Source organism: Amblyraja radiata, chromosome 3 (assembly GCF_010909765.2).
Source record: "Amblyraja radiata isolate CabotCenter1 chromosome 3, sAmbRad1.1.pri, whole genome shotgun sequence".
Lineage (NCBI taxonomy): Eukaryota > Metazoa > Chordata > Chondrichthyes > Rajiformes > Rajidae > Amblyraja > Amblyraja radiata.
In genome coordinates this window covers 95,116,631-95,260,809 of record NC_045958.1, presented here as the reverse complement: position 1 = coordinate 95,260,809, position 144,179 = coordinate 95,116,631, and the positions used below count along the sequence as shown (strand labels likewise).

General features: G+C 46.1%; 1 protein-coding gene across 3 annotated transcripts; it reads left to right on the top strand.

Annotated features, from left to right (window-relative positions):
• The first annotated feature begins 78,829 nt into the window (after window positions 1-78,829).
• On the top strand, window positions 78,830-137,745 carry nat8l (N-acetyltransferase 8 like). 3 transcript variants are annotated; one of them, XM_033018395.1, is made up of 4 exons: window positions 78,830-78,961; window positions 79,429-79,758; window positions 83,402-83,566; window positions 135,730-137,745. In XM_033018395.1, exons 2-4 carry the CDS (start codon window positions 79,431-79,433, stop codon window positions 136,095-136,097), a joined length of 861 nt encoding a protein of 286 aa, XP_032874286.1. In that variant the 5' UTR covers window positions 78,830-78,961; window positions 79,429-79,430; the 3' UTR covers window positions 136,098-137,745. The 3 variants fall into 3 exon arrangements, with proteins under 3 accessions (XP_032874286.1, XP_032874285.1, XP_032874287.1); XM_033018394.1 differs by lacking the exon at window positions 78,830-78,961 and having other exon boundaries at window positions 79,166-79,758; XM_033018396.1 differs by lacking the exons at window positions 78,830-78,961; window positions 83,402-83,566 and having other exon boundaries at window positions 79,166-79,758.
• Window positions 137,746-144,179: the final 6,434 nt, after the last annotated feature.

Here is a 144,179-nt window from a genome sequence, read left to right as displayed (position 1 = left end):
AGGGGGAAAACAGTTGAAAAGGAGAGGCAAATCACAGGCAGACTTAACTCAGAGCTCCTGTGGATTTTGAAGAAACAGCAGCAAAGAGAAGCAGGAAAAAACACTGATTGGCTCTAGCCCGAGTGGGAGGAGAGTTAGAAGTGAGTCAGAGGGGGGAAACAGTTTAAAACTGAAGAATTTGGTTTATAAATTGGTAAATTAGGCAATTTATCACTCAATATAAGCAAGATGGCTCTTAGGGAGCGGCAGTGAGGGAGCGGCCTTGTGAGAAAAGTGTGAGTCTTTGGCTCGAGAGTCTTCAGTGGGGAGGCTGAGGACAGGAGGCTACGCATAAAGCTCGAGAGGACGGAACACGGTGCACACATGTCGGGGCAGATGAGACAGTGTGAGGCTTGCAGAATGTAGGGCCCAGGGACACAGATGGAGCCTCTGGCTGCTACAACTGTGGCAAGTGCGTCCAGCTTCAGCTCCTAAAGGACTGTGTTGAGGTACTGGAGAAGCAGCTGGATGACCTCAGGGCCATCCAGGAAAACAAGAGTTTCCTGGACAGGACCTACAGTGAGGTAGTCACACCGAGGTTACGGGAAGAACCAAGGTGTGTGACAGCGAGAAAGGGTGGAATTTGTGGAGTCCAGAAGCCCCAGGTGGCTGTGCCTAATGAAAACAGGTACGCCCTCTTAGGAACTGTCCGGGGAGACAATGTTTCCAGTCCGAGCGGCGGACACGTCGGTGGCTCCAATCCTGGAGATGGGGCGGGACCGGTGAGACCGACATCGGGCAGAGCCCCCTAGTGGTGGGTGACTCCATTGTCTGAAGTGCAGACAGGAGATTCTGTGGCGGCAGACGAGATGCGAGGATGGTCTGTTGCCTCCCTGGTGCCAGGGTTCATGATGTCACGAGCCGAATTTGGAATGTCCCCGAGAGAGAAGGTGAACAGCCGGCAGTAGTTGTGCATGTCGGCACAAACAACATCGGGAAGAAGAGGAAGGAGGTTCTCCAACATGAGTTCAGAGAGTTGGGAAGAAGACTGAAATGCTGGACTTCTAGGGTGGTTATCTCTGGATTGCTTCCAGTACCACGTGCTGGTGAGGACAGGAACAGGGCGATAGGGGATCTGAATGTGTGGCTGAGGGGCTGGTGCAGGGAGCAAGGATTTAGATTTATAGACCACTGGGATCTCTTCTGGGGTAGGGGTGACCTGTACGGGTTACACTTTAACTGGACGGGGAACGACATTCTTGCAGGCAGGTTTGCTAGGGCTATACGTGTGGGTTTAAACTAAATAGTGGGGGGGAGGGATTGACAAATTGGGAGTATAAAGATGGAGTTGAAGGGGTAGTGGCTACAGGAAAAATTACAAAAGATTCTCGAATTAATGGGAAGGAAAGCTTGAGAATGGACAACAGAGTAAAGTCAGGGCCAATTGCGAGCGGTGCGAGGGGTGAAGTGAATATGGAGGTCAAAGTACTGTATATGAATGCACGAAGTATAAGGAATAAAGTGGACGAGCTGGAGGCCCAGTTAGAAACTGGTAAGTATGATGTTGTGGGAATTACTGAGACATGGCTGCAAGAGGCCCAGGGCTGGGAACTGAATATTCAAGGGTATACTTCCTATCGAAAACACAGACAGGTGGGCAGAGGGGGTGGGGTTGCCCTGTTGGTGAGGAATTAAATTCGGTCCCTTGCAAAGGGTGACATTGAAACAGGAGATGTGGAGTCAGTATGGATAGGATTAAGAAATTGTAAGGGTTAAAAGACCCTAATGGGACTAATCTACAGACCCCCAAACAGTAGCCTGGACATAGGGCGCAATTTGATTCAGGAGTTAAAATTGGCATGTAATAAAAGTAATGCTGTGGTTGTTATGGGAGATTTCAACATGCAGGTAGACTGGGAAAATCAGGTTGGTACTGGACCCCAGGAAAGGGACTTTGTAGAGTGCTTTTGTGATGGATTCTTTGAACAGCTTGTATTGGAGCCTACCAGGGAGAAGGCAATTCTGGATTTAGTGTTATGTAATGAACCGGATTTGATAAAGGACCTCGAGGTGAATGAGCCATTAGGAGGCAGTGACCATAACATGGTTAGGTTTAATGTACAATTGAAGAGGGAGAAGAGTAGATCGGAGGTGTCAGTGTTGCAGTTGAATAAAGGGGACTATGGGGCCATGAGGGAGGAGCTGGCCAAAGTTGACTGGAAAGATACACTAGCAGGGATGACAGTGGAACAGAAATGGCAGGTGTTTCTAGGAATAATACAGAAGGTACAGGATCAGTTCATTCCAAAGAGGAAGAAAGATTCCAAGGGGACTAAGGGGCGACCGTGGCTGACAAGGGACGTCAGGGACAGTATAAAATTTTTAGCAAAGAAGTACAACGTAGCAAAGACGAGCGGGAAGCAAGAGGATTGGGTAACCTTTAAAGAACAACAGCAGATAACCAAAAAGACAATACGGGGAGAAAAGATGAGGTATGAAGGTAAGCTAGCCAATAATATAAAGCAGGATAGTAAAAGCTTCTTTAGGTATGTGAAGAGGAAAAAATTAGTTAAGACCAAAGTTGGACCCTTGAAGACTGAAAAAGGTGACTTTATTATGGGGAACAAGGAAATGGCAGATGAGCTGAACAGGTACTTTGGATCTGTCTTCACTATGGAGAACACAAACAATCTTCCTGATTTAGTAATGGCCAGAGGATCTGGGGTGACAGAGGAACTGAAGGAAATCCACATTAGGCAGGAAATGGTGTTGGATAGACTGATGGGATTGAAGGCTGATAAATCCCCAGGGCCTGATGGTCTGCATCCCAGGGTACTTAAGGAAGTGGCTCTAGATATCATGGATGCATTGGTGATAATTTTCCAATGTTCTATAGACTCAGGATCAGTTCCTGTGGATTGGAGGGTAGCTAATGTTATCCCACTTTTTAAGAAAGGCGGGAGAGAGAATACAGGGAGTTATAGACCAGTTAGCCTGACATCGGTGGTGGGGAAGCTGCTGGAGTCAATTATAAAAGATGAGATAGCCGCACATTTGGATAGCAGCAACAGGATCTGTGTGAGTCAGCATGGATTTACAAAGGGGAAATCATGCTTGACTAATCTTCTGGAATTTTTTGAAGATGTAACTAGGAAAATGGACAAGGGAGAGCCAGTGGATGTAATGTACCTGGACTTTCAGAAAGCATTTGATTAGGAGATTAGTGGCAAAATTAGGGCACATGGTTTTGGGGGTGGAGTGCTGACATGGATAGAGAAGTGGTTGGCAGACAGGAAACAAAGAGTAGGGATTAACAGGTACTTTTCAGAATGGCAGGCAGTGACTAGGGGGGTACCGCAATGCTCGGTGCTGGGACCGCAGCTATTTACAATATACATCAATGATTCAAAGTAACATTAGCAAATTTGCAGGTGACACAAAGCTGGGTGGCAGTGTGAACTGTGAGGAGGATGCTATGAGAATGCAGGGTGACTTGGACAGGTTGGAGGAGTGGGCACATGCATGACAGATGAAGTTTAATGCGGATAAATATGAGGTTATCCATTTTGGTATCAAAAACAGGAAGGCAGATTACTATCTAAATGGCGTCAAGTTGGGAAAAGGGGAAGTACAACGGGATCTGGGGGTCGTTGTACATCAGTCTATGAAAGTAAGCATGCAGGTACAGCAGGCAGTGAAGAAAGTGAATGGCATGTTGGCCTTTATAACAAGAGGAATCGAATACAGGAGCAAAGAGGTCCTTCTGCAGTTGTACAGAGCCCTAGTGAGACCACACCTGGAGTATTGTGTGCAGTTATGGTCCCCTAATTTGAGGAAGGACATTCTTGTTATTGAGGCAGTGCAGCGGAGGTTAACAAGGTTAATTCCCGGGATGGCGGGACTGTCATATGCTGAGAGAATGGAGCAGCTGGGCTTGTACACTCTGGAGTTTAGAAGGATGAGAGGCAATCTCATTGAAACATATAAGATTGTTAAGGGCTTGGACACACTTGAGGCAGGAAACATGTTCCTGATGTTGGGGGAGTCCAGAACCAGGGGCCACAGTTTAAGAATGAGGAGTAAGCCATTTAGAACGGAGACGAGGAAGCACTTTTTCTCACAGAGAGTGGTGAGTCTGTGGAATTCTCTGCCTCGGCAGTGGAGGCAGTTTCTCTGGATGCTTTCAAGAGAGAGCTAGATAGTGCTCTTAAAAATAGCGGAGTCAAGTCAAGTCAGGTTTATTTGTCACATACACATACGAGATGTGCAGTGAAATGAAAAGTGTCAATGCTTGCGGATTTGTGCAAAAAACTACAAAACAGAATGGAACAGAATCACATATTCACATATTATATATTTGTGGGAGGAAAAAAAGAAAAAACAGCAATTTTAAAAAGACATCACACAACAGTAAATTGGTACAGTAAAGTTAGTCCCTGGAGAGATAAGAGTTTACCGTCCTAATGGCCTCTGGGAAGAAACTCCTTCTCATCCTCTCCGTTTTCACAGCATGGCAACGGAGGCTTGCCTGAATGTAGCAGCTGGAACAGTCTGTTGCTTGGGTGGAAGGGGTCTCCCATGATCTTTTTGGCTCTGGAGTTGCACCTTGTGATGTATAGTTCCTGCAGGGGGGCGAGTGTAGTTCCCACAGTGCATTCGGCCAAATGCACTACTCTCTGCAGAGCCTTCTTGTCCTGGGCCGAGCAATTCCCAAACCAAATCGTAATGTTTCCGGACAAGATGCTTTCCACAGCCACTGAGTAGAAGCACTGGAGGATCCTCAGAGACCCTCTGAATTTCCTCAACTGCCTGAGGTGCTAAAGGCGCTGCCTTGCCTTACTCATCAGTGCTACGGCGTGTGATGTCCATGTCAGATCCTCTGAGATGTGGACTCCCAGGTATTTAAAGCAGCTCACCCTATCCACAATATCCCCATTTATCTTCAATGGTGTGTACGTCCTCAGATGATGTGCCCTCCTAAAGTCCACGATCAGCTCCTTAGTTTTTTTGATATTCAAGAGGAGGCTGTTGTCCTGACACCAGAGTGCCAGATCAGCCATCTCCTCCCGGTAGGCCTTCTCATCATTATCGGAGATCAGGCCCACCACCACAGTCTCATCAGCAAACTTGATAATAGAGTTGGAGCTGAACCTAGCCACACAGTCATGTGTGTACAGGGTGTACAGTAGGAGGCTGAGGATGCAACCCTGGGGAGATCCTGTGCTCAGGGTGAGGGACTTTGATGTATTTCCTCCCATCTTGACTACCTGAGGCCTGGCGGTGAGAAAGTCCAGGACCCAGGCACACAGGGGGGGATTGAGCCCCCCTGTTGAGTCAGGGGCTATGGGGACAAGGCAGGAACGGGGTACTGATTGGGGATGATCAGCCATGATCACATTGAATGGCGGTGCTGGCTCGAAGGGTCAAATGGCCTACTCCTGCACCTATTGTCTATTGTCTATTGTCTAAATGACAAAGATCGCTTGCAATCTTAAATATAAAGACTCTACTAATGTGCCTGATTTATAAGGCTCTACTAATGTTCACACGTCAGACATCAGAAGGACACACTTTAGGAACCATTTGTTTAGATATGGGTGTTGGCTGAGAATACATACGGTAATTATGTAAATGACACAAAAATAATTGGTATCGTAGACATTGAAGAATTCATGAAGAATTCTAGCAGGATTTTGATCAGCAGATAAGTGGGCCAAAAAATGGCAAATTGAGTTTGATTAAGATCATTGTGAGGTTTTGCAATTTGGGACTTGAGTTATCGGAAGAGGTTGGGCAGGTTGAGACTGAGGGATGATCTTATAGAAGTATACAAAATCAAGAACTTAGTGGGCATGGGTTTAACATGAGAGGGGAAATATTTAATAGTAACCTGAAGGACAACGTTTTCACAAAGTGAGTGATGATTATATAGAACAACCTGCCAGAGGAAGTGGTTGAGGCAGGTGCAGTAACAACATTTGAAAGACACTTGGACGGGTACATGGAAAGGTTTAAAGGGATATGTCAAATGCAGGCAAATTGGAGGAGTGTATTTGGGAATCTTGGACAGCTTGGATGAGTTGGGCTGAAGTGTTTGTTTCTTTGCTGTATTCTATCTCAATGGAAGAGAGTGAGTGAACCAAATCAAATCAAATCAAATCAAATTTTTATTTTGGTCACATACACCTTTCGGTGTAGTGAAATTCTTTTTGCCATGCAGCACATAAAAAAGAATACAACACAACAATAAAAGATAGTTTCAACATCAAAACATCCCCCCACAATGGTTCCCATTGTGGGGAAAGGCACAAAGTCCAGTCCTATCCCCAAGTCCACCCATAGTCGGGCCTCCTTACTCGAGATCGTGGCTTCCGGAGCCGACAGGGCCGCACCGAATGGAAAGTTCAGCGCCGCCGCCCGCAGCCGCTCCACAGACCCGCAGCTCCGCAGCTCCGCAACGGACCCAGCTCCAGTTCAGCGAAGTCACCGCCAGCCCCGCAATGGTGCTCCAGCGCTGCACCGCCGTCCTCCGACCCGCAACTCCGCCGCCGCTGCTGAGCCGTTGCCGTCGCCGGTGCTGAGCTGGTGCCGTCGCCGCTGCTGAGCCGGTGCCGCCGCCGCCGCCGATGCCGAAGCTCCAGGCGGTCCCCTCAGGAGACGCCGCTCCAGGCCCGCTGGTAGGCCGCTGGGACGGATCGAAGCGCAGCCCGGAGAAAAGCTGCATCTCCGACCAGGTAGGGACCCTGAAAATTAGTTTCCCCCCCCCCACACATAAAAAGCTAGAACTCCTCAAACCAAAACACTAAACTAACTAAAAATAAGAAAAAGAGATGAAAAAAACAGACAGCTGCAGGCTAGGCAGCCATAGGACGGCGCCCCTCCCCCTCTAGCAGGCAGGGAATTGAAGAACTAGGGCCCCAAGCAACTGAAGATAGGACTACCGCAGCTGGAATAAAGGTTATGAGGAAGCCAATTTCTGGAAGAACACAGTCATCTGACTGTTATAGGAGGATATTTCAATGCACAGGTAGGGAATTTTAAAGAACAGACTGTTTAGCAAAGCCAAGGGTGAAGTGTGAACAGGAATTGATGTAAGTAGGAACAGGGAACTGCGAGTTCAATGAGGGAGGCTAGCCTAAAGTGTAGCGAAATAGGCAGATCTAGAGGCATCAAAGCGATTGTCCCACCAATGTCTGACAAACACATCTCTTCCTTCACCCAGTGCTTCCCAAAGTTAGTTGGCCAGTGTGTGTGTGGAAGCCCTGACGGGCTTGCATCATACAACAGTCAGGGTCCATCCCAATAAAGCAGAAGTAAGAGAAGGTGGAAGTCAAATGGCTTTAGTTCCTTTATCACTTCAGCAAAGCCACTCGCTATGTGAAATAGTAGCTGCAGTAAGATCTCAACATTGAATGAAAACAACTTAAATGACAGGAAGAATCAACTTATTGTTTTCACGTGAAGTTGCAAAAGCAGATACCCAGAATTGTGATGCAACATTAAAGTGCATGTTGATGCCGTACAATGCTAAGAACTATATTCTACTCCTTCTCTCAAGTACCTATTGTATTTGAGTTTGGCTTGAATGTATTTAGGTATAGTATATCTGATCTATTTGGAAAGGCTGCAAAACAAAACTTTTTGCTGTACCTCTGTAAACGTGACAATACCAAACCGAAACCTATACCATTGCAGGCAGCCAATCCATAGGTCAGATTTGGGCTTGCTACTCTCAACATTAGTGTGTCATTTGGTATTGGAGTTAGTTTTGGGGGTAAGTCAGCCCATGTTGCCACAGGAGCAAGTATCATTGGTCACCCTGGGACAATCATGTTTCCATGGAAACCTGCTTCCAGTAGATCTGTGTATTAGATCCAGGTTCTTGTCCAGTCCCCTCGTTATTTTATTTGCCATGGTTAAATTTCCCATCATCCTCCCAAAATAGAGATTACACGACCACCCTCCTATACTCCTGGTTAATATATGAACTAGTAGGAGTAAGCCCTTTGGCCTCTCAAACCCTGTTCTGTCATTTAATAAGATCATTGTTGATTTGATTGTAACCTCAACCCAATATTTCTGTCCACCCTGCTAACCTTTCACCCTCTTGTTTATCAAGCAGGTAACTCAAATGCACAGTGAGTAGAGCTGTTACCTCACAGCTACAGAGACCTGGGTTCAATCCTGATCTTGCCTGATCTTGGGTGCTGTCAGTATGGAGTTTGCACATTCTCCCTGTGACCATACAACTTTCCCCATAGCTTCCCCCTACATTCCAAAGCAGTGGTGTTAATTGGTTAATGCAAATGATACCCACTCTAGATGGGTGATAGAAACTGGGAGAATTTGATGGGAATTTGGGGTGAATAAACCACAGGGAAGGGACGAGGTGACCAGGGAGTTACAGAGGGAACGGTCTCTGCGGAAAGCAGAAAGGGGTGGAGACTAGAAGATGTGGCCAGTAGTATGGAGATGGGAAGATCTGGCCACATCTACCCTTCTCCACCCCATTCTGATTTCCGCAGAGACTGTTCCCTCCCTAATTCCCTGGTCAACTCGTCACTTCCCACACAATCCACCCCCTCCTCAGGTACCTTCCCCTTCAACCGCAGGAGATGCAACACCTGTCCCTCTACCTACCCCCTCGACTCCATTCAAGGACCCAAACAGTCTTTCCAAGTGAGGCAGAGGTTCACTTGCACCTACTCCAACCTCATCTACTGCATCTGCTGTTCCAGGTGTCAACTTCTCTATATCGGCGAGGCCAAGCGCAGGTTCGGCGATCGTTTCGCTGAACACTTCCGTTCAGTCTACATTAACCAAGCTAATCTCCCGGTGGCACAGCACTTCAACTCCCCCTCCCATTCCCAATCTGACCTCTCTGTCCTGGGCCTCCTCCATTGTCAGAGTGAAGCCTAGCGCAAATTGGAGGAACGGCACCTCATATTTCGCTTGGGTAGTTTACACCCCAGTGGTATGAACATTGACTTCTCTAACTTCAGGTAGCCCTTGCTTTCTCTCTCCATCCCCTCCCCCTTCCCAGTTCTCCCACTAGTCTTACTGTCTCCACCTACATTCTTTCTGTTTCCTGCCCCCTCCCCTGACATCATTCTGAAGAAGGGTCTCGACCCGAAACATCGGCAATTCCTTCTCTCCATAGATGCTGCCTCACCCGCTGTGTTACTCCAGCATGATGTGTCCACAACAATTAATGCTCTCAACCTCAGGCAAAATGAAAGTTACCTTGCCTTCAGGGCGACTACTTATTTATAAACATGGTCCTTAGTTCTAGACTCTCCGATGAGGGGAAGCAACCTCTCCACATCCACTCTAATGAGGCCTTTCAGCATTAACAAGCTTGCCTATCACTTTTCTAAACTCTAAGAGATACTAGCCCAGCCTTCCCAATCATTTGTCATAAGGCAAACTTCTCTGAAATCTGATGAGGAAAAGTTTAGTAAACCTTCTCTGAACTACTTCCAAGGCATTAACATTTTTTAACTTAGACAGAACAAAGATAGATCCCCCCTGATCCTCAGCTTCCACCCCATCAGCCTCTACATTCACTCTCTATGATTTCTGCCATTTTCAAAGAGACTCCACCACACGACACATCTTCCCCTCTCCGCTATTCAGCATTTTGCAGGGACCGTTCGCTTTGTATCTCCCTTGTTCAATCTTCTGTTCCTGCCAACCAACCCCATCTTATGGCGCTTTGCCTTGCAACAGCAGGTGATGCCACACATGTCCACTCACCTCTTCTCTTCACACCATCCTGGGACCCCAACAGTCCAGGTGAAGCAGAACTTCCAATTCCAACGTTCAACGTTCGCAGTTCTCCTCTACATTGGAGAAACAAAACACTGACTGGGTGATTGCTTTGCATATCACCTGTGTTCAGTTTGCAAGGGCGACCCTAAGCTTTCTATCATCTGCCACTGTAATTCTCCATCTAACTTACATTCTATGGCCTCCTGTATTGTGACAGTGTGGCCCAGTGCAAGCTAGAGGAACAGCAAAACAAAAGTGCTGGAAGAACTCAGCTGGTCCAGCAGCATCTGTGGGGGGAAATGAAGAGACGGCGATGGTTGGGACCTCTCTTCAGACTGATGCACCTCATCTTTCATCTGGACACGTTGCAGCTGTCTGGACTTAATATTGAATTCTACAACTTCAGGGAACTTGTTGGGTCTCTTTTAGAATATTAAGGATGGATAGGTCCTCAGGATCTGATGAGATTTACACTGATGTTGAGAAAGGAAAAAGGGAAGATTAATGGGCAACTGATATCTTCATATCCTCTTTATCTCACAGCCGAGATCTCAGAGGACTGGCGAATAGCTAATGTTATTCCTTTTGTTCAAGGAAAAAACGGATAAACCAGGAAATTACAGAGTGATGAGCCTTACATTGATGGTAGGGAACTTACCAGAAAAAATTCTTAGGGATAGGAATATAATGCATTTAAAAGCATGGAGTTATTAGCTCTAGTCAGCATGGCTTTGTACAGGCAAGATAAATCTTATGAACCCACACTGTTACAGGGAGAACATGCAAACCCCACACAGACAGCACCCAAGGTCAGGATCGAACCTGAGTGGACACAAATTGCTGGAGTAACTCAGTGGGACAGGCAGCATCTCTGGAGATAAGGAATGGGTGACGTTTTCCGGTCGAGACACTCCTTCAGCCGAATCTGGGTCTCTGCCACTGTGAGGCAGCAGCTCTACCTGCTGCGCCACTGTGCTGCCTTGAAAGTGAGCCGCCTGAATCTGACTGAAAGTGAGCAAGTTCTCAAGCTCGATGAAATATCCCCAGACCGTTAAAAGAAGCAAGTAAGGAAAGTGGAGAGGCTCCAACCATCAGGGTTATAAGGATGATACTGGAAGGATCCACTTTTATCAGAGGGGATAAGATTATAGATAAGATCCTCTGGTCCTCGATTCACCTTTTATACATTTAAAGGTATACATTTCCCACGACTAAATTATTTTCATTTTTTTCCCACGTGCACCGCACCTATACCCGTATAGACTTCTTCCTCTTAGATGACAGACTGCTCTCCAAAATCAAATCCAGTGAGTATCATAGTATCGTAATATCAGATCACACTGCGACCTCCCTCGATCTCCACTTTCGTAAACGAACTAACCCCTTTAAACAGTGGAGGTTCAACTCCTCATTACTAGCAGAGGCTCACTACAAGCAATTCTTGCACTCCCAAATCACTTTATATTTTGAGCTGAATGACTCGCCGGACGTAGAAAGAGGTATACTCTGGGAAGCTTCAAAAGCCTATATTAGGGGCCAACTTATCTCTTTTGTCTCCAACCTGAAAATGGGCGGAGGACGGGTTTCGCTACCTCGGCGTTTTTATTACACCACCTATATCTGATATGTTCCGCACAAACTTTCTGCCTCTGGTTGAGAAAGCTGAAAGAGCCGAGACGTCCCAAACGACAGACCTGTTACAAAAAATAAAGGACATTGACGACAAATATGCATCTGACCCAGACCCTAATCTTTATAAAGAACGCAGGTTACAAACAGACTTTGACCTCACGTCTACTAATAAAGCCAAGCTCCGACTGCTTAAATCTAGGCAACACTTTTTTGAATCTGGGGATAAAGCTGGGAAGCTCCTGGCCCATCAGGCCAGAACCGAGGCGACTTCACAGCTAATTCCAGCCATTAGATCCAGCTTAGGGGAGATTCATACCGATCCTCTTAGAATTAATGAAGCATTTTCTAAATTCTACGCTGAACTATACGCTTCCGATTGTCCTCCCACTGCAGATGACATGCTCAGTAGTATGACGTTTCCCCGAATTGACAATGAAGCCATGAGAGACTTGGGTGGTCCCATAACTGTTGCTGAGGTCCAAGCAGCCATCACATCGCTGCAAAGCGGAAAGTCGCCCGGCCCTGACGGCTTCACTGTAGAATATTACAAAGCTTTCTCTGCTCTCCTCGCACCAGTCCTGAGAGATATGTACAATGAGGCGTTTTTACATCGTCGCCTACCGCCCACCTTGTCGTGGGCTACTATCTCCCTAATTCTTAAAAAGGAGAAAGATCCCCTGCTTTGTAGTAGCTATAGACCAATCTCACTCCTGAACATGGACCTCAAAATCCTCTCTAAAGTCCTTGCGCTCCGTCTTCAACGAGTGATGCCCTCTATTATCTCGTTAGATCAAACAGGGTTCATGCCAGGCCTACAGTCCTCCCACAATACTAGGCGTTTCCTTAACATCATCCATTCACCGAGTAGTGAGACCCCGGAGATAGTGGTCTCTCTCGACGCCGAAAAAGCTTTCGACAGGTTCGAGTGGAGGTACCTATATGAGGCAATGGACAGGTTTGGCCTCGGTAATAGTTTCATTCTTTGGGTCAGTCTGTTATACTCGTCCCCGGTGGCCTCAGTACAAACAAACGACACACTGTCGCCCCACTTCCCCCTTCGGAGAGGTACCAGGCAGGGTTGCCCGTTATCACCACTCCTGTTTGCTGTCGCGATAGAACCCTTGGCGGTTTGGTTATGCTTAGAGAAGGGCTTTAAAGGTATTACACGGTTCGACACAACTCATAAAGTCTCATTGTATGCGGATGACCTGCTCCTGTACATCTCGAATCCAGTCAGCTCTCTCCCTGTGATTACGAACATTTTGGAACGGTTCGGTGCGTATTCTGGTTATAAACTTAACTACCAAAAAAGTGAGCTATTACCGATTAACTCATTGGCTAAGCAGCTCCCTCGCTCTTTAACCTCATTCAAATGGGCGGAGGACGGGTTTCGCTACCTCGGCGTTTTTATTACAATACCTATATCTGATATGTTCCGCACAAACTTTCTGCCTCTGGTTGAGAAAGCTGAAAGAGATTTTGACCGCTGGTCAGTTTTACCGCTGTCCCTCGCGGGCCGGATAAATCTGGTCAAGATGGTCGTCCTACCCAAATTCCTGTATCTTTTTCAGCACGTCCCTATACTTATCACTAAATCTTTTTTTGATAAATTAGAAGGGACAATATCTAAATTTTTATGGGGTAGCAAACCGGCTAGAATCCGAAAGGCGATACTACAGTCTCCTAAGAGTGACGGCGGCCTGGCACTTCCTGACTTCAGGTGATACTATTGGGCAGCTAACTTGCAAAAACTCCTGTATTGGATGAATGACGATTGCGACCACCTACCGGCCTGGGTACACATGGAAAAGGCGAGTTCACGTCTCCCGTTGCGGTCTGTCCTATGCTCCCAACTCCCCCTTCCTATAACATCTGTGGGTGCAGGCCCAATTGCGTCCCTTTCGCTCAAGATATGGAGCCAACTCAGGAAAAACTTTGGTTTACAAGGCCCTTCCGTCTTGCCCCCACTGCTTAAAAATCACATCTTTAAACCTTCAAGTACAGACCCCGCATTCAAAACTTGGCATGGTAACGGTATCAGTAGTATCAAAAACCTATACAAGGATGCATTTTCTCGTCCTTTGTGGAGCTCTCGTCCAACTACAGCCTCCCAAACTCCCACCTTTTTCGTTTTTTCCAGATTAGGGATTTTGTGAAGAAGACATTCCCCCATTTCCCAAATCGCCCCCCTGAAACCCTGACCGATACCATCCTAGCGCTAGACCCCAACCGGAAGAAATGCATCTCTGTTTTGTATAACTTGTTAGGGTCGATTATATTGAAACCTCATACCTCATTAAAAGCTGCGTGGGAGGGCGAGCTGAATATGAAACTAACAGACCAGCAATGGGACTCTGCCTTGGATTTGATCCATTCTTCCTCCATATATGCCCGTCATGGCCTAATCCAATGCAAAGTCCTTCACAAAGTCCACTACACAAATGCAAGATTATCTAGAATTTACCCCGCTGTTAGGGACACCTGCAACAGATGTAATCAATCCCCTGCCAACCACAGCCATATGTTCTGGTCTTGCCCTAAGCTAGCAGCCTTTTGGAGAAGTGCTTTCGACGTGATAAGCAGAGCCTATGGCCAGACTATTCCTCCAAACCCACTGTCAGCCATTTTTGGTACTCCTCCCAACACCAACCTCTCTGTTGCGTTGAAGCAGGTCCTGGCTTTTACAACCTTGTTAGCCAGGAGACTGATCTTGCTTAATTAGAGGCTCACCTGTCCCCCGACACACACCCGCTGGATCAAGGAGGTGCTCTACAATTTAAAGCTTGAAAAACTTAGGTTCTCTCTCAAAGGCTCTACCAAGACATTCCTAGACACATGGAACCCTTTCCTGGAACTTGTTAACTCTCTTAACTTGTCCCTGGATTTGGAAGAGGACTGAGTGCTTGCCATCACTGTCCTGCTTTACTGCAGCTGCTTCCCCCCTTAGCCCCCTCCCCACACTTATTTATTTAATTACCTACTTATTTACTGTTATTAGTGACTTTTTTTTTTCTTCTTTTTTTACCCCTTTTTTTTTTTTTTCCCCAGTACATTTTGTTTTGTTCATCTCTACGTATTTGTGTGGATGTGTACGTATGTGAGTGTTGTTTGTCCCCATTTGGTTCCGATCTGATTCGGGTGGGTTGAAGGTGGGTAAGGATAAGGGCTTTGAGTGTCACTGTCTGTTATCATTGTATGTATGCAAATTGATGTGAAATACAAATAAAAAGATTTTGAAAAAAAAAAAGAAGCAAGTAAGGAAAGTGGAGAGGCTCCAACCATCAGGGTTATAAGGATGATACTGGAAGGATCCACTTTTATCAGAGGGGATAAGATTATAGATAAGATCCTCTGGTCCTCGATTCACCTACTCTGGCAAGCCACTCTGTGCATCTACCCAATCTATTCCTCTCATGATTTTTTACACCTCTATAAAATCACCCCACATCCTCCAGCGCTCCAAGTAATACCCAGCCTACTCAACCTCCCCCTATAGCTCAGACCACCTAATCCTGGCAACATCCTTGTAACATCCTCTCTGTACCCTTTCCAGCTTGACAACATCTTTCCTATTACATGGTGCCCAGAACTGAAAACAATACCCTAAATGCGGCCTAACCAAAGTCTTATTCATCTGCAACATGACCTCCCAACTTCCATACTCAATATTCAGACTGATGAAGGTGAATGTGCCAAAAGCATTTTTGACCACCCGAACCACCTGTGACTCCACCTTCAAGGAACTAAGCACCTGCACTCCTAGATCTCTCTGCTCTACGACACTTCCCAGAGCCCTTCCATTGACTGTGGATGGCCTGACCATGCTAGACTTCCCAACATGCAACACCTCACATTTCTCTGTATTAAATTCCATCAACCATTCCTCAGCCCATCTGGCCAATCGATCAAGATCTTGCTGCAATTTTTCACAACCATCTTCACTATCTACAAAACCACACACTTTGTATCATCTGTAAACTTGCTAATCTTTCCGTGTATGTTCCCATCAAGTCATTGATATAGAATGATTATAAAATATTGTAAGAATTCACTCAGATGCAGTACAAACGTTCACTTAGCAAGAATTTCTTCAAGTCATTGCTGCTTAACAGGTGTGGGACCAGCATTCTGGCAGGCAGGTTTGCCACTGCTACACGGGTGGTTTTAAACTGAATAAGGGGGGTGGGGTGTCGAATGGGATAGTGGAGGATGGAGTTAAAGGGAAAGGGTTTCTTAAATGTGTGAGCGTAGAGACAGAGGGGTGTAAAATGAGGGTAGAAGCAATAGGTAGCAAGGTGAGAAGTAAAAGTGGCAGGCAGACAAAACCAGGGCAAAAATCAAAAAGGGCCACTTTTCAACATAATTGTATAAGGGGTAAGAGTGTTGTAAAAACAAGCCTGAAGGCTTTGTGTCTCAATGCAAGGAGCATTCGTAATAAGGTGGATGAGTTGAATGTGCAGATAGCTATTAATGACTATGATATAGTTGGGATCACGGAGACATGGCTCCAGGGTGACCAAGGCTGGGAGCTGAACATCCAGGGATATTCAATATTCAGGAGGGATAGAGAGAAAGGAAAAGGAGGTGGGGTAGCGTTGCTGATTAGAGAGGAGATTAAAGCAATGGAAAGGAAGGACATTAGTTTGGAGGATGTGGAATCGGTATGGGTAGAGCTGCGAAACACTAAGGGGCAGAAAACGCTGGTGGGTATTGTGTACAGGCCACCTAACAGTAGTAGTGAAGTTGGAGATGGTATCAAACAGGAAATTAGAAATGCGTGCGACAAAGGCAAAACCGTTATAATGGGTGACTTCAATCTACATATAGATTGGGTGAATCAAATTGGCAGGGGTGCTGAGGAAGAGGATTTCTTGGAATGTATGTGGGATAGTTTTCTAAACCAACATGTAGAGGAACCAACGAGAGAGCAGGCTATTTTAGACTGGGTATTGAGTAATGAGGAAGGGTTAGTTAGCAGTCTTGTTGTACGTGCCCCCTTGGGCAAGAGTGACCATAATATGTTGAGTTCTTCATTAGGATGGAGAGTGACATTGTTAATTCAGAAACAATGGTTCTGAACATAAAGAAAGGTAACTTTGAGGGTATGAGACGTGAATTGGCCAAGATTGACTGGCAATTAATTCTAAAAGGGTTGACAGTGGATATGCAATGGAAGACATTTAAAGACTGCATGGATGAACTACAAAAATTGTTCATCCCAGTTTGGCAAAAGAATAAATCAGGGAAGGTAGTACATCCGTCGATAACAAGGGAAATCAGGGATAGTATCAAAGCGAAGGATGATGCGTACAAATTAGCCAGAAAAGGAGCATACCGGAGGACTGGGAGAAATTCAGAGACCAGCAGAGGAGGACAAAGGGCTTAATTAGGAAAGGAAAAATAGATTATGAAAGAAAACTGGCAGGGAACATAAAAACTGACTGCAAAAGTTTTTATAGATATGTGAAAAGAAAGAGATTAGTTAAAACAAATGTAGGTCCCTTGCAGTCAGAAACAGGTGAGTTGATTGTGGGGAACAAGGATATGGCGGACCAATTGAATAACTACTTTGTTTCTGTCTTCACTAAGGAAGACATAAATAATCTGCCGGAAATAGCAGGGGACCGCGGGTCAAAGGAGTTGGAGGAATTGAGTGAAATCCAGGTTAGCCGGGAAGTGGTGTTGGGTAAATTGAAGGGATTAAAGGCCGATAAATCCCCAGGGCCAGATAGGCTGCATCCCAGAGTACTTAAGGAAGTAGCTCCAGAAATAGTGGATGCATTAGTAATAATCTTTCAAAACTCTTTAGATTCTGGAGTAGTTCCTGAGGATTGGCGGGTAGCAAACGTAACCCCACTTTTTAAGAATGGAGGGAGAGAGAAAACGGGGAATTACAGACCAGTTAGTCTAACATCGGTAGTGGGGAAACTGCTAGAGTCAGTTATTAAAGATGGGATAGCAGCACATTTGGAAAGTGGTGAAATCATTGGACAAAGTCAGCATGGATTTACAAAAGGTAAATCATGTCTGACGAATCTTATAGAATTTTTCGAGGATGTAACTAGTAGCGTGGATAGGGGAGAACCAGTGGATGTGGTGTATCTGGACTTCCAGAAGGCTTTCGACAAGGTCCCACATAAGAGATTAGTATACAAACTTAAAGCACACGGCATTGTGGGTTCAGTATTGATGTGGATAGAGAACTGGCTGGCAAACAGGAAGCAAAGAGTAGGAGTAAACGGGTCCTTTTCACAATGGCAGGCAGTGACTAGTGGGGTACCGCAAGGCTCAGTGCTGGGACCTCAGCTATTTACAATATATATTAATGATCTGGATGAGGGAATTGAAGGCAATATCTCCAAGTTTGCGGATGACACTAAGCTGGGGGCCAGTGTTAGCTGTGAGGAGGATGCTAGGAGACTGCAAGGTGACTTGGATAGGCTGGGTGAGTGGGCAAATGTTTGGCAGATGCAGTATAATGTGGATAAATGTGAGGTTATCCATTTTGGTGGCAAAAACAGGAAAGCAGACTATTATCTAAATGGTGGCCGACTAGGAAAAGGGGAGATGCAGCGAGACCTGGGTGTCATGGTACACCAGTCATTGAAAGTAGGCATGCAGGTGCAGCAGGCAGTGAAGAAAGCGAATGGTATGTTCGCTTTCATAGCAAAAGGATTTGAGTATAGGAGCAGGGAGGTTCTACTGCAGTTGTACAGGGTCTTGGTGAGACCACACCTGGAGTATTGCATACAGTTTTGGTCTCCAAATCTGAGGAAGGACATTATTGCCATAGAGGGAGTGCAGAGAAGGTTCACCAGACTGATTCCTGGGATGTCAGGACTGTCTTATGAAGAAAGACTGGATAGACTTGGTTTATACTCTCTAGAATTTAGGAGATTGAGAGGCGATCTTATAGAAACTTATAAAATTCTTAAGGGGTTGGACAGGCTAGATGCAGGAAGATTGCTCCCGATGTTGGGGAAGTCCAGGACAAGGGGTCACAGCTTAAGGATAAGGGGGAAATCCTTTAAAACCGAGATGAGAAGAACTTTTTTCACACAGAGAGTGGTGAATCTATGGAATTCTCTGCCACAAAAGGTAGTTGAGGCCAGTTCATTGGCTATATTTAAGAGGGAGTTAGATGTGGCCCTTGTGGCTAAGGGGATCAGAGGGTATGGAGAGAAGGCAGGTACGGGATAATGAGTTGGATGATCAGCCATGATCATATTGAATGGCGGTGCAGGCTCGAAGGGCTGAATGGCCTACTGCACCTAATTTCTATGTTTCTATGTTTCTATGTTGACAATAAAATTATTTGAGAAGTTACCTTGTGAGGAGGGGCAATAAGCCAAAGAGTACAGAATATTCACTTCTGGGCACATTGACAATAAGGAGAGTGAAATGCAATCCAGGTTAAGGTTCAGCTGGGAAACGGGAAAGGTTGAGAGGATATGGAGAAAATGTGGGCAAGTGGGACTGGCTTAGATGGGTGACCTTGGTCAGCAGGGATGAGTTGGGCCAAAGGGCCTTCTTCCATACTATATGACTCTATCCCCTTCTCCCTCAACACATCATGTAGAATGATTTTGTAGTTTAATAGTTGCAACACAGGTAATAGCACGTAAATTTGTCAGCACTTCTGTAAAATCATTGCGATCATTGGCATTAATTTTTCAGAGTGACATGTTCAGGAGATGCGGCTGTTGCTGGTTGATCCAATATTTATTGTCCATTCCTTGTGTCTGTGAGATGACATATCTATCAGAATGGGTAAGAACATTTGGCCTTCTCCCGACAGCAGTTCCTGAGAATCGATGATTGCACCACATCTCGTTTCACGCTTTGCTGTACGGAACTGTAAGGGAAGTCAATCTGAATCACACCGCCCTTCGAAAAATACTCCAGTTTGCAGAATGTTATCACACCAGTGACAGGGCAACCACTGTCTACACACTAATCTAATCTAATCTAATGTGTTGAGTTTGGCCTTTATAGATATAGAGTGGAAACAGGCCCTTTGGCCCACTGAGTCTGTGCCTACCAGCGATCACCCCGTACACTAGCACTTTTAGTCCAAACTAGGGACACACTACACACTCGGAACAATTTTAACAAAGTCAATTAACCTACAAACCTGTGTGTCTTTGGAGTGTAGGAGGAAACTGGAGCAACGGGAGGAAACCCACGCGGTCACAGGGAGAATGGACAAACTTTGAATGCACCGCATCCATAGTCAGAATCGAACCCAGATCTCTGGCGCCATCAGGCAACAATTCTACCGCAGTGCCACAGTGCTTCCTCTGTTTCTCTTTCGTCACTCCCATCTTATTGAATTCTCTCCCATCCCCTCACTGGCTTCTCTCCCCCATTCCCCTCCCACTCCACTCCTCTCACACCACCCCTTGCTCTCCCTTTCTCCCCCTTCAACCCGTCGGGGGTGAACAAAACGATTGCCTATTCAGAGTCTCACCCAACCCATTTTTTTCACTGCATCCAGAGAGGTGCCTGTGTCTGGCTCTGTGGGCTTCACAGCCACAGCCAACCCTTATTTCCCATTCCTACCTACACAGACTGGAATGCTTATGGTGCAGTTTCAAGAGCTAACCACAAGCTGAGAGGGGAAACATTTAACAGGAACCTGAGGAGCAACATTTTTACACAGAGGTTGACATGTATCTGGAACAAGCTTCCAGAGAAAGGAGTTGAGGCAGGTACAAGAACAATAGCTGAAAGACATATGGGCAGGTACATGGATAGGAAATGTTTAGCGAGATGTAGGTCAAATGCAGGCAAATGGGACTAGTGTAGATGGCATGGGCATGTTGATCGGTATGGATGAGGAGCAACGTTTATCAGAGGGGATAAGATTATAGTTGTTGTTGTATATACCATTATCATAGAACACTACAGCACAGGAGCAGGCCCTTCAGCCCTTAATGTCCGTGCCGGACACGATGCCATGGTTAATAATCTTGTCTCCCTGCACATTATCCATATCCCTCCATGTACATATCTAAAAGCCTGTTAAATGTCACTATCATAACCACATCCCCCATCATTCCTGGCAGCTTGTTCCATGCTCCACCTTTCTGTGTAAAAAAAACCTTGCCTCCTTTAAACTTCGCTATTCTCACCTTAAAGCTATGCTCTCTAGTCTTTGGCATTTCCACTCTGGGAAAAAGATTCTGACTGTCGACCCTATCTATGCCTCCCACAATTTTATACACTTCTGTCAGTTCTCCCCTCAACTGCTCACGTGTATACTCCATACTTTGTGAGCTTCATGTGCACAAGGAATCTCATATTATTCTGGTACACGTGACAATAAACTAATCTAGATCTGCTTAGTCACTTCAGGCTAGCTGTTTATGTTGGGAAATTGGAGCCATAATGGTCGAGCATGGAAACAGGCCCTTCAGCCAACTTGCCCACACTGGCCAACATGTTCCAGCTACTTAAGTCTCGCCAGTGTTTGGTCCTAATCCCTCCAAACCTGTCCTCTCCATGTACCTGTCTTAACTGTTTCTTAAATGTTGGGATAATCCCTGCCTCAACTACCTCCTCTGGCAGCTTGTTCCATACACCCACCACCCTTTGTGTGAAAATGTTACCCCTCAGATTCCTATTAAATATTTTCCCCTTCACCTTAAAGCGATGTCCTCTGGTCCTCGATTCACTTACTCCGGGCAAGACACTCTGTGCATCTACCCAATCTATTCCTCTCATGATTTTATACACCTCTATAAAATCACCCCTCATCCTCCTGTGCTCCAAGTAATACCCAGCCTACTCAACCTCCCCCTATAGCTCAGACCATCTAATCCTGGCAACATCCTTGTAAAACCTCTCTGTACCCTTTCCAGCTTGACAACGTCTTTCCTATTACATGGTGCCCGGAACTGAACACAAAACTCTAAATGTGGCCTAACCAAAGTCTTATACAACTGCAACATGACCTCCCAACTTCCATACTCAATATTCAGACTGATGAAGGCGAATGTGCCAAAAGCCTTTTAGACCACCCGAACTACCTGTGACTCCACCTTCAAGGAACTATGCACCTGCACTCCTAGATCTCTCTGCTCTACGACACTTCCCAGAGCCCTTCCATTGACTGTGTATATTCTGCCCATGCTAGACTTCCCAAAGTGCAACACCATTTCTCTGTATTAAATTCCATCAACCATTCCTCAGCCCTTCTGGCCAATCGATCAAGATCTTGCTGCAATTTTTCACAACCATCTTCACTATCTGTAAAACCACCCACTTTGTATCATCTGCAAACTTGCTAATCTTTCCGTGTATGTTCCCATCAAGTGCTTGATATAGAATGATTATAAAATATTGTAAGAATTTACTCATATGCAGTACAAACCTTCACTTAGCAAGAATTTGTTCAAGTCATTTCTGCATGACAATAAAATTCTTTGAGAAGATACCTTGTGAGGAGGGGCAATAAGCCAAAGAGTACAGAATACTCACTTCTGGGCACATTGACGTTAAGGAGAGTGAAATGCAATCCAGGTTAAGGTTCAACTGGGAAAGGGGAAAGGTTGAGAGGATATGGAGCAAATGTGGGCAAGTGGGACTGGCTTAGATGGGTGACCTTGGTCAGCAGCGATGAGTTGGGCCAAAGGGCCTTTTTCTATACTATATAACTCTGACTCTATCCCCTTCTCCCTCAGCACATCGTGTAGAATGGTTTTGTAGTTTAACTGTTGCAACACAGGTAATGGCACATAAATTTGTCAGCACTTCTGTAAAATCATTGCGATCATTGGCATTAATTTTTCAGAGTGACATGTTCAGGAGATGCGGCTGTTGCTGGTTGATCCAATATTTATTGTCCATTCCTTGTGTCTGTGAGATGACATATCTATCAGAATGGGTAAGAACATTTGGCCTTCTCCCGACAGCAGTTCATGAGAATCGATGATTGCACCACATCTCGTTTCATGCTTTGCTGTACGGAACTGTGAGGGAAGTTAATCTGAATCACACCGCCCTTCCAAAAATACTCCAGTTTGCAGAATGTTATCACACCAGTGACAGGGCAACCACTGTCTACACATTAATGTTAATGTGTTGAGTTTGGACTTTATAGATATAGAGTGGAAACAGGCCCTTTGGCCCACTGAGTCTGTGCCTACCAGCGATCACCCCGTACACTAGCAGTTTTTGTGCAAACTAGGGACACACTACACACTCGGAACAATTTTAACAAAGTCAATTAACCTACAAACCTGTGTGTCTTTGGAGTGTAGGAGGAAACTGGAGCAACGGGAGGAAACCCACGCAGTCACAGGGAGAATGGACAAACTTTGAATGGACAGCATCCATAGTCAGTATCGAACCCAGATCTCTGGCGCCATCAGGCAACAATTCTACCGCAGTGCCACAGTGCTGCCTCTGTTTCTCTTTCGTCACTCCCATCTTATTGAATTCTCTCCCATCCCCTCACTGGCTTCTCTCCCCCATTGCCCTCCCACTCCACTCCTCTCACACCACCCCTTGCTCTCCCTTTCTCCCCCTTCAACCCGTCGGGGGTGAACAAAACGATTGCCTATTCAGAGTCTCACCCAACCCATTTTTTTCACTGCATCCAGAGAGGTGCATGTGACTGGCTCTGTGGGCTGCACAGCCACAGCCAACCCTTATTTCCCATTCCTACCTACACAGACTGGAATGCTTATGGTGCAGTTTCAAGAGCTAACCACAAGCTGAGAGGGGAAACATTTAACAGGAACCTGAGGAGCAACATTTTTACACAGAGGTTGACATGTACCTGGAACAAGCTTCCAGAGAAAGGAGTTGAGGCAGGTACAAGAACAATAGCTGAAAGACATATGGGCAGGTACATGGATAGGAAATGTTTAGCGAGATATAGGTCAAATGCAGGCAAATGGGACTAGTGTAAATGGCATGGGCATGGTGATCGATATGGATGAGGAGCAACGTTTATCAGAGGGGATAAGATTATAATTGTTGTTGTATATACCATTATCATAGAACACTGCAGCACAGGAGCAGGCCCTTCAGCCCTTAATGTCAGTGCCGGACATGATGCCATGGTTAATAATCTTGTCTTCCTGCACATTATCCATATCCCTCCATGTGCCTATCTAAAAGCCTGTTAAATGTCACTATCATAACCACATCCCCCATCATTCCAGGCAGCTTGTTCCATGCTCCACCTTTCTGTGTAAAAAAAACCTTGCCTCCTTTAAACTTCGCTATTCTCACCTTAAAGCGATGCTCTCTAGTCTTTGGCATTTCCACTCTGGGAAAAAGATTCTGACTGTCGACCCTATCTATGCCTCCCACAATTTTATACACTTCTGTCAGTTCTCCCCTCAACTGCTCACGTGTATACTCCATACTTTGTGAGCTTCATGTGCACAAGGAATTTCATATTATTCTGGTACACGTGACAATAAACTAATCTAGATCTGCTTAGTCACTTCAGGCTAGCTGTTTATGTTGGGAAATTGGAGCCATAATGGTCGAGCATGGAAACAGGCCCTTCAGCCAACTTGCCCACACTGGCCAACATGTTCCAGCTACATAAGTCTCACCAGTGTTTGGTCCTAATCCCTCCAAACCTGTCCTCTCCATGTACCTGTCTTAACTGTTTCTTAAATGTTGGGATAATCCCTGCCTCAACTACCTCCTCTGGCAGCTTGTTCCATACACCCACCACCCTTTGTGTGAAAATGTTACCCCTCAGATTCCTATTAAATATTTTCCCCTTCACCTTAAAGCGATGTCCTCTGGTCCTCGATTCACTTACTCCGGGCAAGACACTCTGTGCATCTACCCGATCTATTCCTCTCATGATTTTATACACCTCTATAAAATCATCCCTCATCCTCCTGTGCTCCAAGTAATACCCAGCCTACTCAACCTCCCCCTATAGCTCAGACCATCTAATCCTGGCAACATCCTTGTAAAACCTCTCTGTACCCTTTCCAGCTTGACAACGTCTTTCCTATTACATGGTGCCCGGAACTGAACACAAAACTCTAAATGTGGCCTAACCAAAGTCTTATACAACTGCAACATGACCTCCCAACTTCCATACTCAATATTCAGACTGATGAAGGCGAATGTGCCAAAAGCCTTTTAGACCACCCGAACTACCTGTGACTCCACCTTCAAGGAACTATGCACCTGCACTCCTAGATCTCTCTGCTCTACAACACTTCCCAGAGCCCTTCCATTGACTGTGTATATTCTGCCCATGCTAGACTTCCCAAAGTGCAACACCATTTCTCTGTATTAAATTCCATCAACCATTCCTCAGCCCTTCTGGCCAATCGATCAAGATCTTGCTGCAATTTTTCACAACCATCTTCACTATCTGTAAAACCACCCACTTTGTATCATCTGCAAACTTGCTAATCTTTCCGTGTATGTTCCCATCAAGTGCTTGATATAGAATGATTATAAAATATTGTAAGAATTTACTCATATGCAGTACAAACCTTCACTTAGCAAGAATTTGTTCAAGTCATTTCTGCATGACAATAAAATTCTTTGAGAAGATACCTTGTGAGGAGGGGCAATAAGCCAAAGAGTACAGAATACTCACTTCTGGGCACATTGACGTTAAGGAGAGTGAAATGCAATCCAGGTTAAGGTTCAACTGGGAAAGGGGAAAGGTTGAGAGGATATGGAGCAAATGTGGGCAAGTGGGACTGGCTTAGATGGGTGACCTTGGTCAGCAGCGATGAGTTGGGCCAAATGGCCTTTTTCTACACTATATAACTCTGACTCTATCCCCTTCTCCCTCAGCACATCGTGTAGAATGGTTTTGTAGTTTAACTGTTGCAACACAGGTAATGGCACATAAATTTGTCAGCACTTCTGTAAAATCATTGCGATCATTGGCATTAATTTTTCAGAGTGACATGTTCAGGAGATGCGGCTGTTGCTGGTTGATCCAATATTTATTGTCCATTCCTTGTGTCTGTGAGATGACATATCTATCAGAATGGGTAAGAACATTTGGCCTTCTCCCGACAGCAGTTCATGAGAATCGATGATTGCACCACATCTCGTTTCATGCTTTGCTGTACGGAACTGTGAGGGAAGTTAATCTGAATCACACCGCCCTTCCAAAAATACTCCAGTTTGCAGAATGTTATCACACCAGTGACAGGGCAACCACTGTCTACACATTAATGTTAATGTGTTGAGTTTGGACTTTATGGATATAGAGTGGAAACAGGCCCTTTGGCCCACTGAGTCTGTGCCTACCAGCGATCACCCCGTACACTAGCAGTTTTTGTGCAAACTAGGGACACACTACACACTCGGAACAATTTTAACAAAGTCAATTAACCTACAAACCTGTGTGTCTTTGGAGTGTAGGAGGAAACTGGAGCAACGGGAGGAAACCCACGCGGTCACAGGGAGAATGGACAAACTTTGAATGGACAGCATCCATAGTCAGTATCGAACCCAGATCTCTGGCGCCATCAGGCAACAATTCTACCGCAGTGCCACAGTGCTGCCTCTGTTTCTCTTTCGTCACTCCCATCTTATTGAATTCTCTCCCATCCCCTCACTGGCTTCTCTCCCCCATTGCCCTCCCACTCCACTCCTCTCACACCACCCCTTGCTCTCCCTTTCTCCCCCTTCAACCCGTCGGGGGTGAACAAAACGATTGCCTATTCAGAGTCTCACCCAACCCATTTTTTTCACTGCATCCAGAGAGGTGCATGTGTCTGGCTCTGTGGGCTTCACAGCCACAGCCAACCCTTATTTCCCATTCCTACCTACACAGACTGGAATGCTTATGGTGCAGTTTCAAGAACTAACCACAAGCTGAGAGGGGAAACATTTAACAGGAACCTGGGGAGCAACGTTTTTACACAGAGGTTGACATGTATCTGGAACAAGCTTCCAGAGAAAGGAGTTGAGGCAGGTACAAGAGCAACAGCTGAAAGACATATGGGCAGGTACATGGATAGGAAAGGTTTAGCGAGATGTAGGTCAAATGCAGGCAAATGGGACTAGTGTAGATGGCATGGGCATGGTGATCGATATGGATGAGTTGGCTCAAGGGTCTGTTTTTAGGCGGTCTGATTATGACTAAGACTATGATTTACAGTCATAAAAAGTCCAGGCTATTGATTCCCTTCCGCTCTATGCACAAGCAAGTAGTTTTATCATCACAATTACAGTTGCGAGCATTTTATTTCAAATTTATCTGATTCATTAACCTAACAAATTCCAGCAGCTTTTTTTAAGCTTTTGATCTTGTGACTCTGGATAAAGGTCTGTGCAATTGTACTCCAGTCGTCATGTTTATTGTTATATGCCCACATCCGGTGAGGTACATCGAGGACTGGAGGACATAGGTTCAAGGTGCAAGGGGAAAAATGTAATAGGAATCTGAGGGGTAACTTTTTCACACAAAGGGTGTTGGGTGTTTGGAACAAGCTGCCAGAGGAGGTAGTTGAGGAAGAAACAGTTAGACAGGTACATGAATAGGACAAGTTTGGAGGGATATGGACCAAGCGCAGGCAGGTGGGACTAGTGTAGCTGGGACATGTTGGCCTGTGTGGGTTGTTGACCAGCAAAATCAACAATTGAAATTCGCCTGGTCATCCCATCTTGCTCATACTCCTGTCCAAAAATATAACAGCTTCATTTTTTACAGGTTTTATCAGATCATCCCAGTTGCACACTGGGGAAGTATAATGTGGGCTTCTTCGAGACCTAGAGGTGGCACAGTGGCAATGCTGCCTCACAGCACCAGAGGTGCTGCTTCGATCCTGACCTCTGGTGCTGTCTGTGTGTAGTTTGCATGTGCTCCCTGTAACTACTAGGGTTTCTTCCGGGTGCTCCGGTTTCCTCCCACATCCCAAAGACGAGCAGGTTTTTAGGCTACTTGGTCTCTGTAAATTTTCCCTCAACGTGCAGGAAGTGGGATGACATAGAACTAGTGTTAACTGATGATCGATGGTCGGCGTGGACTCGGTGAGCCAAATTGCCTGTTTCCATGCTGTATCTCTGAACCAAACATAGAACTTACAGTGCAGAAACGTGATGTCTGGTCCAATTAAATCATGTTGGTATGAATGGACGAGTCAAGTCTCGATGAAACACAGCCCAGGCTAGTGGTTTCCAAGCTTAATCATTATTGCAACAAAGAAAATAGGACATTCGCTCAAGTTGTCTTTTAAACCTATATTTCCCCTCAATTCGTCTGGACAAATGCCAATAGTTTGGCACTCGACTGCAATGCTCATGGCTGCAACATGCAGATCCCTAGGCTTTTGCATGCTTACTTGCACTGGGCATGGTACTGAGCACAGAAGTTGGGACATCATGATGTAGCCATACACCTCATTGGTGTGCACTCTGTGCAGTGCTGGTGGCCCAACTCCAGGAGGATGGCATTAAGTTGGAAAGGGTGCAGAAGAGATTGAACAGGATGCTACCTGGGCTTACGGCTTGAGTTATGGGGAGAGGTTGGATAGGCTGGGACTTTTTTCTTTGGAGTGCAGAAGGATGTAGGGGGATACAAGATAATGCAAAGCATAAATATAGTGAATGCTCAGTCTTTTACCCCAGGGTTGAAGATTTTAAAACCAGAGGGCTTAAAACCATAGGCTTAAATTGAGAGGGGAGAGATTAAGAGGGATCCTTCTTTCACTCAGAGGGTAGTCTATATCTGGAACGAGCTGCCAGAGGAAGCTATGGAAGCAGACTCAATGACATTTAAGATATTTATTAAATTACATTTACTAAAATAAATTTGAACAGATATGGAAAGGAAGGGTTTGGAGGGCATTGGGCCACCCAGAAATTGGACAGGGATTTATTGACTTTACCCACTCCATCAAGATAGATAGATAGATATAATTTAATTGCCACACAACCAAGGTCGGTGGAATTTGGGTTGCCAGCAGCGGTACAGTAATAAAGAACACACAACCACAATAAAAATTTTACACAAACATCCACCACAGCATTCATGACTGTGGTGGAAGGCACAGAGCTTGGCCAGTCCTCCTCCATTTTCCCCCGTGGTCGGGACCTCCACCCTCCACAGCCGTTGCTGCGGGCGCCCAGATGGTAAGGGACAAAGTCAAAGTCAAGGTGAGTCCAGGATCGGCTCTTCCCAACCAGAGACCGCGGCTTCAGGCTGGTGTAGGCCGCAGGCCGGCGGTCAAAGTTTTAAAGTACCTGCCGTGCCGCAGCCGGAAGCACCGCAGTCTGCAGGGCCGGCGGTCGAAGCTCCCCTCCAGGGGAGATGATAAGTCCATACCACGCCCGCGGTAGAAGATGGCCGCGGGCCGGCGGTGGAAGCTTCTTCTTCCCCCCGGGTCCTCCACGAGGGATCCCGGGCTGTAGACGCCGCACCAGCTGGAGCTGTGCAGACCGCGGCTTCAGGCTGCCGGCTGCCGCGGGCCAGCGTAACGGAGCGCTCCCCTCCAGCGAGGTCTTACCCGCTCCGCGCCGAGAGTCCAAGTGCCCATACTTGGCTGATCAATGCCCCCCTCCTCCCCCCCACCCCCATGACTCAGACACATCTTCCCCTTGCCGAGGGGTTCTTTCCTCTGCAACAGGAAAGTATTTTGAAACTTGTGGCAACAGCTGTGACCCAAAGATAAGTTGACAAGGGAAGTGGTTTTCTTTTACCATATATCTGCTCAGATTAACTCATTGGAGTGCTGACTACACACACTGCAAGGCTCCAGTCTCTCTGTAGTCATCAACTTTATACAACTTTGGTTCAGCTGCATTTGCATGACCCATTCCAGGAGAGACATAGAGTGATATAGCGTGGAAACAGGCTCTTCGGCCCAACTTGCCCACACTGGCCAACATGTCCCAGCTACACTAGTCCCACCTGCCTGCGTTTGGTCCATATCCCTCCAAACATGTACTATCCATGTACCTGTCTAACTGTTTCTTCCTCAATTCCCTCCTCTGGCAGCTTGTTCCAAACACCCACCACCCTTTGTGTGAAAAAGTTACCCCTCAGATTCCTATTAAATCTTTTCCCCTTCACCTTGAATCTATGTCCTCCGGTCCTCGATTCCCCTACTCTGGGCAAGAGACTCTGTGCATCTTTAATGTGACTTTGATGACGTTGCAAGAGCTTTTCCAGAATGGTAGCTGTATTGGATATTAGCTATAAGGTGAAGGTTGGACAAACTTCAATGGTTTTCTCTGGAGGGTTGGAGGTCGAGGGGAGTCGTGATAGTAGTTTATAAAATTATAAATGACCACCATCATCCCGGTGCCGATGAAAAGCAAGACCTCATGCCAAAAACGACTACCGTCCTGTGGCCTTGACATCCACCATCATGAAATGTTTTGAGAGGCTAGACATGGAATGCATTAAATCCAGTCTACCAAGTGGCCTTGACCCATAGCAGTTTGTCTACCGCCCCAACAGGTCCATGGACAATGCCATCACCCTGGCCCTACACTCATCCCTAAGATAAAACCTGGATAAGAGAGACACCAACATCAGACTCCTATTCATTGACTATGGCACCATTATACCGTCAAAGCTTATCACCAAACTAGCGGGACTTGGTGTCAGCACTCAACTCTGCAACTGGATATCAAATAATGATGAGACAAAGTACAGGAAGGAGATCGAGAACCTCATGTCTTAGTGTCGCGACAACGTTTCTCTCAATGTCAGCAAGACAAAGGAGATAGTGATCGACCTCACGAGGCAAGCAGTTGAAAACTTCAAATCCCGAGGAGCCAATATCGCCGACAACTTCTCCTGGACCAGCCATATTGAAGCTGCCGTCGGGCAGGAGGTGCAGAAGCCTGAAGTTCCACACCACTAGTCCAGGAACAGCAACTTTTTTACAGCCATCAGGTTCATTAACCAACCCCACGGCTGCAGACTATGTGGATAACGTCACATTAATGTGGATAAATGTGAGGTTATCCACTTTGGTGGCAAAAACAGGACGTCAGATTATTATCAGAATGGTGTTTAGTGGGAAAAGGGGAAGTACAAAGAGATCTGGTGGTCCTTGTTCATCACTCACAGAAAATAAGCATGCAGGTGCAGCAGGCAGTGAAGAAAGCTAATGGCATGTTGTGCTTCATAATAAGAGGAACTGAGTATAGGAACAAAGAGGTCCTTTTGCAATTGTACAGGCCCCTAGTGAGACCACACCTGGAGTATTGTGTGCAGTTTTGGTCTCCAAATTTGAGGAAAGACATTCTTGCTATTGAGGGAGTGCAACGTAGGTTCACAAGGTTCATTCCCGGGATGGCGGGACTGTCATATGTTGACAGAATGGAGCGGCTGGGCTTGTACACTCTGGAATTTAGGATGAGAGGGTATCTTATTGAAGCCTATAAGATTATTAAGGGATTGGACACGCTAGAGGCAGGAAACATGTTCCCGATGTTGGGGGAGTCCAGAACCAGGGGCCACAGTCTAAGAATAAGGGGTAGGCCATTTACAACGGAAATGAGGAAAATCTTTTTAACCCAGAGAGTTGTGAATCTGTGGAATTCTCTGCCTCAGAAGACAGTGGTGGCCAATTCTCTTTCAAGAGAGAGTTAGATAGAGCTCTTAAAGATAGCGGAGTCAGGGGATATGGGGAGAAGGCAGGAACGGGGTACTGATTGGGGATGATCAGCCATGATCACATCGAAGGGCCAAATAGCCTACTCCTGCACCTATTGTCTATTGTCCATTGTTGCATTACTATGGGCTTGTTTTCTAATTGTGCTTTGCACTAACATCCTGTTTTTTTTCTTATGCTTTGTGTGTGTTGTCTGTGTATACGTGCCTATGACAGTGTTGTAAGCAAGGCTTTTACTGTACCTCATCATAGTTAGTGGGCATACAACAATCAACTTGAAATGCACAGGTCTCATCTCATACTTAAGGTGGAATGCAAATGGTGACAGGGTGAGGGCAGCACAAGCTCACCAGACTGCTTCCTGAGATATGGATTCATTGTGTGAGGAGAGTTTAAGCAGATATGCCCTGTACTCTAGAAGAATGAGAGATGATCCCATTGAAACATACAAAATTCTGCTATGCCTGCCTTTTGGTAGGGTACATTCAACAATCTCTGTTCCAGGCATACACTGGCCCAGGGGTGGGGAACCTGTGCCTTAAGGCCGCATGCGGCCTTCTAGGCCATTAAGTGCGGCCTTTTGAATGAATACAAATTTTGTAGAACAAATCCTTTTATTTTTATTAATATGTTTTTGTTCGTCTTATTATTTTTATTTTAATCTTAAAATGAAAGTAATTAAAATGCCAAAGAGTAAACGAAGATTCAATGAAATTAGCATTTTTTAGCATTCAAATTAGCATTTCAACATCGCCTAGTTGATGTCTCCAAGGCTCCTAAAGAACTACAGATGGAATTGATTCTCAGAAGATGACATTTTAAAGTCCTTATTTGACGCTTAGAAAGACCTGATTAAAATATGGAAAAATGCAATAGAATACCCACGTTTTCGGCAACATGCACAAAAAATGCTTTCTTGCTTTTCAACCGCTTATTGCTGCGAATCTACATTCTCCTACCTAACCCAAATCAAGACGTCCTTAAGGTCACAAATGACGGATACCCATCTAGAAGACCAGCTGAAACTGCGCACCTCCATGTTGCAACCAAATATTCAAATGCTTTCCCACAAAAAGCAGTCACAACAAAGTCATTAAAAGGTTAGTTAACTTTAGAATTAACAATTTCTTTTCATTTTCTTGAAGTTAGTACATAGTAGTTAGATTTTTACAAATTAATGTACATTTTGAAGTATATCTAATTGAATTTTTTTGGATGCGGCCTTATTAGATTACAGCTAACTTAATGCGGCATTCCAACATGAAAAGGTTCCCCACCCCTGCACTGGCCCTTTCCCCGGACATTATCTCCGTTACATTGACGGCTGCATCGGTGCTACCTCCTGCACCCACGCAGAAGTCATGGACTTCACCACCAATTTCCATCCTGCACTCAAATTCACTTGGACCATCTCCGACACCTCCCTCCAATTTCTTGATCTCACCACCTCCATCACAGGAGATAGACTATCGACTGATTTCTATTACAAACCCACTTACTTCCACAACTATCTCAACTACACCTCTTCCTACCCTGCTTCCTGGAAAGACTCTATCCCCTACTCCCAATACCTTCATCTACGCCGCATCTGTGCCCAAGATGAAGTGTTCCTTACCAGGATATCCGAGATGTCCTCATTCTTTAGGGAATGGGGTTTCCCCTCTCTCATCATAGATGAGGCCCTCACTCTTGTCTCCTCAGTACCCGCAGCTCCGTACTTGCTCCACCTCCCCCTAGTCGCAACAGAGACAGAGTCCTCCTAGTCCTTACCTTCCACCCCATCAGCAGTTCAATACAACAAACAACCCTCCAACATTTTTGCCACCTCCAAAGGGATCCCACCACTAACCACATTTTCCCATTTCCACCCTTTTCCGTTTTCTGCAGGGACCGACTCTGTCCAGGAACCCCGACAGTCCTTTCAGGTTAGGCAGAGGTTCACTTGCACCTCCTCCAACCTCATCTACTGTATCCATTGTTCAAGATGTGGTCTCTTATACATCAGCGAGACCAAACGTAGACTGGGAGATCATTTCGCTGAACACCTTCGCTTAGTCCGCCTGAACCTGCCTGATCTCCCGGTTGCTAAACACTTTAATTCTCCTTCCCATTCCCACACTGACCTTTCTGTCCTAGGTCTCTTCCATTGCCAAATTGAGGCTAAACACAAATTGAAGGAACAGCATCTCGTATTTCGTTTGGGCAGCTTACAGCCTAGTGGTATGAATATTGATTTCTCTAACTTCAAGTAACCCTGGCATTCCCTCTCTCTCTATCCCTCTCGCAACCAAGTCACACCAGCTTCTCATTTTCACCCAACAAACAGCTAACAATGGCCTGTTTCCTTTATCATCGTTACTTTAGTGCATATCTTTCATTCATTGTTCTTTATCACTCCACATCATCGTCTATATCTCTCGTTTCCATTTTCCCTGACGAGTCTGAAGCAGGGTCTCGACCCGAAACGTCACTCATTCCTTCTCCCCAGAGATGCTGCCTGTCCAGCTGAGTTACTCCAGATTTTTGTGTCTATCTTCGGTTAAAATAAACAACATCTACTTCCCACCTTTACTGAATAAACTACATAAGAATATTCAGTATTGGAAAACACTTCCCATTTCAATGCTTGGTAGAATTAATGCTATAAAAATGATATTTTTACCGCAATTACTGTACCTATTCCAATCAATTCCGATACATCTCCCAAAAATTTTTTTTTTTAAAGTCGATTCCAAGCTTCATCTGGGATTATAAGAATCATAGAATAAGCAAAAAACATCTATGTAAATCAAAGACAAATGCCTTTCCAAGTTTTTTGTTTTATTTTTAGGCAGTCCATATTTCTGGCTGGAAGAAATGGATCAGCAACCAGATTGGTTAAGGATGGAAAAGGAAGACTGTTTGCCTTTTGAAATTGGTTCGATTTTGTTTGCTCCCCAAATCTGCACAAAAAAACCTATAGGGAAACCCCTATAATACATAGTGGTATGCGAATCTGGAAACAATTAAAAAAGGCTTTAAAATTGGATAATATATCACTCTGTTTCCCCATTGTAAACAATCCTTTATTTAAACCCTCCATATTGGATAAAGGTTTTACACAATGGAAAAATTACGGAATTAAAAAGATGGGACATCTTTATAGGAAAGGCACTTTTCTTTCATTTCAGGAGTTACAACAGATCTACGGTCTACACTCAAATAACTTTTTCAGATATCTACAACTTAGAGATTATGTCAAATCTAATACACAAGATTATAGTACTAGGGAACCAGAAATCCTTGATTAATGTTTGAATAAACATCCTAATACAGAAAAATTAATAACTTATATTAACTTAACCTAGCGAGGTCCCATTGAAGGAATTATATAGACACACATGGGAAAATGAATTAGGCCAACCTATAACGAAGGATATTTGGGATGAAAGTCTACAATATATACATAAATGCTCGTTAAATGCCAGACATGCTTTAATACAATTTAAAGTATTACACAGATTACATTACTCTAAAACAAAACTAAAAATAATCTTCCCACATATCGCTCCTATCTGTGATAAATGTCAGCATCTAGAGGCTAACTTAACACATACTTTTGTAATTTGTATAAAAATCAAAAATTTCTGGATTGATATTTTTAGAATATTTTCTGAAGTTGTCAATACTAAATTGGATCCCGATTCAAAACTAATAATACTTGGAATATCAGAACAAAGTCAAACACTCACAACAAGCCAACGAAACTTTCTTGACTACAGTATAATAACTGGGAAAAAAATGAATACTAACATTTTGGAAAGGCCCTATAACCCCCACAATTAAAATGTGGATTATGGAAATGTCGGAGACCCTACACCTGGAAAGAATCAGACTTGGCTTAATGGACAAACAATAACTTTTTGTTAGTATATGGTCTCCATTCATTGACTATTTGAAGGGGTAGATCAGTTCAGCAAGGGAACCTAACTGAAGCTTGAACTCAGGATTAGATGAAAAGTTATACGTTATAATTTACGAACCTATCTCCATTGATGTATTATTAGTAAATCATTCCATTCTTTTTTTATCTTGACATTTGTGGGGTTTTTTCTCTTTCTTTCTTACTTCCTATCTATAAAAAAAAAACTAGAAGCAGAATCAATCCACAATTGATAATATTAATAATGTACGACTGATATACATGAAATGTTTATAATATGTGTTTGCTTCTAATTAAAAAATATATTTTTTAAAAATGATTAAATAAACAACATCTATTTCGGATGTTTATTATCTCAGATGAAACAAGCACATCAGGAAGTTGCAGAGAGGGAGGTGATACTTTAGAGGAACCAAAATTAAATGAGTTGACCACAGAGGGAAGGAGGCAGTGGAAGAAGAGTGGGCCTCAGGGCTGTGTTCACCACCCCTGCCTCTTTCCACCCACAGTGTCTGCCACCACTATCAGTTGGCTTCCACTGAAATGTTCTGTGGAGGTCAATGACATGACAAGCTTCCTGTGACAAAACAGTGGCACAGCTAGTTAAGTTGCAGCCTCACAGCACCGGATACCCAAGGCCGATCCTGACTACGGGTGCTGTCTGTACGGACTTTGTACATTCTCCCTGGGACCGCACGGGTTTTCTCTGGGTGCTCTGGTTTCCTCCCATGTTCCAAAGACGTGCAGGTTTGCTCGGTTAATTTGCTTCTGTATATTGTCCCTGGTGTGTAGCGTAGAACTAGGGCAAGGGTGATTGCTGGTCAGTGCGGACTCAGTGGGCCGGCGGGCCTGTTTCCATATTGTATCTCTAAACTAAACTAAACATGAGGGGCAACTTTTTCCACACAGAGGATGATGGGCATATGGAACGAGCTGCCAGGGGAGATGGTTGAGATAGGGATAATAACAATACTTAAGACATTTGAAGAGGTACATTATTAAGAAAAGCTGAGAGGGATATGAGTCAAATACAGGTATAGGCAAATGATACAAGCTTAGATGGGGCATCTTGGTTGGCATGGATGTATTGGGCTAAGGGGTCTGTTTCTATGCTGTATAACTCTTAAGGCAGCCCCAAGACATAGAATCTTTTTCTCTGTCCCTTTCAGTTCTCATGTGGAGGGAATGTGAATGAAGTGACCTGCCTGTCGGATGTGAGTGGTCAGTGCCGGGGATGGTGGTCAGGGAGAGGTCACTGATGTGGCTTCACCTATCTTCCCCATATCACTGCCAAACCACACCACACACAACACGCTGCCTCGGCAAGGCCACCGGCATAATAAAGGATCAGCCTCTCCCCGGACACTCTTTCTTCTCCCCTCTCCCATCAGGCAAGAGGTACAGAAGTGTGAAAATGCACACCTCCAGATTCAGGGACAGTTTCTTCCCAGCTGTTATCGGGCAACTGAACGATCCTTTCACCAACTAGAGAGCAATCATGACCTATCATCTACCTGGACTTTATCGTGCATGAAACGTTATTCAGTTTATCCTGTATCTGTACACTGTGGACGGCTTGATTGTAATCATGTACAGTCTTTCCGCTGATTGGATAGCACGCAACAAAAAAGCTTTTCACTGTACCTTGGCACATGTGGCAATAAACTAGACTAAACTAAACTACACTTTCAATAGACAATAGGTGCAGGAGTAGGCCATTCGGCCCTTCGAGCCAGTACCGCCATTCAATGTGATCATGGCTGCTCATCCCCAATCAGTATCCCGTTCCTGCCTTCTCCCCATATCCCCTGACTCCACTATCTTTAAGGGCCCTATCTAGCTCTCTCTTGAAAGTATCCAGAGAACCAGCCTCCACCGCCCTCTGAGGCAGAGAATTCCACAGACTGACAACTCTCTGTGAGAAAAAGTGTTTCCTCGTCTCAGTTCTAAATGGCTTACCCCTTATTCTGATCTCAGGTGAGGCTGCATTATAGATTAGGTGCCAGAATTTCCCCACAGAGCTGGGAGAAGGTGGGGAATGGTCTACAAACAACTCAGGTCTCAGGAGAGAATTCTTACCATATGCACAAATCTTGACTGATTTATTGAGTGATACTTTATTGTCACATGTGACATGTCACGGTGATTTTTTTTTGTTTTGCGTATCATACACGAAGTATGCAAAGAATCACCACGTACAGGGTGCCAACAAAGTTACAAAGTGTTCAATGTAGTCCCCAATAGTGCCTCATTGTTCTTGGTGGCCCAGCCAGGCCGGGTCCATTTTTGTTCTCCTTGTCCGACCTCCGGCTCCCACCGCCAGCCCGTCCCATCACTTGCTGCTTCTGAACAAATCGAAATGCCTTTAACTGATCTCACCGGCTGGATGTTCTGAGACATAATGACATCTGACTGTCTTAGACACAAATCTCTGGAGTAACTCAGCGGGTCAGACAGCATCTCTGGAGGAAAGGAATAGGTGACGCTTCAGACTTGGTCTGAAGAAGGGTGTCGACCCAAAGCATCACCAATTCCTTCTCTCCAGAGATACTGCCTGACCCGCTGAGTTACTCAAGCTTTTTGTGTCTATCTTTGGTTTAAACCAACATCTGCAGTTCCTTCCTACACATGACATCTGTCTTTATCCGCAAACACTGCCTGAACCTGCTGATCATTTTCAGTATTGTGTTTCACATCCAATGGAATCAAGTTGGCCTGCAGTACCACTACTGGTCTGTTGGCGGTGCCTCTGAGCTACGCTGAATGTTGCCACTGCTCAGCAGCGCCACCAGCAGTCGGGTTTCAGTACTGCAGTTGGTAGAACTGAAGCTCATTGAAGTTATGGAGCCCTGACATTGCAGTCTATACTAGATACAAATAACAAGCGTGCAATGGTGGTGTAGTTTGAAAATGTATTAGTTTAGTTTAGAGATAAAGCATGGAGATGGGCCCTTTGGCCCACCGAGTCCACGCTGACCATCGATCCCCATTCACACTAATTCTATGTTACCCCTCTTTCTTATCCACTCCCTACACACTACGGGCAATTTAAAGTGTAGAAACAGGCCCTTGGGCCCACCGAGTTCGCGCCAACCTGTGATCACCCCGTACACTAACGCTATCCTACACAGTAAGGATAAGTTTACAATTTTATCTAAGATAATTAACCTACAAATGCACACATCCTTGGGATTTGGGAAGAAACTGTGCACCCGAAGAAAATCTGCACGGTCACAGGGAGAACATACAAACTCCACACAGACAGCACCTGAGGTCAGGATCAAACTCGGTCCTCTGGCGTTGAGAAGTAAGGTGAGGTATTACTTTCAAGAGAGACATAAGAAGCTCCAGTAACTCAGCGGGTCAGGCAGCATCTCTGGAGAAAAGGAATAGATGCTGCCTGACCCGTTGAGTTACTCCAGCTTTTTGTGTCTATCTTCGGTTTAAACCAGCATCTGCAGTTCCTTCACATACTTACTTTCAAGAGAATTTGGAATGAAGTTGTAAATCATGGTCACCTTTGGAAATCAATAGCAAAAATAACAAGAGAACTGCTGGAAGAACTCAGGGGGTCAGGCAGCATCTCAAAATCATAATCATAATCATACTTTATTAGCCAAGTATGTTTTGCAACATATGAGGAATTTGATTTGCCATACAGTCATACCAATAAAATGCAACAAGACACACAAAATACATTTTAATATAAACATCCATCAGTGACTCCTCCACATTCCTCACTGTGATGGAAGGTGAAAAAAAATATCTTCCCTTCTTTGTGTTTAAGAAGGAACTGCAGATGCTGGAAAATTGAAGGTACACAAAAAAGCTGGAGAAACTTCAGATATCTGAGAAAGGTTATCGGCCCGAAACGTTGCCTATTTCCTTCGCTCCATAGATGCTGCTGCACCCGCTGAGTTTCTCCAGCTTTTTTGTGTACCTTCTCTTCCCTTCTTTGTTCTCCCGCGGTCGGGGGCCTTGAGCCTTCCATTGAGGGGACGATCTTGGTTCCCGTATCCAGCGGTCGGGCCCTCCGTGTCGGGGCGATCAAGTCCCTGCATCGGGGGGATGTCAGCTCCCAGCGGCGGGCGATCGACCTCGGGTCGGGCTGGTCGATCCTTCTGCGACTTTGGAGCATCACGACATCAATCTCCACCTGAGACTGTGAGCTCCTCGATGGTGAAATCCGTAGTGGCACAGTTGGAGCGTCGATCCCAGACAAGGGATCGGCTCCAAGGGTAAGTCCACGTTCCCATGGTGGGGCTCAAAGTCAGTCACGAGTAAGGCCTCCAGCTCCATGATGTTAGACCGCAGAGCGACCGGAGATACGATCCGGAAATCCGCGTAAGATAAGAGATTGAAAAAATGTTTCCCCCGACTCCCTCCATAAAACAAACCCGAGAACATTACCACAAATTTTTAAAACACACTAAAAATAACAAAAAAGACGAAAAGACAGACAGACTGTTGTCGAGGCTGCCATTGCTGACGGCGCCCTCTGGTGGAAGGAAATGGACAAACGATATTTTGGTTTGGGACCTTGCATCTGGAGTGGAAAATTATATACATTAGCATTGATAGAGCATTACTGATCCACAGATCACAACGAGAGTGAAGATACATTTCAACGATGAACTATAATTAGTGGTGCACCTCATGGATCAATGTTGGACTTCAGCTATATACAACCTATAATAATAATTCAGTTGAAAGCCCCAAGTGTATTTTAGCCTATGGTGTGATCGTACCTTTAAGAGATACTAGACCAAGTGGGACCCGTTGGGTCCAGTCCCCTCAACGTGCGATTGTGGGGGGGTGAGAGGAGGTGGTAGGCCTGTGGCATCACACTCACACTAACCAGCTCCCACACACACTAACCACCCCCCCCCCGCCACACACACACACACACACACACACACACACACACACACACACACACACACACACACACACACACACACACACACACACACACACACACACACACACACACACACACACACACACACACACACCACCCCCCTTTATATATTAATATTATTCATTCGCTCCTTTTACCCTATCCCCCGCCCTATCCACTCACACATAGCCCCCAACTCGCAAGCGCGGTGGGAGAGGGAGAGGGAGGGGGGTAGTGAGAGAGGGCAGAGAGACAGGCAGAGACGGGGCAAAGAGGGCAGAGAGGGAGGGGGCACCACTCACCCATAGGTCCCAATACTCACCACTCCCTAGAGAGAGGGGGGCAGAGATGCGATTTTACACAAACAAACAAATACACATGTAAACAAACACACACACACAAAAATACATCCACATACAAGATCAGACTTTTAATAGTTACTAGACCAAGTGCAGACCCGTTGGGACTGTTTCCCCAATGGCGTTTTGCGGGGGGGGGGGCGGGAGGGGGGGCTGCGGCATCAAACTCACATTAACCACCCCCCAAACACACAGGTGGGGGGAGGGGTGATGTGAAGAGGGGAGGGAGGGGAGAGGAGGTGGAGGAAACGGGACAGATTTGGGAGGGAAAGGAGAGCGGGGTAGGGGGTGAGAGAGGGGGATGGGGAGAGAGATGTGGGGGAGGGGGAGGATGGGGTGGTAGGGGAGGAGGGAGGGAGGGGGAGAGAGGGGAAAGAGTGTGGAGGGAGAGTGGAGGGGGAAGGGGGAGAGGTGGAAGAGTGGGGAGGGAGGTGGAGAGGGGTAGGGGGAGTGATGGAAGAGGGACAGAGGGGTAGGAGGAAGGGGGCGGGTGGAGAGAGGGAAGGGGGTGGCGTAGAGAGGGAAGGGGGGTGGGGGAGGGAGGGATGGGTGGGATAGGGAGAGGGGTGAGGAGAGGGAAACATAGAACCATTGAAATTAAGTGCAGGAGTAGGCCATTCGGCCCTTCGAGCCTGCACCACCATTCAATATGATCTTGGCTGATCATCCAACTCAGTATCCTGTACCTGCCTTCTCTCGATACCCCCTGATCCCTTTAGCCACAAGGGCCACATCTAACTCCCTCTTAAATACAGCCAATGAACAGGCATCAACTACCTTCTGTGCCAGTGAATTACAGAGATTCACCACTCTCTGTGTGAAAAATGTTTTTCTCATCTCGGTCCTAAAAGATTTACCCCTTATCCTTAAACTGTGACCCCTTGTTCTGGACTTCCCCAACATCTGGAACAATCTTCCTGCATCTAGCCTGTCCAACCCCTTAAGAATTTTGTACGTTTCTATAAGATACCCCCTCAATCTTCTAAATTCTAGCATGTACAAGCCGAGTTTAACCAGTCTTTCGTCATATGAAAGTCCTGACATCCCAGAAATCAGTCTGGTGAACCTTCTCTGTACTCCCTCTATGGCAACAATGTATTTGAACATTGGGCATTGTGACATCACACAATGGAACGATCACCAATGGCTGGGGCTCCTGCATAGGCATATGTAAATGAATCCATACCGATTGGACATATGTTGAACATTGGGCATTGTGACATCACACAATGGAACGTTCAGCAGGGGCTGGGGCTGGTGCAGCTTCTGTGGGTGAGAAGCCAGTTTAGTTTTGAAATTTTGGGGGGGGGGGGGGAAGGATTTGATTAAAAATGTGTACTTAAACACGACGAAATGTAATGAGGAGCGGATACTTAGAAAGAAAAGTGAAATCTCTACCGAAATGGAAAAGATGTCGGCGAATCTGCGTCTGGTTTCGGAGTTGCAGGGAATCAATGGAAGAAATACGGCCGGAAGCCGTACATGTAAATGGATCCATTCCGATTGGACGTCTGCGAGCGTCGGCCATTGCGATTGGACGTCTGCGAGCATCGGGCATTGTGACATCGCACGGCGGGAACGAATCGAAAGGCAGAAAGGCAGCCGGACGGATGTCGGATGGATGGGGCGAGAGTTTTATATATTAACTAGACCAAGTGCAGACCCGTTGGGTCTGTTTCCCCAACGGCGTTTGCGGGGGGGGGGTGAGAAGAGGGGAGGGAGGGGAGTGGAGGAGGAGGAAACGGGATAGATTTGGGAGGGAAAGGAGAGCGGGGTAGGGGGTGTGAGATGGGGAGAGAGATGTGGGGGAGGGGGGATGGGGAGGGAGGGGAGGAGGGAGGGATGGGGAGAGGGGTAGGGGGGAGAGAGGGGAAAGAGTGGGGAGGGAGAGTGAAGGGGGAGAGGTGGAAGAGTGGGGAGGGAGGAGGGAGGAGGAGAGGGGTAGCGGGAGTGATGGAAGAGGGACAGAGGGATAGGGGGAAGGGGGTGGGGGGAGAGAGGGAAGGGGGGTGGGGGAGAGAGGGATGGGAGAGGGGCGAGGAGAGGGGGAGGAGAGAGTGGGAGAGAAGTGGAAGAGTGGGGAGGGAGGGAGGGAGGGAGGGAGGGGTAGAGGGGTAGCGGGAGTGGTAGAAGAGGGACGGGGGAGAGGTGGAAGAGGGACAGAGGGGTAGGGGAAGGGGTGGGGGAGAGAGGGGAAGGGAGCGGAAGAGAGAGGGGTGGGGGAGGGAGAGGCGTCGAGTAAGGGGATAGAAGTGGAAGAGTGGTGAGGGAGGGGTAGGGGGAGTGGTGAACGAGGGACAGAGGGGTAGGGGTAAGGGGGTGGTGGTAGAGAGAGAAGGGGGGTGGGGGAGAGAGGGATGGGTGGGAGAGGGAGAGGGGTGTGGAGAGGGAAACATTGAAACATAGAAATTAAGTGCAGGAGTAGGCCATTTGGCCCTTCTATCCTGCACCACCATTCAATATGATCATGGCTGATCATCCAACTCAGTATCCTGTACCTGCCTTCTCTCCATACCCCCTGATCCCTTTAGCCACAGGGGCCACATCTAACTCCCTCTTAAATACAGCCAATGAACTGACCTCAACTACCTTCTGTGGCAGAGAATTCCAGAGATTCACCACTCTCTGTGCGAAAAATGTTTTTCTCATCTCTGTCCTAAAGGATTTCCCCCTTATCCTTAAACTGTGACCCCTTGTTCTGGTCTTCCCCAACATCCGGAACAATCTTCCTGCATCTAGCTTGTCCAACCCCTTAAGAATGTTATACGTTTCTATAAGATACCCCCTCAATCTTCTAAAATTTAGCGAGTACGAGGCGAGTCTATCCAGTCTTTCTTCATATGAAAATCCTGACATTCCAGGAATCAGTCTGGTGAACCTTCTCTGTACTCCCTCTATGGCAACAATGTCTTTGAGCATTGGGCATTGTGACATCACACAATGGAACGTTCACCATGGGCTGGGGCTCCTGCATAGGCATATGTAAATGAATCCATACCGATTGGACATATGTGAACATTGGGCATTGTGACATCACACGATGGAACGTTCAGCAGGGGCTGGGGCTGGTGCAGCTTCTGTGGGTGAGAAGCCAGTTTAGTTTTGAAATTTTGGGGGGGGGGTGGAAGGATTTGATTAAAAACGTGTACTTAAACACGACGAAATGTAATGAGGAGCGGATACTTAGAAAGAAAAGTGAAATCTCTACCGAAATGGAAAAGATGTCGGCGAATCTGCGTCTGGTTTCGGAGTTGCAGGGAATCAATGGAAGAAATGCGGCCGGAAGCCGTCCATGTAAATGGATCCATTCTGATTGGACGTCTGCGAGCGTCGGGCATTGCGATTGGACGTCTGCGAGCATCGGGCATTGTGACATCGCACGGCGGGAACGAATCGAAAGGCAGAAAGGCAGCCGGACGGATGTCGGACGGATGGGGCGAGAGTTTTATATATTAACTAGACCAAGTGCAGACCCGTTGGGTCTGTTTCCCCAACGGCGTTTGCGGGGGGGGGGGGGGGTGAGAAGAGGGGAGGGAGGGGAGTGGAGGAGGAGGAAACGGGATAGATTTGGGAGGGAAAGGAGAGCGGGGTAGGGGGTGTGAGATGGGGAGAGAGATGTGGGGGAGGGGGGATGGGGAGGGAGGGGAGGAGGGAGGGATGGGGAGAGGGGTGGGGGGGAGAGAGGGGAAAGAGTGGGGAGGGAGAGTGAAGGGGGAGAGGTGGAAGAGTGGGGAGGGAGAAGGAGAGGGGTAGCGGGAGTGATGGAAGAGGGACAGAGGGATAGGGGGAAGGGGGTGGGGGGAGAGAGGGAAGGGGGGTGGGGGAGAGAGGGATGGGAGAGGGGTGAGGAGAGGGGGAGGAGAGAGTGGGAGAGAAGTGGAAGAGTGGGGAGGGAGGGAGGGAGGGAGGGGTAGAGGGGTAGCGGGAGTGGTAGAAGAGGGACGGGGGAGAGGTGGAAGCGGGACAGAGGGGTAGGGGAAGGGGTGGGGGAGAGAGGGGAAGGGAGCGGAAGAGAGAGGGGTGGGGGAGGGAGAGGCGTCGGGTAAGGGGATAGAAGTGGAAGAGTGGTGAGGGAGGGGTAGGGGGAGTGGTGAACGAGGGACAGAGGGGTAGGGGTAAGGGGGTGGTGGTAGAGAGGGAAGGGGGGTGGGGGAGAGAGGGATGGGTGGGAGAGGGAGAGGGGTGTGGAGAGGGAAACATTGAAACATAGAAATTAAGTGCAGGAGTAGGCCATTTGGCCCTTCTAGCCTGCACCACCATTCAATATGATCATGGCTGATCATCCAACTCAGTATCCTGTACCTGCCTTCTCTCCATACCCCCTGATCCCTTTAGCCACAGGGGCCACATCTAACTCCCTCTTAAATACAGCCAATGAACTGACCTCAACTACCTTCTGTGGCAGAGAATTCCAGAGATTCACCACTCTCTGTGCGAAAAATGTTTTTCTCATCTCTGTACTAAAGGATTTCCCCCTTATCCTTAAACTGTGACCCCTTGTTCTGGTCTTCCCCAACATCCGGAACAATCTTCCTGCATCTAGCTTGTCCAACCCCTTAAGAATGTTATGCGTTTCTATAAGATACCCCCTCAATCTTCTAAAATTTAGCGAGTACGAGGCGAGTCTATCCAGTCTTTCTTCATATGAAAATCCTGACATTCCAGGAATCAGTCTGGTGAACCTTCTCTGTACTCCCTCTATGGCAACAATGCCTTTGAGCATTGGGCATTGTGACATTACACAATGGAACGTTCACCATGGGCTGGGGCTCCTGCATAGGCATATGTAAATGAATCCATTCCGATTGGACATATGTGAACATCGGGCATTGTGACATCACACGATGGAACGTTCAGCAGGGGCTGGGGCTGGTGCTGCTTCTATGGGTGAGAAGCCAGTTTATTTTTGAAATATTGGGGGGGGGGGGGGGAGAAGGATTTGATTAAAAACGTGCACTTAAACACGACGAAATGTAATGAGGTGCGAATACTTAGAAAGAAAAGTGAAATCTCTACCGAAATGGAAAAGATGTAGGCGAATCTGCGTCTGGTTTCGGAGTTGCAGGGAATCAAAGGAAGAAATGCGGCCGGAAGCCGTACATGTAAATGGATCCATTCCGATTGGACGTCTGCGAGCGTCGGGCATTGCGATTGGACGTCTGCGAGCAACCGGCATTGTGACATCGCACGGCGGGAACGAATCGAAAGGCGGAAAGGCAGCCGGACGGATGTCGGACGGATGGGGCGAGAGTTTGATATATTAACTAGACCAAATGCAGACCCGTTGGGTCTGTTTCCCCAACAGCGTTTGCGGGGGGGGGTGGGGGGTGAGAAGAGGGGAGGGTGGGGAGAGGAGGAGGAGGAGGAGGAAATGGGATAGAATTGGGAGGGAAAGGAGAGCGGGGTAGGGGGTGAGAGATGGGGAGAGAGATGTGGGGGAGGGGGGATGGGGAGGGAGGGGAGGAGGGAGGGATGGGGAGAGGGGTGGGGGAAGAGAGGGGAAAGAGTGGAGAGGGGTAGGGGGAGTGATGGAAGAGGGACAGAGGGGTAGGTGGAAGGGGGCGGGTGGTGAGAGGGAAGGGGGTGGCGTAGAGAGGGACGGGGGGTGGGGGAGAGAGGGATGGGTGGGAGAGGGAGAGGGGTGTGGAGAGGGAAACATAGAACCATTGAAATTAAGTGCAGGAGTAGGACATTCAGCCCTTCGAGCCTGCACCACCATTCAATATGATCGTGGCTGATCATCCAACTCAGTATCCTGTACCTGCCTTCTCTCCATACCCCCTGATCCCTTTAGCCACAAGGGCCACATCTAACTCCCTCTTAAATACAGCCAATGAACAGGCCTCAACTACCTTCTGTGCCAGTGAATTCCAGAGATTCACCACTCTCTGTGTGAAAAAAAAAATTCTCATCTCGGTCCTAAGAGATTTACCCCTTATCCTTAAACTGTGACCCCTTGTTCTGGACTTCCCCAACATCTGGAACAATCATCCTGCATCTAGCCTGTCCAACCCGTTAAGAATGTTGTACGTTTCTATAAGATACCCCCTCAATCTTCTAAATTCTAGCATGTACAAGCCGAGTCTATGCAGTCTTTCGTCACATGAAAGTCCTGACATCTCAGGAATCAGTCTGGTGAACCTTCTCTGTACTCCCTCTATGGCAACAATGTATTTGAACATTGGGCATTGTGACATCACACAATGGAACGTTCACCACGTGCTTGTGCTCCTGCAAAGGCATATGTAAATGAATCCATTCCGATTGGACATCTGTGAGCATCGGGCATTGTGACATCACACGATGGAACGTTCACCAGGGGCTGGGGCTGGTGCTGCTTCTATGGGTGAGAAGCCAGTTTATTTTTGAAATATTGGGGGGGGGGGGGGAGAAGGATTTGATTAAAAACGTGCACTTAAACACGACGAAATGTAATAAGGAGCTGATACTTAGAAAGAAAAGTGAAATCTCTACCGAAATGGAAAAGATGTCGGCGATTCAGCTTTCCCCCTTATCCTTAAACTTTGACCCCTTGTTCTGGTCTTCCCCAACATCCGGAACAATCTTTCTGCATCTAGCCCGTCCAACCCCTTAAGAATTCTATATGTTTCTATAAGATACCCCCTCAATCTTCTAAATTCTAGCGAGTACAAGGCGAGTCTATCCAGTCTTTCTTCATTTGAAAATCCTGACATCCCAGTAATCAGTCTGGTGAACCTTCTCTGTACTCCCTCTATGGCAACAATGTATTTGAACATTGGGCATTGTGACATCACACGATGGAACTTTCACCAGGAGCTGGGGCTCCTGCAAAGGCATATGTAAATGAATCCATTCCGATTGGACATATGTGAACATCGGGCATTGTGACATCACACAATGGAACGTTCATCAGGGGATGGGGCTGGTGCTGATTCTATGGGTGCGAAGCCAGTTTATATTTGAAATATTGGGGGGGGGGGGGGTGAAGGATTTGATTAAAAACGTGTACTTAAACACGACGAAATGTAATGAGGTGCGGATACTTAAAAAGAAAAGTGAAATCTCTACCGAAATGGAAAAGACGTCGGCGATTCTGCGTCTGGTTTCGGAGTTGCAGGGAATCAAAGGAAGAAATGCGGCCGGAAGCCGTCCATGTAAATGGATCCATTCCGATTGGACGTCTGCGAGCGTCGGGCATTGCGATTGGACGTCTGCGAGCATCGGGCATTGTGACATCGCACGGCGGGAACGAATCGAAAGGCAGAAAGGCAGCCGGACGGATGTCGGACGGATGGGGCGAGAGTTTTATATATTAACTAGACCAAGTGCAGACCCGTTGGGTCTGTTTCCCCAACGGCGTTTTGCGGGGGGGGGGAGGGGGGCTGCGGCATCAAACTCACATTAACCACCCCTCAAACACACAGGTGGGGGGAGTGGGGATGTGAAGAGGGGAGGGAGGGGAGAGGAGGTGGAGGAAACGGGACAGATTTGGGAGGGAAAGGAGAGCGGGGTAGGGGGTGAGAGAGGGGGACGGGGAGAGAGATGTGGGGGAGGGGGAGGGTGGGGAGGTAGGGGAGGAGGGAGGGAGGGGGAGAGGGGTGGGGGAGAGAGAGGGAAGAGTGGGGAGGGAGAGTGGAGGGGGAAGGGGGAGAGGTGGAAGAGTGGGGAGGGAGGTGGAGAGGGGTAGGGGGAGTGATGGAAGAGGGACAGAGGGGTAGGAGGAAGGGGGCGGGTGGAGAGAGGGAAGGGGGTGGCGTAGAGAGGGAAGGGGGGTGGAGGAGAGAGGGATGGGTGGGAGAGGGAGAGGGGTGTGGAGAGGGAAACATAGAACCATTGAAATTAAGTGCAGGAGTAGGCCATTCGGCCCTTCGAGCCTGCACCACCACTCAATATGATCGTGGCTGATCATCCAACTCAGTATCCTGTACCTGCCTTCTCTCCATACCCCCTGATCCCTTTAGCCACAAGGGCCACATCTAACTCCCTCTTAAATACAACCAATAAACAGGCCTCAACTACCTTCTGTGCCAGTGAATTCCAGAGATTCACCACTCTCTGTGTGAAAAAAAAAATTTCATCTCGGTCCTAAAAGATTTACCCCTTATCCTTAAACTGTGACCCCTTGTTCTGGACTTCCCCAACATCTGGAACAATCTTCCTGCATCTAGCCTGTCCAACCCGTCAAGAATTTTGTACGTTTCTATAAGATACCCCCTCAATCTTCTAAATTCTAGCATGTACAAGCCGAGTCTATGCAGTCTTTCGTCATATGAAAGTCCTGACATCTCAGGAATCAGTCTGGTGAACCTTCACTGTACTCCCTCTATGGCAACAATGTATTTGAACATTGGGCATTGTGACATCACACAATGGAACGTTCACCAAGTGCTTGTGCTCCTGCAAAGGCATATGTAAATGAATCCATTCCGATTGGACATCTGTGAGCATCGGGCATTGTGACATCACACGATGGAACGTTCACCAGGGGCTGGGGCTGGTGCTGTTTCTATGGGTGAGAAGCCAGTTTATTTTTGAAATATTGGGGGGGGGGGGGGGAGAAGGATTTGATTAAAAACGTGCACTTAAACACGACGAAATGTAATAAGGAGCTGATACTTAGAAAGAAAAGTGAAATCTCTTCCGAAATGGAAAAGATGTCGGCGATTCAGCTTTCCCCCTTATCCTTAAACTTTGACCCCTTGTTCTGGTCTTCCCCAACATCCGGAACAATCTTTCTGCATCTAGCCTGTCCAACCCCTTAAGAATTCTATACATTTCTATAAGATACCCCCTCAATCAGCTAAATTCTAGCGAGTACAAGGCGAGTCTATCCAGTCTTTCTTCATATGAAAGTCCTGACATCCCAGGAATCAGTCTGGTGAACCTTCTCTGTACTCCCTCTATGGCAACGATGTCTTTGAGCATTGGGCATTGTGACATCACACGATGGAACGATCACCATTGGCTGGGGCTCCTGCATAGGCATATGTAAATGAATCCATTCCGATTGGACATATGTGAACATTGGGCATTGTGACATCACACAGAAGCTAATCAGGAAGGCCGGCTCAGTGGTCGGGGCTGAGCAAAGAACGGTCCAGCAGGTGGCAGAGGCCAGAACTCTGAACAAACTGGGTTCTATAATGACCAACCCCACTCACCCACTCCATGCCCTGAAGGTGATCAAGAGCAGCATCTTCAGTCAGAGGCTGATTGCACCAATGTGCAAAACTGAGAGACATAGGAAGTCCTGTTTACCAGCTGCTATAAGATTATATAATGCGCATAAATAACTGCACTTTTTTTTAAATTAATTGTATTTTAACTTGTATTTTAACTTGTATTTTAACTTGTTAAGTATGGAAGCCATTTGAGGAAATGTGTGGTGTTATGTCTGTCTTGAAGCTGTCGTGGCACTGTAATTTCCTGAAAAGGATTATTAAAGGTATAATCTAATCTAATCTAATCTAATCTAACACGATGGAACGTTCAGCAGGGGCTGGGGCTGGTGCAGCTTCTGTGGGTGAGAAGCCAGTTTATTTTTGAAATATTGGGGGGGGGGGGGATTTGTTTAAAAACGAGCACTTAAACACGACGAAATGTAATGATGTGCGGATACTTAGAAAGATAAGTGAAATCTCTACCAAAATGGAAAAGATGTCGGCGATTCAGCTTTCTCCCTTATCCTTAAACTTTGACCCCTTGTTCTGGTCTTCCCCAACATCCGGAACAATCTTTCTGCATCTAGCCCGTCCAACCCCTTAAGAATTTTATACGTTTCTATAAGATACCCCCTTAATCTTCTAAAATCTAGCGAGTACAAGGCGAGTCTATCCAGTCTTTCTTCATTTGAAAATTCTGACATCCCAGTAATCAGTCTGGTGAACCTTCTCTGTACTCCCTCTATGGCAACAATGTATTTGAGCATTGGGCATTGTGACATCACACGATGGAACTTTCACCAGGAGCTGGGGCTCCTGCAAAGGCATATGTAAATGAATCCATTACGATTGGACATATGTGAACATCGGGCATTGTGACATCACACAATGGAACGTTCATCAGGGGATGGGGCTGGTGCTGATTCTATGGGTGCGAAGCCAGTTTATATTTGAAATATTGGGGGGGGGGGGTGAAGGATTTGATTAAAAACGTGTACTTAAACACGACGAAATGTAATGAGGTGTGGATACTTAGAAAGAAAAGTGAAATCTCTACCGAAATGGAAAAGACGTCGGCGATTCTGCGTCTGGTTTCGGAGTTGCAGGGAATCAAAGGGAGAAATGCGGCCGGAAGCCGTCCATGTAAATGGATCCATTCCAATTGGACGTCTGCGAGCGTCGGGCATTGCGATTGGACATCTGCGAGCATCGGGCATTGTGACATCGCACGGCGGGAACGAATCGAAAGGCAGAAAGGCAGCCGGACGGATGTCGGACGGATGGGGCGAGAGTTTTATATATTAACTAGACCAAGTGCAGACCCGTTGGGTCTGTTTCCCCAACGGCGTTTTGCGGGGGGGGGGGGAGAGGGGGGGCTGCGGCATCAAACTCACATTAACCACCCCTCAAACACACAGGTGGGGGGAGGGGGGATGTGAAGAGGGGAGGGAGGGGAGAGGAGGTGGAGGAAACGGGACAGATTTGGGAGGGAAAGGAGAGCGGGGTAGGGGGTGAGAGAGGGGGATGGGGAGAGAGATGTGGGGGAGGGGGAGGGTGGGGAGGTAGGGGAGGAGGGAGGGAGGGGGAGAGGGGTGGGGGAGAGAGAGGGAAGAGTGGGGAGGGAGAGTGGAGGGGGAAGGGGGAGAGGTGGAAGAGTGGAGAGGGAGGTGGAGAGGGGTAGGGGGAGTGATGGAAGAGGGACAGAGGGGTAGGAGGAAGGGGGCGGGTGGAGAGAGGGAAGGGGGTGGCGTAGAGAGGGAAGGGGGGTGGAGGAGAGAGGGATGGGTGGGAGAGGGAGAGGGGTGTGGAGAGGGAAACATAGAACCATTGCAATTAAGTGCAGGAGTAGGCCATTCGGCCCTTCGAGCCTGCACCACCATTCAATATGATCGTGGCTGATCATCCAACTCAGTATCCTGTACCTGTCTTCTCTCCATACCCCCTGATCCCTTTAGCCACAAGGGCCACATCTAACTCCCTCTTAAATACAACCAATAAACAGGCCTCAACTACCTTCTGTGCCAGTGAATTCCAGAGATTCACCACTCTCGGTGAGAAAAATGTTTTTCTCATCTCGCTCCTAAAAGATTTACCCCTTATCCTTAAACTGTGACCCCTTGTTCTGGACTTCCCCAACATCTGGAACAATCTTCCTGCATCTAGCCTGTCCAACCCCTTAAGAATTTTGTACGTTTCTATAAGATACCCCCTCAATCTTCTAAATTCTTGCGAGTACAAACCGAGTCTGGGTCTGATTCTATGGGTGAGATGCCAGTTTTTTTTTTAATATTTGATGGGTGGGGGGAAGGGGGGGAGGGTTTGATAAAAAATGTGTACATAAACACGACGAAATGTAATCAGGAGTTTCTATAAGATCCCCCCCAATCTTCTAAAATCTAGCGAGTACAAGCCGAGTCTATCCAGTCTTTATTCATATGAAAGTCCTGACATCCCAAGAATCAGTCTGGTGAACCTTCTCTGTACTCCCTCTATGGCAACAATGTATTTGAACATTGGGCATTGTGACATCACACAATGGAACATTCACCAAGTGCTTGTGCTCCTGCAAAGGCCTATGTAAATGAATACATTCCGATTGGACATCTGTGAGCATCGGGCATTGTGACATCACACGATGGAACGTTCACCAGGGGCTGGGGCTGGTGCTGCTTCTATGCGTGAGAAGCCAGTTTATTTTTGAAATATGGGGGGGGGGATGGGGAGAAGGATTTGATTAAAAACGTGCACTTAAACACGACGAAATGTAATAAGGAGCAGATACTTAGAAAGAAAAGTGAAATCTCTACCGAAATGGAAAAGATGTCGGCGAATCTGCGTCTGGTTTCGGAGTTGCAGGGAATCAAAGGAAGAAATGCGGCCGGAAGCCGTACATGTAAATGGATCCATTCCGATTGGACGTCTGCGAGCGTCGGGCATCGCGATTGGACGTCTGCGAGCATCGGGCATTGTGACATCGCACGGCGGGAACGAATCGAAAGGCAGAAAGGCAGCCGGACGGATGTCGGACGGATGGTGCAAGAGTTTTATATAATAACTTGACCAAGTGCAGACCCGTTGGGTCTGTTTCCCCAACGGCGTTTGCGGGGGGGGGGGGTGTGAGAAGAGGGGAGGGAGGGGAGAGGAGGAGGAGGAAACGGGATAGATTTGGGAGGGAAAGGAGAGCGGGGTAGGGGGTGAGAGATGGGGAGAGAGATGTGGGGGAGGGAGGATGGGGAAGATGGGGAGGAGGGAGGGAGAAGGAGAGGGGTGGGGGAGGGAGGGGAAAGAGTGGGGAGGGAGAGTGGAGGGGAAGGGGGAGAGAAGTGGTAGAGTGGGGAGGGAGGGAGGGGTAGGGGGAGTGATGTACCTGCCTTCTCTCCATACCCCCTGATCCCTTTAGCCAACGCAGCCGTGCCCTACCCGTAGCCCCCGCTGGGGGGGGGGGGGGGGCGGCAGCACACACACTAACCACCCCCACACACAGTTGGAAAAGTGTATAAAGACCGTTCCCTACCTGTAGCCCCCAGGGGAGACGTGGTCGTCGAAGTCGGGTCCCGGCCGTCTTAAGATAGCGTATCTTGAAGTCGTAGAAGTCGGGTCCGTCTCGGCAACGGGGGGGGGGGTGGCGGGGCGGCATCACACACACGATGCATCCCCACACACAGAGCCTTAAAAGTGTAATGCCCCAACGCAGCCGTTGCCTACCCGTAGCCCCCACGGGAGATGTGGTCCTCGAAGTAGAGCCGTTCCCGAAAGGCCATTTTTAAATGGCGTCGCTTGAGGTTGTGCTGAGGGCGCCAGCAGCCGTTATGGTCGCTGGCCAGCAGGGGGCGACAAAATGAGTGAGTGGGGTGGGGGGAGATGGTTTTAATGAAAAAAATGGACATAAACATAACGAAATGTAATGAGGAGTGGAGAGCTGGAAGGGAAAGTGAAATAGAAATAGAAATAATAATTTTATTGCCACACAACCAAGGTCGGTGGTATTTGGGTTGCCAGCAGCGGTACAATAATAAAGAACACAACCACATTAAAATTTTACACAAACATCCACCACAGCATTCATCACTGTGGTGGAAGGCACAGAGCTTGGCCAGTCCTCCTCCATTTTCCCCCGTGGTCGGGACCACCACCCTCCACAGCCGTTGCTGCGGGCGTCCAGATGGTAAGGGACAAAGTCAAAGTCAAGGTGAGTCCAGGATCGGCTCTTCCCAACCAGAGACCGCGGCTTCAGGCTGGTGTAGGCCGCAGGCCGGCGGTCAAAGTTTTAAAGTACCTGCCGTGCCGCAGCCGGAAGCACCACAGTCTGCAGGGCCGGCGGTCGAAGCTCCCCTCCCGGGGTGATGTTAAGTCCATACCGCTCCCACGGTAGAAGATGGCCGCGGGCCGGCGGTGGAAGCTTCTTCCACCCGGGTCCCCAACGTGAGATCCCGGGCTGTAGACGCCGCACCAGCTGGAGTTCTGCATACCGCTGCTTCAGGCTGCCGGCTGCCGGCTGCCGCGGGCCAGCGTAACGGAGCGCTCCCCTCCAGCGAGGTCTCACCCGCTCTGCGCCGAGAGTCCACGCTGCGCCCGCCGCTGAAGCCCCGGGCGCGTCTCCGGGAAAGTCGGCGCCGATCCATGCTGTTAGGCCACGGGGGAGGCGGCCTGAAAAAGTCGCCTCTCCATGGAAGAGGCGGCCGAAACGGTTTCCCCCTTACCCCCCCACACCACCCCCCACACATAACACACAAAGAAACATTAAAAACACACTTTTAAACATACTAAAAAAATAAAAAAAGTTGAAAAAAGACGGACACGCTGCCGACAGGCGCTGCCAGTGCAGCGCCCCCTACCGAATGAGAGGTTGATGATTCTGGACAATGGGGTCCCGGCTTGGGGGGGGCTGTCTGGGTTGGCGGCGCGACCGACGTCGCAGCGGCCTCTGCAGTCCATCTGTCTTTTTTTATTTTATTGTCCTGTTGAGTGTATAGCTTGTGGTGGGTTTTTGACTGTGTATGTGTGGGGGGGCGGGGGGTGGGTGGGGGAAACTTTTAGATCTCTTCCCTCTATGGGGACCCGACCTTTTCCCTCTCGGGTCTCCATTGCCGTTGGGGCCTAGCACCGTGGAGCGGCCTCCAACCGGAACGACAGCTCAAGTCACAGAGCCTACGGAGCTGCGGAGCTGCAGACCTACCATCGTAGAGCTGGCCAGCTTCGGAGGGTGGAGAGCTGCTGTGGCGCGCTGCTGCGACCCGACTCCGGTGGATGGTGACACCGGGAGCTCGTGGGTCCCCGGTGGGAGATCGCTTTACGGGGCACCAGCAACGGCGACTTCTCCCGCTCGAATTGCGGGGTTGAAAGTGACCTGTAGCTGGGCCTTACATCGCCCGGCGCGGCTTTAAGTCGCCGCGGAACATGCTAGCGCCCGCCGGGGACTTTGACTTTGACTTCGGGAGAGGAATGGAGAGCAGGGGAGAGACAAGACTTTGCCTTCCATCACAGTGAGGAGGAGATTCACTGTGATGGATGTTTGTGTAAATTGTGTTGCTGTGTGTCTTGGTTCTTTTCTTGTATGACTGCAGAAACCAAATTTCGTTTGAACTTCATGTGAGGTTCAAATGACAAATAAACGGTATTGTATTGGTGAGGTGGGTGGGGGGTGGGGGGAGGGGGGAGGTGGGGGGATAGGGGTGAGGGGGAGATCAAAAGGGGACCTGGCGTGGATATTGTGTATACTTTGTAACTTTGTCAGTGCCCTGATGTGGCGACTATTTCCATACCATGGGTATGCAAGTAAAGAATTTCACTGCGACTTGTTACATGTAACAATAAAGTATTAATTCATTCATTTATTCACACTGTGAGAAGGATTTAAGATTCAAGGATCAAGATTCAATTGAATTGTCACATGTACCAATGAAAGTACAGTGAAATTTGAGTTACCATACAAGCCATACTAAGTAAAAAGCAACAATACACACGGCCACATAAAATAAAACTTAACATAAACACCCACCACGGTGGAATCCACATTCCTCACTTTGATGGAAGGTAGTAAAGTTCAATCATCTTTCTCTTCGTTCCCCCGTGGTCGGGGTTGTTGAACCATCCGCAGTCGCTGCTGCTGACATTCCAATGTCCGAATCCCTCGCGTCGGGATGATCGATACTCCGGCATTGGGACAGATTTGAACACTCCGCAGCATGGAGCTCCCGAGTCGGCCTCTTCTTACCGGAGACTGCGGGCTTCACGGTGTTAAAGTCCACAGGCCCCGCAGTTGGAGCTTTTTCACAGTCGATCCTTGGCAAAGGATCGCAAGCTCCACGATGTTAAAGTCCGCGCGCCCGCAGATTGAAGCACCGGGCCGGTCTTCAGGAAAGGCCGCAGTTGTTAGGCCACAGTGGGGACGGAGATACGATACAGAGAAAAACGCATCACCGTCGAGGTAAGAGATAGAAAAAAGTTTCCCCCATCCCCCACATAAGACAAACCAAGAAACACTAAAACATAATTTTAAACATACTTTTTTTTTAAAAAGCAGTAGAAAGGATAGACAGACTGTTGGCGAGGCAGCCAGTGTTGGTGCACTGATTCACCAGGACGTTGCCTGACTTTAATTGTAGGGAAAGATTGTCTAGGGTGAGCTTGTTTTCCATTGTAAGAGTTTGTAACCGTCACAGGAGTCATTTCCTCAGACCCCTCAGGAAGTAGAGGTGTTTGTGTGCCTTCTTGGCTGTTACAACATTGAGCTGAATGGGCTGCTTTCTGTAATAATGGACTCCATTGAGGAAGAGAGTGGGAGCAGGCAGGGCAATGGAGAACACATGGTTTAATCAGTCAACGGCCCCCTAGCCTCCAGGAGATGGAGTTATTGGCAGTGGAATCCACCTGTGGCTGGCACATCACACGCAGCGGACCCTGAACCAGCATGGTTAATAGGTAAAAAGATTTGGAAGATAGACACAGAATACTGGAGTAACACAGCAGGACAGACAGCATTTCTGGATGGAATGGATGTGTGATGTTTCGGGATGAGACCCTTCTTCAGACTGAGAATCAAGGGAGAGGGATACACAGAGATATGACAGGGTAAGGTGTGAAAACGAGACCTCAAAGGGGATGATGTTCAAGGAAAATGTAGAGTTGATCATTGTTAGCTAGGGGATGGTGACCACGAAGCATTTGGAATCAAGAGTATAAGACTGGGAAAGTGTGGTGAAAGAAAGCAGTATCTTAGTAAATTTCTGGCTGTTTAGTTTTGTTTAGTTTAGCTTAGTTTAGTTTTAGTTTCATCCAAACTCTAATTCTATCCTACACACTAGGGACAATTCACAAGGGGAAATTAACCTACAAACCTGCACGCCTTTGGAATGTGGGAGGAAACCGGAGCACCCAGAGAAAACCCACATGGTCACAGGGAGAACGTGCAAACTCCATGCAGACAGCACCCGAAGTCAGGATCAGACCCGGGTCTCTGGTGCTGTAAGGCAGCAACTCTGTACCGCCCTGCTAAAAATAGAACAAACCCGCTGTCGAGCTGCCCTGATGGCAAGCTGAAAATAGAAACAAACCTACAATGCTGGAAAACTGAAATATAAACAGAGGGAGCTGGATAAACGAAGCAGGTCAGGCAGCATCTTTGGAAAGAGAAACGTTCAAAAGGTCAACGTTTGGACAGGCAAGGTTTGGAGGGACATGGGCCAAACGCAGGCAGGTGGCACTAGCTTAGATGGGACATCTGGGTCAGCGTGAACAAGCTGGGCAGAAGGGCCTGGTCCCACATGCATGACTCAATGTTCCAGGTCATAAGCCATAAACTTGATTGAGCAGTCATGGTGTTACGCTAAGGGAACCACACTGGTTTGTGCAGGTGAAACTGTCAAGAATTTTGCCCGAGGTCCCCCGATTCACTGCACAACAGCTGACTTGTGCACTCAATTAACCTTTGACCTCAAACTTCAACCAGCAGCAATAAAACAAAACAGGATTGAACTGAGTGAAAGGAAGCACTTCAATTTGCAATGTGGACTGGCCCCCGGGTCTGTACCAGTGGCAGGACATGCGAAAGGCAGCAGCTGAGTTCAGGAGCTATCTCCTCAGCTCAGGCTGTGTGTCTTTGAAATGATTCAGTGCACACAGACAGTACACTGATGTCAGAACCGGGGAGCAAACAGCAAACAAGGCTCTTTGACTAATGCAGACTTTTCCACAACCACACTTGAACTGCTCTGCATCAGGAGAATAATAGAGCAATACGGTACAGAAACAGGTCATTCAGCCCAACTTGTCCATACCAACCAAGATTGCTATTTGAGCTTGCCCCATCATTTATGGGAGGCACAGTGGCACAGCGGTAGAATGGCTGCCTTCCACCACTAAAGACCCGGGTTCAATCCTGACTAATGGTGCTGACAGTGCGGAATTTGTACGTTATCACTGTAACCATGTGGGTTTTCTCCAGGTGCTCTGGTTTCCTCCCACACTCCAAAGACGTGCAGGTTTGTAGGTTAATTGGTATCAGTAAAATTGTAAAATTGTCCTTAGTGTGTCGGACAGTGCAAGTGTACGGGATGAACGCTGGTTGGCACAGACTCAGTGGGCAGAAGGGCTTGTTTCCACGCTGTACCTCGAAAGTAAGTCTAAATCTGCCTGCCTTTGGCCCTCTAAACCTTGATGTTCCATGTACTTGTCAAAATGCTACAAATTGTAACTGTAGCCATCTCTACTGTCTCCTCTGGTAACTCATCCCATATATCCTCTACATCAATACCTTGTCGCGAACGTCCCCATTAAATATTTCCCCTCTCACCTTAAATCAATGCCCTCCAATTTGGGATTCCCCATCCCAGGAAAACGGACCATTCACCTTAACTATGCCACTCATAATTTTATAAACTTCTACAAGGTCACCCTTTAATCTTCGCTCCAGCCTCTCCTTATAACTTTAGCCCTCCAGTCCTGATATTATGCTTGTGAATCATTTCAGCACCCTGCACCATCTAAACAATATCTATCCTTTAGCCAGGCCACCAAAAAAGCAAACAATAACCAAAGCGTGGTCTCACCAACGTCTTGTACAATTGTAACATGGCGTCCCAACTTTTGTACTCAATTCTCTGACAAGTGTGCCAAACACCTTCTTCACCACATTGTCTACCTGTGTTGCCACTTTCAAGGAACTATGCCCTCCCTCAGCCGGGGAGATGGCTGCCCTGCCGGCAGACTGTGCGTTTTTTCATTATTTTTGTTATTTTTTAGTTTGTTAAAAGTTTGTTTTTAATGTTCTTCGGTTTGTTTTATGTGGGGGGAGGGGATCGGGGGAAACTTTTTTTCAAGCTCTTACCTTCCCGGAAATTTGATCAATTTTCGGATCACATTCTCCGGGCTCTGCAGCCTTCCATCGATGGAGCTGGAAGCCTCCTCGGACTGTCGTGAGCTTCACCACGGGGCGTGGACTTGGAGCTGATCCCTTGCCTGGGATCGCTCCCACTGCAACCACCATTGATTTTAACATCAAGGGCTTGCAGTCTCGGGAGAGGCTAGTCGGGAAGCTCCAACGTCGCGGAAGGTTTACCAGCCCCGACGCGAGGTTCGATCGCTCGGCCCGGGGGAGCTGCCATCCCCTCGATGTGGGAGCAGATCGCATCGATGCGGAGGGCCCGAACGCCGTCAGCTACTGGAGTCAAGATCGTCCCATCGACGGGGGCTCAAGGTCCACGACCGAGGAAGAACTGAGGGAAGGACTTGAACTTTATTTCGCCTTCCATCACAGTGAGGAATGTGTAGGAGTCACTGTGGTGGATGTTCATGTTAAAATGTGTGTTTGAAGTAATCTGTAACTTTCAATTGTATGACTGACCTGGCCAATTAAATTCCTCATATGTTGCAAAACATACTTGGCGAATAAAGTGTGATTCTAATTGTGATTCTCCTGTCATCCTCTTTCAGAAAGATAAAATTGTAGAGCTGTTCAGAGCAGAAACAGAGCCTTCATACGTCGTAAATGCTCTGATTACAAAACTTTTCCCTGATGTGATGTCATCCGCCATTGGATTGATAGTGCTAAAGCTGCCTTGCTTTTGGCTTGAAAATCCTAAAGCTGCCTTGCATTTGGTTTGAAAGTGCTAAAGATGCCTTGCCTTTGGTTTGAAAGTGCTAAATCTGCGTTGCCTTTGGTTTGAAAGTGCTAAAGCTGCGTTGCCTTTGGTTTGAAAGTGCTAAAGCTGCAATGCATTTGGTTTGAAAGTGCTAAAGATGCCTTGCCTTTGGTTTGAAAGTGCTAAAGCTGCGTTGCCTTTGGTTTGAACGTGCTAAAGCTGCCCACACCTTTGGTTTGAAAGTGCTAAAGCTGCATTGCCTTTGGTTTGAAAGTGCTAAAGATGCCTTGCCTTTGGTTTGAAAGTGCTAAAGCTGCCTTGCCTTTGGTTTGAAAGTGCTAAAGCTGCTTTCCCTTTGGTTTGACAGCGTTAAAGCTGCCCTGCCTTTGGTTTGAAAGTGCTAAAGCTGCGTTGCCTTTCATCAGGTGCCGAGGATTTTTCCCATCTATGAAAAATAAAAGAGTTATTAGTGTTTAAAAAATGTTGAGATTCTCTGACCTGTCAATTATGCCATGAAGGGCATGCCCCTTCTGGTGGGAGGGGGGGAGGGACGATAAAACTGTGGTAAAGCTGCACTGCCTTTGGTTTGAACGTGCTAAAGCTGCGTTGCCTTTGGTTTGAAAGTGCTAAAGCTGCGTTGCCTTTGGTTTGAAAGTGCTAAAGCTGCCTTGCCTTTGGTTTGAAATAGCTAAAGCTGCATTGCCTTTGGTTTGAAAGTGTAAAGATGCCTTGCCTTTGGTTTGAAAGTGCTAAAGCTGCATTGCCTTTGGTTTGAAATTGCTATTTGGTTTGGAAGTGCTAAAGCTGCATTGTCTTTTGTTTGAAAATGCTAAAGCTGCGATGCCTTTGGTTTGAAAGTGCTAAAGCATCGCCACCTTTGGTTTGAAATTGCTAAGCTGCATTGCTTTTGGATTGAAAGTGCTAAAGCTGTGTTGCCTTTGGTTTGAAAGTGCTAAAGCTGCATTGCCTTTGGTTTGAAAGTGCTAAAGCTGCATTGCCTTTGGTTTGAAAGAGCTAAAGCTGCGTTGCCTGTGGTTTGAAAGTGCTAAAGCTGCATTGCCCTCGGTTTGAAAGTGCTAAAGTTACATTGCCTTTGATTTGAAAGTGCTAAAGCTGTGTTGCATTTGTTTTGAAAGTGGTAAAGCTGCGTTGCCTTTGGTTTGAAAGTGCTAAAGCTGTGTTGCCTTCGGTTTGAAAGTGCTATTTGGTTTGAAAGTGCTACATTGTCTTTTGTTTGAAAATGCTAAAGCTGCGATGCCTTTGGTTTGAAAGTGCTAAAGCTGTGTTGCCTTTGGTTTGAAAGTGCTAAAGCTGTGTTGCCTTTGGTTTGAAAGTGCTAAAGCTGTGTTGCCTTTGGTTTGAAAGTACTAAACATGCCTTCCTTTGGTTTGAAAGTACTAAAGCTGCAATGCATTTGGTTTGAAAGTGTTAAAGCTGCCTTGCCTTTGGTTTGAAAGTGCTAAAGCTGCCTTGCCTTTGGTTTGAAAGTGCAAAAGCTGCCTTGCCTTTGGTTTGAAAGTGCAAAAGCTGCCTTGCCTATGGTTTGAAAGTGTAAAAGCTGCCTTGCCTTTGGATTGAAATTGCTAAAGCTGCCTTGCCTTTGGCTTGAAAGTGCTAAAGCTGCCTTGCCTTTGGTTTGAAAGCGTTAAAGCTGCCCACACCTTTGGTTTGAAAGTGCTAAAGCTGCGTTGCCTTTGGTTTGAAAGTGCTAAAGCTGCGATGCCTTTCGTTTGAAAGTGCTAAAGCTGCCTTGCCTTTCGTTTGAAAGTGCTAAAGTTGCTTTGCCTTTGGTTTGACAGTGTTAAAGCTGCCCTGCCTTTGGTTTGACAGCGTTAAAGCTGCCCTGCCTTTGGTTTGAAAGTGCTAAAGCTGCATTGCCTTTGGTTTGAAAGTGCTAAAGCTGCATTGCCTTTGGTTTGAAAGCACTAAAGCTGCGCTGCCTTTAGTTTGAAAGTGCTATGCTGCGTTGCCTTTAGTTTGAAAGTGATAAAGCTGTGTTGCCTTTGGTTTGAAAGTGCTAAACCTGCCTTGCCTTTTGTTTGAAAGTGCTAAAGCTGCATTGCCTTTGGTTTGAAAGTGTTAAATCTGCCATGCCTTTGGTTTGAAAGTGCTAATGCTGCCTTGCCTTTGGTTTGCAAGTGATAAAGCTGCCTTGCCTTTGTTTGAAAGTGCTAAAGCTTCCTTGCCTAATTAAAGCTGCCTTGCCTAATTAAAGCTGCCTTGCCTAATTAAAGTTGCCTTGCCATCAATATAATTAAAAGCTAATCTTGACCACTTCCTGTTTGCGCTTCATATTGATTTTACAATCAATGCTACCACGTACGGCTTTGATTTTTGGCCATCTTACTCAGAGTCCCCCTCCGCTCATCAGGTGCCGAGGATTTTTGCCATTTATGAAAAATAAAAGAGTTATTAGTGTTTGAAAAATGTTGAGATTCTCTGTTCTGTCAATTATGCCATGAAGGCCATGCCCCTTATGGTGGGAGGGGGGGAGGAACTATAAAACGGTGGTAAAGCTGTGTTGAATTTTGTTAGAAAGTGCTAAAGCTGCGTTGCCTTTGGGTTGAAAGTGCTAAAGCTGCATTGCCTTTGGTTTGAAAGTGCTAAATCTGCATTGCCTTTGGTTTGAAAGTGCTAAAGCTGTCTTGCCTTTGGTTTGAAATAGCTAAAGCTACATTGCCTTTGGTTTGAAAGTGTAAAGATGCCTTGCCTTTGGTTTGAAAGTGCTAAAACTGCGTTGCCTTTGGTTTGAAAGTGCTATTTGGTTTGAAAGTGCTAAAGCTGCATTGTCTTTTGTTTGAAAATGCTAAAGCTGTGATGCCTTTGGTTTGAAAGTGCTAAAGCATCGCCGCCTTTGGTTTGAAATTGCTAAGCTGCATTGCTTTTGGTTTGAAAGTGCTAAAGCTGTGTTGCCTTTGGTTTGAAAGTGCTAAAGCTGCGTTGCCTTTGGTTTGAAAGTGCTAAAGCTGCATTGCCTTTGGTTTGAAAGAGCTAAAGCTGCGTTGCCTGTGGTTTGAAAGTGCTAAAGCTGCGTTGCCTTTGGTTTGAAAGAGTTAAAGCTGCATTGCCTTTGGTTTGAAAGTGCTAAAGCTGCGTTGCCTTTGGTTTGAAAGTGCTAAAGCTGCGTTGCCTTTGGTTTGAAAGAGTTAAAGCTGCGTTGCCTTCGGTTTGAAAGTGCTAAAGCTGCCTTGCCTTTGGTTTGAAAGTGCTAAACATGCCTTCCTTTGGTTTGAAAGTACTAAAGCTGCAATGCATTTGGTTTGAAAGTGTTAAAGCTGCCTTGCCTTTGGTTTGAAAGTGCTAAAGCTGCCTTGCCTTTGGTTTGAAAGTGCTAAAGCTGCCTTGCCTTTGGTTTGAAAGTGCTAAAGCTGCCTTGCCTTTGGTTTGAAAGTGCAAAAGCTGCCTTGCCTTTGGTTTGAAAGTGCTAAAGCTGCCTTGCCTTTGGTTTGAAAGTGCAAAAGCTGCCTTGCCTTTGGTTTGAAAGTGCTAAAGCTGCCTTGCCTTTGGTTTGAAAGTGCTAAAGCTGCCTTGCCTTTGGTTTGAAAGTGCAAAAGCTGCCTTGCCTTTGGTTTGAAAGTGCAAAAGCTGCCTTGCCTATGGTTTGAAAGTGTAAAAGCTGCCTTGCCTTTGGATTGAAAGTGCTAAAGCTGCCTTGCCTTTGGTTTGAAAGTGCCAAAGCTGCCTTGACTTTGGTTTGAAAATGCTAAAGCAGCCTTGCATTTGTTTTGAACGTGCTAAAGATGCCTTGCCTTTGGCTTGAAAGTGTTAAAGCTGCCATACCTTTGGTTTGAAAGTGCTAAAGCTGCCTTGCCTTTGGTTTGAAAGTGATAAAGCTGCCTTGCCTTTGGTCTGAAAGTGCTAAAGCTGCCTTGCCTTTGGTTTGAAGGTGCTAATGCTGCATCGCCTTTGTTTGAAAGTGCTAAAGCTGCCTTGCCTTTGGTTTGAAAGTGCTAAAGCTTCCTTGCCTAATTAAAGCTGCCTTGCCTAATTAAAGCTGCCGTGCCTAATTAAAGTTGCCTTGCCTTCAATATAATTAAAAGCTAATCTTGACCACTTCCTGTTTGCGCTTCATATTGATTTTACAATCAACGCTACCACGTACGGCTTTGATTTTTGGCCATCTTACTCAGAGTCCCCCTCCGCTCATTAGGTGCCGAGGATTTTTGCCATTTATGAAAAATAAAAGAGATTAGTGTTTGAAAAATGTTGAGATCCTCTGTTCTGTCAATTATGCCATGAAGGCCATGCCCCTTATGGTGGGAGGGGGGGAGGGACTATAAAACGGTGGTAAAGCTGTGTTGAATTTTGTTAGAAAGTGCTAAAGCTGCGTTGCCTTTGGGTTGAAAGTGCTAAAGCTGCATTGCCTTGGGTTTGAAAGTGCTAAATCTGCATTGCCTTTGGTTTGAAAGTGCTAAAGCTGCCTTGCCTTTGGTTTGTAAGTGCTAAAGCTGCCTTGCCTTTGGTTTGAAATAGCTAAAGCTGCATTGCCTTTGGTTTGAAAGTGTAAAGATGCCTTGCCTTTGGTTTGAAAGTGCTAAAGCTTCCTTGCCTAATTAAAGCTGCCTTGCCTAATTAAAGCTGCCATGCCTAATTAAAGTTGCCTTGCCTTCAATATAATTAAAAACTAATCTTGACCACTTCCTGTTTGCGCTTCATATTGATTTTACAATCAATGCTACCACGTACGGCTTTGATTTTTGGCCATCTTACTCAGAGTCCCCCTCCGCTCATCAGGTGCCGAGGATTTTTGCCATTTATGAAAAATAAAAGAGTTATTAGTGTTTGAAAAATGTTGAGATTCTCTGTTCTGTCAATTATGCCATGAAGGCCATGCCCCTTATGGTGGGAGGGTGGGAGGAACTATAAAACGGTGGTAAAGCTGTGTTGAATTTTGTTAGAAAGTGCTAAAGCTGCGTTGCCTTTGGGTTGAAAGTGCTAAAGCTGCATTGCCTTTGGTTTGAAAGTGCTAAATCTGCATTGCCTTTGGTTTGAAAGTGCTAAAGCTGCCTTGCCTTTGGTTTGAAATAGCTAAAGCTACATTGCCTTTGGTTTGAAAGTGTAAAGATGCCTTGCCTTTGGTTTGAAAGTGCTAAAACTGCGTTGCCTTTGGTTTGAAAGTGCTATTTGGTTTGAAAGTGCTAAAGATGCATTGTCTTTTGTTTGAAAATGCTAAAGCTGCGATGCCTTTGGTTTGAAAGTGCTAAAGCATCGCCGCCTTTGGTTTGAAATTGCTAAGCTGCATTGCTTTTGGTTTGAAAGTGCTAAAGCTGTGTTGCCTTTGGTTTGAAAGTGCTAAAGCTGCGTTGCCTTTGGTTTGAAAGTGCTAAAGCTGCATTGCCTTTGGTTTGAAAGAGCTAAAGCTGCGTTGCCTGTGGTTTGAAAGTGCTAAAGCTGCGTTGCCTTTGGTTTGAAAGAGTTAAAGCTGCATTGCCTTTGGTTTGAAAGTGCTAAAGCTGCGTTGCCTTTGGTTTGAAAGTGCTAAAGCTGCATTGCCTTTGGTTTGAAAGAGTTAAAGCTGCGTTGCCTTCGGTTTGAAAGTGCTAAAGCTGCCTTGCCTTTGGTTTGAAAGTGCTAAACATGCCTTCCTTTGGTTTGAAAGTACTAAAGCTGCAATGCATTTGGTTTGAAAGTGTTAAAGCTGCCTTGCCTTTGGTTTGAAAGTGCTAAAGCTGCCTTGCCTTTGGGTTGAAAGTGCTAAAGCTGCCTTGCCTTTGGTTTGAAAGTGCTAAAGCTGCCTTGCCTTTGGTTTGAAAGTGCTAAAGCTGCCTTGCCTTTGGTTTGAAAGTGCAAAAGCTGCCTTGCCTTTGGTTTGAAAGTGCTAAAGCTGCCTTGCCTTTGGTTTGAAAGTGCAAAAGCTGCCTTGCCTTTGGTTTGAAAGTGCTAAAGCTGCCTTGCCTTTGGTTTGAAAGTGCTAAAGCTGCCTTGCCTTTGGTTTGAAAGTGCAAAAGCTGCCTTGCCTTTGGTTTGAAAGTGCAAAAGCTGCCTTGCCTATGGTTTGAAAGTGTAAAAGCTGCCTTGCCTTTGGATTGAAAGTGCTAAAGCTGCCTTGCCTTTGGTTTGAAAGTGCCAAAGCTGCCTTGACTTTGGTTTGAAAATGCTAAAGCAGCCTTGCATTTGTTTTGAACGTGCTAAAGATGCCTTGCCTTTGGCTTGAAAGTGTTAAAGCTGCCATGCCTTTGGTTTGAAAGTGCTAAAGCTGCCTTGCCTTTGGTTTGAAAGTGATAAAGCTGCCTTGCCTTTGGTCTGAAAGTGCTAAAGCTGCCTTGCCTTTGGTTTGAAGGTGCTAATGCTGCATCGCCTTTGTTTGAAAGTGCTAAAGCTGCCTTGCCTTTGGTTTGAAAGTGCTAAAGCTTCCTTGCCTAATTAAAGCTGCCTTGCCTAATTAAAGCTGCCGTGCCTAATTAAAGTTGCCTTGCCTTCTATATAATTAAAAGCTAATCTTGACCACTTCCTGTTTGCGCTTCATATTGATTTTACAATCAACGCTACCACGTACGGCTTTGATTTTTGGCCATCTTACTCAGAGTCCCCCTCCGCTCATCAGGTGCCGAGGATTTTTGCCATTTATGAAAAATAAAAGAGATTAGTGTTTGAAAAATGTTGAGATCCTCTGTTCTGTCAATTATGCCATGAAGGCCATGCCCCTTATGGTGGGAGGGGGGGAGGGACTATAAAACGGTGGTAAAGCTGTGTTGAATTTTGTTAGAAAGTGCTAAAGCTGCGTTGCCTTTGGGTTGAAAGTGCTAAAGCTGCATTGCCTTGGGTTTGAAAGTGCTAAATCTGCATTGCCTTTGGTTTGAAAGTGCTAAAGCTGCCTTGCCTTTGGTTTGTAAGTGCTAAAGCTGCCTTGCCTTTGGTTTGAAAGTGCAAAAGCTGCCTTGCCTTTGGTTTGAAAGTGATAAAGCTGCCTTGCCTTTGGTCTGAAAGTGCTAAAGCTGCCTTGCCTTTGGTTTGAAGGTGCTAATGCTGCATCGCCTTTGTTTGAAAGTGCTAAAGCTGCCTTGCCTTTGGTTTGAAAGTGCTAAAGCTTCCTTGCCTAATTAAAGCTGCCTTGCCTAATTAAAGCTGCCGTGCCTAATTAAAGTTGCCTTACCTTCAATATAATTAAAAGCTAATCTTGACCACTTCCTGTTTGCGCTTCATATTGATTTTACAATCAACGCTACCACGTACGGCTTTGATTTTTGGCCATCTTACTCAGAGTCCCCCTCCGCTCATCAGGTGCCGAGGATTTTTGCCATTTATGAAAAATAAAAGAGATTAGTGTTTGAAAAATGTTGAGATCCTCTGTTCTGTCAATTATGCCATGAAGGCCATGCCCCTTATGGTGGGAGGGGGGGAGGGACTATAAAACGGTGGTAAAGCTGTGTTGAATTTTGTTAGAAAGTGCTAAAGCTGCGTTGCCTTTGGGTTGAAAGTGCTAAAGCTGCATTGCCTTGGGTTTGAAAGTGCTAAATCTGCATTGCCTTTGGTTTGTAAGTGCTAAAGCTGCCTTGCCTTTGGTTTGTAAGTGCTAAAGCTGCCTTGCCTTTGGTTTGAAATAGCTAAATCTGCATTGCCTTTGGTTTGAAAGTGTAAAGATGCCTTGCCTTTGGTTTGAAAGTGCTAAAGCTGCGTTGCCTTTGGTTTGAAAGTGCTATTTGGTTTGAAAGTGCTAAAGCTGCATTGTCTTTTGTTTGAAAATGCTAAAGCTGCGATGCCTTTGGTTTGAAAGTGCTAAAGCATCGCCGCCTTTGGTTTGAAATTGCTAAGCTGCATTGCTTTTGGTTTGAAAGTGCTAAAGCTGTGTTGCCTTTGGTTTGAAAGTGCTAAAGCTGCATTGCCTTTGGTTTGAAAGTGCTAAAGCTGCATTGCCTTTGGTTTGAAAGAGCCAAAGCTGCGTTGCCTGTGGTTTGAAAGTGCTAAAGCTGCGTTGCCTTTGGTTTGAAAGAGTTAAAGCTGCATTGCCTTTGGTTTGAAAGTGCTAAAGCTGCGTTGCCTTTGGTTTGAAAGTGCTAAAGCTGCGTTGCCTTTGGTTTGAAAGAGTTAAAGCTGCGTTGCCTTCGGTTTGAAAGTGCTAAAGCTGCATTGCCTTTGGTTTGAAAGTGCTAAATCTGCATTGCCTTTGGTTTCAAAGTGCTAAAGCTGCCTTGCCTTTGGTTTGAAAGTGTTAAAGCTACATTGCCTTTGGTTTGAAAGTGTAAAGATGCCTTGCCTTTGGTTTGAAAGTGCTAAAGCTGCGTTGCCTTTGGTTTGAAAGTGCTATTTGGTTTGAAAGTGCTAAAGCTGCATTGTCTTTTGTTTGAAAATGCTAAAGCTGCGATGCCTTTGGTTTGAAAGTGCTAAAGCATCGCCGCCTTTGGTTTGAAATTGCTAAGCTGCATTGCTTTTGGTTTGAAAGTGCTAAAGATGTGTTGCCTTTGGTTTGAAAGTGCTAAAGCTGCATTGCCTTTGGTTTGAAAGTGCTAAAGCTGCATTGCCTTTGGTTTGAAAGAGCTAAAGCTGCGTTGCCTGTGGTTTGAAAGTGCTAAAGCTGCGTTGCCTTTGGTTTGAAAGAGTTAAAGCTGCATTGCCTTTGGTTTGAAAGTGCTAAAGCTGCGTTGCCTTTGGTTTGAAAGTGCTAAAGCTGCGTTGCCTTTGGTTTGAAAGTGCTAAACATGCCTTCCTTTGGTTTGAAAGTACTAAAGCTGCAATGCATTTGGTTTGAAAGTGTTAAAGCTGCCTTGCCTTTGGTTTGAAAATGCTAAAGCTGCCTTGCCTTTGGTTTGAAAGTGCTAAAGCTGCCTTGCCTTTGGTTTGAAAGTGCAAAAGCTGCCTTGCCTTTGGTTTGAAAGTGCAAAAGCTGCCTTGCTTATGGTTTGAAAGTGTAAAAGCTGCCTTGCCTTTGGATTGAAAGTGCTAAAGCTGCATTGCCTTTGGTTTGAAATAGCTAAAGCTGCATTGCCTTTGGTTTGAAAGTGTAAAGATGCCTTGCCTTTGGTTTGAAAGTGCTAAAGCTGCATTGTCTTTTGTTTGAAAATGCTAAAGCTGCGATGCCTTTGGTTTGAAAGTGCTAAAGCATCGCCGCCTTTGGTTTGAAATTGCTAAGCTGCATTGCTTTTGGTTTGAAAGTGCTAAAGCTGTGTTGCCTTTGGTTTGAAAGTGCTAAAGCTGCATTGCCTTTGGTTTGAAAGTGCTAAAGCTGCATTGCCTTTGGTTTGAAAGTGCCAAAGCTGCCTTGACTTTGGTTTGAAAATGCTAAAGCAGCCTTGCATTTGTTTTGAAAGTGCTAAAGATGCCTTGCCTTTGGCTTGAAAGTGTTAAAGCTGCCATGCCTTTGGTTTGAAAGTGCTAAAGCTGCCTTGCCTTTGGTTTGAAAGTGATAAAGCTGCCTTGCCTTTGGTCTGAAAGTGCTAAAGCTGCCTTGCCTTTGGTTTGAAGGTGCTAATGCTGCATCGCCTTTGTTTGAAAGTGCTAAAGCTGCCTTGCCTTTGGTTTGAAAGTGCTAAAGCTTCCTTGCCTAATTAAAGCTGCCTTGCCTAATTAAAGCTGCCGTGCCTAATTAAAGTTGCCTTGCCTTCAATATAATTAAAAGCTAATCTTGACCACTTCCTGTTTGCGCTTCATATTGATTTTACAATCAACACTACCACGTACGGCTTTGATTTTTGGCCATCTTACTCAGAGTCCCCCTCTGCTCATCAGGTGCCGAGGATTTTTACCATTTATGAAAAATAAAAGAGTTATTAGTGTTTGAAAAATGTTGAGATTCTTGTTCTGTCAATTATGCCATGAAGGCCATGCCCCTTATGGTGGGAGGGGGGGAGGGACTATAAAACGGTGGTAAAGCTGTGTTGAATTTTGTTGGAAAATGCTAAAGCTGCGTTGCCTTTGGGTTGAAAGAGCTAAAGCTGCATTGCCTTTGGTTTGAAAGTGCTAAATCTGCATTGCCTTTGGTTTGAAAGTGCTAAAGCTGCCTTGCCTTTGGTTTGAAATAGCTAAAGCTGCATTGCCTTTGGTTTGAAAGTGTAAAGATGCCTTGCCTTTGGTTTGAAAGTGCTAAAGCTGCGTTACCTTTGGTTTGAAAGTGCTATTTGGTTTGAAAGTGCTAAAGCTGCATTGTCTTTTGTTTGAAAAAGCTAAAGCTGCGATGCCTTTGGTTTGAAAGTGCTAAAGCATCGCCGCCTTTGGTTTGAAATTGCTAAGCTGCATTGCTTTTGGTTTGAAAGTGCTAAAGCTGTGTTGCCTTTGGTTTGAAAGTGCTAAAGCTGCGTTGCCTTTGGTTTGAAAGTGCTAAAGCTGCATTGCCTTTGGTTTGAAAGAGCTAAAGCTGCGTTGCCTGTGGTTTGAAAGTGCTAAAGCTGCGTTGCCTTTGGTTTGAAAGAGTTAAAGCTGCATTGCCTTTGGTTTGAAAGTGCTAAAGCTGCATTGCCTTTGGTTTGAAAGTGCTAAAGCTGCGTTGCCTTTGGTTTGAAAGAGTTAAAGCTGCATTGCCTTTGGTTTGAAAGTGCTAAAGCTGCCTTGCCTTTGGTTTGAAAGTACTAAAGCTGCCTTGCCTTTGGTTTGAAAGTGCAAAAGCTGCCTTGCCTTTGGTTTGAAAGTGCAAAAGCTGCCTTGCCTATGGTTTGAAAGTGTAAAAGCTGCCTTGCCTTTGGATTGAAAGTGCTAAAGCTGCCTTGCCTTTGTTTTGAAAGTGCTAAAGATGCCTTGCCTTTGGCTTGAAAGTGCTAAAGCTGCCTTGCCTTTGGTTTGAAAGCGTTAAAGCTGCCCACACCTTTGGTTTGAAAGTGCTAAAGCTGTGTTGCCTTTGGTTTGAAAGTGCTAAAGCTGCGATGCCTTTCGTTTGAAAGTGCTAAAGCTGCATTGCCTTTGGTTTGAAAGTGCTAAAGTTGCTTTGCCTTTGGTTTGACAGCGTTAAAGCTACCCTGCCTTTGGTTTGACAGCGTTAAAGCTGCCCTGCCTTTGGTTTGACAGCGTTAAAGCTGCCCTGTCTTTGGTTTGAAAGTGCTAAAGCTGCGTTGCCTTTGGTTTGAAAGTGCTAAAGCTGCATTGCATTTGGTTTGAAAGTGCTAAAGCTGCGCTGCCTTTGGTTTGAAAGTGCTAAACCCGCCTTGCCTTTTGTTTGAAAGTGCTAAAGCTTCATTGCCTTTGGTTTGAAAGTGTTAAAGCTGCCATGCCTTTGGTTTGAAAGTGCTAAAGCTGCCTTGCCTTTGGTTTGAAAGTGATAAAGCTGCCTTGCCTTTGGTTTGAAAGTGCTAAAGCTGCCTTGCCTTTGGTTTGAAGGTGCTAATGCTGCATCGCCTTTGTTTGAAAGTGCTAAAGCTGCCTTGCCTTTGGTTTGAAAGTGCTAAAGCTTCCTTGCCTAATTAAAGCTGCCTTGCCTAATTAAAGCTGCCGTGCCTAATTAAAGTTGCCTTGCCTTCAATATAATTAAAAGCTAATCTTGACCACTTCCTGTTTGCGCTTCATATTGATTTTACAATCAACGCTACCACGTACGGCTTTGATTTTTGGCCATCTTACTCAGAGTGCCCCTCCGCTCATCAGGTGCCGAGGATTTTTGCCATTTATGAAAAATAAAAGAGTTATTAGTGTTTTTAAAATGTTGAGGTTCTCTGTCCTGTCAATTATGCCATGAAGGCCATGCCCCTTATGGTGGGAGGGGGGGAGGGCCTATAAAACGGTGGTAAAGCTGTGTTGACTTTTGTTTGAAAGTGCTAAAGCTGCGTTGCCTTTGGGTTGAAAGTGCTAAAGCTGCGTTGCCTTTGGTTTGAAAGTGCGAAGCTGCGTTGCCTTTGGTTTGAAAGAGCTAAAGCTGCGTTGAGTGTGGTTTGAAAGGGCTAAAGCTGCATTGCCTTTGGTTTGAAAGTGTTAAAGCTGCGTTGCCTTTTGTTTGAATATCCTAAAGCTGCATTACCTTTGGTTTAAAAGTTCTAAAGCTGCGTTGCCTTTGGTTTGAAAGTTCTAAAGCTGTGTTGCCTTTGGTTTGAAAGTTCTAAAGCTGCCTTGCCTTTGGTTTGAAAGTTCTAAAGCTGTGTTGCCTTTGGTTTAAAAGCATTAAAGCAGCCCGGCCTTTGGTTTGAAAGTGCTAAAGCTATGTTGCCTTTGGTTTGAAAGTGCTAAAGCTGCATTGCCTTTGTTTGAAAGTGCTAAAGCTACATTGTCTTTGGTTTAAAAGTGCTAATGCTGCCTTGCCTTTGGTTTGACCATGTTCAAGCTGCGTTGCCTTTGATTTGAAAGTGCTAAAGCTGCCTTGCCTTTGGTTTGAAATTGCTAAAGCTGCATTGCCTTTGATTTAAAAGTGTTAAGATGCCTTGCCTTTGGTTTGAAAGTGCTAAAGCTGCATTGCCTTTGGTCTGAAAGTGCTAAAGCTGCATTGCCTTTTTTTTGAAAGTGCTAAAGCTGCCTTGCCTTTGGTTTGAAAGTGCTAAGGCTTCCTTGCCTAATTAAAGCTGCCTTACCTAATTAAAGCTGCCTTGCCTAATTAAAGCTGCCTTTCCTAATTAAAGTTGCCTTGCCTTCTATATAATTAAAAGTCTAATCTTGACCACTTCCTGTTTGCACTTCATATTGATTTTACAAACAATGTATCACATACGGTTTTGATTTTTGGCCATCTTACTCATTCCCCCTCCGCTCAACAGGTGCCGAGGATTTTTCCCTTCTCTGAAAAATAAAAGAGTTTTTAGTATTTTTTAAATGTTGAGATTCTCAGTCCTGTCAATTATGCCATGAAGGCCATGCCTCTTCTGGTGGGAAGGGGGAGGGACTATAAAACCCAGAAGTGTGGGTGTGGCTCAATCTCTGCAAGATAAGGGAGGGAGAGGTCACGACTCGCTGTCTTTAGTGACCATGCACCCTGCTTGAAATGGTATGAAACTGTACTTAAATTTGGTGGCCTTGAACCCTGCTTTAAATGGAATTTCAAGGAATTGCCGTGTCAACTGCGAGCCCACCAGCTGTGAGTGAGTGAGCTGCCAGCACAACAGGCTTGAGTGACTGAGCCGCCAGCCCAGGAATCCATTCGGCCCACAATGTCCATACTAGTCCTCTGGAAACCGGTCCCTTCAGCGCACAACACCCATACTAGCGCTCCAGAAAGCCCCCCCCCCCCCCCCCCCCCCCACTGGCTACCAATATTGGAATTGGTGGAGAGGTGGAATCTTGCGTTAGGGGACCAGCCCTCCCATGTGGTGTTGGGACCCAACGGGTCCCACTTAGTCTAGTAATATATAGAGGCCTTGAATGTGTCTCCAATTCACACACTTCTTCTCACTGCCTCTTCTCTCAGCCTGACCAAGGACAGGTTTCCCTGACCTCCACCTTCCAGCTCAACAACAGTACTATTCAGTAGATCATCCTTCCATAACCGTCAATGAAATTACACCACCAGACATATCGGGCACTACTCCTTCCAGAGCTTTGATTGGTATTGGTATTAGTATCGGTGTAGATTTTTATTGTCAGATGTACAGTGAAAAACCTTGTGTGCTATCTAATCAAATCATACAATGCATGAGTACAATCAAGCCGTATGGAAGGATAAATGTCCCAACGCAAAACGTCACCTGTTGATTTTCTCCAGAGATACTGCCTGACCCACTGAGTAACTCTGGCATTTTTTGACTATCACAAGTATAACAGGTAGTGCAAAGAGAAAAATACCAAGAGCCGCATGGTGGTTAAGTGGTAGAGTTGCTGCCTTACAGCGCTTGCAGCGCCGGGTTCGATCCCGACTACGGGTGCTGTCTGTACGGAGTTTGTATGTTCTCCTCATGACCACGTGGGCTTTCTCCGAGATCTTCAGTTTCCTCCCATCCTCCAAAGACGTACATTGTTTATAGGTTAATTGGCTTGGCATAAGTATAAATTGTCCCCTGTGTGAGTAGGATAGTGTCAATATGCATGAATCGCTGGTCGGTGTGGACTCGGTGGGCCGAAGGGCCTGTTTCCGCACAGTATCTCCAAACTAAACTAAAATAAAACTAAACTAAGCCAGAATGCAGAATATAGTGCTGCAAGGTGACAGTTACAGAGAAAGTGCAAATAAATCCACATGCAATGTCCACAATGAAGTAGGTTAGAAGATTTCAAGGTTTTGTATCTAATGCCCGACAGGCCAGGGTGCGAGTGGTCCTTGAATATTTTAGCTGTTTTCCTGGGACAGCGTGAGGTGTAGATGGAGTCAATGGTGGGGAGTCTGGTCTGTGTGATGGACTGGGCTACATCCACAACTCTCTGCAATTTCTTGTGGTCTTGGTCGAGCTGTTGCCAAACTAAGCAGCGTAGTTTCTTTCTACAGTGCATCAATAGAAATTGGTGAGAGACAATTCCCTCACCTGCTTTTCTGTCTCCTCTTTGCACTACCCTTGTTACTTTCCCATGAAACCACAGGAGATGCAACACCTCTATGACCTTATCCCTTCCTATCATCCAGAAGCCCAAACAGCCCTTTCAGGTAAAAAGAATAATTCACGTGTATTTTTGTAATCTAGTCTATTGCATTCAGTGGTCTCTATGGTGGAGAACCGGTGCTTTGCAAAATGGTTCCCCAATCTGTACAAACACCTGTGCTTCGCTAAATGGTTTCCCATTGGGGAATCATTTCACGAAACACCGATGGAGTCAGAACGAACTGCAGATACTGGCAACGTGAGCAAAACACAATTGACAGTTCAGGACCTGAGTGTTCTGTCCCTTTAATTCTCCACCCCACTTCCATCTCTCTGTAGCCTCCTGAACAACTCCAATGAGGCCCAATATATTCCTATGGCACAGCACCTAGTCTCCTGTACATAATATTCAATTAAAAAAATGTAAATACTTAATTAATTCAGAACCAGTTCCTCAGTAGATTACCAGTAATATTAACACAAATCTATCCCTGTATTCGCTGCCTGATCCACTGGGCATTTCCTGCACTCTCCTTTTGATTTGCAGTTCAGCCCCAGCGTAGACCTACATTTCACAACTTTGACATGCCCACCAGTTTTTCTCTCTCTCTCTCTAATTGCACTTATTAATCTTTGAAACAGAGGGCTCCACAAGCAGTGGAATAACATTGTCTCACCCTATCTGAGGTATTTCCTTTGAATGCCCAGTAACGAAGGAGGCCGCAGAAAGTGGTGGACTTTGCCCAGTCCATTAAAGATACTGACCTGCCCACCATCAAAGGGATCTACGGAAGGTTGTGCTTCAAGACCGTAGCCAATATCATCAAGGACCCACATCACCATTGCTGTTACCATCAGGAAGAAGGTACAAGCCTGAGAACCCAACCTTCAGGTTCAAGAACAGCTTCTTCTCATCAGGTTTGTGAACCATCTACGCAATCCGAACTACAACCCTACCTCAGCACCAAACTACTAGGGCGGTCCAGTGGCAGAGAGGTAGAGTTGCTGCCTTACAGCGTCAGAGACCCGGGTTCCAACCTGACTATGGGTTCTGTCTGTATAGAGTTTGTGCGTTCTCTCTGTGACTACGTGGAATTTCTCCCGGTGCTCCGGTTTCCTCCCACATTCCAAATATATGCAGACTTATTGGTTAATTGGCCTCTGTAAAATGTCCCTAGTGTGTAGGATAGAACTAGTGTACAGGTGATCGCTGGTCCGGGCTGACTTGGTGGGCCAAAGGGTCTGTTTGCACCTGTGTTTCTAAACTAAACTATGCTAAACTATTATGCACTTGGTATAAGATTGCATTACATACTTCAACATGCTATTATGGTCTGGTGACCTAGCATAACCGATCATTTATTGTTTATTGAATATGTATTTGTTGTTTTGTTACAAAGCTGCTACAAATAAGAATTTATTTGTTCCAGTCCAGTGCATATGGCAATTAAATACCCTTGACCATTGCAAACCATCCCCACCCTCTCTGCAACTTAAAGTTACCTTGTTTTCTCAGTAATTTAGTTCTGATAATAGGTATCAGAACGTGAAAAATGTTAACTCTGCTCTTACTTAAAAATATAAGTAAGGGTAGCCTGCCAGTATTTAATTATACTTATATTTAATTATGCCCTTTAATTTAGTTTGGAGATAAAGCGTGGATACGAGCCCCTCGACCCACTGAGTCCGCGTCCACCAGCGATCACCCTTACACGAGTTCGATCCTACATTCTAGGGACAATTTACAGAAGCACGTCTTTGGGATGTGGGAGGAAACCAGAGCGCCCGGGGAAAACCCACGCGGTCACAGCAGTTTGTTTCTCTCTGCGGCCGCCTCTATCGTGTCGAAAAGATGCGTCACCGCCAGTGGAGCAAAACGTCTCGAAGCCCTGCCGGGCGCTACAGAAATATCAGCCTCTGCCAGGTCACAGTCGGTCTGAGAGTGAACCCCGGTCCGGTCACCGTGGCCGCCTCTAACACAACGGCCAGAGATAGAGGGGTGGGAAGCGGGTTGGGGGTGGGGGTGTGAGGGGAGGGATGGGGTGAGGAGGAATGGAGGGGGATGAGGGGAGGGGTTGGCGGAGGAGGAGGGGTGGGGGAAAGAGAAGGGGGAGAGGAGGGGTAGAGAGAGGGGAAATCGAGGAGGGGGATTGAGCGAGTGGGGAGAGAGGGGGATGAAGAGAAAGGGAAGTGGAAGGGGAGGAGGAGAGGGAGGGAGTAAAGGGGCGAGGGGAGGGAAGAGAAAGAGACGAGTGTGAAGAGAGAAGGGGGGAGAGTGGGGAGGAGGAGGGGGGGAGGAGCGCGGCTGAGAAGTGGTCGGGGAAGATCTGTCAACGGAGAGTGTGTGTGTCGGGAGGGTGGGTGGCGGAGAAGGGGAGAGGAGGAGGATCCATCAGCCGGGCGGGGGAGACGCGGCAGCGGCAGCTAGGGCTGTTTCAGCCGCACTGCAGTCCTTCGGCTTGGGGGTGGGGGGGTGGGGACTGGTTCGCTGCCGAACTGTTGCAAGAATCTCTGTTGGTGGAGTGGAGGACGTGGGGGAGAGAGACAGGCGCACAGCCATCAATCGTCCTGGTGTCGTGGATATAGCGCCGGGAGATTCCCCCTCACCCCCCCACACACACACCTCCGGCACTGCATGAGCGTCTCGTAGCAGGGGGAGGGAGCAGGAGGCCACTCGGTCCATCTCCGCTCTGCTGTCGTCTCTCGGAAGAAAGACATGTGTTTATCTCTCTCCCCTCTCTCTGCACAAGGTTATGACCCAGACGGAGAGTGAACACGGCGATGGATGGCTTCATCGTCGTCAGCTTTTCCAATGGTTACCCGAACTAGGTCATAAATAATGGTCACGGCGACGAGAGTCGCTGGCCCGCAGTTCCAGAGACCCGGGTTCGATCCTGACCTCGGGCGCTATCTGTGTGTGTGGAGTTTGCGCGATCTCCCCGTGACCGCCTGGTGGTTTTTTTCTGGCTGATCTCTGGTTTTCTCCCGCATCCCAAAGACGCGCAGGGTTGCAGGTTAATTGGCCTCTGTTATTTGCCCCCAGAGTGCGTGGGTGAGTTGTTGAGATTGTGATGAATATAACGTGTGATCGGTGCAGTGTCAGTGTATGTGTACCGTACACAGAGTGCTGGAATAACTCAAGGGACCAGGCAGTATCTGTAAATCAAGCCCCGCGTGTAGGGAGTGGATGAGAAAGTGGGGTAACAATGAATTAATGTGAACGGGTGATCGGTGTGGACTCAAGTGGGCCGGGCCTGTTTCCCTGCCCACAAATTTACAAATTCGAGGAGCAGAATAAGGCCATTCGGCCCATCGTCTACTCCGCCATTCAATCATGGCTGATCTATCTCTCTCCTTCCTAACCCCATTCTCCTGCCTTTGCCCCATAACTCCTGACACCCGTGCAAATCAAGAACCTATCCATCTCCGCCTTAAAAATACACACTGACGGCCTCCACAGCCGTCTGTGGCAATGAATTCAACAGATTGGCCACCCTCCGACTAAAGAAATCCCTTCTCATCTATTTTCTAAAGGTACGTCATTTTAAACTGAGGCTGTGGTCTCTGGTCCCAGACTCTCCCACTAGTGGAAACATCCTCTCCACATCCACTCCATCCAAGCCTTTCACGATTCGGTAAATTCCAATGAGGTCTCCCTCAAATTCAACCAATCTCTGGGGGATAGGGCGAAGAGAGACACGAAAAGCTGTAGTAGCTCAGCGGGACAGGCAGCATCTCTGGAGTAAAGGAATAGGTGACGATTCGGGTCGAGACCCTTCTTCAGACTAGACTGGGGGGATATGTCTCGACGAGATTTCGTGTCGGAACTGATGTGTGCTGGTCGGGATCTAAAACAGTCCCATTATTAATCTGAGCGAAATATACATCCGATCCAATAAAGAGCTCTAGAAAACCTCATTAGAACCGATTCTGCGGTTCAATAAAACGGTGCATACACCAAAGGTATTTAATTTTGTAAATTACCTTTGATTGTCGGAGATATACAGACATTAGAGACACAAACCCCCACATTAACCCCCCCCCCCCTCCCCCATTCCACCCCTCTTCGTCCACTGAACGCAAGTCCATTGTATTTTTAAATATATAATTTCACTGGCACTTGAGATGTCGGCGGAGCGCCAAGCGAGGTTGCGTTAAATAAAACAATCCATTCGCAAGTCTCTTGAAACGCATTCTGATCCCGGGCAGAGAAAGGAATCTTCAATTGCCCTTTAAATAGATTTCCAGAAGTCAGACATTTTTTCTACATCCCTCCTGCTCCAACGACACACTCGACGATTCACCCAAATCACTAAAACATTCAAGCAGAGTAGCCTTTCCGAGAGGGGTGTCGCGGTTAACCAGCTCCGGTGATGTGTTGGTTCGGGCTCCCGTTGCCGGCGGTTGAACGGAAAGCGCGATCACAAAACATCTTCCCACTTTACACCATTTTACCGAACCATGAGAGAGAGAGAGAGAGAGAGAGAGAGAGAGGGAGGGGAGGGGAGGGGGGGGGGGGGCGGGATGGTGACATTCCTTGCCCACGGTAGCTGGAGAAGAGATCATCTGGTACCGTTTATCAAAGGGTAACCAATCCACCTTCAAACATTTGCAAGGGCTCGTTTGTAAATCCCGATAGAACTGTCCACCCCCTCCCCACCTAATGTAGGACCCCCCCCCCCCCCCCCCCCCCCCCACACACACACACACACACACACACAGACACCCTTCAACCCAACGCATCTGGCTATTAAGACAGAGACACGCGAGCTCGGCTGCGGGATTAAGATGAGTAAGATAAATATTGAACATGAGAGCAGGTGCGCGGATTGCAGGACGGCGATTTATTCGGGTTATTTGAGGGGGGGGGGGATATGAATTCCCGTGTGGTCTCCCCGCACCCCGGTGTATGGGGAGGAGGTAGGTGGGGGTTCGAGAGAAGCGTGTTCACGACGGGTGGCGGTGTGTCGGAGTGACCGGCGTGACACCTAGATACTGCAGTCAGTGAAACCAGAGCCACCCACAAACAGAACACACATCATCAATATTCATTGAGGCTTCTGCTGTTAGAAATCCCCACCCGCGGGTTTGGGGCACAAGGCGGGGATGAGCGGAGATTTAAAATCACCCCCCACCTCCTCCTCAATTTATTTCCACCCTTAAATAGCAACCGAGTCCCGGGATCGATCCCCACAGGAGCGATGGGGACAATCTTAGCCTTGATGTGTGATTGATGACCGAGGTTTGTGTCGACATCAGCGCTCTTTGATGGGAGAGCGAGGGGGGAGATGTGATAGTATTTGTGACTGGGGACGGAGAGGGGAGGGGGTGGTACGAGTCATTCTCTTCAGAAGCCCCGTCCATCACATGAGGATCACATGGGGAACATCTGCCAACCAACGAGACGGCGACGCCTCGTCAACTGAATAAGAGGCGACTCTTCGCTGGCTATAAATGTGTGGGAGCGCTGCACGAAATCCCGGTGTTACAGAACGGCTACAGGGGGGAGTAGATATCGAGGGGGTCTCTCTCTCTCTCTCTCTCTCTCTCTCTCTCTCTCTCTCTCTCTCTCCCACCCATCTATTTATCACCCATTGCCCCCCCTCCCCCCCCCCACCCACCCCTATCCGTCCCCGTTATACGTTTATTTTACCATTGTGTTCTTGCTTTGGAAAGTCGTCCCCAATTTTATGCCTATTTTGCCACCAGCTATGGTTTGCCAGACGAAGATCGTGGCCGACGAGGAGATGTCGGGCCCAAAAAGCGACCCGATCGTCTCTTCCAGCCAGATGTGGCCGCCGCCGCCGGCCGCTCAGCCGCCCGCCGGCACCTCCTCGCCCGCGGCCCCGCTGGAAGCCGCGGCCGCCGGAGACCCGCGTCGGAAGAGGGACGCGGTCTTCATTCGGGAATTCGAGCACAGCGACCGGGAGAGCGTACGACGGATCTTCTACGAGGGCATCATGGAGAGAATTCCTAACACGGCCTTCAGAGGGTTAAAACAACAACCCAGGATCATTCTCCTCTACTTGAGCTTGACCGGTAAGCGAAATCTAATCGGAATTGACACCTGCAATGTGAAATGACCAGTTTAACGCCGCTGTGTTTGAGACACGTTATGTTTTTTTTAACCGATTTGTCAAAGGTTACAGATTGCTTTGTGAGTCCTTGAGGGACGAGATGCACAAACGTTACGTCTCATTATTTTATGTTAAAATATCTGGAATTGTGCCATTTTGAATTTTTTTAATTACTATGTTTTCATTTTAGAGGAGAAAAAGGCACTATATGTGACGATCATTTTAATCTTTTTTTAAAGTTCTCGGTCAGAAATCATTTGAGAATGAGAGAAAAAAAAATACAGATGACCCCGAACCGCATTGCGAATGTAAGTGGAGCTGGGTTTGGATGGGAGTTACACTGGCAGAGAGGTACTCCGGTGGTCCCGACCCCTCTCCGACTGGAGCTACACCGACCCAGGCGAACTCAGCTTGGACGCACCCAATGAGATGTTATCATGGACTGGATCTATGCTGACCCAATGAGATGTCATCTTGACTGGATCTATGCTGAACCAATTATATATTATCTCGACTGGATCTATGCTGACCCAATGAGATGTCATCTTGACTGGATCTATGCTGACCCAATGAGATGTTACTTTAGACTAGATCTATACTCACCCAATGAGATTTTTTTCCAGAGACTGGGTCGATACTGACCCAATGAGATGATACTGTCCCTTGGATGGATCTATACCAACCCAATGAGATGTTACCTCAAAAAGACACAGAGTTCTGGAGGTCAGGTCAACTCAGCAGGTCAGGCAGCACCTCTGGTGAACACGGATAGGTGATGTTTTGTGTCGAGACCCTTCTTCAGACCCAAAGGATGTCAGCTTAGATTGTATCTACACTGACCTGATGGGATGTTACCCTAGACTGGATCTATGCTGGTCCAGTGGGATGTTACCTTGGATTGGAGCTGTACTGACCCAATAGAGTGGCAGCTTGGACAGATGCCATACTGAATCAATAGATGATTGGCTTGGATGGAATCTATCGGGCTGCAATGGGCCTCAGTTATGAGATGTGTAGGAAGGAACTGCAGATGCTGGTTTACACCAAAGATAGATACAAAATGCTGGAGTAGCTCAGCGGGTTAGGCAGCATCTCTGGAGAAAAAGAATAGATGACATTTTGGGTCAAGACCCTTCTTCAGACTCTTGTCCATATGGGCTGTGAGATGCTTGACTGGAAACATACTGACCAAAGCAACGCAAGAGGGACTCGCCGGAGGGGAGTTCTACTGAATTCTCATGGTCCCTGCTGGACTGGATCTTTACTGACCCAGTTGGGCTCGAGTGGAGATTGTTGGAGGGGGTGGTGCATCGACCAAGTGGGAGTGGGATGGGTGGGAGGAGGGGGGATGCAGAACTGGGGTTCCTGAAGCATCATCCTTCACAGAGGGTCAATATCTGCTGTGGGAAGAGGCACATTCAAAATGCAAAAGTTTACTTTAACCCAGGTACCCTTTAACATGGCATCCCAATCCTACACTGGTCTCCTAATTGAGGAATTCTTAACATGGTAGCCTCCACAGGATCTTAATGTTCTCATACATGGTTATTCTACACAAATACCTTTCTAAACTTCCCTTCCACCAATACCCTAAATATGGTTATCTTTCTATCGCCTTCAGTATGGGTTGTCGATCTAGGTACTCTTAAAATGGCAACTGCTCAGTTTAACCCTACCCAGGTACCTTACAGAGAACACACATGTAGTTTCCTTGCCCAGCTCCCCATGTCTTGGAGTATCAGTCAAGGCCCTGCGTTTTGCTCTCTAAGTAGGATACCCTAACCTTGTGACCCTTGCCTTAACCCAGCAATCTCCCCCAGTTCCCTTCATCTTAATCCAGATACTTCGCCCAGACCTTCATCTTAACCCAACTCCCTTCACCTTCTCCCAAACCTCCCTTGTCTTAACCCTCATCCCCTTTCCCCGGATATCATCGTCATGTGTTCATGTGTGACTGATCTGCTCTGCTAAGAACGTTCCATTTATTTTGCGTTTCAACATTGCAGTTATTTTTTTATCCACCTCTCGTAAATGTTTGTCACTCATTGTATAAACCTGCATCTCATGCAGATAGAAGCAAAGGCAGAAATATCGCAGGCGCTGGAGATCTGAGCTAAAATAGAAGATAGAAAACACTGGCAATACTCAGCAGCGCAGGCAGCATCTCTTGGAGAAGGAAACAGAGTCAACAATTCAGGGTGATGACCATCAGAACAATTATCACTCTGGATTGTTAAACACTGGTTTTCCCTCTTGGGTTATAGAAACAAAGAACCGCAGATGCTGGTTTATAGCGAGGGTAGACGCAAAGAGTCCAGCACTTTATGTCTATCTCCCTCTGGGTCTGTTGGCTGAGTGCTTTCAGCATTCCCTGTTTGATTTCCAATTGGAAAAATCCCAGGGGAATAATACAGTGTTGACTGAATTCCATAGATAGGGATGAGGATTATCCTATATGGATATATGGTGTACTATATCCCATGGGAATATGCAGTCCATTACACTGCATAGAGAGAGTGAGTAGGAATATCCTATAGGAGTATGTAGTGGCCTCTACATCCCCCAGAGCCAGAGAGTAAGAATTTCCAAGGAATATGTAGTGGTCACTACATCCCATGCTGAGAGAGTAGGATGCCATGGGAATATTAGAGGTGCCAACACCCTATAGAGACAGAGAGTAGGAGCATTCGATGGGAACATATAGTGTCTGGGACATCCCAAAGAGATAGAGTAGGAATGTCCCCAAATTATGTAGTGTCCACTACACCCTATGATCAGAGAGTGTGAAGATCCCATGGGAATACATGTGGTATCCACTACATCCCAAGTTTAGAGTGTGAGAATATGCTACAGGAATATATAAAGTCCACCACATCAGGAACTTGAAGGCCGGTTTCGTGTAATAGAGTGATCCCATGGGAATATGTAGAGCTAAGGCTTCCCATGCTTAGAGAGTGGGAAGATCCCATGTGAATATATAGTGTCTACTGCACCTCATGCTCAGAGAGTAGGGTGAACCCATCTGAAGATTGTTGCCACTTCCATTTCAGAGAATTCCATCAACATGCATGTGTGCATACACGTGTGTGTGTTTGTGTGTGTGTGCATACACGTGTGTGTGTGTGTGTGTGTGTGCATACACGTGTGTGCGTGCGCGTGTGTGTGTGTGTGTGTGTGCATTCGCGTGTGTATGTGTGTGTGTGCCTGTAGGGTGTGCCTGATGTGAGAGTGCCTCCCAGTGAAGAGTGTTGTCGGAGTGGTGCACTTGTGAATCACACGGCCTGGCAGACCCTGTGTTAACGATGTGAATGAAACTGCTGTTTAAACCATGTGGTCGGTTTTGGTGATAGAACAGGTTAATAAAACGCGGTACTTACTGTGTTGGGGACTCTTGCGGACACCTCCTGCAGTTGAGGCAAACGAACATGTAAGTATATAAATACATAGGCATTATTACCTTTACAACAAAAACAATGCACGATAAATGTATTTCTCTATTTTTATATATAAATGTCTGTAATATAAACCTCTGGGGTTGTTCCGAAATAAACACTCCATTCTCTTTTCTGACAGGTATCGTTTATTTCTCTCCCTTGTCTCCATAGTAATGTGCTTTTATCTGACGGAATCCTTGCTGCTGATCTGCTGTGTGCCCATTTTACTGTTGGGCTCCAGATACCACTACAGTAGGAAAGTTATCGTCAGCTATCTTGAGTGCGCACTGCAAACCGACATGTCAGATATTGAGCAATATTACATGAAACCGGCAGGTAAGTTCCCGAGTTTTGGGTGTTGAGGCAGAATTATTTTTGCAGGATTCTTTTTTCCCGACCTTCAAATTATAGGTTGCTTTGTGTTCTGTGATAAACCGTGGTGTATGGGGAGGGGAAGGGGGGGGTGGGTGGTGGATGGTGTGGAGTTTGGAATGAACTGATGTTTTGCATTGTAGACTCACCATGTACAAGTTGTTTGTGCAGAGGGTGGTGGAATTCATTGCCCTCAACAGGAGGGTGAGGAGGGGGACACTTGAACTGTGGACTCAATAGAGTTTGATTGGCTGAATGGGAGGTCAATGGTGGTCATGAATTGGATGGCAAGACCAGCTCAAGGAGCTGGATAAGGAATATTTTCATTCAGTAACTTGCAACCCCCCTGGACACAGTCCCTCCTCATTGAATATCCTGATGGCAGGGGCGAGAAATTAATCCCGTCAGACACCCTCAGTAAGTCAGTGCGATCAATGATAGAAAAAAGGGGAGCACAGTGGAGCACCTGGTAGAGTTGCTGCCTCACCCTCGCCAGAGACCCGGCCTCAATCCTGTCCTCGGCTGCTGTCCGTGTGTGTGGAGTTTTAATGTTCTCCCTGTGACCACGTGGGTTTCCTCCAGGTGCTCTGGTTTCCTCCCACATCCCAAAGACATGCAGGTTTGGAGGTTAATTGGCTTCTGTAAATCGCCACTAGTGTGTAGGGAGTGGATGGGAAAGTGGGATAACATAGAACTAAAGTGAACGGGTGATCGATGGTCAGCGTGGACTCAGTGGTCTGAATGGTTTGTTATCATGCTGTATCTTTCAATCAATCAATCAATCAAATGAAATATACGTAGGAAGCATTTGTACAATCCTTTGAGCCCATTTCTCAAAGCTGACAGTCCAATCCCAGACCCCACTCTACTTTGTTGCCAGATCCTCGTAATTCTTCACTCTTCTACAGCCAAAAACCCTCATCCTTTGGTTTCTTAATGCCTCCACATGTACCAGCTTTCTTAGTTAAAAACATTCCAAAGCTTCACAAGAGAAGACATTTTTCCTTCTTTGACTTTCATGGACAGCCCCTTATTTTGACGCTACACCCACTGCTCCTACATATGCCTTGTGTGAGGGAAAACATCCTCTCAACATCTACCTCTTCAGAATCCTTATCTCAATAAGATCATAAGATCATCAGACATAGAAGCAGAAGTAGGCCATTCGGCCCATCAAGTCTGCTCCACCATTGGATCGTGGCTGATATATTTTTCCCTCTCAACCCCATTCTCTTGCCTTTTCCCCGTAACCTTTAATGCCCATACTGATCAAGAACTTATCAATCACCACTTTAAAAATACCCAATGACCTGGCCTCCACAGCGGTCTGCGGCAATGAATTCCACGGATTCACCACCCTCTGGCTAAAGAAATCCTCCTCATCTCCATTCTAAAGGTACCTCCTTTTATTCTGAGGCTGTGCCCTCTGGTCCTAGACTCTCCCAATAGTGGAAATATCCTCTCCACAACTACTCTATCCAGGCCTTGCACTATTCAGTGAGGTTCAATAAGGCCCCCTTTATTATCAAGGTATCAAGTAAGAAAACCAAACCTGTAAACCGCACTTGGACTGCAGGTGTGGGTGACAATTCCCTGAATAATTTTCACAGGTTGACCCTACTTTTGTGTTCCAGCCCCTGCTTTTTAGGCCAACATTCCCATTGCATTCCTAGTCATTTGCACCCACTTGCCTGCTCTCCTTCCAACTCATAAGCCGTAGGAGCAGAATTAAGCCGTTCGACTCATCGAGCCTACTCTGCCATACAATCATGGCTGATCTAACTTACCCTCTCAACACCATTCCTTCTCCCAGTATTTCTTAGAACGTTCAACTCTTCGAATGAAATTCTATGTTGCTCCTGCCAGGTTGGAACCTCACATTCCCCCCACATTATTCCCCATTTGCCCTGACCCTTTAAACCTGTGAACAATCCTTAGTAGAATCTCCTCATTTTGTGATAGGGCGGGGAAAGTGAAGGAGAGAAACCCAAGTTTTACCTTTCAAACCCTGTCAATATTTAATAGCCAACAGTCTGCCCTAATTTCAGGACAAAGCTCTCTGTCCCTTTCACTGTGATAACATTAGGAATATTTTATGAAGAGCCAGCTGCTATTAATATATTCCCCAAATCCAACGTTCCACTCAAGTGGACAAGAGTAATCGTTCACCTTGTTAACCTTTAGGTCGGAAAAAAATCAGACATGTTACATTATATTTTATTTGCTATTTGGGGCAACGGGTTTAATGATTGTTTCAACGGCTGGTTGGAGTGTGAGCAATAGTGAATGCTGAGAGGGAGAGTTCTAGTTGTCAGGTTTGGCTGGGGTAGTCTACACCATCCCCCCCTTCTCTCCCTTCCCCCCCCACCTCATCTCTCTTCCCCATCACTTTATCCACTTCGTCCATGGTAACTTCACCACTGAGAGGTTAACAGCTCATTTAAGTTAAACGTAACAAACAACCGTGGCAAAAACTGTGCAATATTTCAATTGTCACATGTATCTAGATACAGTGAAAAGCTTTGGTTTGCATACTGTCCAGTAATATAGTGTAAACCTGGTAGATTTCTTCTGTGGCAGTACACAAAGAGTTTCCAGCATCATCTTGTACCTTTCAAGTAGGAAGTTTTTTTAAATATCGAGTCTTATCTTGACTTTAAAGGCCCATTGTCCTGGACTTTGCATTTGGAATATTGGAATATCTTCAAGAGTCAATGATATTTTATTGTCGTATGTCCTGCAACAGAACAATGAAAATCTTACTTGCAGCAACACAACATGATATGTAAACATGGTACCCGGCACACATCATAGTAAACAACAAAAAGAAGTTCAATAAATAAAAGCAAACAATAGTGCAAAGATGAAAAAATAATGCCCCCAAGTCCCCAGTGCAATCAAGGCAGTTCGTAGTTCAGAGTTTGATTGGAGGTTGTGGTGTTCAACAGCTTGATGGCTGTAGAGAAGAAGCTGTTCCTGAATCTGGACGTTACAGTTTTCAGGCTCCTGTAACGTCTTCCCGATGGCATGAGGTGAATTGACAGTGGCCAGGCTGGTGAGTGTCTTTGATGATGCTGGCTGCCTTTTTGAGGCAGAGCCTCTTGTAGATCCCTTCAATGATAGGTTGGTCAGCACCCTTGATGTTGACCACCTTCTTCATTCCTGGGCATTCGAGTTGCCAAACCTGGCCATGATACAACCAGTCAATATGTTCTCTACCATACATTAACCATCATTGTAAATTATTCCTGGTGTATAGGATAGTGTTATGAGGTGACTGCTGGTCGGTGCTGTCCCATTGGGGCAAAGGGCCTGTTTCCACATTGTTTCTCTAAAGTCTAAAAGTCTACACTTTGTTGTTTTTTTCTGGAATTTGATAATTTGCAGCAAACAACTCTGGATGTTAATCATCTATCTGCACTGTTTGCCGGCTGTGATATTCACACTTGCTTCGTGCCACACTTTCTCACTCATGCATTGTTACCAACACCTGTACTGGAAGGTAGTACATCCTGACTTGCTGTGATGACGGCAACCAATCTGTACTGTGTTATTTACGGATTCAACTATTTTAAATTATGGAGCAGGTGTAAGCTCTATTCATGAAAGTTCTTCAGACCATGTAGGCATCTTGAATACAGACCAACTGTGAAACCCCTTTGGTGGTCCTGTTCACTATGAGCTGTATCGTATTACATTAACAGTAACAGTGATTAAGTGATTAAGAATCAAGAGTGTTTAATAGTCATATGCACCAACAGTGGAACAATGAAATTCTTAACTTGCTGCAGCTTAACAGACCTGCCAACGTAATTACACATAGATAACATGTAAAGATCAGAAGTACAAAAAATTAAGCATTATCATACTGGATAACCATAATAGTGCAAAACAACATAGCCCAGGGTTTAATCAAAGACACAGCCCTTAGATGATCACAGTTGCTGAGGTCAGTGTGGCACAGTGTTCAAGTGGTTAATGGGCCGAGGCTGTTCTTGAACCTGGAGGTCGTGTTTTTTAGGCTTCTATATCATCATCAGTGAAATGAGAGGGTGGCCAGTCTAGGTTAGGTTTTTCATGATGCTGACTGCCTTTTTGTGGCAGCTCCTCCTGCAGATCACTTAGATGGTGGGGAGGTCAGTAACCATGATGGACCGGGAACTGTCGACAACTCTCTGTTAACTATTCTGTTCCTGGGTGTTCGAGTCGCCAAACCAGGCCATGGTGCAACCAGACAGTGATTATTGATGCCAGTGATTCGAGAAGTGTGTAGGTGGTGCACAATGTGAACAGAAAGTGCTGAGGACACCCTAGAGATCAGGCAGCATCAGTGGAGAGAAACTGAGAGGGATAGAGGGAGTGGTGGGGAGGGATGAATGGAGAGGGAGGAATGAAGGAGGGATGGAGAGGGAGTGGTAGAGAGGGAATGGTGGAGAGTAGGGGATGGAGAGTGAGGGATGGAGAGGGAGTGGTGGAGAGGGAGGGGTGGAGAGGGAGGGGTGGAGAGGGAGGGGTGGAGAGGAAGGGGTGGAGATGGAAGGATGGAGAGGGAGGGAGGGGTGGAGAGGAAGGGTGGAGAGGGAGGGGTGGAGAGAGGGATGGAGGGGGAGGGGTGGAGAGGGAGGGATGGAGAGGGAGGGGTAGAGAGGGAGGGTGGAGAGAGGGATGGAGGGGGAGGGGTGGAGAGGGATGGATGGAGAGAGGGATGGAGGGGGAGGGGTGGAGATGGAGGGATGGAGAGGGAGGGATGGAGAGGAAGGGTGGAGAGAGGGATGGAGAGGGAGGGGTGGAGAGGGAGAGGGACAGCATATTGCATTTGGATGATGTGTCATGAAAGAAGATTCGTGGAGGTAGAGTCTTGTGAAGGAAGAGTAGAGGAAGTGTTGTGGGTGATGAGCATCAGGGGCGAGGAGTATTATGCATGAGGATTATTATGTGTGAGGAGCGTTAAGCTGGTTCACAATTGAGATTCATGCACTGTTGGTTCAGCTGGATGATTGGAATTCTCTTCTTCACTGGATGTTGTATCACACCCTGTGAAACAGGCAGGTAGATAAACATGAACGGTTAACCATGTTATTGTACAGGTGAAAGTTGTTGGCTGAATACATCTTTTTGGGTGTAATATCTTTCTGGTGTATGTTGGCACAGATAGGGCAGACAGTCTGAACTTTTTTACCCGGGGTGGAAATGTTACAACTACAGGGCACAGTTTTAAGGTGAGCAGGGAAAGGTTTAAAGGAGATGTGTGGGGCAAGTTTTTTAACATTGAGTGGTTTGTGCCTAGAATGCACTGCCAGCAGTGGTTGTGGAGGCAGGTATGATAGTGGCATTTAAGAGACTTTTGGGTAGGCACATGGAGGTACGAAGAAAATGGATCACGTGCGGGCAGATGAGATTAATTTAACTTGGCATCATGGTTTGCACGGACATTGTGGGCTGAAGGGCCAATTCCTGTGCTGTTCTATGCAATGTCATCTGAATGTAATGTGCCTGAGCCTCGGTCAGGAGCTGTGGGAAAGTATTGGTGTGAGGCATGGCAAGCGCTGAGGGTGTCAGGGATTATGGGGGGAAGGCAGGAGAATGGGGTTAGGAGGGAGGGATAGATCAGGCATGATTGAATGGCAGAGTAAACTTGATGGGCCGAATGACCTTTATGACCTAATGTTAGATGATGATAGAGGCAGAGATGTAATGCCGGTCTTGTATGAGCGCTTGGTTAGAGTATCTCTGGAGTTACACTGTCCTGGACTCTAAATAATAATCTTATAGAGGCGTTGGTGTGAGTCAATAATTCACAAGAATGATATCGAAATTGACAAATGTTCTAATAGGTAATGGGTGGCATGTTGGCGCAGCGGTAGATTTGCTGCCTTACAGCGCCAGTGACCCGGGTTTGATCCTGACTACAGGTGCTATCTGTACGGAGTTTCCCCCCTGTACATTCCCCCCGTGACTGTGTGGGTTTACTCCGGGTGCTCTGGGTTCCTTCCACACTCCAAAGATGTACAGTTTTGTAAGTTAATTGACTTTGGTAAAGATTGTAAAGTGTCCCTAGTGTGTGGAATGGTGTTAGTGTACGGGGGATTGCTGGTCGGTGTGGACTCGGTAGGCTGAAGGGCCTGTTTCGGCACTGTATCTCTAAACTAAAAAGGTTTAGGTTTATTATTGTGGCATGTACTGTTACAGTGAAAAGCTTTGTTTTACGTGCTATCCAAACAGATCAGATATAACGTACATAGATACAATCAGTTCACACTCAAGTACAATAGGTAGAGCAAAGGGGAAGGTACAGAGTGTAGAATATAGTTCTCAGCATCTTAATGCATCAGTTCCAGAGACAAAGACCAGTGTGCTCATCGGGGAATGGAACAGTACCCTACTTATGGAAGGACCGTTCAGAAGCCTGATAACGGAGGATATTCCTTGGGGAAGGACATCTACTGTCCAGATGCAAGGTTGCTGACCTAAAATGTAGATCTTTCCTTTCATCCACATATCTGCTTGATCTGCTCAGTTCCTCCAGTAGGTTGCTTGTTGCTCCAGATTCCAGCATCTGCAGTTTCTTGTGTCTCCAGTCTACTTCCTTACCTGGTTTGGTCTCTGTGTGTCTCTAAAGCACAGCTATATAGTGACTGGTTGCTGCTCTCTGAAATGGCCAACGATGCCAGTGAGTGAGAGACAATGAGACATGGGTACTACTTGGCTTTGCCAGGGAACCATTGCACCTCTTCAATGAATATAAGCATGGCTGATCAGACTAGGGCTCTCTCACCCAGAAAAGACAAGCTTGATTGCGATAAATAGATTTTAATAATTTGCAAAGGTTTTATGTGATATTTATAGATTATTATAAAGGAAAGTAGTCATGAGATGGCCTGCAATTATTTTTTATCCAAAGGTAAGATAAATGTGGTGGCATTTAAGAGGATTTTAGTTTGTCACATAAATCAAGATGGAATGGATGGATATACAGTAGTTAATGTGCAGGCAGAGGAGATTAGTGTATCTTGGCATTATGTCTGGCACGGACATTGTGGTCCAAAGGACAGCACTGTTCTATTTTAATGTGTGTAGTGTGGAACCTGTCACTATTGAGGGTGGTCAAGGTGGATTAGATGGAGGTCTGACGTGTTGGAGAAAGGAACAGAAGGATATTTGACAGTAGTTCAGTTTAGTTTATTGTCACATGTACCGAGGTATAGTGAAAAACGTTTGCTGTGTGCTAACCAGTCAGCGGAAAGGTAATCAATACATGATTATAATTGAGCAATTCACAGTGTACAGATACATGATATGGGGAATAACGTTTAGTTCCTCCCCTATAACAAGATAAAGCCAGTAAAGCCTGATCAAAGATAGTCTGAACGTCACCAATGAGGTAGATAGTAGTTCAGGATTGCTCTCTGGATGTAGTAGGATGGTTCAGTTGCCTGATAGCAGCTGGGAGGAAACTGTCCCTGAATCTGGAAGTGTGTGTTTTCACACTTCTATACCCTTTGCCTGATGGAAGAAGGGAGACGAGGGAGTGGCCAGGGTGCGACTCATCCTTGATTATGCTGCAGGCCTTGCCGAGGCAGCATGAGGTATAAACGGTGTCAATGGAAGGGAGGTTGGTTTATGTGATGGTCTGGGCTGCGTCCACAATTCGCTGCAATTTCTTGCAGTCTTGGATGGAGCTGTTCCCAAACCAGGCTGTGATGCATTCCGATAAAATTATTTCTACGGTGCAGTAGGTAGAGGGCAATCACACAGCCCAGAACAGCCTGTTCAATGCATCATATCTCTTTTGCCAACACTCTGTCCATGGCCTTGGTAATTCAAGGCCAGTCTACATGGCTCTTAAACGGTCTGAGAGTCTCTGCCTCCACCACCTCCTCAGGCTGTGTGTTCCAGATTCCAACCACCCTCTGCGGGAACAATCTCCTCCTTGGAGCCACTGTGACCTCTTACTCCCTTTACCCTAAACCTGTGCCTCTGGGTAGCAAGAGGTTTCATTAACACTGGCCCCGAGACCAGGGGCACATGGCTGCTCGTGCTGTAACGACTCAGACAGATGCAGAGACAAAGGAAGTTCGGTGATTAATGCCATCCAGATCACAGCAAAGGGACAGTGGGGCCAATGACGGCAATTAATCCTGTGAGCCCATTGATCTTTCCCTGTCCTTGACAAATAAAGAATTGCACTGAGGCATCTCGCAACCCGTTCATAATTAAGCCATTAATTCCTGTGAAAGTTGAAGGAATATTACACCAGTTCATTAATAGACTGAAACGGCTATAATCCAATAATGTTCATTAGCATCGGCATTATCTACACATACATAGAACATAGAACAGGACAGCACAGGATCAGGCCCTTCAGCCCACACTGTATGTGGTGACCATGATCTCAATTTGTACTATATCTCTCCACTCCCTGTCTGTTCATATGGTGTCCAAATTCCTCTTAAACATTGCTGTTGTATATGCTTTCATCAATCCCTTGGCAAACCATTGCACACACCCACCACTTTGTGTAAAAAAAATTACCTTCTAAATCACCTTTATATATTCCCACTCTCACCTTAAACCTATGCTCTAGATTTATTCCAGATTTATTATTTCCACCCTGGGAGAAAAACTCTTTTGTCAATCTATCTGACTATCTATCTATGACTCTTATAATTTTACAATGCAATAATATATCTATCAGGTTGCTCCTCAGTTTCTGACATTCCAGAGAAAACAATCCAGGTTTGTCCTCCAATCCAGGCAACATCCTAGTAATCATCTGCAGGGTGCCTCTCTGAAGCCTCCACATCCTAGTGACCAGAACTGCACTCGAACCTCCAAATGTGGCCTCACCAAAGTTTTACAAAACTGGAAGCTGATTTACAGCCAATTTTCTGATTAAAAAAACAAGTGTACTGGGATTAGCATAGACAGACATTACATTGGCACCGACAAGATGGGCTGAATGATTCTTTGATTCTGTGGAGTGTAACTCATTGGATACATTTCAAAGATTCAGCATGGGCATAAAGGGCTGCATGATGCTGTGGTTGCATGATTCTCTACCTGGCCTGTATGATTCTGTGGTTGCATCTCTACTAATCTGACTTCTAATCTATATTTTCTCCCAATTCTTTCCTGCCGTGAGAACAAAGAGGGTCCCGGCTTAGTTGGTCCGCCAAGAACAAAGGGGGACCATTGTGGACTAAATGGAATACTTACAGGAAGGCTATGTGGTTTTGGAGATGATGCAGAAGAGGTTTATCAGAATGCTGCTAAAATCAGAGGATATGACCTATAAGGAGAGGTTGGACAAATGTGCATTGTTTTCTCTGGTATGTTGGATCTGATAGATGTTTATAAAATTATGAGAGGCATGGAATCTTTCTCATGGGTAGGAAATGTCATACGAGAGGCTACAGTGTTAAGGAGCGAGGGGAAAGGTTTAAAGAAAGTGCAGAGCAAGGTTTGTTGGTGCCTGGAAAGTGCCGATGAGGGTGGCGGTGGAGGCAGCTACGATAGTGATGTTTAAGAAGCTTTTCGACAGGCGCATGGCTATGCAGGGAATGGCAGGATATGGACCATGTGCACGCAGAGATCGGTTTAACTTGGCCCCATGTTCCGCACAGCTATAGTGGGGTGAAAAGCCTGTTCCTGTGCTGTTCTATGTTCTTTGACCTCGTGGACCTTCCCTGGGTGCTCTGGTATCCTCCTATATCTGACATATGCCAGTTGATATCTGAATTGGCTGTAAATTGCCCCTTGTGCCGGTGGCTGGTACATTAATCAGTGTGTGCGGGAGAGCATGGGTTGAGATTTAGTTTATATTTTGTCACATGTAGTTATTGTCACATGTGAAAAGCTATTGTTGCGTGCTAACCAGTCAGCGGAAAGACAATACATGATTACAATCGAGCCATCTACGGTGCACAGATACATGATGAAGAGAATACTGTGAATAACGTTTAGTGCAAGATAAACTCAGCAAAGTCCGATCAAAGACGGTCCGAGGGTCTACATTGAGGTCGATAGTAGTTCAGAACTGCTCTCTGGTTGTGTGCAACTGGTTCACTTGCCTGATAACAGCTGTGAAGAAACTGTCTCTGAATCTGGAGGTGTGCATTTTCACACTTCTATACCCTTTGCCCTAGATTTGCCGAGGCAGCGTGATGTGTCAATGGAGTCAATGGAAGGGAGGATGGTTTGTGTGATGGTCTGGGCTGCGTCCACAATTCTCTGCAAATTCTTGCGGTATTGGATGGAGCTGTTCCCAAACCAAGCTGCAATGGTTGTACGGTTGTAGGGAAATAGGTGAGAGAATGGATTTGATAGGACCAAATGGCTTCTTTCTAATCAGCAAATTATACAAAGTCTAGTCACTGATGCAACGGAATTCTCACAAACATCATTCCAAGAATGTGGAGGCACATGAGACTGCGGATGCTGGAATCTTGAGTAACACACAAAGTGATGGCGGAACACAGCAGGTCAGGCAGCATCCGTGCAGGGAACAGGGAGATGATGTTTTGTGTCCAAAGAAGGGTTTTGACCTTACATTCCCTCCACAGATACTGCTTGACCTGCTGAAATCCTCCAGCATTTTGTGCTTGGCATTGCAATAATGTGAGCAGATAAACTTTATTTTTACTGATGTTGAATATTGGAGTGAATATTGACCAGGTCTCTCTGGAAAACTTCTTTAATCTTTCTACTGATAGATAGCTTTTCATGTACTAGAGAAACATAGAGAATAGGTGTATGAGTAGGCTCTTCAAGCCAGCACTGCCATTCAATATGATCATGGCTGATCATCCAAAATCAGTGCCCCGTTCCTGCTTTTTCCCCATATCCCTTGATTCCGTTAGCCCTAAGAGCTAAGTCTAACTCTCTCTCTCTTGAAAACATCCAGTGAATTGGCCTCCATTGCCTTCTGTGGCAGAGAATTCCACAGATTCACAACTCTCTGGCTGAAGAAGTTTTTCCTCATCTCAGTCCTAAATGACCTACCCCTTATTCTAAACTGTGACCCCTGGTTCAGGACTCCCCTAACATCAGGAACATTTTTCCTGCACCTAGCCTGTCCAATCCCTTATGAATTGTATGTTTCAATAAGATATCCTCTCATTCTTCTAAATTCCAGTGAATATCCTTGGTAGACCACACTGCTCCGCAGTGCAGCAACATTTTAGAGGCATTTAGACGAGCACATGCTCATCTAATTGCCATTCCAGGTATTAGTCGAGTAAACCTTCTCTGAGCTGCTTCCAATTAATTTCTTTCTTGCTTTAAATAAGGCCAAGACTGAAAAGAATCAGTGACAGTACAAAAAATAAAACAAGATATTAGTGCACAACACAATTAGGAAATAAAATGCAATCCAAGAGGTGGTCGGTAGTGTGTTGTCCAGGTTGGTTCAAGAACCTGCAGGTTTACAGGGAAGTAGTGATGTGGGACTTCAGGCTTCTGTGTCTACTGCCCAACGGTAGCAGCGAGAAGAGGGCATGGGCGGGATGGTGGGGGTCCTTGATGTGCTTCCCCCAGGGGGTGGAATCCAGTGCAAAGGGGCATAATGTTGCTTTCTCAGTCTGTATCAAGACTGGCCATTTCTGATGTCAGTCATTCATCATTGATATTGACTTAGTTTCTCCCCTCTATTGCCACAGCCTGCTCTGCTCAATCTTTCGCTGAACCCAACATCTCACGACCTACTATATTCCTTTTTTTTTAAATATTCTCTTTCTCTAATTTCGCTTATTTCTTAACTTTTGATCATCTTTTTCTCGATCTAACTGACTTCATGATCGGATTGCCTCTACGACTTATCCCCACTCTGACCCCAGCCTCACCATATCAGTGATATTCCTTTCATCCTATCCATCCCTCCCCCATTAACTTGCCCCCATCATTTCCCAGTTTAGTTTAGATACAGAATGGAACAAGGCCCTTCGGCCCATCAAGTTTGCACCGACCATCAGTCACCTGTTCACAGGTGTTCTATGCTATTCTCATCCACTCCCTACACATTAGGGGCAATTTTACAGAGGCCATTTAACCTACAAACCCACACATCTTTGGGATGCGGGAGGAAACCATAGCACTCTGAGGAAACCCAGAGTCATGGGGAGAACGTGCAAACTCCACACTGACAGCACCGGAGATTAGGAATGCACCATGGTCCCTGGCCCTGTGAGACAATGGCTCCATCAGTTATGCCACTGTGCTGCTCCAAGGAAGGGTGGCACTTGAAATATTATTTATTTCTCTCTCCAGAGACACTGCCCGACCCGCTGCCCGTTCCCAGCAGTTTCTGTTCCTATTTGCGACTTATACAGAAAAGGCTGGCTACCCAGGACTGATTCAGGGAACATCTCGCAGGGGATAGGAAGATTAGCCCCCTCGGTCAATACAGCTGGTGAGGCTGGAGGAGGAGTTCAACATTTAAAACTGATTTTTGTCAGGAAAATTATGTTGTGTACAAGTGGAGGGTTAAACTAAAAACAAAACATGTTGGAAATACTCAACAGGACAGGCTGCATCTGTGGGAAGAGAAACAGTGTTCACGTTTCAGGTCGGAACAGGGAAGGATACAAAAGATGGTCATTAAGGATAGGGGAAGTGGGTTTAGGGTAAAAATGGGGTTAACAAGGGGATCATCTATATGCATGGTTATAGGAGCGGTTCGAGAGTGAGAACATGGACAAAAAAGTATGAGAGTTGTGCAATGCAGAGGATGACGAACAGCAGGAGAATGGGGATGAGGAGGAATTTCCATAGCCAGAGGGAGGTGAAACTGGAATTCATCGCCACAGACAGCTGTGGAGGCCAAGTCATTGGGTAGTTTAAAAACGGAGATTGATACTTTCTTGATTAGTAAGGCTGCCATGGATTACGGGGAGAAGGCAGGGGAATGGGGTTGAGAGGGAATAATAGATCAGCCATGTTCAGATGGCGGAGGTAGACCTGATGGACCAAATGGCCTAATTCTGCCCCTATGTGTTTTGGTCTAGCAGGTTAAGATTAGCATGTCCTCCAATCCCAGAGGGAAATGAAGTAAAATATGAAAACAAAACAAGCAAGCTAAGCTAACATTACAGATGGATCACTAAATCAGACTAGGAAATCAAGTTACAAAGAGTTCCCCAAGCGTGTGTTGGGCCTCATTGAAATCATGAAGAGAATTGTTGGGTGAATTCTTCCCAGGGTCAGGGAAGTCAAGAACTAGAGTGCACAGGTTTAAGGTGAGAGGGGAAAGATTTAATAGGAACCTGAGGAGCAAGTTTTTCAGAAGGTGGTGCGTGTATGAAGTGAGCTGCCAGAGGAGGTAGTTGAGGCAGGTACAATAACAACATTTAAAAGATACTTGGACTGGTACATGGATAGGAAAGGTTTGGCGAGATATGGGCCAGATACAGACAAATGGAACCAGCTTAGATGAGACATCACGAGTCAGCACGGATGTGTGGCCGTAGGGCCTGTTTCCATGCTGTATGACTATGGCTCATTATAACTGCACAGGGGGGCATAGTCAGAGAGTGAGTGGGATGGGGTTTTAAAATGGTTGCAATGTGGAGCTCAGGATCGCCCGTGTGGACTGCAACAGATACTCTGCAAAGCGGTCATCTTTCTCCATTGTAGAGGAGATCACACTGTGAAAATAGAATGATCTACACTAGATTGTAAGTGAATCAATGGTTGATCTGTTTGGGTCCCATGATGATGGGAGGGAAGTGGTGACAGTTCTGACCTGAAATATTGTCTATTTCCCTTCCCACTGATGCAGCCTAATCTGCTGGGTACTTCCAAATTATTCTGCTTTGATTTCCGTTTTCCAGCATCTGCAGTTTTTCTAAATTTTAATGTGCAGAGGGAAGCAATATAATTGCTTTCAACATGCAGAGGGAAGAAATGTGGCTGCTTTCTATGTATTTATCATTAAGGGGTTCAAGTCCAATATCAAATCTGGGCAGATCATCCTGTTACATAGAACGGTACAGCAAAGGAACAGGCCCTTTGCCCCACAATGCCAAACATGATGCCAATACCTTGGTCATAATCTTATTGAGCACCAGGAGACTTTTATACATCCAAAGTTGGTTTCAACATAGCGTGACATCTAATATATCTATTAGTCAAGATATTGATGCTTCTGGACTATTGTATGTATTACCCCAACAAACCTTTATATAACTTTTTTCTACATAATGCAATTGTATAATATATTTATTGAAAGTATATTCAGGAACCAGATTCGGGAACAGCTCCTCCCCACATTTTCAGAATATTGAACAGTCCTTCCATCAAGCAAAGATGCCGATCTTCCAACCTATCTCAATGCGGCCCTTGTGCTTTTTTTTAATTTGCACTGTCTCTGTAACTCTAACGCTATAATACTATAACACTATATTCTGCACTCTGGTCTATTTTGTCTATTTCTCTTTGCACCAACTGTTGTGCTTGCGTAATTGCATGATTGTACTCATGTACAGTATGATTTGACTGGATAGCAAGCAAACAAAAGCTTTTCATTGCATCTCGGTACAGGGGACAGTAATAAACCAATGCCAGTTTGCCAGTGAGTTTAACGGGAGCCAGAAACTGAGTGTGGTGAGTTTAAAGAAAATGGGAGGTTATGGGAGTTTAAATGGAATGGGAATTGGGTCTCTGTAAAGATCCTGGTAAATTTCACCTTCTATGTTTCAAGCCCACACTCTAGTCCCTGGCTCTGACTTTGCTCAGCCCGCCTGAACCTACCTGATCTCCCGGTTGCTGGATACTTTAATTTTCCTTCCCATTCCTACACAGACCTTTCTGTCCTCGGTCTCCTCCATTGTCAGAGTGAGGCTAAACACAAATTGGAGAAACAGCATCTCAGATTTTGCTTGGGCAGCTTACAGCTCAGTGGTATGAATATTGATTTATCTCACTTCAGGTAGCACCGGCATTCCCTCTCTCCCTATCCCTCCCCCACCCAAGTCTCATTTTCACCTACAAACAGCTAACAATGGCCGGTTTCCCTTATCGTCGTTACTTTTTTGCATATCTTTCATTCATTGTTCTTTATCTCTCCACATCACCGTCTATATCTCTCGTTTCCCTTCTCCCTAACCAGTCTGAAGAAGGGTCTCGACCCAAAACGTCACCCATTCCTTCTCTCCAGTGATGCTGCCTGTCCCGTTGAGTTACTCCAGCATTTTGTGTCTATCTCTGACTACAGAGTTGGCCCATGCTCTCAGCACCACACATCCAACCTTGTGAATGGACAAATCTGTAGAGACAATGCAATGAACACTTTTGTGCCAATGTGGAAGCCAGATGCCTAGGCATCGGGACAACTGAACTGTGGGTGTGGAAGAGGTTTACATGAATGCTGCTTGGATTGGAGGGTATTAGTTATAAGGAGAGGTTGGGCCCCAAATCTGAGCTGGCTGTCAGATATGGCACTGGAGAGGGTCGAACTGGTTCTGGAGAGGGTCCAGAGGGGGGTTATGAGAATGATCCCAGGAATGAGTGAGTTATTCTCATCTGTAAGGGTTACTCCTAACACTTGTGAACTTATGACTTGGATAGTTTATTCTGGAAATGCCCAAAACTATTGGGCATTAGTGTAAAGGGGAACAAAGGGATAAGTGTAGACGGGTTTTGCACAGCATGGTGGGTGCATGGAACATGCAGCCAGGGGCTTTGAGAAGGGAATGGAGGAATATGGGTCACTTACAGGTAGAGGAGATTAGATTACAAAAGGACATAAAGTACTAGTGTAACTGAGCAGGCAGCATCTCTGGAAAACATGGATAGGTGATGTTTCGGCTCGACCCTAACTTGGCATCATGTTTGGCATGGACATTGTGGGCTGTGGCTGTGTTACAATGATCAGCAAAGTTTCGTGTATCCTGTACTGCCCGCACTCTCTCAGTGCCTGATGGTATTGGCCCTGGATTAGTCTACCATGGAATCATAGACCCACGCATCAGGGAAATAGCCCCCTCGCTCCACCGAGTTATGCTGACAATCGAGCACCCACTTACACCACGCCCATCTTATTCTCCTCACTCTTCCTAGATTCTGCCTTTCACACGCACACTAGGGGTAATTTACAGAGACCAATTAACCTACCAACCCGTTCGTTTTTGAAATGTGGCAGGAAAGCGGAGAAACAAAACATGTAGTCACAGGAAGAACGTGCAAACTCCACACAAACAGCGCTGGAGCTCGGAATCGAATCCGGGTCTCTGAGGCTGTGAGGCAGCGGCTCTATTTGCTGCGCCACAGTGTATGTCATGCTTGTCTGAGCCTGGAGCAATACGTGGGAGATTAGTCTTCCTCCCCTAATATATAGTTGTGAATCTGGTGCAATTTTGCAACACGCTCAGAGTTTCTTAATTGCCCCAACGTTTGATTCTTGATTGTTACACATTGGACTTTCAAGGCCCTGGGGCAATTAGAACTCTTGTTCTGTAGAATAATGGAAACAGTAATCATAACCGCATAAGGTTTACGAGGATGTTGCTAGGACTGGGTCCCCAAGCTGTAGGGAGAGGAGAGGCAAAGACTATATTCAGGGCACAGGAGCCTGAGAGGTGATCTTATAGATGTGTATAAGATCATGAGGTGAATTGATAGGGTATATTGAATACACAATGTCCTTATCCCAGGGAAGGGGAATCAAGAACTAAAGGACATAGCTTTAAGGTGAGAGGGGAAAAAATGGTATAGGAACCTGAGAGGCAACTTTTTCAGACAGGGTGTATATGGAACAAGCTACCACAGTTGAGGCAGGCACGATAATAGCATTGAAAACAAGGACATGGATAAGAATGGTTTAGAGTGATATGGGGCACAAGAGGGCAAGTGAGATTAGCCTAGATATATTATCTTGGACGACATGGACAAATTGGGCAGAAGTATCTGATCCTGTGCTGTATGATACTATGAGTCTTAAGTGTGTGAGGTAGATATTGGTATATGTCTAATTTGGGGGTCTCCAACCTATTAAGGCAGATAGCAAAGAACCTTCAATGTTGTCCATCTCATGCACACAGTCTAGTGTTGGTTTGGCCAGGCCTTTTGATGTCAGATCAAGGACATGGGTTGTTCGACGAACATTTGGAGATAACTTTGGAGAATGCAATCCAGAACTGTTACCTAATTTCACACACTTGAGTCAAAATGGGCTTGGTAGACATATTTCCGCAGTACGTTTATCATCCTTTGGAACGCACTGAAGTGCTTTACAAGCAATTCAGGACATATCAAGTACAGTCACAGTGGCACAATGTGAAGCAGTAGGCAATCTGTGCACAACTCCACAAACAGCAGTGAGAAACCTACACGACAGTTCACCTTGAAGGTGTAGGTGAAAGTATAAATAAATATTGGCAGGAGACCCAAGTCGCGTTTATTGCCATATGCACAGGTACAATTAAAATCTTGCTTGTAGCAGTAGTACAGGGACACAGACTCAGATAACACACAAACCATCAATTCCACAAGACATTGAAACAGAAAGACTGAAATAAAGCAAGGAATTAGTGCAAAACACATTTAGGAAAAGGCGGATCCATGGTATTGCGAGAGATGGTCTGTAGCGGTCCATTGCCGAGGTAGGATTAGGGTCGTGCGGGTTGGTTCAATAACCTGATGGTTGCAGGAAAGTAGCAGTTCCTGAACCTGGTGGAGTGGGACTTAGATACATAGATAGATACATAGATAATAGGTGCAGGAGTAGGCCATTCGGCCCTTCGAGCCTGCACCGCCATTCAATCTGATCATGGCTGATCATCCAACTCAGTATCCCGTACCTGCCTTCTCTCCATACCCCCTGATCCCTTTAGCCACAAGGGCCACATATAACTCCCTCTTAAATATAGCCAATGAACTGGCCTCAACTACCCTCTGTGGCAGAGAGTTCCAGAGATTCACCACTCTCTGTGTGAAAAATGTTTTTCTCATCTCGGTCTTAAAGGATTTCCCCCTTATCCTTAAGCTGTGACCCCTTGTCCTGGACTTCCCCAACATCGGGAACAATCTTCCTGCATCTAGCCTGTCCAATCCCTTAAGAATTTTGTAAGTTTCTATAAGATCCCCCCTCAATCTTCTAAATTCTAGCGAGTATAGACCGAGTCTATCCAGTCTTTCTTCATATGAAAGTCCTGACATCCCAGGAATCAGTCTGGTGCCTCAGTCTGGTGGTCAGACTTCAGGCTTCTGTACCTCCTGCCCCATGGGAGCGGTGAGAAGAGGGCACGGTCTAGGTGATGGGGATCCATGATGATAAATGCCACCTTCTTGAGGCAGCTCCTCATGTAGATTATTTTTAGATGGTGTGGAGGACTGCATCTGGGATGGATCGGGGCTGAGTCCACCACTCTCTGCAGCCTCTTGTGATTCCATACATTGGAATTGGCATACCCTGCCATGATGCAACCAGTCTGGGTACTTCTACAGTGTACCTCAGAGAGTCAGCACAGAAACAGGTCCTTCCACCTGGCTCATCCATGCCAACATAGATGCCCCATCTAAGCAACCCCATTTGCCTGCTTCCATCCTATATCCCTCTAAACCTCTCCTATCCAGGTACCTGCCTCAACTACTTCCTCTGACAGCTCGTTCCATATACCCACCATCCTCTGTGTGAAATAGCTGCCCTTGAGGTTCTACTACATCTCTCCCCTCTCACCTTAAACCCATGTTGTTTGTTCATCATTCCCCTACCTTGGGGAAAACACTCTGTGCATTCACCCTTTCTATTGTTCTCTTGATGTAATGCAATAGTATATGGTCACCCCTCAGCCTCCTGCGCCACAAGACGCCTGCCCAGCCTCTCCTTACAGCTCAGCCCTTGAGTCCTAGCAACATCTTTCTCTACACACTTTTCAGCTTACTGTCCAAAACTGAACACAATACTCCAAATGTGTAGGAAGGAACTGCAGATGCTGGTTTAAACCAAAGATAGACACAGAAAGCTGGAGTAACTCAATGGGTCAGATACCATCTCTGGAGAAAAGGAACGTGTGATGTTTCGGGTCGAGACCCTTCTTCAGGTCTGAACAACCCGGAGAAGGATCTCGGCCCAAAATGTCACCTGTACCTTTTCTTCAGAGATGCTGTCTGACCCACTGAGTTACTCCAGCTTTCTGTGTCTATCTTCACAATACTCCAAATGTGGACTCGCCAATTTCTTATACAGTTGTAATATAACATCCCAGCTTTTATACTCAATTTCCAGACTGATGAAGGCCAGCGTGCCAAAAGCCGCCTTCTCCTTACCATTTACCTGTGATGCATAGGAGATGAGAAATCTATTATTATGTAATCCCTTTAGTGTAAGGCTGAAGTGGTTTGATGATCCAAATGTCTCTTTATCTTTCCTTTGGGTTTAATTCAGATTGATCACAAAAACCCAAAACAATAATCTTCAGAAGGCAGAGTTGCTATACAACGGTTAACATGGATATAATGGATATGAAGGGCCTATTTCTGTCTTTGTGACTGGTTCCATGACTCAGATTCCTTGCCGTGGTATGTGTGATTGCAAACTGTGTGGAGCTTTAATACAAAACATTAATGTCAAATTCTGTGTATGCCTTATTAACTGCTCTCTGCCCTGCCGCTTTCAATGAATCGTGTGCCCATACTCCCAGGTCCTTCTGCTCCTGCACCTCTTGTAGAACTGTATCCTTAATTCTATATAATGCCTCTCCTCAGTCACCAAAATGCATCGCCTCACTTTTCTCCACATGAAACCTCACCTGCCATGTGTCTGCCCATTCCACCAGCTTGACGCCGATTTATTACAATCCTCTTCGCTCTTCACAATTCTAACAGGTTTCGCATCATCTGCAGGATTAGAAACCATGGAAATACAAAAGCGTGGTGTTTAGATAAGTTCGTAGGTTACAAGATTCAAAAATTATAGGTCATAAGTGATAGGAGCAGAATTAGGTCATTCGGCCATTCGGCCCAGCATCTCTACTCTGCCATTCAATCATGGCTGATCTATCTCCCCCTTTACACTATCCTGCTTGTGCAGTTTCTCCTACCCAGTTTGATTCTATGCTGTTACCTCATCCAACCCCAAGTTAGTCCTTTGCACTTGTCTTATCCGGCATTTCCTGATCTTCTTACAAAGTCAGAAGTCGAGGAGCGTATACATTTGTCAAAGTATAAATTAGCCCCGCTAAAATTGTTGTACCCATTCATTGATTATCATTACATAGTCCTTTGGCAAAGCATGGTCATAAGTGATAGGAGTAGAATTAGGCCATTCGGCCCATCAAGTCTACTCTGCCATTCAATCATGGCTGATCTATCTCTCCCACCTAACCCCATTCTCGTGCCTTCTGCCCGTAACCCCTGACTCATTCTAATCAATTATCTATCTCTGCCTTAAAAATATCTATTGATTTGGCCTCTACAGCCTTCTGTGGCAAAGAATTCCACAGATTCACCACCGCCTGATTAAAGAAATTCCATCTCATCTCCTTAAAAGAATGTCCTTTAATTCTGAGGCTCTGCTCTTTAGCCCTAGATCTTCCACATCTCTCCACATCCACTATATCCAAGCTTTTCACTATTCGGTAAGTTTCAATGAGGGTCCCCTTCATCCTTCTAAACTCATCATATGTTAGGATTAGTGACTACATATCTTGAATGTAGACAAAAAAGCGGGTGAGGCAGCATCTATGGAGCAAAGGAATAGGTGACGTTTCGGGTTGAGGACCCTTCTTCAGATTGATATCGGGGAGGGGGGGCGGGAAAAAGAAAGGAAGAGGTGGAGACAGTAGGCTGTGGGAGAGCTGGGGAGGGGAAGGAAGGAGAAAGCAAGGACTGCCTGAAATTTCGTTTGGGTAGTTTACACCCCAGCGGTATGAACATTGACCGCAAATTTCAGGCAGTCCTTGCTTTCTTCCTCCTTCCCCTCCCCTTCCCAGCTCTCCTGCAGCCTACTGTCTCCGCCTCTTCCTTTCTTTTTCCCATGCCCCCCCCCCCGACATCAGTCTGAAGAAGGGCCTCGACCCGAAACGTCGCCTATTCCTTCGCTCCATAGATGCTGCCTCACCCGCTGAGTTTCTCCAGCCTTTTTGTCTACCATCGATTTTTCCAGCATCTGCAGTTCTTTCTTACACATATCTTGAATGTGTTCACTTGCTCAGAGAGCTGGCACTTATTTGATAGGGATATGACATGTCTGAGTGACATTTTGAAGGAATGGCAGGAAATGATTAATGGAGCCATACTGGCCCTTTAGCCTATCATGTCCATGCTGACCAAGATGCCCAGTCCAAGCTTATCCTATTTACTCACACCTGGCCCATATCCTTCTAAACCCTTTCTATCTATGTACCCGTCCAAATGACTTTTATATGGATTTCTTGGAGAAATGTAATAAAGAGCCTCATCAGCGACAGTTAATAACTGATGGGAGTATATAGAATGAATGGCAATTTACACTTCAGGGTAAGGGTATTGGCTGAATGGCAGGAGAGTGAAAGGAAATTCTGATCAACTGGTGATGTAAGGTTATAGATCTTTGGTTAGGGTGCATTAGAAGTATGGTGTACAGTTCTAGTCACCTCATTACAGGAAGGATGCAGAGGCTTTGGAGAGGGAGCGGGAGAGGTTTATCAGAATGCTGCCTGAATTGGAGAGTATTAGCTAAGGAGAGGTTGGACAAAGTAGGATTATTTTCTCTAGAGCATTGGAGGCTGAGGGGCGACTTAAAGGGTTTATAAAATTAGAAGAGACACAGATACGCGAGGCAGTAAGAACCTTTCTCCCAGGGTGGAAATGTCAAAGACTAGAAGGTATAGCTTTAAGGTGGTGAGGGGAAGGAGATGTGTTCATACAGCACAGTGAAGGAAGCTGGTGGATGCAAATATGATAACGGATTTTAAAACAGCTGCTTCAAAAAACAGGGACTGGAGAGGCACCAACTATGTACAGGCAGGTGGGATTAGTTTAAATTGTCGTCCTGGCTGGCAAGGACATTGTGGGCCGAAGCTCTGTTCCTGTGCTGTACTGTTCGATGTAAGGGTCTATGTTGTGGCCATAACATAATAGAGGAGTTCTTATATCCTGGATGGGTTTCCAATCTTTCTCTGCCCATGACACTTGCCTACTCTTGTGGCTTACAAAATGGTGGTTGATCAAAATGGTGGTTCTCACAACATGGTGACCATAAACTCACAGATGTGAAGAAAACCTTCTCATGTGTGTTGGAAGGTTATCTTGCAACTTAGAAAATGCTGGTTGGGCTGCACCAGGGGCATTATGTACCATGCTAGAAGAAGGATATGATTATGCTGCGGAGGGTGTGGAGGAGATTCACCAGGAGACACACAGGTGACTGCAGTTACTACAGGTTGAAAACAAACTGCTGGAGGATCTCAGCAGGTGTGGAGGCAAAGGGGTGTTTGCATTTAGGGTTGTGACCCCACATGAGGTCAGAGTGTGTAGAGGGGAGATAGCTGGTATAAAGAGGAGAAGGGAAGGGGTGAGGCAGGTGAGAGGTGGAACCAGGTGAGATGATGGGGGGAAGGGCTGAGATGAAGGGGGGAAGGGCTGAGATGAAGGGGGGAAGGGCTGAGATGTGAGACGGTGGCTGGTGGAAAAAGTGGCAAAGACAGACAAAGAGAAAGAGGCAAAGAAAGGGACTGATGGGGCTTGGCGGGGTAAGGGAGGGTAGGGAAAGCTGAAGGTGTTAGATGGAGACACAAGAGACTGCAGATGCTGATATCTCATGTTAGGAAGGTAATCACTGGAGCTGGAATAAGGGAGGGACGATGGGCATACAGTACCATATCCCTTCATATGTTTGGTAAACAGAATCATATCAGTATTGGTTTTAAGATAAACTACTGAGCCAGTGACAATTGCTATTTTTGATAGAGAGTTCCAAATTTCCCAGAGTCGGCCAGCTCTGAAACTAATATTGTTTTGTAAACCTGGCTATAATTTCTTTTTGACAATCCCGAAGAAATAGAAATAATATCTGGAAACACAAAGAACTGCAAACGTTAGAATCCTGAGTGCTGGGGTTACATAGAAATAAACAGGTTTTGATGTAACATAGAAAATAGGTGCAGGAGGAGGCCATTTGGCCCATCGAGCCAGCACCTCCATTCATTGTAATCATGGCTGATCATCCCCTATCAATAACCCGTGCCTGCCTCCTCCCCATATCCCTTGACTCCAATAGCCCCTAGAGCTCTATCTAACTCTCTCTCTTAAATCCATCCAGGGGTAACTCGGCGGGTCAGGCAGCATCTGTGAAGGGAAATGGACAGACAATGTTCTGGGTCCATAGCACCTCTGAGACTGAAATGTGTTTGTATGTCTCTCTCTCTCCCCAACATCCCTCAGTCTTCCAGAAAATACTGACTGAGTTGGTGGAGTCTCTCCTGATGATTTAACCCTTGCAGTCTAGGTATCATCTCAGGCTGTCCCACTGTAGCCGTGAAGGTGTTAAACATGTGGTGTAACCTGGGCCTTGTGTCACAGTAACGTACCTCCCACCCTCTCATAGTCGCTCTGCTGGATCTTAAGGCCTGCATTCGATTCACCTTTCTGTCTATTTTATCTTTTTTGGTAATTATTCAAGGTAATGGGTAATAGAGAAGCACAAAAACTGGGACACCATGACGCAGTCTCTCCAAGAGACCACACTTGAAGTCAGGCACGGAAATCGCTATCAAGCATGGGGGGGACACAATTTCTTGGTGGCCGCGCGCATGCATGTGCACAGACACACACACACACACACACACACACACACACACACACACACACACACACACACACACACACACACACACACACACACACACACACACACACACACACATGCACAAGGCTTCGACCATGGGCCCTGTGGTGGTAACATCGGAAGCTGCCCTGGTTGGTGACCGACTCCGAACTCCAGCAACAGCCGCTTCTTCCGCCCCGAATCGTGGGGCTTGAATCGTCCCGTTCGCGGGTCCTTTCATCGGCTGGCGGGGGCTTCAACATCGGGTGCCTCGATCGCCTTGATGCTGCAGTTTGATTTAAAGCCGCGCCGGGCACTTAAAGGCCCCGCGAACGGGCTGATTCAGCCCTTAGAAAGCGTCTGATAAAGTCTGGATTACAAAACATGGGGGGGATTGTCCCCACCTCTCAAAGCAAGGGGAGACGTGTCCTCCCGTCCCGTCCCCCGGGATTCCCGCCCATGCTTGAAGTACTGCGCACAGTTCTGGTTCCCCAGCTACAGGAAGGATGTCATTAAGTTGGAAAGGTTGCAGAAGAGATTCACCAGTATGTTCAAAAGGACACAGTTGCTGGAATAACTCAGCAGGTCAGGCACCATCTCTGGAGAAAACGGATAGGGTCATAAATCTTAGACATAGACACATAGAAAATAGATGCAGGAGTAGGCCATTCGTCCCTTCAAGCCAGCACCGCCATTCAATATGATCGTGGCTGATCATCCAAAATCAGTACCCTGTTCCTGCTTTCTCCCTCAGGGAGAATCTTCCTCAGATATAGCCTCGGCTTGCGGGCTTGAGTTACAGGGAGAGTTTGGATAGGCTGGGACTTTTTTCTTGGAAGCTTGAGGCTGAGATGTAACCTTATTGAGATATACAATATCATGGATAAAGTCAATGTTAATAGTCCCAGAGTAGAAGATTCTAAAACCAGAAGGTGTAGGCTTAAGGTTAGGGGAAGAGATTTATAACCCTGTCCCACGGTACGAGTTCATTCCAAGAGCTCTCCCGAGTTTAAAAAAAATCAAACTCGTGGTAAGCACAGAGAATGAACGTAGCAGGTACGTCGGAGCTCGGGGACGTCTCTTAGCGGCTCGTACCGCTAACGGCAGGTACACGGGAAGACTCGCTAATGACAGGTAAGCACGGGAAGACTTGTGAAGATTTTTCAACATCTTGAAAAATGTCCACGAGAGCCCCGAGTACCGATGAGTGGCCATTACCGTAAATCTCCGAGTTCGAATCAGGGCAAACTCGGGAGAGCTCTTGGAATGAACTCGTACCGTGGGACAGGGCTTTTAGGAGAGAACTGAGGGGCATATTTTTTCACTTAGAGGACAGGCTATATCTGGAACGAGCTGCAGAGGAAGCTGTAGAAGCGGATATAATTACATTTTTGGAAAGATATTTGGACAGATATATGGATGGAAAGGGGCTATGGAACAAATGGGGCATGGACAAGGTGGGCCGAAGGGCCTGTTGTATGGTCTTATAGTCCAGTATGGTTACATCATTCTGTTACATTGATTAAAATCCATTTCTATAGCGACAGGAAGCCAAAATGTTGCATTTTACGAATTTGTGAGAAGGGGTTTCTGCATGGGTTTAAGCTCGACTTCACTTTCGTTTTCCTGATCCTTTTTATCAGACAAAGCTGCCTCAGGAGTTGCCACACACTGACTGTGGGCATATTAGTTCTGTCTTGTCCTCATCCTGCTCATCAGACAGATTGATGTTTCTGCTTTACTCTGTGCCTCTGAGCCACTGCCTTTGTTGGCTGTAGTATTGTTTTGGGCTACTAATCCCCAGCATCTCAACTCAAAGCAGTAACAGCACAAAGTGCAGCGACTGTCAGGCTTGAAGGATGAAGGATCAGGTCCTTACGATTCTAAAGTATTTCCGGAGAATATTTAAGTCCCCCTTTTATCCCGTTAGGGGCGAATGATGGAAAGGCTTTGTAACATTTTCCTTGGGTAATTTGATTCTGGTTTTTGGCTGCATTCCATTATTTTTATCTTCAAATATTTCAGATTTCTGCACTTCCAAACACGGCGCATGTACACAGGTGTGCCTACGCGAAAAGCTCAATTAAGTACTTCATACAATTCATTACCTGCTTATTTTGAATCCAACAGGAAGGTTTGCATGGTGTGACTGGCCCCAGTGTTATAGATCTGAGACCCTCAAAGTATAGGGTTCAAGATCCAGACTAAAATGACTTGTTGGTTCAGGAGATAATTACAAGTTGGGAGTACCAGCTAACGTTGGGTTGGAATGTTGGAACAGAACGACTATTTGCGTCTGGAGACGCAGAATGTTGAAATCTTGAGCAAAACAACTGATCGGGTCAGCCAGCATCTGTTGAGGGAATGGACAGGGGATGAGTCTGAACATTACAGTCTACAAGTCTTTACTGGACTTTATCTTGCACTAAACATTATTCCCTTTATCCTGTATCTGCACACTGTGGACGGCTTGAGTGCAGTCGTGTATAGTCTTTCCACTGACTAGAGAGCATGCAACAAAAAAGCTTTTCACTGTACCTCAGTGAACGTGACAATACACTGAGCTAAACTAAGAAGGCGGATCCTGACCCGAAACGTCACTTATCCTTTTTCTCCAAATATGCTGCCCGATCCACTGAGTAACTCCAGCACTTTGTGTCTGTCTTTGGTATAAACCAAGATCTGCAGCTCCTTGTTCCTCTGTTCTAGGTGTGATTGGTGCTGCTCCAGGCATTCCCCATGCACTCATAGAAACATAGAAAATAGGTGCAGGAGTAGGCCATTCGGCCCGAGCCTGCACCGCCATTCGATATGATCATGGCTGATCATCCAACTCAGTATCCCATCCCTGCCTTCTCTCCATACCCCCTGATCCCTTTAGCCACAAGGGCCACATCTAACTCCCTCTTAAATATAGCCAATGAACTGGCCTCAACTACCTTCTGTTGCAGAGAATTCCACAGATTCACCACTCTCTGTGTGAAAAATGATTTTCTCATCTCAGTCCTAAAAGACTTCCCTCTTATCCTTAAATTGTGACCCCCTAGTTCTGGACTTCCCCACCATCGGGAATAATCTTCTTGCATCTAGCCTGTCCAACCCCTTAAGAATTCTGTAAGTTTCTATAAGATCCCCCCTCAATCTTCTGAATTCCAGTGTGTACAAGCCGAGTCTATCCAGTCTTTCTTCATATGAAAGTCCTGCCATCCCAGGAATCAGTCTGGTGAACCATCTGTACTCCCTCTATGGCAAGAATGTCTTTCCTCAGATTAGGAGACCAAAACTGTACGCAATACTCCAGGTGTGGTCTCACCAAGACCCTGTACAACTGCAGTAGAACCTCCCTGCTCTTATACTCAAATACTTTTTCTATGAATGCTAACATACCATTTGCTTTCTTCACTGCCTGCTGCACCTGCATTCCTACTTTCAATGTGGAGTAGGGTCTGAAGAAGGGTTTCGGCCCGAAAAGTCACCTATTTCCTTCGCTCCATAGATGCTGCTGCACCCGCTGAGTTTCTCCAGCATTTTTGTGTACCTTCCTACTTTCAATGACTGGTGTACCATGACACCAGGTCTCGTTGTATCTCCCCTTTTCCTAATCGGCCACCATTCAGATAATAGTCTACTTTCCTGTTTTTGCTACCAAAGTGGATAACCTCACATTTATCCACATTATACAGCATCTGCCATGCATTTGCCCACTCACCCAACCTATCCAAGTCACCTTGCAGCCTCCTAGCACCCTCCTCACAGCTAACACTGCCCCCCAGCTTCGTGTCATCCGCAAACTTGGAGATGTTGCATTCAATTCCCTTATCCAGATCATTAATATATATTGTAAATAGCTGAGGTCCCAGCACTGAGCCTTGCGGTACCCCACTAGTCACTGCCTGCCATTCTGAAAAGGAGCCGTTTACTCCCACTCTTTGCTTCCTGTCTGCCAGCCAGTTCTCTATCCACATCAATACTGAACCCCCAATACCATGTGCTTTAAGTTTGTATACTAATCTCGTATGTGGGACCTTGTCGAAAGCCTTCTGAAAGTCCAGATATAACACATCCACTGTTTCTCCCTTATCCACTCTACTAGTTACATCCTCGAAAAATTCTATAAGATTCGTCAGACATGATTTACCTTTCATAAATCCATGCTGACTTTGTCCAATGAATTCACCACTTTCCAAATGTGCTGCTATCCCATCTTTAATAACTGACTCCAGAATTTTCCCCACTACCGATGTTAGACTAACTGGTCTGTAATTCCCCGTTTTCTCTCTCCCTCCCATTTTAAAAAGTGGGATTACATTAGCTACCCTCCAGTCCTCAGGAACTACTCCAGAATCTAAAGAGTTTTGAAAAATTATCACTAATGCATCCACTATTTCTGCGGCTACTTCCTTAAGTACTCTGGGATGCAACTTATCTGGCCCTGGGGATTTATCGGCCTTTAATCCATTCAATTTACCTAACACCACTTCCCGGCTAACCTGGTTTTCACTCAGTTCCTCCATCTCATTTAACCCCCGGTCCCTTGCTATTTCCGGCAGATTGTTTATGTCTTCCTTAGTGAAGACAGAACCAAAGTAGTTATTCAATTGGTCTCCATGTCCTTGTTCCCCATGATCAATTCGCCTGTTTCTGACTGCAAGGGACCTACATTTGTTTTAACTAATCTTTTCCTCTTCACATATCTATAAAAACTTTTGCAGTCAGTTTTTATGTTCCCTGCCAGTTTACTTTCATAACCTATTTTCCCTTTCCTAATTAAGCATTTTGTCCTCGTCTGCTGGACTCTGAATTTCTCCCAATCCTCTGGTAGGCTGCTTGTTCTGGCTAATTTGTACGCATCATCTTTTGTTTTGATACTATCCCTGATTTCCCTTGTTATCCACGGATGCACTACCTTCCCTGATTTATTCTTTTGCCAAACTGGGATGAACACTTGTTGTAGTTCATCCATGCAGTTTTTAAATGCCTTCCATTGCATATCCACCGTCAACCCTTTAAGAATCATTTGCCAGTCTATCTTGGCCAATTCACGCCTCATACCCTCAAAGTCACCTTTCTTTAAGTTCAGGACCCTTGTTTCTGAATTAACAATGTCACTCTCCATCCTAATGAAGAACTCAACCATATTATGGTCACTCTTGCCCAAGGGGCCATGCACAACAAGACTGCTAACTAACCCTTCCTCATTACTCAATACCCAGTCTAGAGTAGCCTGCTCTCTCGTTGGTTCTTCTACATGTTGGTTTAGAAAACTATCCCGCATACATTCCAAGAAATCCTCTTCTTCAGCACCCGTGCCAATTTGATTCACCCAATCTATATGTAGATTGAAGTCACCCATTATAATTGTTTTACCTTTGTTGCACGCATTTCTAATTTCCTGTTTGATGCCATCCCCAACTCCACTACTACTGTTAGGTGGCCGGTACACAACACCCACTAGCGATTTCTGCCCCTTAGTGTTTCGCAGCTCTACCCATATCGATTCCACATCCTCCAAGCTAATGTCCTTCCTTTCTATTGCGTTAATCTCCTCTGTAACCAGCAACGCTACCCCACCTCCTTTTCCTTTCTGTCTATCCCTCCTGAATATTGAATATCCCTGGATGTTCAGCTTCCAGCCTTGGTGACCCTCGAGCCATGTCTCCGTGATCCCAACTATATCATATTCATTAATAACTATCTGCACATTCAACTCATCCACCTTATTACGAATGCTCCTTGCGTTAAGATACAAAGCCTTCAGGCTTGTCTTTACAACACTCTTACCCCTTATACAATTATGTTGAAAAGTGGCCCTGTTTGATTTTTGCCCTGGTTTTGTCTGCCTGCCACTTTTACTTTTCACCTTGCTACCTATTGCTTCTACCCTCATTTTACACCCCTCTGCCTCTCTGCTTTTGCACCCATCCCCCTGCCACATTAGTTTAAATCCTCCCCGACAGCACTAGCAAACACTCCCCTCATCACTGAGACAGACTCAATCGCCTGGTTTGACAGTAATTATGGAGTCATCGAATCATTTATATGTCTTTTTCATGTCATAATAATATCTACTTCATTGGCTTCCACCGGCAGCTCATTCCAGATACTGACTACCCTCTGACTGAAAAGTTGCGGCTGAGGTTCCTCTTAAATCTGTCCGATCTCATCCTATGTCTACGCCATCTAGTTTTAGAATCCTCTACCCTGGGAAAAGCACTGTGAGCATTCACTCTATCCATGTCCTGGTGATCTTGTCCACCTCAATAAGGGTATATCTCATCCTCTTCGGCACCTTTCCAACCTCTCCTCTATAACTCAAGCCTGCATGTCCAGGTAACATGTGTAGGAAGGAACTGCAGATGCTGGTTTAAATCGAAGATAGACACAAAATGCTGGAGTAACTCATTGGAACAGGCAGCATCTCTGGAGAGAATAAATGGGTGACATTTCGGTCGAGACGTCTGAAGAAGGGTCTCGACCCGAAACGTCACCCATTCTTTCTCTCCAGATTCGCTGCCTGTCCTGCTGAGGTACTCCAGCATTTTGTGTCTGTCCAGGTAACATCTTGCTGAATCTCTTCTGCACCCTTTCCACCTTAATGACATTCTTGTGAGGTTTTCCCATGGTGGTGTGCCTTGCCACCATTGCCTCGAGGATACTCAGCGGCTGCATCTGCTCTGAGTTTTCACAATCTACTGCAAGTTAACACGATAGAGGGTGTCCAAGTGAAGGATCAATGTTTAGTTTAGTTTATCGTTATTGTCACGTGTACTGAGGTACAGTGAAAATCCTTTTGTCGCATGATATCCATGATTACACATGATTACAATCAAGCTGTCCACTGTGTACAGGTACAGGATTAAGGGTATAGTGGTCATTGCAAGATAAACTCCAGTAAAGTCCGATTAAAGATAGTTCGAAGGTCTAAGAAATGTTGCTGTTCAAATAAAGATTTAAAAGAGTGGAGCGATTATAATCAATGATAGCAGATCCACTTCAGGGACCAGCAAGCAAAGAGTCGCCTGGCTTTGACGACATGTCGCTGCTGTGGCACTTTGCCTCCACATGGACTGTGTGTTGGCCACTTCTACCAATGATCAGAAGCATGATCCACAGGTGAGGTGATGCTTGGTGAGGATGAGATCGAGTAGGGTTATCTCTGGTGTTGGTTCACTCACCACCTGCTTCAGAACCAGCTTGGATATCCTGGTTCACCAGCCTTGACCAGTAGAGGTGCGACCAGGACACTCATGGTGATGGACATTGAAGACAGCATCTAGAGTACATTGCTAATACGTTAAGAGCATCTTCCGTATGTTAAGAGTAAATCGGTAGGTCAGGCAGCATCTGTGGCTGGATTGGGCAGCCAACGTTTTGGGTTGGGACGATTCTTCAGAATGGTGAAAGGTCCCAACACAAAACCTTGTCTGTTCATTTTGTCCCCACAGATGCTACCTGACCTGCTGAGTTCCCCCAGCACTTTGTGTGTTGCTCAAGATTCCAACATATGCAGTCTCTTGTGTTTCCATCTTCCAAAGGTTGTGCATCTTGGAGGAGCACTGATGGAGGTAGTGGATGGAGGATGGTAGGCGGTGATCAGACAGAGGTTTCGCTCCGCATCTTGGGACTCGTGGAAGTCAAGGTTGAGGACTACAAGGGTTAAGTCATAGTTGAGGACTTTACTCACTTCCTCCTGTGCCCCGCAATATCCGTCCCCCCCACCCACCCCCACCCCTCTGGTGAGGTTGTTCTACTGTAGGGACAGAACATAACCAGGAATTGCGCTTCCGCAAGGAATGATTCTGTGCGTATGACTGGTCAGACTGCTATTTGACTAATCTGCAGGACATTCTCCCATTTTAGACCCCAGTCCCTAGATGTTTGTGACGAGAATGTTGCAAAGTCAGTTGGGCCGGGACTGACTTTGCAGTATTTTAAGTTTTATACCTCAGCCATAAGACCACACACCTTCCTTTCCACCTTGTCTACCATCCATTCTGCCTTGGGGATTTGTAGACCTTGATCCCTCCGCTCCTCTACTTTTACAAGCCTACCATTTATCATTCAGCCCCTGCTTTGTTGTTCCTCCCTAATGCGTTGCCTCACACATCTCTGGACTTAATTCAATGTTCTAGCTTTGTCCACCACCTAGTTTGAGATCTGTGCAGCACAGAAACAGATCCTTCGGCCCACCTTGTCCATGACAACCAACTTGGCATTTTGAGATAGTCCCATTTGCCTGCATTTGGACCATATCCCTCTAAACCCTTCTCATACATATATCTGTTTTTTAAAAGTTGTAATTGTAACCGCTTCTGCGGCTTCTTCTGGCACTTGTTCCAGATACGGACTACTCCCTGAGTAGAAAAACTGCCCCTGATGTCCTTCTTAAATCTCACCCTTCGCACATTACGGCAATGCCTTCTAGTCTTATGCCGCTGTCCCACTTAGGAAACCTGAACGGAAACCTCTGGAGACTTTGCGCCCCACCCAAGGTTTCCGTGCGGTTCCCAGAGGTTGCAGGTGGTTGCCGGAGGTTGCAGGTAGTGGAAGCAGGTAGGGAGACTGACAAAAACCTCTGGGAACCGCACGGAAACCTTGGGTGGGGCGCAAAGTCTCCAGAGGTTTCTGTTCTGGTTTCCTAAGTGGGACAGGGGCATTAGAATCCTCCATCCTGGGAAAAAAACTCTGAGTGTTCACTTTATCCATGCCCCTCATGATCTTGTACACCTCCATAAGGTAAACCTAACCTGTGCACTCCAGCCCAAAACGTCGTTCCTCATCATTAACCGCTGGCCATGGTATCATCATCCAGCTTCTGAAATGTGGATCCTACATTTAACTCTAAATCATTTTTACAGCATGAAAAGCAGAAGAACTATGTGCCTTGCCCCATGCCTTTCTTCCCAGCTGTTATCAGGCAACTGAATCATCCTACCACAACCAGAGAGCACTGAACTACTATCTACCTCAATGGTGACTCTCGGACCATCCTTGATCGGACTTTGCTGGCTTTACCTTGCACAAAACATTATTCCCTTATCATGCTCCCTATACACTGTAAATGGCTTGATTGCAATCATGTTTTGTCTTTCTGCTGACTGGTTAGCACGCAACAAAGGCTTTCCACTGTATCTTGGTACACGTGACAACAAACCACGCTGAACTGGAAACAGAATCCTATGTGAGATAGTGCTTCCTGCAACCAAGCCAATTTTGAATCCAATTTTATCACTCACTCTGGTTCGCTTCAGCTTTTACTGATCTGATCTCTCTGCTGCAGGAGACTCCATAAAATACTTTGTAAACATCCTTGTGTCAAGCGTATGTGGACTCAGCTCACTCCTCAGTTGAGAGCATTGTCCAGTTATAAGCACCAAAGGAATTATTTTGGAGTTTAGAAGAATGAAGGGTGATTTTATTGAAACATATATCGTCAGGGGGCCTGACAGGGCAGATGTCAAGATGTCTCCACTGGTGGGAGAAGCTATTGGAGAGGGTGCAGAGGAGATTCACTGAGTTGTTATAAGAATGAACTGCAAATGCTGCTTTATACCAAAGATAGACACAGAGATCCTGCCTGATCCGCTGAGTTACTCCAGTACTTTGTGTCTATCTTCACCAGGTTGTTGCCTGGGATGGAGCGCTTCGGTTATGAGGAGAGACTGGAGGATCCAGGTCTGTTTTCCCAAGAGCAGAGGAGGATAAAAAGAGATGTGATTGAGGTCTGTAAAATTATGAGTATTGCAGGAAACCGTTCTCCTTTGTTGGTACATAAAACCAGAGGACATAGATTTTTAGGGTGAGGAGTAAGAGTAATGTGGATCTGAGCGGGACTTTCTTCGCCCTGATAGTGGTGAGTACCTGCAACACAATGTTGGATAGAGTGGTGGAAGCAGAGTCACTTATAGTGTTCACGAAATGTCTACATGAGCATTGGAATTGCTTGGGATTAGGCCTGCTGCTGGGAGATGGGATTGGAGTCCACTGGTAAGCATGAATATGGCGGGCCGAATGGCCTGTTTCCATGCTGGATGACTCTTCACTGTATGACTGAGAACCTCAAATGTGGGAACATAGTTACGAGATCAAGGCCAATTGTTTTAAACTGAACATCCCCTTGCAGAGGGTGGTGAATCCCTGGAATTCTCTATCTCGGAGGGTTGTGGAGGCTGGATTGATGGGGATACCAAGAAAGGAGGTAGACACATTTTTTGAAAGACTAGACAATTGGGGGAAGATGGAACTGGCGCAGTAGAGGAGATAAGGCCTGAAGCAGATTAGGGGACATGACTTGAGAATTAAGGGACAGAAGTTTAGGGGTAACATGAGGGGGAACTTCTTTACTCAGAGAGTGGTGGCTGTGTGGAATGAGCTTCCAGTGAAGGTGGTGGAGGCAGGTTCGTTTTTATCATTTAAAAATAAATTGGATAGTTATATGGACGGGAAAGGAATGGAGGGTTATGGTCTGAGCGCAGGTATATGGGACTAGGGGAGAATACGTGTTCGACACGGACTAGAAGGGTCGAGATGGCCTGTTTCCGTGCTGTAATTGTTATATGGTTTATATGGTTATTATATAGTTAGGGACACGTTGAATAGTGATCACATTGAACGGCTGCTCCAATTTTCATATGTCTTGTTTACCGTCACCAACCATTCACACCATTAGTTTAGTATAGAGACAGAGCGCAGAAACAGGCCCTTCGGCCCACCGATCCGCGATACCCACACATTAACACTATCCTACACACACTAGGGACAATTAACCATTGCACCAATCCAATTAACCTACAAACCTGTAAGTCTTTGAAGTGTGCGAGGAATCTGGAGATCCCGGAGAAAACCAATGCAGGTCACAGGAACCTACAAACTGCTTACAGACAGCGCCCGTAGTTAGGATCGAACCCGGGTCTCTGGTGCGGTAAGGCAGCAACTATACTGCTGCACCACTGTGCCGTCATCTCTGATTAAAGAGATATTCATCCATATCATCCCCCTCTATCCCAGCAGACCCTCATCTCCTCCCCTCAACAGCTCCCAAGTGCCTCTGCCAGTGAGTACATCTAATATTAGAAGCAATAGATTGTTTTAATCTTGCTGTAAACTGGGGATATAGAACAGGAATGGATTGGGAATGTGTGATCGAAGGAGGACGATGAGGTGTGAATTAAAAGTAGCGAAATCTGGGCAAATTCAGCAGGTCAGACAGAGTCTGTGGAAAGAGAAGCAGCCGTCAATGCAGACCCAGTACCCTTCACCAGAATGAATAAAGGGGGAAATATGTTGGTCTCGATAGCGGGAAAGGTGGGGCAGACAATGAGCAGAACAAAGAATTTCTCTCAAAGCGTAAAATAATGGGGCAGTTAAGATTAAACTTTGGTTGGTAATGTTGAACAGTTGTGTAATGTCTACAGTCTGTGGAACATTCTTGCAGTCTGTGTAATGATGTAGTCTGGAACATTGTAGAGACTGTAACATAAGAAATGGCCACAATGACAAACTCAGGTGAGTCTGCGGACCCACCATAAAACATGCAGTTGGCAGCCTCTCCTCTCAATAAGGATTGTGGATTAGAGGTGGCACAGGGTGATGGGTATATGGAATGAGCTGCCAAATGATGTGGTGTGGACAGGTACAATTACAATGTTCAGAAAATGTTTGGATGGGTACATTTGAGGAACAGTTTAGAGGGATTTGGGCCACACGTGTGTAAACGGGACTGGCTCAGGAAGGCGTATTGGCCAACATGGCTGAATTGGGCCGAAGGGCCTGTTTCCATGCTGTATATCTCTAGGGCTCATGGTTGAGTACTCAGTCCGGACAAATGTTTGGTACAAATATTACTTGCCACATGACCCTATGACAGTGGCGCAGGTAATATCACTGCCATCATGCAGTGGCAGAGACACGATTTCAGTCCTGACTTTGGGTGATGTCTGTGTGAAGCTTGCACGTTCTTCCTGTGGAATTCCAGCATGGATTTCTCCCAGATTCTCCAGTTTCTTCCCACATCCCAAACACATGCAGGTTGGCAGGTTAATTAGCCCGTGTGAATTGCCCCTAAACAGTAGGTGAGGATAGAATTTGAGGGGAGTTCATGGGAATGTGGGTAGAACGAAATGGTACAGGTGTAAATGTGAGGTTGAAGGCTGGTATGGATTTGAAGGGCTGAAGGATCTGTTCCATGCTGTATCTCTCTGACTCGAGGTGTTTCATCAGTGCTGGGTAGTCACAGGACAACCTTAGTGCTGAAAGCTGTTTACATTGCCTCACTCTGGCTGTCCACAATTGTACTTGAAGGTCAAAAGTTGTGCATATAAACAACAGAACCTCAAGTGGACTCACGGACACCACAGTTGTGTTGACTGTTCCTGTCTTATCCAGAGTGACAAACTGCAGGGCTACAGTCACAGGCTGTGGGTGAGGATTAACAGCCAGCCTAGAGCATGCCATCGATACCCAACCTCTGCAGCAAGCAGCTGATGAGCAAACCAAATGCCTGGCAGCCTGTTTGTTGCGACGGGAAGAAGAAGGGGGAGCAGCGTCAACAGTAGAAACCTGGGTAAGCATTGGAAGAGGCATTTGCAGAGATGAGGGTTGCAGCAGGCTTTATCAGCTTCCCCACCGAAACGTTGTCTATCCATTTCCCTCCACAGATGCTGTCTGACCCACTGAGTTCCTCCAGCACTTTTTGTTTTTCTCAAAATCCCAGCATTTGGAGACTTGTGTCTCCACCCTTGGTGACTGTGGCTTTAGCTGCTGAGGCACAGCGCTCTGTAAATCTCTTCTTAAACCCCTCTATTCCTCGTTCCCCCCCTCCCCACCCCCACAATCTGACCTGGTACACTCACCTCCAGCACGCGCTCCAATCTGCGTTCCCTCCACCCCGGGTTTCTCCCTGTCTTGGGTACACCCGAGACGAGGGTGCACTCACCTCCCTGCACATCCCATCCTTGTGTACACTCACATCCCTGTGCACACCACTTGGGTACATCCCTCTCTCAGTGAAGCCCATTGCAACAGACCTACTCATAACCCCCCCCCCCCCACATTGAGCACTTCACTAACTGCACTCAAGAAAATACCAGGAGGAGGCCACTCAGCCCCTCGGCCCCTCAAACCTAGCCTGCCATTTAATGTGATTGTGGCTGATCTGCCCCAGACCTCATCTCCTCTTCTGAAGAAGGGTCTCGACCCGAAACGTCACCCATTCCTTTTCTCCTGAGAAGCTGCCTGTCCCGCTGTTACTCCAGCATTATGTGTCTACCCTCATCTCTTCTTCTGAGCCCATTCCCTTTCTCCATCAATTCCTCAATCTTTCAACTATTTGTCTATCTCCACCTTAAATATATCAAATGATTCCCCCCCCCCCCCCACCCCCCACCCTCTGGGCAGATAATTCCACTGATCCACGACCCTCTGAGGGAAGAGATTTTCTCATGCCTTCGTTTTAAATGTTTCTCCCACTAGTGAAAATATCTCAATATTTATCCTACGAATTCCCTTCAGGATCTTGTATGTTTGAATAAGAGCATCCCTTGTACGGGTAATCTCCAAGGAATACAGAGCCAAGTTGCCTCTTCATAAATGCTCTCTTTATGAAGAAGCAGAATTCGTCCATTAGGCCCATCAGGTCTACTAAGCCATTCAATCATGGCTGATCTATCTTTCAACCCCATTCTCCTGCCTTCTCCCCATAGCCTCTGACACCTGTAGTAATCAAGAATCTATCTATCTCTACCTTAAAAGTATCCATTGAATTGGCCTCCACGGCCTGCTGTGGCAATGAATTCCACAGATTCACCACCCTCTGATTAAAGAGCTTCCTCCTCATATCCTTCCTAAAGGAACTTATTTTATTCTGAGGCTGTGACCTCTGGTCCTAGACTCTCCCACTAGTGGAAATATCCTCTCCACGTTCACTCTATCCAGGCATCTTAGTACCACAGCTCTCTCTTTATAAAGCTTTGGAGAGTCAGTGGGACAGAGTGTGAAGTGGAGATGAGGGGGTTGAGTGGTGAGACTGAGTAATGTCCTAAGTGGTCAATCACATGCAGGCAGAGTTTAGCTTCACTTGACATCATGTACGGCACGGACATTGTTGGCCGAAGGACTGTTCCTGTGCTGTACTGTTGTACATTCTGTCTTCTCAAACCCCATTTATACCCTATGGGAGCCCATATTTCTATACATTCAAAGAGGCATTAACATGCAGTGTTGGCAATACAACAGTCACGAGGCAGGGTCCCTGTGAAATGGACCTGGACAACCAAATGCCCTTCCCCACTCTGGGTGGGGATTATGGAAGCCCAAACTGAGTTGAAATAAACAGTGGGACATTCTTGAAGGTCAGGGGGATCCATTCCTATTTCTACATCCATGTATTTTCCCAAACCACCTGACACTGCACTTAAATAGCATTTCACTCTCAGCAAACCACAAATAGACCTGGCTAATAGCTCCCTGGTGACCTGCTAACAGTTTAGTGGTGGTGGCCCATGTTCTGTGGCTGTGCTTGTGAACTGCTTCACAGATATCTGAAGCTCCCCATGCCTTTCCAATGAGTTACATTAACATGTGATTTCAGCAAGCAGCTGGAATGTGTTAACAGTGCCCATGGCATCACGCTTAAGATAATCCAAGTCAGAGGCAACAGAGGAAAGGGGTACAAATGATTCCTATCGATGTTTTTACCAGAATGCTGCCTGGATTAGAGGGTGTTAGCAATAATGGGAAGTTGAACAAACTTAGAGATACAAGGAACAGCAGATGCTGGAATCTTGAGCAAAACACAAAGTGCTGGAGTAACTCAGCGAGTCAGGCAGCATCTGTGGAGAGCGAAGTTTCGGGTCGGGACCCCTCAGACTGAAGACTTCTTGAGTCTGAAAAGGGGTCTTGACACGAAACATCGGCTATCCACGGCCTCCAGAGAAGCTGCCGGACCCGCCGAGTCACTCCAGCGCTTTGTGTATTGAACAAACCTGGATTGTTTTCTATGCAGCATCGAGCCTGTGGGGAGACCTGACAGAAGTATATCTTCTTCTTCTTGTGTATGGCGTACACACGCACAGACTAAAGTTGTAGGTCAACTTGTTCGATTTGATCTTTTGTTTGTGCACATCGGGTTGATTGCATTAGTCGAAACAGGGTAGACCACTTGAAGGTTGCAATCTCCCACCCCACAGAAGTATATAAAATTATGAGATCCAGAGTTAGGGTAGACAGTCAGAATTCTTTTTACCCCAAGGCGGAAATGTAAAAAACTAGAGGGCTGGGCTTTAAGGTGAAAGGAGGCTGTTTAAAGGACATCTGTCTCCAGGGTCCATTCCTGTGCAGTACTGTTCTACGTTCTTTTATGCTCTACCATACAAAGGAGAAAAGGTTGAATTTGTCTAACCTGATAGGTTGTAGTTGGATAATTGGAGGTTGTTAAAGAGCAGCTGGAATGTTTGAAGGATCGGGGAACTAGCACAATGGTGAGGCCAGCAGCCATCAGCCACGATCATATCAAGTGACAGGACAGGTTTCATGGGCCGAGTGGCCTACTCCTGCTCCTATTTCCTTGTGTAGAAAGGCAGGCAAGCAAGTTGTGTGGATGGACACCTCCTGTACCCCTCTCCTGCACTACATCACTATAGCAACGGGGCAGGCAGCTGCCCGTCTAAGCACAGCCTGCTCCCGCAGCACAAAAATGAACAGGCGATCTGTATATTTCTTGCACTCGAAAAGTGAAGTTGGTGAAAGCTGAGCCAACTTCATGCTGACAGGAACCATCTGACAAAGGTTTTGTGATTCTGTGCTTGCAGCCCTGTTCCCTGTCCTTTAAAACTGATGGGTGGAAATTGAGAGGTTGGAGTGCACAGGAGCGGAATGCCCCGAGCATCTCTCCCCACCTAAAAGGATTCTTCCCGGGCCAACTCCCACCTGCAATGGAACAGGTTCCACAGCCTGATTCCTGCCCTTTTGCAGCGGTTACAGGTACTTTGTGTAGATATTTTTTTCCATTGAATTCTGACGGCAGGACATTGGCTGCTCTGACCTTTTGCTTTGCTGGTTGGTGAAGGAAGCGATGGGACTACCTTAGCACGGAAACGATGCCTTTGATCCAGCAAGTCCACACTGACCATGGTAATTCATTGACACTTGTTCTATGTTATCCCACTTTTGCACCCTCACCCAGCGCACCAGAGGGCAATTTACAAGAGGCCAATTAACCTACACACACACACGTCCTTGACATTAGGGAGGAAACCAGAGCACCTGGAGGAAACCCACACGGTCCCAGGGAAAACGCGCAAATTCCACACTGGCAACCCCGGAGAGCAGGATCAACCCTGGATGTTTGGCGCTGTGAGGCAGCGGTCTACTATATACAACATGGGAGATAAAGGCAGGGGAAGGGAGACATTGCAGTGGGGCTGATGTCCCATTTTCCTGCGCTTTTGGTCGTTCATTGACTCCAGACAGAAGCTGCTGTGTGGGCAGGGACTTGGCCTAAGTGTGCAAGCACACAGCTAACAGTGCAGGCAACAATATGATTTATTTTGGCTTCTAGAAATAGGGCACAGACCAAAAAGTACAAGTAATGAAAACCTGATGCCAAATGCAGCAACATCCCCTACAGGCAGGTGGTCTGTGTGGAGAGAAAAGAGCAAAGTTAAAGCTTCAGTTGATTAACCTTTTGTAGGGATTTTTAGTGAAAACCCAACTCCATTTTTTTTTTTAAAGCAACGATGTGTACTGGGGCAACGTGATGAGTGGTCTGTGCTGAAATTAGTGCCCGCACATGTTTGAGACACAAAGTGCTGCAGCTGCTGGAAGTCTGAGATAAATGCTCAGCGTGGTGTAAGTGTTCAGTCCGCTGGGTGGCCTGTGATTGGTAACTTCATTGGTTCCCATTGATTTGAAAAGAAATCCTCTGCACAAGTTCATTTGTCTGGTCGGACTAGTTCCTGGACGAGTAAACTCGTTCCATCTGAGAGGACTGGAGTTGCATATTCATTCTATTTCTTTGACAGGAGGAGCTGTCTTCTCCTGAGGTGATCCTTTGTGATCGAGGAGGACTTGCTTCCACACCACTCTAGGGTTTGCAGATGAAGCCAATGTGGTAATGGCGCACTCTTCCAGCAATGGGGCGGTGTGTGTTGGAGTGGGTAGGTGAGTAAGACAGGGAGGAGGGGCACTGCCTCCAAGGTTGTCGTGCACTCCTGATGGATTAACGTGAGGACCTCAATCCCAAACCAAACACTCCTCCTCTACTCTGAGTGGCAATGGGTGGGAGATCAGAGAGTAGAGCCACTGTCTCACCGCACCAGAGAACCGGGTTCGATCTTCACCTCGGCTGCTGTCTGTGCAGAGTTTGCACGTTCTCTAAGCGACTTCTTTGGTTTCCTCATTGCATGTGATCCATATTCCTCCATTCCTCGCATACCCCCAAGTGTTAATCTAAAAGCCTCCCAAATGCCCCCCCACCACCACCTCCATTGTATCTGCTTCCACCACCATTCCTGGCCGCAAAGTCCAGGCACTGCTGCTTGGGTTGTCCCTACATCTCAAAGGAACTATGGGTTGGTCAGCTAATTGTCCACTGTGCATTGACAATAGACAATAGACAATAGGTGCAGGAGTAGGTCATTCGGCCGTTCGAGCCAGCAGCACCATTCAATGTGATCATGGCTGATCATCCCCAATCTGTACCCCGTTTCTGCCTTCTCCCTACATACCCTGACTCCGCTATCTTTAAGAGCCCTATCTAGCTCTCTCTTGAAAGTATCCAGAAATCCGGCCTCCACCGCCCTCTGAGGCAGAGAATTCCACAGACTTACAACTCTCTGTGAGAAAACGTGTTTCCTCGTCTCCATTCTAAATAGCTTACCCCTTATTTTTTTTAATTTTGGCCCCTAGTGTGTAGGAGAGTGGTAGAATCTGGGGGAATTGAGAACAATATGGATAAAATAAAGTTGGATTAGACATGAGTGGTAATAGTGTAAATGGGTGGTTGACCCTCAGTGTGGACTTGGAGGGCCAAAGGGCCTGTTTCCATGCAGCATAACTCTACGACTATGAATAGTTGTGAACAGTGCCTTTCTTCAAGGGAGACTTTAAGCAGATTCTTGAACCTGTTCTTCTGTCATCTTGGTGATCCCTTCCCATGGCAGAGCTCGGGGTAGTGTGGCTGTGCCGGAGCCTGGTGCTGGGGAAGCTCCAAGCACCAAACAGTCAGCTTCCTATGTTGAGAAAAAGCACAAAGTGCTAGAGTAACATGGACAGGCAGCGTTTCAGGTTGGAGATCAGTTTTGGAATCAGTTTGTTGAAATTGGCTTCCTACAATGTTCTAGCCAGCATAAGACATTTCTCCAACACTCATTCCCTTAATTCAAGCTGAGGATTTGTATTGTGTCAGAATACTCAACACCGTATTCGTTGACTAGTCTGAAGGCCAAGAAACAGGTGCACTCCTCCAAATACTCACTACCACAAACACAGTATTGTTTAGAGATACAGCATGGAAACAGGCCCTTCTGCCCACCGAGTCAGCACCCACCAGCGATTCTCATGCAGTAACACTATCCTACACACACTAGGGATAATTTACATTTATACCAAGCCAAGTAGCCTACAAACCTGTACATCTTTGGAGTGTGGGAGGAAACTGGAGATCCCGGAGAAAACCCACGCAGGTCACGGAGAGAACGTACAAAGCCGGTAAAAAAACCACCCATAATCAGGATTGTACCTGGGTCTCTGGCACTGCAAGGCAGCAACTCCACCGTGGCCACTGGGGATCTTAATTATTCAGCAGGTCAGGCAGAGATCTGGAGCAACCATGTTCAGACTCCAGGAATGTGGCCACTGTCATCGTAATTCCTTTAATTTAAGATCCTGTTCTTAATCAGTTAGATTTAACCTCAGACCAAACCTCATTGTAACGTTACAGCTCAGTGTAATTAGTGTAACTTGTAACTAGTATAAACAGACGCCCTAAGTTCCTTCTGTTTGCTTGCAATCAAAATCTGTACCCTATTTAGTTTTCTTTGACTGGATATCACAAAAGCAACGTTTTTGCTGTATATTTTTGCTGTATATAACAAAAAAAAACAACAACTAAAGATCCCAATAATTTGCCTGAAGTGTAGACTTGTTCTTAATAGCATTACTTGAGATGAATATTCTGCAATTAGAACTGTGCTGGATAAAGACTTGTATCTTCCCGGGATGAAAATGTCAAAGACTAGAGGGAATATCTTACAGATAAAGGAGATGAGTGAGGCAAGTTTTTTTTTTACAGTGTGGCAGGTGCCTGGAATGTGCTGCCAGGAGTGGTGGTGGAGGCAAGTAGAATATTGGCATTTAAGAGGCTTTTAAATCACACAAATGAGAAGGGAATGGAGGATTATGGATCATTAGCAAGCAGAAGAGATTAGTTTAATTTGGTATCATATTCAGCACAGATATTGTGGGCCAGAGGGCCTGTTTTATGTCCTATATATTTAATTGCACAGTTTTAAAGTTTGTTGAAATCGGCTTCTTGCAATCCTTTGGCTCATTTAAGACTGGAGATCAGAACACCTTCACTTCCGAAGCAATCGAAGACTGCAACTTGCTCAGTTTAATTGCATTTTTTCAGCTCAGTTGAGCTGAAAGATCTGTAATTCGCATCTTAAAATCTCTGTGCTCCTTAAATTTAATTGACTGACGACTGCTACTCAAATCGAAGACTGGTATAAAATGAGGACCGTAATCAACCAGATTAAGGTGAACAGAGGGAATAAAAGCAGAAGTAGATATCTGGTCCCTGGTCCTGATCCCCATTGAAAGAGATTGTGCATTCGAGAACTGAATACAGAAGGGCTATTTTTAGTGAGACCGCATCTGGAGTCTTGTGTCAAGTGTTCATCCTATGATCTAATGTGTTGGAAGCAATTCAGAGTAAGTTAACAGGAATGACTAGAATGGATGTGTAGGAAGGAACTGATGGACACTAGAAGCTGGAGTAACTCAGCGGGTCAGACAGCATCTCTGGAGAAAAGGAATAGGTAACATTTTGGGTCGAGACCCTTCTGCAGACTAACGTTTTGGGTCGAGACCCTTCTTCAGTCTGAAGAACTTTGTGTCTATCCTGGAAAGGATGTATTGTGTTTGGTTTTGAGATAGTGCGGAAACAGGCCTTTCGGCCCACTGAGTCTGCACCGATCCGCATTCCCCACCTATTAATACTATCCTACACACACCAGGGACAATTTTAAACATACACCAAGCCAATTAACCTGCATTGGCTTGGTACTTCTTAGTACTGCATACCTGTACTTCTTTGGAGTGTGGGAGGAAACCAAAGGTATCAGAGAAGACCCACGCAGTCATGGTGAGAACATATAAACTCCGTACAGACAGCACCCGCAGTCGGGATCGAACCCGGGTCACTGGTGCTGCAAGCACTGTAATGCAGCAACTCTACCGCTGCGCCACAGTGGCCGCCCAGTCTTAGAAGAAATGTCTGACAGGCTTGTGTCCATTGTACAGCAGCAGAAACTTAAAAGGTGGCTTCATTGAAACATAAAAGATGTTAAGTAGTCTTCACAGGGCAGGCATTGAGAAGATGTTTCCAATTGTGGGAGAAAGGGTCTTTGTTGTTGATTCAGTTTAAGATTTAAACTGTCCTCCCATAGTATGAGATGGAGACCAGAAATGCCTCAGTTTGGAGTGGAGACTGGTAAGCACGCAGTTACTTGAACTGAAGACTAAATTAATATTGTCCCCTTTTCTGCCATCGGCCAAATAGAAGGGAATTACAATGTAGTGAAACCCTTCTCACCTGAAGTAGCCTGATTATTAGTCGTCAGTGGTGTGTCAGAGAATCCACTGAGTGTGTAAAGGAACAGTAATGGTTTCAATGCAAAGAGATATCGCTGTGAGAGTGAGCATAAACGTATGAAGATTGAGTCAGACCAGTCATTGCTATTTGCAAACTGATGGGGGTTACTGAGGCGCAACATATCAAACAAAATAAATAGTCCAATTGCAGAAATTTATAATACACACTCAGATATAGTACACAGCCTTGCAGAATCTGGAAACCCGTGGGGATGAGAGGTTTATAAAAGTAGAAAATGTTGAGCAGGTCAGACAACATTTTGTGGAAAGATTGAACAATGAACGTGTCAGGTCTGAGATCTTGTCACACCTGAGGGGTTGTTTAAGGTGTAATTGTATGTGGGGGACATTTGTACAATACCAGCAAAACATCTACCCCATATTATCGAGTGTCCAAGTCGACCTTTGTGTCCTGCCTCACGTGTTGGGCTGTGTTTCCATGAGTAAGTCTAAGGGAAACCATAATGTGAAGGAATCTACATGTCAGTGATGTTGTTGAAATGTTGTCAAGTTGGGTGCAGTGTGGTAATGTAAAATAGAACTGTGGCCCAATCCATATCTCTGGGGTTTTTTTGTCCACTCAAGTCCATCTGTTCCATCTTTTCTGCCAAGTGTGGTTCCTTGTTGCTAACTGCACAGCCATGAGTTCAAGATACAAGATATATTTATTTGTCACATGTGCCAGTTGGCACAGTGAAATGTGATCACCATACAGCCATCCAATAAAATAAAGAACACAACACACGATAGAGTTCAACATAAAACATCCCCACACAGCAGAATCCAAAGTTTCCCACTGTGAGGGAAGGCACCAAAGTCAGTCATCTTCTAGGCATGGGTTCAAATTCCACCACAGTAGCTGTGGAATTTAAATTGTTTATAATCTGACATTAAAAATCTCACCGGTAGTCACAAATACCGATGATCACTAAACCTCTTTGGTGACCCTCGGACTATCTTTGAGCCGACTTTACTGGCTTTACCTTGCACTAAATGTTATTCCCCTATCATGTATCTGTACACTGTAAGTGGCTCGATTGCAATCTCGTATTGTCTTTCCGCTGACCAGTTAGCACGCAACAAAATCTTTTCACGTTCCCTCGGTACATGTGACAATAAAGTAAATTGAACTGAACCACCGCATTATTATAAGAACCCATCCAGTTTTCTCATGTCCTTCAGATAGAAATCCGTTGCCTTCTTTAGCCTAGCTTATTCACTCCAAGCCCAGCAATCTAATCCCAATTCAGATTGGTTTATTGTCCTATACACCAGGGACCAATGATGACCTTGTTCACATGAAGCCGCAGAGTAAATAGTATTATATAATAATAAATACAATGAGTGCAAAAGAACAGAATGGTGCAAGATTGAAGTGCAATCTGAAGTAGTGCACATTTTTTGTAAAGTACAATAACAGAACGAAGTAGAGTTTAGAGTGTGAGTTTGTGGCAGCACCTCCAGGAATGGAATGTGAAAGAGGTGATTGGTTCAAGAGATTGATAGCAGTGGGGAAGAAGCTGTTTTTAAGTCTAGACGTCTGAGCTTTGAAGCTCCTGTATCTTCTCCCATGAGGTAGAAGCGAGAAAAGGGAATGTCCAGGGAGGCTGTTATCCTTGACGATGCTTCTAGCCTCCCTGATGCACCGCGCCACAAAGATGGACTGGATGGAAGAAAGTGACGAGCCTGTGATGGACTGGGCTGCGTTCACTACTCTCTGCAGGTTCAGGCGATCAAGAGCAGAGCAATTGCCATATCTGGCGGAGGTGCATTTCGTCACTATTCCGCATCATGGGTGTGCCAAATCTTCTCAGATGCATTAAAAAAAATAAAAAATACACTGATGCGCTTTCTTGTGAAGGGACCAGATTAGGTGACAATGGATGCCTCAGAACTTGAAGCTGTTAACAATCACTACTGCAGCTCTATGGATGAGAACAGCGTTGTGTTTATCTCCTCACTCTTCAAATAACAAACAACTCTTCCAGCTGACTAAGGAACAGCTTCTTCCCCTCTGTTATGACGCTTCTGAAGTCCTTCTATAAACTAGGGTACTGTGCGATTCACCTCATTGCAGACATTGGATTTTGCCTATGGAGCTGATGCGCGACAATGCTGAGAACTATAGTTTGCAATCTGTATCTGCCCCTTTGCTCCACCTATTATATTTGACTTTGATTGTATTGTATTTATGTACAGTAGATCTGATCTATTTGGATAGCATGCAAGACAAAGCTTTTCACTCTACCTCAGAACACGTGACAATAATAAACAGGCCTAGCTGGTGACAGTCGCAGCTCAGATGGGGGAATTTGGTCGCATCAACATGTAACAAATTGATTGCAACATAGAAAGCATCCTGTCCAACAATATTACAGCTTGATATAGCAATTGCTCTGCCCAAGACAAGAAGAAATTGCAGAGAGATGAGGACGCAGCCTAGTCCATCAGACACACCCGCCTCCCAACCGCTTGACTCCATCTATATTTCACACTGCCTCAGAAAAGAAGCCAACATAATCAAGGACCATTCATATCCTGGTCATTCCCTCTTCTCCCCTCTCCTGTCAGGCAGAAGATACATACGCTTGAAAACACCTACCAGCCGATTCAAGAACAGCTTCCACCCCCCCCCCCCCCCCACCCCCCAAAGAAAGTCCCAATATGTCAGAGTAACTCAGCGGGTCAGACAGAAGAAGGGTCTCGACCCGAAACGTTACCTATTGCTTTCCTCCAGAAATATTTCCTGACCTGCTGAGTTACTCCAGCATTTTGTGTCTGTCTACAGTTTCTTGATATTGGATTTTTACAACTTCTTCCCTAGTTATCAGAATAATGATAATGTGGGGTGCAGCAATCTTCCAACCAACCTCGTTGCATGCCTCAGGCATTTTCCATGTAACTGGAATGTTGTAACATTATATTCGACACTAATTATTTTTCTATTACCTTGCTTATGTATGGCTTGATTGTACTCATGTATAGTATGTGTAGGAAGGAACTGCAGATGCTGGTTTAAATCGAAGATAGACACAAAATGTTGGAGTAACTCAGCGGGACAGGCAGCCTCTCTGTAGAGATCCTTCTCTCCAGAGATGCTGCCTGTCCCGCTGAGTTACTCCAGCATTTTGTGTCTATCATGCATAGTATGATATAATTGGATAGTACACAAGCTAAATATTTCACTGTATCTTGGTAAATGTGACACTAATAAATCATATTGGATTGTGGAGCAGATCAAATGGCTGAACAGCCCACTTTAATTCAGTTTAGAGATACAGCACGGAAACAGGCCCTTTGGCCAACTGAGCCTGCACTGACCAGTGATCCCCGTACACTAGCACTATCCTACTCACAAGGGACACTTTATTATTTTTACTGGTTAATTAACCTGCACGTCTTTAGAGTGTGGGAGGAAACGGAAGCACCTGGGGAAAACCCACGTGGTCATGGGGAAAACGTACAAACTCTGTGCATACAGCACCCTTTCTTGATGGGAAATAAAGAAATGGCAAATGGTAGAAGACACCAGCAACGTGCCTGAAATTCAACAGAGTCAGGGGATTGAAGTTACTGGGGTGGCTATTACTAAGGAGAAGGTGCTTGGGAACCTGGAAGGTTTGATGGTAGATAAGTCACCTGGACCGGATGGACTGCACCCCAGGGTCTGAAGGAGGTAACTTTAGAGATAGTGGAGGCATTAGTAGTGATCTTTCAAGGATCACTAGAGTCAGGAGTTGTTCTGGACGATTGGGAAATTGCCAATATTACCCCGCTGCACAAGAAGGGAGCAAAGCAGAAGTGTGGAAACTATAGGCCAGTTAGGCTGACTTCAGTGGTTGGTAAGATTTTAGAGTCCATTATAAAGGATGAGGTTTCTGAGTACTTAGAAATTCATGATAAAATAGGCCAAAGTCAGCATGATTCTGTGAAGGGGAGATCTTGCCTGACAAATCTGTTGAAATTCTTTGAGGAAATAAATAGCAGGATAGACATAGGAGAGTCAGTGGATGTTGTTTATCTAGATTTTCAGAAAGCCTTTACTAAGGTGCCACAAGTGAGGCTGCTAAAGAAGTTGAGAGCCCACGGTATCAAAGGTCAGATACTAGCGTGGGACAGCAGGTTGGCTGGATGGCAGAAGACAAAGAGTGGCAATTAAGGGAGCCTTTTCTGGGTGGCTGCCAGTGACTAGCGGAGTGCCGCATGGGCCGCTGCTCTTCACATTGTCTATTAATGATTTGGATGATGGGATCGAAGGATTTGTGGCCAAGTTTGTGGATGATACTAAGATGGGTGGAGGAGCAGATAGTGTAGAGTAGGCAGGGACTCTGTAGAATGACTTGGACAGGTTGGGAGAATGGGCCACGAAGCGGGGGCAGATGGAATACAAACTGGCAAGTCATGCATTTTGGTAGGACGAATAAAGATTAGACTTTTTTAAATGGGGGGAGAATTCAGAAATCGGAGGTGCAAACGGTCTTGGGATTGCTGGTGCAAGATTCCCAAAAAGTTAATTTGCAAGTCAAATCGGCAGTAAGGAAGGCAACCACTAGTATTTATTTCAAGAGGACTAGAATACCAAATCAGGGATGTAATGCTGCGCTATATAAGGCACTGGACAGACCACATTTGGAGTATTGTGAGCAAACTAGGGCCCCACAACTGAGGAAGGATGTGCTGGCGCTGAAGTGGGTCCAGAGGTTTACGAAAATGATCCAAAGAATGAGTGGGTTAACATTTGATGAGAGTTTTATGGCTCTGGGCCTCTATTCGCAGGAGTTTAGAAGGATGAGGGGACACCTCATTGAAACGTACTGAATAGTGAAATGCTTGGATTGAATGCATGTGGAGAGGATGTTTCCACAAGTGGGAGAGTCTAGGACCGGAGGTCATAGCTTCAGAATAAAAGGGCGTTCCTTCAGGAAGGAGATGAGAAGGATTTCTTTAGTTAGAGGGTGTGAATCTGTGGAATTCATTGCCAAAGAAGGCTTTGGAGGCCAAGTCAATGGATATTTTTAAGGCAGAGATAGATTTTTGATGAGTAATGGTGTCAGAGGTTATGGGGTGAAGGCAGGAGACTGGGTTTGAGAGGGAGAGATAGATCAGCCATGATTGAATGGTGTAGGAAACGATGGGCCGAATGGCCTAATTCTGCTTCTATCACATGAACATGAACCTGTAGTCAGGATCGAACCGGGTTTCTGGCATTGTAAGGTGGCAACTCTACTACTGTGCCACCTTATAGAGCTGGCCAGCACAGAAACAAGCTCTTCGGCCCATCTTGTCCATGCCAACCAAGTCGATGTACTGGGCATATTGAGCTATACTGCAACTCCGACGTTAACTAACGTACCTGACAGCAGCTCAACACATCCTTGATACACCTAGTTTGTAGACTGTTGTGGGAGAAACCCATGCAGTATAGAACAATACAGCTTGGACACAGACCCTTCTGCCCAACTTACCTATACTGACCAAAATGCCCTATCCAAACTGGTCCCATTTGCCCATGTTTGGGCCCCTGCCCCGCTAAACCTGTCCACCTATGTGCCTGTATACATGTGAACTTCCTCCTTTGGCAGCTCATTCCTTATAGCCACCACCTTCTGACTGAAAACATTTTACGTCAGATTCCTATTAAATCTTTCTCCTCTCACCTTGAACCTCTGTCCTCTGGTTTTTGAAAGTTTACCGAGGGTAAAAGTCTCTGTACATTCACCCTATATATTCCCCCCGTGATTTTATACACATCTATAAGATCACCCCTCAGCCTCCTGCACTTCAAGAAATAAAGCCCTTTGAAACTGGAGTATTTTACTGTCAAGTGTTTTCAAAAGGGGACAATTAAATTCTTACTTGCAGGAGTAGCACAACGGGTATTAATCAAAATATTAGACACCGGGGTAAGGGAAGGAAGACTACAGGAAGGTAAAGGAAGCCCACCAGCACAATAATGACGAGTCTCACCCCGGTCACTCCCTCTTCTCTCCTCTCCCATCAAGCAAGGGGTACAGAAGTGTGAGCAACGTATGCCTCCAGATTCTGGGACAGTTTCTTCCGAGCAGTTACCAGGCATCCTATCTCCAACTGGAGGGTGGTCCTGAGTTTCCAGCGACCTCCTAATTTGAGGAAGGACATCCTTGTGATTGAGGCAGTGCAGCGTAGGTTCACGAGATTGATCCCTGGGATGGCGGGACTGTCATATGAGGAAAGATTGAAAAGACTAGGCTTGTATTCACTGGAGTTTAGAAGGATGAGGGGTGATCTTATAGAAACATATACAATCATAAAAGAACTGGACAAGCTAGATGCAGGGAAAATGGTTCCAATGTTGGGCGAGTCCAGAACCAGGGGCCACAGTCTTAGAATGAAGGGGAAGCCATTTAAGACTGCAGAGAGAAAAAACTTTTTCACCCAGAGAGTTGTGAATTTGTGGAATTCCCTGCCATAGAGGGCAGTGGAGGCCAAATCACTGGATGGATTTAAGAGAGAGTTAGATAGAGCTCTAGGGGCTAATGGGATCAAGGGATATGAGGAGAAAGCAGGCACGGGTTATTGATTGGGGATGATTAGCCATGATCACAATGAATGGGGGTGCTGGCTCGAAAGGCCAAATGGCCTCCTGCGCCTATTTTCTATGTTTCTATGACCTCATTGGAGACCCTCGGACTATCTTTAATTGGACTTTATCTTGCACTAAACATTATTCCCTTTATCCGGTACCTGCACACTGTGGGTGGCTTGATTTACATCATGTGTAATCTCTCTACTAACTGGATGGCACGCAACTAAAAGCTTTTCACTGTACCTCGGTACACGGGGTAATAAATTAAACAATATTCCTTTTAAGAGTGAGAGATTCAAGAGTGCTTCATTGACAAGTGTCCTGAAAGGGAACAATTAAAATCTTACTTTCAGCGGCACAACAGGTAACATAGAAACATAGAAAATAGGAGTAGGCCATTCGGCCCTTCGAGCCTGCACTGCCATTCAATATGATCATGGCTGATCATCCAAAATCAGTATCCAGTGCCTGCCTTCTCTCCATACCCCCTGATCCATTTAGCCACAAGGGCCACATCTAACTCCCTCTTAAATATAGCCAATGAACTGGCCTCAACTACCTTCTGTGGCAGAGAATTCCACAGATTCACCACTCTCTGTGTGAAAAATGTTTTTCTCATCTCAGTCCTAAAAGATTGCCCCTTTATCCTTAAACTGTGACCCCTTGTTCTGGACGTCTCCAACATCGGGAACAATCTTCCTGCATCTAGCCTGTCCAACCCCTTAAGTATTTTGTAAGTTTCTATAGGATCCCCCCTCAATCTCCTAAATTCTAGCGAGTACAAGCCGAGTCTATCCAGTCTTTCTTCATATGAAAGTCCTGAAGAAAGACTGGATAGACTTGGCTTGTACTCGCTATTATTATTTATATTTATATAGGTATTATTATTTAAAATATGTCACCAATGTAAAGGGAAGAAAGACTGAGCTCCCCCCTCCCTTCATCTCTCCGCAGGCTCCTGTTTCTGGGTGGCGGTCCTGGACGGGAACGTGGTGGGCATCGTGGCGGCCAGGGGCAACGAGGAGGACAACACGGTGGAACTGTGCCGCATGTCGGTGGACTTTGACCAGCGGGGGAAGGGCATCGCCAAGGCGCTGGGCCGCAAGGTGCTGGAGTTCGCCGTGCTCAACAACTACTCGGCGGTGGTGCTGGGCACCACGGCCGTCAAGATGGCCGCCCACAAGCTGTACGAGTCGCTGGGCTTCAGGCGGGTGGGCGTTACTGACCACTACGTGCTGCCGGGGATGACACTCTCCGCGCTGGAGAAGGTCTTCTTCCAAGTGCGTTATCATCGTTACCGGCTGCACTTACGCGAGGAGTGATCTGCCCTCGACCTTCAAACGCCCCCTCCACCTTGCACCAGCGTACCAATTCCTTGGTTTCCTTCCCTTCGTGGTTTTCTTTTCTCCTTGTCTCCCATCCCCCTCCACCCTCCTCCCCGTTTCCAGTCTTTTTACTGACAAGAGCGTTCGCTATCCTTACCCCCACACACACACACAGACGGTCGGTCGGGGGTCCCTACCCGTGGTGACCGGGCGCACCTCTAACCCCGAGCCCGCCCGCGGTGGATGTGGATGTGGATGTGGTAACTAGTACTGCAGGGGTGTCTCCTGTGTGTGTGGGAGGGAGGGTTGGGAATTAGAACCATAGAGCTGTACAGCATGATAACTGGGCCTACTTCGGCTCACCTTGTCCATGCCGACCTAGTTGGTATATTGGGCTAGTCTCAATTGCTTGGATTTGGCCCATATCCCTTCTATTTAGCCCATATCCCTTCCTATTCCATGTCTCACTCTAAACCCTTCCTATCCATGTATCCTTCAAAACCCATCCCTATATCCTACATAAAACCTATCCATTTATCCCTCTAAAACTTCCCTATCCATAAATCCCTCCAGTCCCTCTCTGACCATACATCCTTCTCAACCCTTTTCTTTCCATAAACCCATCTTTTTAATTGACCCAATTGGGAATAGATCCTTCCATGTGTATTCAATGTCAGCCCAGCTCCCTTCCATTGCCCCCCCCCCCCACAATCTAGCACCCTGCTTAATTTAACCCCCTTCATGGTCAGCACTATTGTTAACGTTAGATTCTTGGTCGATCAAATTATTGTTTGTGGCAAAGAAACAAAACCCGTAATACCTGCCTGGCTCGTCCCTGCTTCTTGAGGTGTGCAGGGCCAAAGCCAGTGACCTGAAGCAAGGCCACTCCTGGCCTTGGGAACTTGTCCATGGGTCTGAATGGGCAAAGCTTCAAAAATAAGATAACTGCTTGGATGTACCACAATCTGGGAGAGAGAGAGAGAGAGAGAGACAGAGAGACAGAGAGACAGAGAGAGAGAGAGAGAGAGAGAGAGAGAGAGAGAGAGAGAGAGAGAGAGAGAGAGAGAGAGAGAGAGAGAGAGACAGAGAGAGAGAGAGAGAGAGAGAGAGAGAGAGAGAGAGAGAGAGAGAGAGAGAGAGAGGGAGAGGGAGAGAGAGGAGGGGGGAGAGGGAGGGAAATCCGATGCATCCAAAAACCACTGACTCTTATTTCCATTGTCTTGACAAGCAAGCAAGATTCAATCAGTTGCCGACCTCATGTAGCATATTGTAAACTAAACATTTCATTTGCCTTCCTCCTGCCTTCTCCCCCATTCCACCCTCGTCCCCTTTCCCTCCTCCACTGTACACAGGTTGAACCCTTTGCATGTGCTCTGGAATATCTATGCTGCTTTTGAGTTTAATTTCTTTGTCTCTCCATGAACCGTCTTACTACTGCTTGCGCTGAGTGATGTCATTTGAGCAGATGGAGGCTGTGGTTTCTATGGAAATCCATGTCCTCTCTCCACCGACGCTCACACCCTCCCCACCACTACCATCAACGATAAAGGCAGAGTCCAAAAATAGCAAGTAGGAGAGAGAGGAAAAACGACTCTTGCAAAAAAAAAGGAAAAAAAAAATCCACATGCTATTACAACTCAAACAACATAAGCAAAAAAAAAATCTTATTAATTACTAGTAATAGTTGTGATTGGTTTCTGCAGCCTTGCTTAGTGTTGCTATGGTAGTCGCTTTAATGACATCAAACTTGTGATTGGTAGAATGCAGAAGCAATGCAATTGGCATGTGTCTGTACCTCGTGTATGTGTACAGTGCCTGCCTGAATATTGAGACAAAGGATATAACTCCTTACTCATGAATAAAGAAGTGTATATTTTAATGAAAACCTTTTTTTTTGCATGCCGAATGTCTGGTCTTGAATTCAGAAAATCAACAGAAAAGGGGGTAGCTGAATTTTAGTTTCAACAATGGAAATGTGTAAATATTATATATATATTATATATTGAACAAAAAAAATGCTCTGGCAATGCACTTCAAGAGATGCAAGCCTTGATGATTTGTAAAGGAAGATGTTTGCTTCTGTATTTTCTAATAGAAACGAAGTGTGATGTGTATAAAATATGATACTTTTTCACAAAGTCATTCCTGTTTAAAGGACAAAGATTGGATTGCTTTGTTTATTTTTGTTACATTGGTATGTTCAGAGAAATATCAAAAACCAGTTGGCACAAGTCGGTTTTGTTTTTTAAGATTCAGAACTTATTGGCGATGAATATTTCTTAAGCTTTTAATGTACAGTTTAAGCTGCGGAAAATTAGAAGTACTAACCTCTCACATCAGTCCAAATTTGAGGTGTTTTCTGTCGATGGTTTCACCTCACTGGAGACCCTGGGCTTGGTTCGTAAACCAGCTCAGTGCTTGTTTCCAGCGGCCCCAGTGCCCATTCACATTCAACGCCTGAGAATGTCAGTCCATATCATCTTGATGAATTTTATCTTTTGGGTTCATTTTTGTAACCGTGGAGTATTCTGTTTCTCTCCCCTGCATTTCCAAATCACTGGCCAGCAATTATTGCGGCACGATGGCGTGATGGTTAAGTTACTGGATTAGTGACCGGAGGTCCAGACCAATCATCCAGAGACACGAGTTCAAATCCCACCACTGCAGCTGTGTAAATTCAAATTAAAATAATTAAACCTCTCCAAGGGTGACACATAATCGAAACCCATTGAACACAAGAGAGGCAGAGTTTAAAGGAGACAAGTGTGCAGGGCAAGTGTGGTAGATGCCAGGGGTTGTGGTTGAAGCAGATAGGATTGAGGCTTTTAGATCGGCTCAAGGAGTGGAGGTATATGGATCACATGTAGGCAGAGAATATTAGTTTACCTTGATATCATGTTTGGCACAGACACTGTGTGCCAAAGGGCTTGTTCCTGCGCCACATTGTTCCAATGTTCCTCAAGCCTCCTGTGAGAGAGATCTCTTCCTTGGAACTTACTGCAACATCAGTGTTGTATGCTAAGGATGGAAGCAGCTTTGATTTCCAGAGGGCTTTGTTAATAGCTTTTGCAATATATATGTATTCATCTAAAAGTAAACTAACTTGAAATCAAGAAGAATAGATTACGTTGCATTTGCAACACCTTGCTTTGTAGAATTCCCCAAAGTACCGTATTGGGGCTGGGTATGATTCATGGATGAATTCCAAAGGCATCTAGGAGGCTTCTCTCTCCCGGGATCTCATCGGTTGTCAGGATTCTGTGCTCCATGGACTCGTTACACACATCCTGAAGTACGAGGTGATTTCGAACGTTCTGCTCCATTGACCAAAGTGAACCCTCGACTTTAGTATAATTAGTTTGAGTGCTCGTGGGCTGAAGGGCAAATTAGCAGAAAAATAAAAATTGAAAAGCTTGAAGTCCCCTGGTCACTGGACTCTTGCCGTTAGAATTCACATCTCCCCCCACAGCTCTCCAAACTGAGCTTTTTTGTGAAAGGAAACCATTCCCTGTTTTTCCTACTTACTCTCCCTCACCCTGGCAGCTATAAGCTTTGGCTCTCTGCTCTGTGCTCCCTCTATGGTCTCTGGTCTTGATCTGTCCCCACTGTGTGTGAGAATGACGGGTCGAGTGAAACAGAATAGTCTGGACTCCAGATAGGTCAACTAGCTGTGAAAATGCAGGGCATTTCTGTCTGTAATAAGAAGATGTATGTATGTAAAAATGCAGATTGTCAATTGGAATGAAAATAATGCTTTGAAGGACTGTAATGCATTTATTGCTTTGTTTCTATGTACAAATCACATTGGGTTGGGGACACTTTCACATATGAGACAGATGCCCAAAGTCCATTCAGATGCTGCCCTTGGCTTGTCGAGGAGAGGATTCCCTTCCATTAGTTTAATAAGACTGTAATACTGATGGAGCTGTTGTGTAGTCCCCCACCTATGTGACTACGGTCAAGGTTACTCTGGTGCAGAGGATGGAGTGTGTGAAGGCTCCAAGCTCATCTGCCAGAGAAAGTGGCAGAGCCAGTAGAACAACAGTGTTTAAAAGACATTTACAGGCTTATGGATTTGGAAAGGTTTAGAGGTATATGGGACAAGCTCCATTGGCAACTGGGCTGTCATGGACAGGTTGAGCCGAAGGGCCTGGTTCCATGCTGCATAGATCTATGACTATTTCAGTGGAATATGTCAGGGCCAATGGACCTTGGGCAGAGGTGGGACTGGTTTGTGAAGGGGAGAAGTGGTGGGGGGAAAGGGCAAGAGATGAACTGATGTAGGGCAGAGATGGAAGAGCAGAGGGCAGTGATGGCTAGAATTGAAAGAGGCCGGGGTTGGGGGTTGGAGGGAGATGTCCAAGCAGTGATGATTGGGAGAGCAAGGATGACCAGAATTGGGCAGCTTAGATGGCGGAGGGAAGGGAAACAAGGTGAGGGACTAGTTTTGGGCAGAAATAGGGCAGAGGAGGCGAGATGTCTTGGATGGGTGAGAGGGCGTTGGGGGAGAGGGTGGAGATCACCGGCATTAGACAGAGATGGGGGGCAGAAGGAATGACTAGTGTTGGGCAGAAGTAGCTGGGATAGAGCTGGGGCGAGGGAAGGGTAGACATCGCCCCTTCATGGAAGGGACATGTAGACATTAGCTGGTTTGGCTGGAAGTGGGGTGGTAAGTGTAGATATTATCTGTATGGACAACGCAAGGATAGACATCAGTTGTAGTGGGGGGAAGTGGGGTGGATTAAGGGTATACAGCACCACTATTGGATGGGTAGGGATGGGGGAGATGCAGATATCACCAATACATAATTTGTATTGCGTCCCGATCAACCATTATTGATTGACCGAGCGCAGATACAAATGTCCTCCACGCTACTAGTTCAGTGAATTGATGTAGTGAATTGATCCTTCTTTTCCAATCCATTCCTGATAATCTAGAAACCTTCTCTGGAGGCAAACTAATAGTCCTATTCTCAATCCTGAGTACTTCATCCCCTCCGGCAGATTTCCAAGTCTGTTGACCTGATGGCGGGGAGCTGAAGAGTTTGTCCTCATTGAAGAATGGTCAGGAAGGAAGCGAGAAGGGCCAGGGTTGATATGTATAACAAAATATTTTTTTGGAAAGTGCTAAACAGCCCTTAAACTGTGCTCTAAATGCATTACTGTGAAGGCAAAGGTGGGAAAGTAACCTTTACAACAACAAAACAATTATACCAAAGCACGAGAACACAGTCCACTCTTCCGCCATTCCTCCTGAGCTGCTAATCGATCAGATGTGTGAAATCCATTGACATCAAGAAGCTGTAACCACCCAGCAGGCCAGTGAGAGAGAAGGCAGGTTGATATGGTGAATGTAAAATGGAAACCTGTAATATATCTCTTGCTTGCGGTGGTAAATGCTGACCACTTCGATCAGTTTGTAAAAGAACATTACAACATCGAGTCAGTGAGTGAGTTAGCGGACGAGGGGATCTTGTTCAGACGTGCTGTGTGTTTATATGCGTTGTGTGTTTATATGCTCAGATACCACATTCCGAAAGCCCACAATGTGACTCCCATTTCCCCTGTTGCTATTTGAATTATGCTGCGTTGGCCCTTTTAGCCTTAACCATCCAGTTCAGCAATAACTGATGTCGGGTGGTACAAGAACCATATTACAGCCAGTGGTGAATATCTTTCAGTAATAAGTACCTTGGTTATTAAGTTCAAGAGTATGTCAGAGACTGATGGCAATTCAGCGATGAAACTTGAGCATCTTTCGTTTAAAACTGCTTTGCATTGGGCATTGATCATTTCTGGCTTTGAACAGAGTGTACATGCAAATATTCTCCTTCACAAAACAGCATACCGACTTCAAAGGGGTCTGACTTTCTAACTTGGCAATTGGGGCATTTCAACCTGTGCTGATAATTCAGGGACCTCAGCTGGGCTGATAGGTCCTTGGAAAGTTACCTTGCCCAATTAAGGCCCAGTTGGGGCTCAGATTCTAGTTGATTCTCAGATTCCCAGCTGACAAGGTAGTTAGGAAGATAAACAGGCGACCTGCATGAACTGTTGCAGCACCTCAAGGTCTTTCACAGACAATCAAGTACTTTTGAAGTGCTGTCACAGTTGTAGGAAATGTGGCAGACAATTTTCAGGCAGAGATTAGTATTTACTTGGCATCATGTTCAGTACAGACACTGTGGCGGAAGGGTTCTTCCTGTGCTGTACTGTTCTATGTTCTAATTTATGCAGAGCAACAGAGAGCAATGTGATCATTGATTTATGTTTTAAAGCAGTGCTGATTGAGGAATCATTTTGCCCAGAGCAATGACCACAACTGTCCTTTATTTGAAGTAACATCATGAGTGCAAATGTCCATCCAAGGACGGGGCCTCAGGTTAATGTTGCATGTGCAGGGTGGCACCTCAGACAGTGTAGCGCACTGGTGTATCTGCAGAGATTTGCTGTGTTTTCTTTGTCCCTGACACAGGAATGGAGGCACAAGAGACTGCAGATGCTGGAAAACACAAAGTGCTGGAGTAACTCAGCAGGTCATGCGTCTGTGAAGGGAATGGACTGATGAGTTGTGGGTCAGGGCCCTGCTGAGTTCCTCCAATGGAACCCTGTGCTGCACGACGCACAAACGTTACAAATAGGAGGGCAGGTCAATCGACCACGTGCCAGCTCTGCAGGTAGAAATTGTGGCTGTTATCTTACCCTAGCGCCGTTTACCTGCACATGTCATGCATCACTCAATTCCTTCTACATCTGAAAACCCCATCGATCTCTTTCTTGAATAAACGCATAGACATCTTAAATAATGAATTCCAAAAATTCACTACCCTCTTCCCAGCTAGGCAAGGTAGAACGGAAGCTAGTATTGGAGCTGCTGCTTTATAGCTCCAGAACCCCAGGTTCAATCCTGACCTCATGTGCTGTCTGTGTGGAGCTTGAACGTTCTCCTTGTGACCACATGGGTTTCCTCCGGGTGCTCCAGTTTCCTCCCACATCACAAAAGCGTGTGGGTTTGAAGGTTAATTGGCCTCTGTAAATGTAGGGAGTGGATACAAAAGTGGGACAACGTAGAATTAGTGTGAATGGGTGATCGATGGTCGGCGTGGACTCAGTGAGCTGCAGGGCCTTATTTCATGCCGTATCTCTCAATCATTCAATCAAACTCTGTCCTGTTGACCGCTTAGTTTGAGACCCCTGATTTCCTCCACCCCAGCCAGGGGAATCATCAGCCTCTTGTCTTACTCCATGGAGCCCCTTAAAAATTGCATGTGTTTCAATGAGATCACCTCTCATTGTTCTAAACTCGACATATCCCATTGCAGGTATTGGCCAAGTATACTCATCTGACCAAGAATCAATTTGCTAAACATCCCTCTGTTGCAAGTATATCCTTTCTTGGATAAGAAGGCCAGACCTGTACACGATCGTCTTGGTGCGATCTCACCAAGGCCCTCGGTAAATGGAGCATGATTTCGGGTCCTGTCCTCGAAGCATCACCAACCCATGTTCTCCAGAGATGCTGCCTGACCTACTGAGTTACTCCGGCACAGTGTCCTATGCAAGATTCCGGCATCTGCAGTTCCTTGTGTATTCAGAATTTCTACACCCTTGTACCTGTATTGACCCCAACACATTTGAGGAGTTTGATCATGGATTTTCCCACCTGTGGGATGGGGAATAACTCTTTCAAATGGGGTTCAATGGGGGTAACTTCAAGATCGAGTGTCTGGTTTTATGATTCATTGCTTAGTGTTCTGCTCAATGGTGTGAAATTTAATGTGTAGCCAGTTCGGTCAAAGTTCCAACCTGACCCTATCTCTGCACGGGGTGCCAGCAGTTGGTCGGGGAAAGGGAGCCGAACATGGCAGAGTAGCGCTAGTGGCTGGGCTAGACTGGCAATGCAGCTCTCCCTCTCCAAGCACACCATGGCAGCTCATTCACCAGAAGGACTGCAGTGCGACCTTCTCAAGGACAGGAGCCTGTTGCAGGAAATATGTCATTATGGTGGAAAAAGTGCAGAGAGGATTTACAAGAACGTTGCCAGGAATCGAGGGCCTGAGCTCCAGGGAGAGGTTGTGC

Excerpts from the sequence above, each read along its gene's own strand:
- nat8l (XM_033018394.1), top strand. The coding sequence starts at position 79,410 with ATGCCTATTTTGCCACCAGCTATGGTTTGCCAGACGAAGATCGTGGCC. Across the intron at positions 79,759-83,401 it reads CCTCTACTTGAGCTTGACCG|TAATGTGCTTTTATCTGACG; the intron begins GTAAGCGAAATC and ends TTGTCTCCATAG. Across the intron at positions 83,567-135,729 it reads ATATTACATGAAACCGGCAG|GCTCCTGTTTCTGGGTGGCG; the intron begins GTAAGTTCCCGA and ends ATCTCTCCGCAG.